At 32.7% G+C, this 144,179-nt stretch overlaps 2 protein-coding genes and 1 long non-coding RNA gene across 3 annotated transcripts; 2 read left to right on the forward strand and 1 right to left on the reverse strand.

The window, feature by feature from the left end:
* Positions 1-11,703: 11,703 nt before the first annotated feature.
* On the forward strand, positions 11,704-81,161 carry LOC128989538 (runt-related transcription factor 3-like). Its single transcript, XM_054411436.1, has 5 exons — positions 11,704-12,326; positions 58,654-58,767; positions 77,722-77,871; positions 79,835-80,056; positions 80,499-81,161. The coding sequence occupies exons 1-5, from the start codon at positions 11,948-11,950 to the stop codon at positions 80,903-80,905; spliced, it is 1,272 nt and encodes a 423-aa protein (XP_054267411.1). The 5' UTR covers positions 11,704-11,947; the 3' UTR covers positions 80,906-81,161.
* LOC128989709 (uncharacterized) lies at positions 65,779-69,065 on the forward strand. Its single transcript, XR_008490466.1, has 3 exons — positions 65,779-65,884; positions 67,269-67,371; positions 67,855-69,065. It is a non-coding gene; the product is annotated as an uncharacterized LOC128989709 (long non-coding RNA).
* Positions 81,162-92,000: 10,839 nt separating the features above from the next.
* On the reverse strand, positions 92,001-97,220 carry LOC128989539 (uncharacterized). The gene is made up of 4 exons (XM_054411437.1): positions 96,834-97,220; positions 96,260-96,374; positions 93,127-95,938; positions 92,001-92,976 (listed from the first exon to the last, which is right to left on the reverse strand). Exons 1-4 carry the CDS (start codon positions 97,218-97,220, stop codon positions 92,001-92,003), a joined length of 4,290 nt encoding a protein of 1,429 aa, XP_054267412.1.
* Positions 97,221-144,179: the final 46,959 nt, after the last annotated feature.

The raw sequence follows: 144,179 nt of genomic DNA on the forward strand, positions 1-144,179 counted from the left end.
CATTCCTACAGCTGTTAGTTGAAGCCATTTAAATGAAGCTACAGACAATTCTTCATGAAACAGTTGCTTCATATTGATCAATAAACTATTTCTTGCCATGGAGCCTAAATGAATTACATTGAGAAAAATGCATTTTGTTTTGGTTACTATAAAAAATGTATTTTACCGTTTGACCTGATTTGTGTATACAGTAATTCTGTTTTTAGTATTGAATATTCTGACTTACAAAAACATATATATTTCAGTGAATAGCTGTATGATATTGACAAATAAAGGTGTATTGTGAAAACCAAAGCATTCGTAAAACAGGTCTAAATATAAATCAAATGCAATTATTCCTTACACGACCTAAGAAGTGTATTTTACATAATCGTCAATTGTCTTAAAAAGTGTTAAATATTTTAATTACTAAACATGCATTTGCAGATGTGGAATGTTTATTGATATTCTCTACCCAGTTACTATATCATATCAATACTATTATGCCTGCTTTGGAAAGTCCTAGAGGAAGATGATTTGCAATTTCGACTAGGCTATACCTTGAGCAAACAAAACCCCCTACATGACTTACACCACTTTTAGCTGAACCAATCTTTCATATAATATTTTCCAAAGGTACTATACAAAAGGTACTATGGTGTTAACGACCAATCTTCCACTTTTGAGAGATTTTTAGTGCTGGTAGCTGAGGAATAACTTTCATATTGTTCCAAAAAACTTGAGACGTTACTGTATTTCTTTTTATAATGTAGAAGTACACCGATTGCAGGAAACGATGATGTCTGACATTTCAATGTATCTAGAAAAGACAATTATTAGTTTTTCATTAGGCCTAATGTAATGGACTGCCCATGCATTCCCGACGACGCGGAACACACTTTTTTCCGCTGTCCACAATGGGATATGCTTCGCCAGGAGGCCATTCAACATCTTGGGGTGCTGTCGATTGAATCGATCTGTGAGACCTTGCTGAAGGGTGAGGACAACTGGGACTGCTGGTCGCACTTTGTCCGGAATGTCCTTCAAGCTAAAAAGAATGATCTAGATCGGAACATAGTCTAGATTTGATAAGAAATAAACGGCTAGACACGGCGTAAGCCCCTCGGGCGTAGGCAAACTCGGCCTAGTTCTGATGAAGTGCGACAAGTGTTCCCAGGCTAGTGTCCGAAGAGTAGAGGAGGTTTTAAGTGGGTAGTCTCTGGGCCTTAAGCCCGTTGGAGTCCCACACTACAGGCTAGCAACCTGTGTGCATAAATGCATTTTCCCACCTCTCCCTAAAAAAAAAAAAAAAAAAAAAAAAAAAAAAATGTAATGGACAACCCTTTCTTTCTTAAGGAATATCTAAAGATGTTTATTTTCATACCCATTGATTATGTAACCTGAACAGGTGACTCAAGCAGTTTTAAAATAATGATTGTTCTGTGGAACTTTTGATTTTTTCAAACAGTTTTGCTTATCTAAAATCCTCAAGTAATTAACATATAAAAAATTTATAAAGTCACTAAAAATCATGAAATAATTTATTTTTGTCAAAAAATACAACCGACTTCAAACGCTCTAAAAAGAATGAAATAATTTCAATAAAGTAAACTTTTGTATAGGCAAGCTCACGTATTTCAAGTCGGCGCGGCTCAAACTGCAAAAATATGATTGAAATTAAATATTGTGTGTGTATTTTGAAAACCAATAAATTGTAGCTGGATAACATAAATATATAAAAAAACATACTGAGCTAATTTGTTTATATATTAAAGGAAATATTTTCTTGTATTTTATGTTTACTTCAGAATAAATGCATTATGAAAATAACACACACAAATGTTCTATATGAATAGGAAAATAATTTAGTTTGATATTATGATAGGGAAAAGAAGCTAGTTTAGTATTAAAACGTTACTTTTCCAAGTTAGAAACATTTAAATGCGTTATAATCTTTTTAAAGATACTCGTTAATACCACTATAATGCCAATCTCTGATTACGGCAATAAAATAACACTTAACGCATAACTATGAAAAAAACATGCAGATTAACACCTTTAGTTATAGATAGTCACCTGCAATATGGACACCCTATTTCAATTTTGTATCAAAAATCATCATAGAGCCGCGCCGACTTAAAATACGTGAGCTTGCCTAATACAAAAGTTTACTTTATTCAAATTATCTCATTCTTTTTAGAGCGTTTGAAGTCGGTTGTATTTTTTTACAAAAGTAAATTATAGTGTTTAATTTTCTTACGTATGAAAAACCCGATACGTACGATTCTGCATATTAAATCTTAGTGCCGTCAAATCTGTTCAGTAAAGTTGTTTTCTCAAGCTTATCTTTCAATTAGGACTCTTTTTATCAGTTATGTACAACAGATTGACGAGTCATGCATTACATAAAGCAACATTTAAATTCTAACAATAAATTGAGACAAAGTGTTTTGTAGCCTCTTGCGTAATTTCTTCCCCTTTTTTTTAAAACTGCGTATAATTTTTATATTTTTATTTTTAATTATTAATAACCATTGATAATAAAGGTGTTGAGCAAGTAACTAGCTGATATTTCATCCCTAGATTATATCTCAATTAATAAGCTACGTAATTGATATAAAACTCCGCAAGCATAAACCACTTAAAATCTACTGTAAAATCTGAAGACAATTTCAATATAAGTTAATGATGGTGATGATTGATTCCACTAATGTTTTTTTTTCCATATGAGACCTGAATTTAGGCACTAGCACTAGTTGACGAATATATTATAAAATTTCGTTAAAATAGTGATTATTATATATCCAGGATTATTAAGGCTTAATATTCTCCCTTATTTTTTAATCGTCCCTATTGAATGGCTAAAGCCAAGTTTAAGGATTTATAGTCTAGTCGGGGTTATGCAGAGAGAAGTTTCTTTTTTAGTATTTTAATTTTTTGTTATTTAAATTATTTTAAACTATTTTAACCAAATAATACGATACAATAATAAACATGGCTGGTTATTAGTCAAACAATAAAGCGCAAATTGTAAAATACAGTATATACGCTAAAATATACCATTTACTTTTAGATGACAAGCTCATTCTAAACTTCATACAAACTAAAGAAACATAAACACATAGTTACAATTACAGGGTGAAATTTCAAAATAGATAGATTTACTGGTACCATTCAACGTCAATTTTTTTTTATTATTTGCTTCGTTTAAAAATCAAAAATAAACACTAGTTCAAGAAACTACCTAAATTTGTGTTAAATCTTTTGCATGTTTAATTAATAACATCCAAGTATATATGAACACAACATTACTCATATACAAGACGGTTTCAAAAAAAAAAATTATAACTATAATTATTTTCAAAATGATAATGAATTTACAACATACATTAATAAAGTTATAGCATACACAGTATTTCTCTTTGTTTTTGACACATTACAAATGTCTTATACATTAAAAGTACTCTGAATATTTTTTACGGCATGTAAAATTTGTTTGATTAAATACATAAAATAATTTAAAACAATTTCCAACCACAAAACATTTACTCTTGATATTGAAATATATTTCATACTCGTAAAACTGCTCGCATGCAATATAAAAGCTGTCCCGTGCACTAATAGCCAAAACGCAAAGCACCACTAAAACAAACAGTTACCACAAACGTTACCGGTCTGTAAATCCATTTTGGTAAAATGCGACCAGAGGTAAAAAGTATTAATTGAAAGTCAACCGAACACTTACTCACTTTGCGGCGTACCCATTAAAATTAGCAAAGTGAAAATCAGCAAACATCTGCGGGGCAACTAAAACCAAAAGGCCATTAGTATTTTTCCACTACTAAATATTAATCATTATTTATTGTTAGGCATATGGCCAGTTTGCCGGCAAAACGCGTCGACCACAAATAATACGGGAAAACGAACGAGGCGAAATCGTTATTCACAAGCATGTAAATGGATATTGCATAAACAATCAATTTGTTAAAATGTTATAACCCATAGTCGCGCTCAGTTTTGGGAGGGCGAAAAACGCTTCGTTCATTAAAATTCTATGCGCGAGTGCATTAAAAGCTGCACTTTTCCAATATAAAATAGTAGTGATATTTGAGCTGCAAAGCAGACCGCCAAATGGAAAATAGGGGCAGTTGAATTGTTTATGCGTAATGTTTGGGATTGTGCTTCGATAAATCGGGTTTAATAATAAGACTGGCTTTTTTCTGAGCAAAAGATTTAAATTTACAAAACAATTATATTAAAAATTGTATAAAAAAAGTTTGAAACACTTGGCAAGTTTCCCCAAGTGAATGGCCCCCGGTTAAGTGAAATATAATTTCATTTATACTTTTGCCACAGTCTAACAACCCATTGTGTTACATGCAGTAGCTGCACCTGTGTCGTATTGTATAAATAATAAATTGCAAAAGAAAAACGTCAACTTTTTTGTCCCTAGAAGTTTAGTTAAGCTTAAAAAGGACAACATCACGCATAATAAATTAGCAAAAAGTAACCACACGGCAAGTATAGGATCTTAATAAGTTAATGCAAGTATATAGTATATACTTGCATTAACTTATTTATTATTTATTTATAATTATTATTTATTATTTATTATTATTATTATTTCGTATTACGTACAATAGACGTACACTTGGCCAAGTTGCTCTAAATAGTACATACACGATGTTGCATGGTATCTCTATAAGTTGTTTTCATTTTTAAATTTTTGATTTTTAATGATGATTTTCCATCAAATAACGAAAAAATCATATTTTAAAAGGATAACTCGAACAATTTCGATTAAGATTTAGTATGCTATGGTCCTATTAACTCTGAACAAAAAGGTACGACCGACAATGCTATAAAGACTAAAAATTTTACCAATAAAATATCATAGTTACTCCAACAAATTATAATGATTGTTGATTAGCTAAAAGGAAAAGAATGTGTCAGTTTGCTGATACCATTTATTTCCTGAGTAAACTTTTTGTACATTCGTACTTTTCTCTTATGATGTGGTATGCTTTTTGTTTTAAGTCTTTAAACTGTTTAATCATTTATATATAAGTTGTCTTTCCTTTACATTCCAGGAAGGCGTTCAAGGGAACCAATTTACAGGGCTTTTATTCTATTTATTTTGGTTTTCTGTGTTCTACCATTAGATCAGCTCTTTCCCCAAAATTAATGTTTATTTAGAAAAGCCTGAAACCTAATTGAAACACAAAAAACAACATCAAACAGCCAGAGAATAGGTTAAGTAAAGAAAAATAGATTTAAAAAACTTAAATTATGGGTCAATATTCATGTATTCAATAATTAGACTATCAATCTTTATCATACTGGTATTATTAATCCTTTTTTTAAAGAAGGAATACTTTATTTTACCTTTTAACTTTTTATGCCATGGGATAGCAGATATCAAGATAAACAAACTGTCCTTGTATGGACGATTTTAAAATCACAATGCAGCCTGGTTAAAGGTTGACATTTCAATAGTTGCTTATTATTTGTTTTGGAAGGAATACTTTATTTTACCTTTTAACTTTTTATGCCATGGCATAGCAGATATCAAGATAAACAAACTGTCCTTGTATGGACGATTTTAAAATCACAATGCAGCCTGGTTAAAGTTTGACACTTCAATAGTTGCAAAAATAAAATTTATAACTAAATCTTGTTTATAACATGATGGGAGATGCTGCGTTTTATAATAAGTTGTGCTTTCATTTGGAATTGCTTGACAAGTTTGTGTATTGACGTAGCTCAATTGAAATAGGTTTATTTTTGTCCTAATATTGCTTAGAACCTTAGCATATGAATGAAAGGTCTCCATCTCAAATAACCAAATGCTATTCCTAAAGCGAACCCTGTTTGTGGTGAACTTGGTATACAAAATATCTGATATTTGTCTGTCACAAGAAGACCTATTAATTATTTTCCACAGAGTTTTTTTTATTAAAATAAAGTTGTATACTGACAAATTAATTTTTTTTCAATCAGATATTCACTAGCCATGTTTACAAATTCCCCAACTGTTACATTATGCATTGCCACCTCATGCCGCACAAACATCAGCTGGTGCCAAATGCTGCGAAAAGTGAGCATCTGATTAACGCTAACTATACTACATTGTTTTCCGTCCTTGTTTTGTTGTTGTTTGAAATATGATGTTCCAATGATAGGCAACACACTGATTTTTTCAACCTGGAACGGTTCTTGTAGTTTTAGAGTTTAAATGAGTTTAAAATTCTAAATTCATAGTTTAGTAGTTACAGAGTATTATTTAATAATGAGTATTGTGATTTCTGTGTGTACCGTATGGCTCAGCGTGCTTTTTCAGGTTTTACCAACTAGGCTGAGGCCTCCTAAATACATTATCGAAATGGAGCTCTTGCTCATTTTGACTTGTTTCATGGCAAAACAAATCCCATTATGTGAGCATTTGCACTAATAATGTATTTTGGGAGATAACATTAAAAACATATTTCTTTTAGTTTTGGTAATCGACAAAGGAGATTGCATTAAACAAATATTTTCATTCTTTCTTATTATCAATATTTTCTTTTTTAATACTTTATAAATTATATGTGTTTTTGATTTTGCTAAACCATCTGATACAGAGTGGTAAACACTTCTATTTATTTTGCCGAAAAAAAATAAAGCGAAATACAAAACACTAGGCATATATTCTATTTCCAGCTATGCAGGCCAATAGTATATGGCTGTGTCATACTTAGGTTGATTTTTGTTTCTCTTCACATCCAAACACGTTATTAAGTTCGGAAAATCGGTCGTCCTTTTGAGAATCTATTGGTAGCATTGAATTAAGAAGTAAACATCCGATCTAGATAGACAATCTGTAGCCAGTTTTAAATATTAAAAAGTAAATTGTTGAATGAACCGTCATTATAGTGCACTACTATTGAAATTCCATTGTTCTTTTAGTTTTTGTTAGTAAAATAATTGGTATTTTATAAAGGGGAACCTGTGTTATTTCGCAGAAAAATAAGATTGCTCATTCTTCTTGTATGAATGAAACCATTAAGCTCGTAAAATAATCAGGTAAGTAAAAGAACACTTGTGTGATTGATTTAAAATTCACAGCACATAAATTATCTTTGAAAACTACATTGGTTGTATGTACATAAACATAAAATCCTATAAACATTTCTTGTGTACAAGTTGTACTTCGGCCTTGTTTTCATATCTTTTTTTAAACACCCTTTATAAAATTACCACTTCTAAAGTACTGTGTATACATAAAAAGTGGTTGGTTGCCCCTATTTTGAAACCCTACAGAAATTTAAAACATTTTTTGGAACATAAACTACGAAACCCAAGTTTACTTGTTGCTCGAAATCGAGCAATTGCGAAGTGTTGCAGGCGTTATTTTAAAAGAGTCAACTAAAAGAGTATAAAAATACTCACGATGTACATAACAGATCGATATAATTAACATTTCTTGTAAATATCTTATAATTTTTCAAAAGCTGATCTTGTTTTAGGGTTTCCTACAAATGTTTCCCACTCATAGCCGCTTTAGGTAATAACGATTATAAATGAAAAAAAAAACATTATTTCTATTTCTTCTACTTGGTGGTGTTCTATGACTTTCCTGTGTTTCTATAGTTTGCAAAGCGGCTCTTTCAATGATTGCTCAAGAAATGCAGCACAGTTTTTATTTAGTTTTATTTTTAGTATATCAAACTTTTCAGACTTACACGATTTTGTCCATTATAATATTTACGCCAACCCAAATTCAAATAGGTAGTAAATATTTGATGTCAACCAAATCAGTAAATGTTTGTAGCACACGTTTCATAAAATTGCTACTAAAATATTGACAGCAATTTAATTATCCAGTTGATCATAATGTAAACAAATATTTATTCTTCATAAGGATAACATGCGAACTTTAAAAGCCACTGGGGCAGAGCCCAAGGGACTTTTCCAAAAATGTAGGGTCATTTTGCAAATCTACACACCTAGAAGAACATTTTGGTATATAATATGTGGGGTTAAATCTTAAAATAAAAAGCCTTATTGTTCACAAAGTTTGATGAAGATATTTAGATAAGGTAGTTAAAACATCTGATACTGTAGAAGATTGCCAGTGTAGGGGTGGTCGGTGGTCCACTGTGGCCCGGGTAGCCCACTTCCGCGCCGCAGCCCCACATTTTGGCGACGCCTGTCCGCATGTTCACGGTTTCGCCCCGACTGAGACAAATTGGGAGCGCACGTGTCCAACATACTTCCGCCCCCCATAAATATACGTGACACCGGCATTGACCCTCATCGTTATTTGTTTTTGGGTCGAAATGCCTCCTTGGATCCTCATTTGTCCCTGACAGCCTTTATCTTTGGCAAATGGCAAATGTTGAATGTTCCTAGATCCCAGGCCTCTTGATGACCTGGTTTTGGAGCTCTTTGTTTCGTCTTTGTTCTGCTTTATACATTTGGTTCTGTTATAACTAAATTTTCAATTTATTATAAGTGAAGTTTGCTTATGATTGGTTGATTCACACTAGCAGTATAGTCGATTTACGGTTAGTTTATTTGGGCGATTATATAATTACTACTCATCCATCAATGATCTTATAAAGAAGTTGTGGTTCTGTATACCCGTGCGCTTGTTTCAGGGTAACGCAAATATTGAACCAACTGGGCTGAACGTTTACTCAAAGGATTTTTTGATCAGTGACGAAGAATAACTGATAACTTTTGAATACCCTCAAAGTAGTACATGCATGTATACTGTACTTTTTCACCACACTATGATGTTTTTGGCTGTATTACATACGTTAATTGGTGGCTGAAAGTTACGTTTTGCTGGCCATGCCAGCTGTCATCGTAATTTGGGGACCGAGCAGGTTTTTACAGGCCGGGGCCGCAAAATCAGCTGTCCGCTTACTTACTTAAAACATGAATGCATTTTAAAAACACAATCAAAGTCCATAGCATTGCAATTAATAGAATTGTGTTATTGTCACCGTTGCCTAGCAATTATTTATTTTTATTTTTGCTGATTCCTCAAACTATTTCTTCACATAACCTTAAAGTTGTAGTTGTGTTGACTGTCAGTGTACATTATTATAGTGGTGAATAGTGGTATTAGGGTATAGTGTGGTGAAAAATTGCGTTCGTACCACGGACCGAAATGGTTTTGCAGCTCTCGATCGATTTAAGTTCTCGACTTCGTCTCGAACTTAAAAACTATCTCGAGCCGGCAAAACCTCATTTTCGGCCCTAGGTACGAAATATACTATTATGTTTTATTGTTATCATCTCTAAGTAGTATAGTAGTGCTAATGAATTTTTGGCTCCACAAAGAAACTTTTTTTATTCAAAGCTATCTTTTACTGTCCATGCAGCATATAGGCCTAGTCGAGGCCTCAATGGTTATCCATAGTAGCATTTAGTCCAGGAACTAAATGCTTCCATGGATAACCACTAAACAAAACTATTCATCGATGATAATTAGGTTAGTATTGGTTGAATTTTTTACTACAGTTAAAGATTCAGTTTCTGGTACAATATAGCTCTATAAATTTATAGAAAACTGTAGGTTATTTTGACATGGGTATACTTAAACAAAAGGTTTATGCAAGTATTTTAAATGCTAGTTGGGATTAAAAATTGAATATTCTAGTTAAATTTAGGCAAAGATAAAACATAAATAATAAGAAAACTGGTTTTTCGATCATAAAGATCTTGACATTCCTTTTGAACCAAACGAAATAATACTGATAAAGTGTGTTCCTTTAAAATTGTCACTGAGATAATGCTCACGAGAGGAAGATTTGGATTTGATATATTTAATTGAACTAAATAAATAAAAACTAGCTAAATAAAAGCTTGTGGACAAAGAAAATGGTTCTGTTTGAAGTTACGCAGGAGTTATAAAGATGAGGACGAGATCGAATAATTGAAACTGCACCAAAAGGAAGTTTTTCACAAATCTTTACGACCATTTTCCTACGACACATCTCTTTAGTTTAAAAAACTTATTCTTAGCCACCCTTTCAGATCTCTACAAAAAAAACCTTTCTCAAGACCATCCATAACTCCATAACTCTTAGTTACTTTGAGAAACATTTATCGATAACAAATCGTTTCTCACGGTCCGTCCATACCACAGAAGGAAAGTTATCCGAGAAGCAATGCGGATTAATAGATTAGTTTAGCGGGAGTGACGACCAAAGTTGGGTGCGGACAAATGATGCGAGCACCCTTGATGAACGCAACCCCTGTCTTGTGTAATTAAACTAGCCCTTTGGAGGGTAGAGCTAAAAATGTCTGTTATATAGAAATGAATTGGATTAGAAGGCTGGGATTTACGGGGGAGTAAAGTCCAGTTTGGACGGCGGACCCCATACGTTACAGGGCTCATTAACTACGCTATTGTTCTACCCCTTTCTTCCGGCAAGACTGCCGCATTCAAGATTAGACAATGGCTTGATAACCACCACTGATACTGGGTTACAGGCTACGGGATAGGATAATGTTATAAATACAGTCTTGAAACTGGAATGTGTGTAAGGTAAAGTACACATAACATACTGCAATTATATTGATTGTTATTTTTATATTGTCTACCCCAGAGGCTTTTTGTAATTAAGATTAACACTTGAAAAACTAGACATGCCATAAATTGATCCTTACGCCCTCAATCCAAAGTCTGAAGTCCGAGACACAATCCTTTATGTCTCGTATATCTACACAACATTACTACAACTGTACTAGGAGCAATACTTACTTTAACTGAATACTACTTTTAGTACTATACATCCCTTTTTAGGGACATACAAAATTATTTTAAGAGAATGTTAAAATTTTTTTAAGCTTACGAGGATTATTGCAGACCTAATTTTGATTATATTCTGTTAGAGGATTTCATAGCGCAACCACTTGCAAATGTGTTAGCATATATTCGTTTCATGTCAAGGAAAAAGAAACTTGATGCGATTTACTATGGCATATTGCTCGTATATTGTTTGCACAATTAAAAACTGTTGCACTAATAATAACGATTTATAATACTGATGAGAAAGTCATCAAATACTTTCAAATGCATCTTAATATTGTTTATCCACTAACATTGTAAAACATTATTCCCGAATAAGTCTTTGTTTTGAACACATACAAGGCATCGCGAACCTTTCTCATAAAGTACTGGTGATGAAACTTAACGGACCTTTAAACATTTACCCTCATAACTTAACTCAAAGCTTTAAAATGTCCGGGTTTCGCAGTTTATAAAATATCACTTTAAACAGATCGTTTCATCTCCAATATAAAAGGATATAATTCAGAAGGAGGAAGCAGAGTCGCTGTCGTCACGTTATTCACCGAGACCGGGAGAAGGTCCAGAAAATATAATAACTTTCTGGAGCCGAGGGAGATTTACGCGGGTAAAAACTCGGTGTCAAAGGACGTTAGGAAGGGTGAAGGGTAGGAAACAAAGGGTTGAAATAAGGGACAATGAGGGGACCGGACAAAGCTCTTGGGGAAGCCAAGGCAGGGTCAGCGTGATAAGGCGCTCGGTATCACTCGGGCGCCCTTCGGTTTAAAAAAGTTGGTGGCGTCGGGGGCGGCGGGGCGGCGGAACATGTGTGTCCACGTTTAGAGTTTGCGTCGTTGATTCCCCGCCCTCCCGCGCCGCCCCTCCCCCCCTCATTCAAAAAGCCCTCATTCGCTCGAAAACTGTAAACTGTAAACGGCCGCGTGTCTAGTGTTTCTGTGCGGACGCGTGGTTCCACAACACGCGCGACCGCGACGGCGACCACACGCGAGGTGAAAAAAACATTCATTGTCAACAATAGACCGCATTGTTGTCCATCATTGTTGACACCCGTCGCTACTCATTGTTGAATAAAATTGTGTGGAGTGAAACCCATTTTCTGCGTTATAACAGTGCGGTGGAGGATGGTTGTATTATGAGGAGTGCGGTTGTGCGATAGTGCGGACAATGCATCTGACGGGAGGCACGGTGTCCCCACAGGATGGCGGGACGGCGATGATCAACGACACCTACACCAAGATGACCACGGACATCCTGACCGAGAGAACCATGGGAGACTTCCTCTCGGAACACCACGGAGGCCTTACGAGGACGGGGAGTCCGCTGTTCGTCTGCACAGAGCTTCCGCCCCACTGGCGGTCCAACAAGACGTTGCCCGTGGCCTTCAAGGTGGTGGCTCTAGGAGACGTGGTGGACGGCACCGTGGTCACCGTTAAGGCGGGCAACGATGAGAACTACTGTGCCGAGCTGAGGAACTGCACCGCCGTCATGAAGAACCAAGTGGCCAAGTTCAACGACCTCAGGTTCGTCGGCAGAAGTGGCAGAGGTAAGGATGTTCCCTGTGACGAGGTTGTGAGGCAAGTTGAGGTGGAAAGTGAGTTGTAATGTAGAGTGGTGTAAACAAGAAAATGTGTCCAAATATTACTTCGACCTGAATTTAATACTTTCACAATTACGCGATAGAATGTCGGTGATTTCTTAGCAAAATGTTATTGTTTATAATAATGGTAAAAAACAAATATTAATAAAAATTCACAGTTAAAATAACACAATAAACAACCAATTTATTCAAAATCAAAATAATGAACCCAGTCAACAGCATTAAAAGCCCAAAAAAAAATTGTCATCACTCACTTACAACCCTAAAATTGCCCCCAGATATTAATTATCATGGTTAAGATAATGTCCAAATAAACTCGTCACAACACATACAAAGAAATGGCAGCCTACTGTGTAAAAGACAGAAATTAATCATTACAAATGTACATTAAAAAAATGTAAAGGAACATATTTGATTCCATGTAACAAAACCAAATACTTACTTTGGTTTTAAATTGTTTAGAGTTCGATTTTTGTACAATATTCTTTCATAAAATTGCAAATGTACGCTTGAATTGCGGATAACTAACAGCACAACTAAAACACAAGGTAAGAACGCATCAGCAACCATACCCTTTTACCAAACAAATGTTTGCGACACCTTGATTCACATACAAACGGAAAGCCAAAACAAAATTTACACTCAGCAAAACTCTAAAAATATCATACATACACCCCAAGATTTTCTCTATTCGATAAACTGCTATTTGACCCCAAAAAGACAAGAAAATAAGTAAAAGAAAGGCGCGCTGATTCCCGCGTAGGCGCGATGGAGACGCGTCGCACGGCCGCCTCGCGACGTTTTAAGACGACAAACTTTTCCTTTCTTGCCCTCCCGCCACCCAAAACTTCGTGCAAAGTTTTTCGCGCATGACACATTTTTAACGCGGTCCAAGACGTTGGGGTAGTCGCTCAAACTTTATGTGACACTAAACTTTTAACAGCCCCTAACAGATGTCTCCAGCCCCCGGTAACTCGCGGCGGCGGCTTCCGCTCGGAGAAATTGTGTTTTGTGGGCGTCAAACGGTTATGACACCTTTAATACACTGTGAGGGGTTAGGGAATACTTACTTAGGGGCAATTTTCTGCTTTATGATTTTGAGTATTTCGATTATACTAATTACTTTATGTGGATAAAAATGTAGTTTAGTTTTATAGAACGATTCCTCTAAGGAAATTAAAAGAAAAAATGCCCTTAAGCACTTTCTCTATAAAAAAATCAACACTTTATAACGAATTCAGCGAACATTAGGGTGTGAATAATATATATATTAGGATTTAAAAACTCCATGGTCTACAATTGTCAATTTATATTTCTTTCAAATAAACCTAAGTATCGTCCTGATTAGCGAAGACGTTTTATATATGTAAAAAAGTCAAGCAGAAATGGTCTTTTCTGTGTTTTCAAATTTGTTGTAGCGTAATCAACCATTTTCTAGTTAAATATTTGTGTAAATATTTTGAGAGCAAACGAAAACTACCATCACATAATAAAACTATTAATTAAAATACATGAATGTGCTTTGATTGTCATTTTCATTGTTTTAAAATAAAATCATAGAACCTTTCTTGATTTGTATTCGGCTGAAGAAATCATGTTAAAATCAGAAAACTAATAGAAAACTAATTCATGAAAAAGGTAGGAAAATGTCCAACATTAATTTTTTGATTTATGCTAGATGTAAACTTTAGGCTTAAAAAATATCAATCGTCCTGAATATCGTAATTTGACGTACATTGTATTGCAATAAAAATATCTTTACAATGAATATTTTTGAATAACAGTAGTTTAATGCAGTAGTAGTACTACTATTTATTTCCGTCAAACAAATATCATTTGAAATATTTAATGTTTATTTTAATGGAATAAAAATATTTGTACATCATAAAACGTTAAGCGTATCATCACTTTTGGGCTGCCTCAGAATTGATAAATATTCATTGAACTGAATTGCCTATTCTTTGGAAATTTTAGGGGTAGCTAGTTTAAAAATTTTCTTTTCTAAACAAATGCCAAAAATTATTATTTTTGAACGAATACGACAATTAAAACTCCAGAAAAGTTCATTAATCCTTTATACGCTTTTTACCATACCATATAGAAAGGGTTCAACATTTTCAAACTCATTAAAATATTAGTTTTTTAGCATTAAAGGTTTTGATTTTAATTTTTTTCTTTTATTTTTTTTATTTAAAGGGGACTGTTACTGTTAATAAGCTTGTATGATTGTACCGATAATTCTTATATGTCTAATTATGTTATTTTGGTAAAACAGGAGCTGGTAATAATAACCCATGAAAACTCAAAACACTTAGTCCATTTTAAACCTGTGTTAAGTAAGAATAGCTAGTAAATCTTCTACACTAGTATTACGGAATATTTGATCTTATATTTTACCCATAACTAAGTAATATTCCCTATATAATGCATTTAACAGATACATACATTTAATATCCAATTCTGTTATTAAAAAAAAATAGTTAGATCTAATTTGGTACAAGAATTAATTAAAAATATTATTAACACTGTACAGTATTACATAATTTAAACACTTTACCCTCCGAGTTGATGGTACCATTTTATCATAGTTTTATTATTGTGAAGACAAATCCATCATCCCCTACATTAAACAATGTTCAAAGTGTGTACTGAATCAATAAGTGAACCCTATAATATTCCAACACCCCCTTATGGCAAGTGCAGATACCCGCAAGACAGGCAGCGTCGGCTGCTACTGTAGTTGCTACGTTGCTTGGAAGGGGTTATTTTAATTATTTGCAACGTAGAAGGGTTGTCACGCACGTAGGGATTCCCCTAGGCTCTATTCATCAGCTGATAACAGGGTATTGATCTATACCCAACTTGGGGATACGCGCTTAGGGATCAAATATAGCCCAAGTTAAACTTGTTAGGTTTTGAGCTAAAATTGTTAAGTGTCAAATTAAGGTCATGAGGTTTCGAAGTATATATGTTTTAATCATCTCTTTGGTTATATCAAATAAGCGTGGATAATCATATCCGCAAAAAGAGTGCACTGATGGCAAATACTGAAAGCTTCGGAAAAATCAACGACCAAACCGAACTTAAATATTAATTGTGAACTATGTTATGTATTTTATGTTACTTTAACTGATATAAGAAAATAGCAAGGGGAGAAATAGAATTCTAGACTGCAAAAACACTGTCAGTGACCTTTTCAACAATGTTAGTTTTGAATTGAAAAAAGCTACATATGGTCTATTCCATATACAGTATAGATATATAGATGATTCCTTTGAAATATACAAAAATCAATAACCTTAAAATCGTGTCAAAGAAACTTTTAATTATCTCTAATATCTATAATTATAAAATATAGAATAAAATAGTCCAGAATAAATCGTATACAAATAAACTTGGGCGTCACTGAGCTAAAGAATGTGTAGAAGTCTAAAAGCGTATATAATTTAAAAAGGGCATACATCCGTAAGATGAAAATGCTAAAACATTTGATTTTAAACCCATTTTTTACATTTTTATAGGTTTAAATGGTATAGGTCGCATATATAAAGAGTTGCTACGGCGAATTAAAAGTATAATAACAATTAGTATAGGATACGGCCGTAATGTAATTGTTGTTTTAATCTGTGTCTTTTTAACGATGGGTTTTTATCCATCGATGCAAGACAACTTTGTTGGAAATCCTAATTTTTTCTTCGTTTGGTTCCTTTCGTACTACATCAGATGTTAAATATAAATGTTCTGTTGATTAGCTATAAGCCACACATTTCAAGATTAAACCGATGATAGTGTATGTTTCAATCGTTAATAATTAAACCATTAACTTGTATAAGTTAATGGCACCTTGAACCTAGTATGTCCGAAAATATAGTATTTATAAATATGATAAGATATAGTTTAGGGCAGCTCCACATAGGGAATTAGGATTATTCGTGAAAAAATTGCCATTGACTTAGAAACCAACTAACACATTTTGAAACAGAGCACGTAAAGTGATATCAAATTTGGATTTCAAATTGCTTGATATTAAGAGACATTTAATTTTTTATATTTGTTGTTAACTGTTTTAAGTGTCTACTTAAAAAAAAACTTTAAACGTCTTTCAAATAAAATAGCTTCTATAAAAAATATTATATTAAAAAATTAGTTTAAAAGCATGATTTTAAAGACTTATAGTTGAAAATCATTTCTTTTCCTAAAGTTTATTACGGATACAGTACTTAGAAACACAATTTTGATTGTTGCTCTTAATTTTTGTACCTTGGACTAATAAGCTGTAGAAACGTTATTTCAATCCTATATCATAGCAATATATCATAAATGCAAACTTAGCCTCCCTTTTACAATATTTTATTGAATAAAATTAGAGGGATTCCGTACTATTGTTAAAAGCTTAAAAATTAGAATATACCATACTATCATTACAAGCATTTACCGAAATGTTTAAGGTCCGCCCGTTGATAGATTGTTAGATTTGAGATCGATCTCATAAACAAACTTCTGTGGAATGACGAAAAATATTAATGTTTGCAGAAACAGTTATATCTATAAATTTATCTTTGATCGTTGAGTTTCGTCGGCCAGTCAGTTTTATTTTTATTTTATTGGTGGATTTGTGTTTTGTTGCCACTACAAATGTTACATGAAACCCTTTGCAAGAATGAATGATACCACCAGTTTAAACGTTTGTGGCGGAATACTAATTGAAACTACAAGATTAAAGTTTGCATGGTTAAATTATTAGCAGCAATTGCTGCGCCAAAACCAATGAACGTTACTATGAACTAATGCTTTTAAAATTCAATTTTTTATTTTTCTTAGTTAACACGGATATGACATAAAACATCTATAATCCATTTCCAAAAGTTATAAAATGGTTAAAAACTATTTCGTTCAATTTTACGCTTTAAGGTTATATACAAAACCAAAAAGAATCATTGTAGGTATAATAATCAAACATTTCATCGAATTTATAACTTATTATTAATTTAAAATTTAAAAGTTAATTTCTACAAATAAGGTTTTAATTTATATTCTTGTAATATAAACGCATGTATGGTAATAATTATTGCAATACAATATTCATCAGTGATTTAAATTTTTAGGTAAATAAAATACTTAAAACAAAAGTATTTGCACGAACATTAGATGCAATAAAGAATTGGTTTGAGTAAATAAAATTTGGGATTTATGAACTTGTATATAAGTGTTTAAGTAAAATTATGCTCAAACTACTATGTATTTTGAATTCATCTTATATTAAGGGCTGCTTAATTATTTTACTTTAATGGGTTTTTTTCTGTGTTGTTTGTCCGAGTTTTCTTAGAGTACCGCATATTATCTATATATTTATTTGCTATGCGAAAAATTCCTTTATCTGAATCCCACATTGTATCATATATACTTCTATTTTTAGTCTTTAATTATTCGTTAAATTATAATTAATAGAACACGATGATAAAACGGAAATATCAGCCATTATCACATTTTAAAACAATGTTATCGTCATCTCTTTTGTCTTTAAGCTCCTTAAGATTCGATGGTCAAAATCTCTAAATATTACACCAGTTGTAATGTTCTCCCTCCAAATTTAAATGAATATACTAAATTTTAAACTTGATTTCTTTAAGCAACTGAACATGCTTTAGCAATCGAAGTATTTATTTTTATTATTTCCCCACAATGCACAACTTAAAACCAGTATAAACAGTTCGGTAAGGTGGTAAAACCATTTGTCTACAAAATGAGCAAAGCTATTTCACTAATTGATGTTTATTTCTTGCGTGGTGTCATTTTAACTAGTTTCTGCAATATATGCTGTAAGAGGTCTTTTAGTTGTAATGGTCAGGAAAAAAGCCAAGCAGTCAGGACTCGACTCATTTTGCACATATGAATATTGTTCTCAGCTATATATCATTCGATTTTTTAAAATTGGTGTCGTTCGATGGAAAACTTCAAATAATAAATAACAGTGTTTGTGGCATTTCTTTTAAAACAATTTTACCATTTTTTAGTAATAATAGTTAGTTATGATAGTTAAAATGACCACCATTTTGAAATCAAAGAATAGTTTTAACTATTATTAAAATATATTGTCTTGATAGAAGTGTATACAGAATTTTGTAAAGGCTGTAAAAGGTTTTGAGATATAAATTTAAAACAAAAATAAACAAAAGTGGATACTTCGCTAACAAGGCAACTAAAAAAAAATTATATTTGGTTATCGTTGTATTTTGACCCAATAAACGTACTGTATTCTTAAATCTTTTTTACTAACTTACGGGACACCTTGTATAATCTTTGCAAGGTAATTCTTTGTATCATTCTATGGTTTCTTAGCAGGCTAGACTAATAGTTACAAGCCACAAAGATCTTATTTGTTTTGTATTATGAGCTTTCAAGACACACTGATTTTTAAGATAGGTATTGTTCATTTTGTTTTTGGTTTTAATTAATTTAAACTGTAATCCAAATACATCAAGCTTGAACCTCTAACAATACATACCAAAGTTTTAATTTAGTTTACCAAACAAATTAAATACTATTTTAGAACTCTTTTGAATAACAATTTATTGTAATGCTAATCTATCATTGAGATGTTAAAGATAATCCAAAAAGATAATACAATACATTCTTGATAAAATGGACAATATTTACATTTATAATTGACCTTTAAGTCATCGCCAACGCGGTAAATTTTTTATTTATGTTAATAAACTGCTGTTTTCTTAAAATATGAATGCGACTTAAAATATAGTGAAATTCTTATGTTACAATGTCCATAGTGACGTTGCCAATGGAAAGAAACGGTTAGCAAGTTATCCATAGTGTGGGTTACATCAAAAGTCCAACGTATATTCCAATCAATATTCCAAGTCGACGAATAAATTGTTTTTTTTTTTTATTTTGTGTGTTGGTCTTTTTAATAAATACATAGCCTTTAGTTAATAAACCTTTTAATTAAATTTAAATTGATTTATCAGTCAGATAAGTGCTATTGTGGCATTTACTACTTTATAATTACCCTAAACTAAAACTTATTTTTGGCAATCAAACAAATTTCTTCCGTAAAAATCAATAAACCATAGAAAAAAACATTAAAATACAGAATGTAAACATTGAAACTCCTTCGAACATTTTTAAAAGTTATAGTAAACATTGCAATGGTGTGATAAATTTCCGAACTGTAAACCATTATGTAATTCTATAAATACTAAAAAAACATACAAAAGAATATGAAGAGCTTACGCTTTGAACACACTAAAAATTACCGACCTGTATTTTAAACATTGTTATATCTGTAATGGGGAATGTATTAAAAAGTACTCAATTAAAGACAAGTATCAAAAAAGGCTAGTCCTTTCCGTTAATTCACTACCACTATTTTGTTATTGCAATTAAGTTTTTTCACTACCAGTATTTGTTTATAATCAGCAACTTTTGTTGGTAAGGCTAGTTTCGAATACAGTAGTTTCATTTTATAATTGATATATTCAAAGAATAGGCTATCTGTTATAAATATGGGAATTACAATAAGAAAGTAGTGGTAGTGGATTAACGGAATAGGACGAAAAGCTCAATGAGAAACACTTAGAGTATACAATTTTATTTTCTATAATAATTTAACCATCATTTCAAAACATTACAATTCCTACAATTATTATAATTATTATAAGTATAAGGCATGTTAAAATTAGGGTTCTAAGACTCCTTTAATATAAAGGTATTCGTGATCATTTTCAACCATGAAATAGAGAAAATTTCGACTAAAACATACTAAAGTTTCCTTCTTCAACATAACACCTTTTATAAATACATTGTACAAACCGGTTATTTTCAATAATCTATTTTTTGATACAGGAATTTAATTAGCGTTGTATTCAAAACCAAAACTGACCCTATGAGTCCTCCAATCCAATGTTACCAACCTTCAAACGTTGTTATTAGTGCGGGAAGGGTGGCGGCAGCGAAGGTACAAAGGTCTGGAATAATGTCGACAATTAGGACTACTGGAGTTATTAATTACCGTCGTTAAACGCAACACTTGATGATCAATAAGGCCGTGAACTCCTGCACTCCAACACGTGGTAAACATCCGAGAAGCAGAACCCTCCTCCCTTAGAATATCTGACTCCTCAGGGTCTGACGGAGAAGAGAGGACAATCTGTATATTACCTCATAGTATAGGAATATTACCTTGACATTAGGAGCAGGACCTTAATCTATCTTCTTCTTTTAGGAAAGAGTCATATTCATGAATCTTAGTTATATTCTCTTGAATGTATAGTCTTCCGTATTTAAAATAAACAATAGATATTTATTTGATTCTCTTAGAATATCAGAACTCTTCAACGACAGAAAAGTAACTTGCCAGATTAGTACCATTTAGGTACTAATCTACACTTGTCCTGATTGGACAAGTTAAATCCTCGTTGTATTCTCTTAGAATAACAGACTTAACAAACTTAACACAAACTAAACAAACTTAACAACTAACTTACGAACTTAACAATATCAGATAGTCTTCAATTGTGTTAGAATAGAAAAGTATTTTTGCTAATATACCAAGTGTACGATGCGATGCGATCTAGTCACTGGTGTGTGTATAACGTAAAAACACACTTTATTTTCTTAGTTGTAGTGCAAATCAAACGCTATAGACTAACACATATACTAAATGAAAATAAGGGGCATCTGAAAATCTCTTTAACCATTAGATTAAATCATACGTGTCCACATCTCATGAATTTTATTTTAATACAAATAATAGAAAAATCTACATCTACACACTCAGACATAACCGAACATGATATAGGCCTACATTTAAAATTATCCAGATTTGTAAATATTATAAATCTCAGTATCCTAAGTTGATGGTGTAACGCAGCGCCGTACAAAGAGAGGGAACAATTAAAATCACGAGGGAAAGAGAGAGTCATCAACTGGTGAATTAGCTGCAAACGATCGGCAAAAAACGCGTCACCTTGACTGATCCCCCCTGTTAGTGATTACCCTAATACTGCGTGCTGTGGCCCGCCACTCTTTATTTACCGAATAGCCACTTTACAAACTGTTTTTTCACGCGTTTTTACGATTTCAATTATGCACTTGACGCTGTAAAATGTTGGAGACTATAGTGTTTGTATGGATAAAGGGAGGGGGTGTGTTTTAGTCGCATGTGTGAATAACTAGGAAAGATTCTCTATTTGTATTCCTCTGGTTTAAAAAATTGTTTTTGATGATGATTTAAGTAGAAGGGGTTTTTTATGAACGATCTAACACGTACTTAGATGAAATATCAATCAAACAGTTCTTCGGAGCCCACCAAAAGTAGGTTTACTATATAATGAGGCTAAGTTTCTATGCACTGGGAAATAGCTTCACTAAAACCTGTGTGGTGATTAACATTAATTTAAAGGTGTGTACTTCAAAAATAAACCTTATTTTTTCAAAACTTAACTCAGCCGTGATTTTATGAAATTGTTTTAAAAAATCAAAAAAGTTTCAACCAACAAACACCAAGTAACCTTTATAGTATTTTAAATCACAAGGAGGAATTGTCATGGATGTGTGAATTAAACATGTTCCTGAATGGGTCCTGTCATATATAAAATATTGTTTTGTAGCTGAGAAGATGTTGAGCTCACCTATAGAATATTTCAACTCTGAGATAAGTTTAAAACTTTAGTGGTACAAATCGGACCCAGCTGTACTTTATCAGCAGATTTTATTTAAGGAAACAGCTGATTTTAGTAACAAATTTGCCATACAATCCATTCAACACTCAACCTTTATTTGCCGTCGCTTTTAAAATACACACTCTGGTCCAGCTTCATAGAAGCATAGACAAAAATAAATAATTATAGACTAGCCGTGCAGTGGTTGCAATGGTTAACGTAGGTTCTGGCGCACACCGCTTGGAGCGCCATGTAGTTACGTAGCGCGTACGCAGTAACTACATGGCGCTCTCAGCAGTGTGCGCCAGAACCTATGGTAACCGCAGCACAGCTGGAGGGCTATATTTAATTTTTTCGTCTATGGTAGAAGTGCAATAAAATCTTATCATACACGAAACACCCAAACTCTAATCTGGTCAAAAAACTAAACTTCGTGGGTCCATTGCCACACTCCCAAGTCCAACGAAAATTTGCAAATATGAGCCATCAATCTCTATTTTGCAGTGTTCGGGTGTTTGTGACAGAATGGAAATTAAATATTAAAAAGCAATCGGGAGCTAGGGGTGCATCGCTGCATGCACCAGGGGCTGCAAAAGTTATGCCTCGACATCCGGCTCGTGATTGGTGACGCTAGTAGTTATTGTGATTGCGATTAGGCTGTGTGCGTGTGCGTGTGTAGGTGTGTGTTTTATTGATTGTGTCACACAAACACCCTATTGTTCACACCGACTAATGCTCAGTTCTCACAACACACAGGCCGTCACGTACACTGGACAAACATCATGATAGTGTCAGTCGCAACTAATAACGGTGTTTCTGTGTAAAACTGAATATATCGAATGTCTGTGTATAAAAACAAAGATTATTTTGGTAGAACGTTAGAAAACAAGTTTTTAACCAATATAACCCGGATAATAGATCGCTGTGGACAAATTAGGTGTTGCTTTTGAAACGAATTTGAGTGATTTTGAATGATTTGTCCTCTCCTAATGATCATTATGTTATAGTACACAGATTGATTGTTTCTTTCATTTAATTTGTGTTGAATGTTTTTACCATTCGAGTGGTATTGTAAGTAGTTAAGTATATTTCATACCTAGGTCCGAAAATGAGGTGTTGTTGGCTCGAGATATTTTTTAAGTTCGAGACGAAGTCAGGAACTTAAAACCATCGAGAGCTGCAAAACCATTTCGGTCCGTGGTACGAACGCTATTTTCCACCACACAATACCCTAATTCCACTATTCACCACAATAATAATGCACACTGACAGTCAATGCAACTACAAATTTAAGGTTATGTGAAGAAAAATTTTGAGGAATCAGCAAAAATAATAATATTTAGTTGCTAGGCAGCGGTTGCAATAACACAATTCTATTGCAATGTTATGGAAACTGATTGTGTATTTAATATTCATTCATGTTTTAAGAAAGTAAACGGGCAGCTGATTTTAAGGCCGTAGGGATGTTAAAACCTGCTTGGTCTCCAAATGACGATGACAGCTGGCATGGCCAGCAAAACGTAACTTTCAGCCACCAATTAAGTCCTTCATTAGGTCACAAGAGTTCCTAATGTTCCTAATTCAACTTAAGTGCAAACATGTTTATTGCCGTTTAAATTAATTTATCCCTCAACAACAGAAAAAATACATACAGGTACCTCATAGTTATCACGAAGCACAGCTAGTACAAATAAATCTATAAGAAAACAACAAAGTCGGTCCCGATGCTTAACGTTGACCATACGGGCAGCTTAGAGGGAAGGTCTGTTTGTTTTTAGATCAAAGAGCCACTAGTAGATCAGGCTCGTTGGGTCTGTATTCAACACCGGGTCTATCGAGCTACTCTCTGTACGCCATTGTAGTTGGGAACAATGTTTACACAATCCAAGAATCAATGGCATTGTTTAAAACTCTCATTGTAGTGATCAATCTACTTTGGGGTTTATGTGGAACAAAATTTTAGTTTGTAAACAATCGTACAACTGTTTTCGAATGTAAAAAAACCTATGTTTACTTTAGTTTATGACATTAGGTTTTTTCGTTGGGTAATGAAAGGTTATTTATTTCTGAGAAATATTGAATGAAGTTTCATAAGAATTAGAATGACTTTTTCGTAAAATACTGTATATTAATTATTGCTAAAATCATTCCTGACACCAAGTATTGACCAAATTGGCGATAAAAATAGTATTTACCGTCTTATTGAGCGGAGCGAGCGAAGCGAGCGAAGCTCTTATACATCGACTCTTATGCATTTCGTAATACGCAAACTCCTCCTAGACGGCTGAATCAATCGTTTTCAAATTTTGTATGGTGATAAAGACCATATCGGTGAGTGCCAACATCTATATGGCGTTAAAAAAGTCTCTCAGGAATCCGCCCCACTGGGTCTCAAAGTTTCAATGTAATCCTTATGGAATCAGTATTTGACACATAAACAAAGACATATGATCAGCTGTTGACTTTTGAATGCAGTAGATAAATAAAATAGCTGATAGCATTATTCCTCAGATATTAGACCCGAAACGGTATGGATCATAAATTATAATCAAATGACGACACTAGCTTGAGGTCCGTGAAGTATGAAGTGGTGAAGGAAGTAGTAAAAGCGAGCAGTCTGGAGTGTGGAAACTGTTTATGACGATTAGATTGAGGTATCTGCATTTCTAAAATTCTATGGGAAGTTAAAACAGGTCCGTGACGTAGGAAGTGGTGAAGGAAGTAGTAAAGTCGAGCAGTCTGGAGTGTTGAAACTGTTTATGACGATAAGATTAAGGTATCTGCATTCCTAAAATTCTATGGGAAGGGAGGAAAACAGGTCCGCGACGTATTAAATTATGAAGGAAGTAGTCAAGGCGAGTTGTCTGGAGTGTGGAAACTGTTTATGACGATTAGATTAGGGTATCTGCATTCCTAAAATTCTATGGGAAGGGAGGAAAACAGGTCCGCGACGTAGGAAGTGATGAAGGAAGTAGTCAAGGCGAGCAGTCTGGAGTGTGGAAACTGTTTATGACGATTAGATTAAGGTATCTGCAATCCTAAAATTCTATGGGAAGGGAGGAAAACAGGTCCGCGACGTAGGATGTGGTGAAGGAAGTAGCAAAGGCAAGCAGTCCGGACTGTGGGAACTGTTTGTGACCATTAGATTAAGGTATCTGCAATCCTAAAATGCTATAGGAAGGGAGGAAAACAGGTCCGTGACGTAGGAAGTGGTAAAAGAAGTAGTAAAGGCGAGCTGTCTGAACTGTGGGAACTGTTTGTGACCATTAGATCAAGGTTTCTGCAATTCTAAAATGCTATGTGAAGGGAGGAAAACAGGTCCGTGACGTAGGAAGTGGTGAAGGAAGTAGTAAAGGCAAGCAGTCTGGAGTGTGGAAACTGTTTATGAATATTAGATTAAGGTATCTGCATTCCTAAAATTCTATGGGAAGGGAGGAAAACAGGTCCGTGACGTAGGATGTGGTGAAGGAAGTAGCAAAGGCAAGCAGTCCGGACTGTGGGAACTGTTTGTGACCATTAGATTAAGGTATCTGCAATCCTAAAATGCTATAGGAAGGAGGAAAACAGGTCCGTGACGTAGGAAGTGGTGAAAGAAGTAGTAAAGGCGAGCTGTCCGAACTGTGGGAACTGTTTGTGACCATTAGATCAAGGTATCTGCAATCCTAAAATGCTATGTGAAGGGAGGAAAACGGGTCCGTGACGTAGGAAGTGGTAAGGAAGTAGTAAAGGCAAGCAGTCCGGACTGTGGGAACTGTTTGTGACGATTAGATTAAGGTATCTGCAATCCTAAAATGCTATGGGAAGGGAGGAAAACAGGTCCCCAACGTAGGAAGTGCTAAAGGAAGTAGTCAAGGCGAGCTGTTTGGAGTGTGGGAACTGTTTATGACGATTAGATTGAGGTATCTGCAGTCCTAAAATGCTATGGAAAGGGAGGGAAAAAGGTCCGCGATTAGGAAGTGGTGAAGGAAGTAGTAAAGGCGAGTTTTTCGGAGTGTGGGATCTGTTTATGACGATTAGATTTAGCTATCTACAATCTTAAAATGCTATGGGAAGAGAGGGAAACAGATCCGCGACGTAGGAAGAGGTGAAAGAAGTAGTAAGGTGAGCAGTAAAGAGTGTGGGAACTGGAAACCGTTTGTAGCAGTTTTAATTTATCTGCAATGCTGAAATGCTATGAGAAGGGATGGAAGCATGCCCACGACATAGGAAATGGTGAAAGAAGTAGTAAAGGCTAGCAAGGTGTGTGGGAATGTTTTTGCCAATTAGATTAACGTATCTAAAATACTAAAATGCTATGGAACTTGGTGAATACAGGTCCACAACGTAGGAAGTAGTAAAGTATGACCATCAACATTGTGTGAGATTCGTCTGTGGCAGTTAGATTAATGTATCTTCAATAATAAAATGCTATGAGAAGGGAAGGAAACAGGTCCCACGACGTAGGAAGTGGTGAAGGAAGTAGTAAAGGCTGGCAGTGCAGAGTGGGGGAACTGTCTTTGGCAATGACATTAATGTATCTGCAATCCTAAAAGGCTATGGGAGAAAGGGAAACAGGTCCACGACGTAGGGTGTGGTGAAGGAAGTATTAAAGGTGAGCAGTGTTGAGTTTGGGAATGGATTAATGTATATGTAATGCTAAAATGCTAGCAAAAGAGACTGTAGACTGTATGTTAAAATGATTACGAAGCACGAATCGATACATATTTTCGATACATGCAATCGTTAACAATCGAAATTTACAACTGAGTTGACAACAGCTGATTTTTACTCCATAGAGGCTACAAACGATTTTTACTCCCTAAAGAGTAAAAATGCTACTTTAGACCCGCAACGCATGCATTAAAAACTAGGCCTACTTTTTTTACCGCAGTATGACAAAAACAATATAACATGAACCCTTGATGACTCCGCTCAATTTTGTGGATGCCTCTGCGAACGCCTCCTAGTAATGTTCTTATAGTGTACAACCTTGGATCAAGATGCATCTACAGTAACAAATCAATTTACTACTACCCGGTATAAGATCCCACTATTAACCAACAGCTTTTAGCATTTTTTTAGCTTAATTTACCCTCTGGAGCTGCAGCCTACGATGAGCCTTGGCCTCCAGCACAATTTCTATCCAATATTCTCTGTTTCCTGCTCCCTGCCTCCAATTCTCAATGCTCAAAATTCTTAAATCTTCAACATCTTGCAACCTTCTTCTCCTTGAACGATCTCTTTCTTGTCCCGTGCATTTGACTATTTGACAGTAGAGACATTCTTTCGTTCCCCATTCTCACTACAGTACCGAGCAATCCTAACCTCATTGAATGATTGGGCTTTTAACTATAAAGTAGTTTTATTGATCGGAAAGTTCTTGATTAAGCTTTATAAGGTACACGTAGTAAATGTAACATAATAGACTACTTCTTTCAGGAGACCCAACCTGCGATGTATTGGAACTCCCTTCACAAAAAGCCAAACGATAGTTCAATTTTGGGATAATAAAACGTCAGAGTTGTTTAAAAAGCTTGCTATCGAGATTATTTTTTGTGTTCATGTCCGCTGAATAATAAGGACGACCTCAAGTAATAAGACTAGTTTAATATTTTGAACTTTCCATTCTTTAATGATCAATCTAAAACCATGCATTCATATTTACGTTGATCAATCTTTTAACCATGCAAAACTGAAATTATAAGAAAAACAATAACCATTCCTTAGTTTAAGGGTAGAAGAAGAATGAAAATTCAACTCTCTATTAATCCCCATAAACCCTGTAGCAGATCAATCAATCGCATCCAAATACACATTTGAAAACAGAAAAGTTAATCACAACTACTAAAAACTAGAATTTGCATCGTTTCCCGGAAACTACCAGTGGAAATGATTGCAAATAGTGTAATGACCGCTTTGAAAGGGTAATGGGTTTTATTGTGAGGGTAGCCTCCCCTATCATATAGGGGATGCAAGTGCAGGGAGCAGGATGCACTCTACATGGTCCAGACAGCATTGTTACAATCAACAACGGGGGAGAGCCCTGCACTGCCATAGTCTACCTTCATACAACGCTGCAACCCCACAACCGGTCATGATTGAAAATCATTAATGAAACTTGGAATTGCCTTATAGCTCTGACTATGACAGGTAGACTTCCCACTCACTAAGACATCGTTGTTTTATTGTGAAATGTGTGATTAGAAATGTTGACAGAAAATGCAGAAATGCCGATTACTGTGGTATACCTTTTGTTAAAGTGGCACTTTACTGCACATGAGAGAAATGTTTACACACGAGCCGCAGGCGAGTGTTGAAAGTTTCTCGAGTGCTGCAAAGGCACTTTGCACTCGCGTTACATTATTTTTTTCCTACTGTTACTATAAAGCTTAAATACAGGTTAGGTTAAATACAAGTGTTGAACGAAATGGGAAATGCTGTAACAGCTGATGGTAATGGCATTACTTAATATCTTTAAGTAATGCCAACTTATTTTACAAAAAGCACGCTGTTTTGTGTTGTTTGGTTGGAATACTGGAGTGCGGCAAAAGTAAGTAAATGCAGCAATTAGCAACTTTCTGTACAATAATTAGTGCAAGGAAACCCACTTCGTCAGGTGACTATAGGAAAATAACATTTGGAAACTAGCACCGTTTATGTCAGATTGACTTTTATAGTAAGAAAACACGACAAAAACGTTTAATTTTAAGTACACAGTTGAGCAGCTTAACGATGATGATATGCAATGCAAAATTTGCTACATCTGACTCATCTGAGTCAAATAGATGAAATGTTTACCGTACAATCTAAAAGTCAATATTATAGTTTTTGGAGCGCAAACAGGTCTGAAATGTTAGATGGAAGGAAATTACTAACTGATTGGGCGAACAAGGTTTGAACTTGAGTTTACTTTCGGGAAACTGTTATATACAAACACAGCAGGGTTGAAATAATATATATAATTTGTATTTTTTGTTCATAAATGTTGAATTGATTTTTGAAATGCCATAAACATGGCTGAGTCTCATACGTAGAACTATACTAAACATAGAAACAGCCGGGTGGTCCAGCCTGCATTGGAGTAATAACTCTAAATGTAAATGGTTGTTGTTGTTAGGCGAAGTTTGACGACGCAGACAGACTCACAAACAGACAGACGCCTCAAACACTTGCAAAACAGACTGTAACTTTGGCTGTGTTGCCGCTTACTCGTTATTACTGACCGTTATGCAAAAATATAAATTAGTAAAAGCAAGATATTTATGTATGATAGGCAATAATGCACGTATTACAAAATAGCCAGGTTCCTAATATATTACCCTTTTCTTGCTGATTTTGTATGTTTATTTTTCTAATATTGTAGAAATTTGAATTTTTAAATCAATTATGCACATACCCATTTTGTTTCAACGTTATTTTCTTTATTTGGTTCAAATATGTTTTTCGTTCGTCCAACAATTAATTACAACTGTATGTTTTAACTGCTTGAGATTTGATCTGATCATTTTTTAATTCTATATTTATTCACTTATTAACTATCACCAAAAAAGAACCCAATAGTCTACAATACAAACCAATATTTATTTAACGATATATCCACAATAATGATTATAGTTTGCCGAACGCTCACAACTGGGAGAGTTGCATCGCGTTATGAATAATAAATGAAACCACATTGTTAACTAAAACTCCACATATTTTCCGCGCGTTTGTTATTTTCATGTATATTTCACTAATTCAATCCTGGTAATTTGTTTGAATATTTTATGATTGCAAATTAGCTCAGCGTATTTACGGATTTGTCTGTGGTAAGGTTATATAGAGTAAGCAATGCATAACAATGTGTTTCATCCGGCATTTACTGACCTATAACTGTAAAAATTCTAAACTTTGTTTTGTTAATATGAGGTCTGTTAGTACGTCTGTTATATTATTTAAATAAATAATTGATTTCTTAAAGTAAGTCAACTTATATTTAATCAATTTATAGTTTACACTAACTCTACTTAATATTGTGTGTGTAATTTTATACCGGGTACCGCCCAAAAACACTGTTTATATTGCATTTTATTTGCCAAATAGCGAGCGGCAGGAGTAACTATGATATTATTTAGTGAAGACCATAAATTGCAATAAACTTTTAACCGTAGTTTTTACAGCAATTGAGGTTGTGTAATTTTGTTGAAAGTTAAGAGTACCATAATATACTAAACTTTAAACCAAACCGTCCTGGCAGTTTTTGCAAAAATACAATTTTTCTGGTATTTCATGGAACAATTCCCTTAAAAATTAAAACTATAAAAAAATCAAAAATCTGTAGTTACTATGAATTAGTACCCATGTACCTAATTCCATTAATATTGGACCACAGGTGTACCATTTTTTGGGTTCAGCCGGCCCAAAACGGATATTACCCCTCAAAACTTAAAATCTAAAATGTTTCTATGAAAACAATTATTTCTCCTTGTACTATAGGATGAAGCAAAATATGCTGGAAATTCTATTCAAAATAGAAAATGCATAAAAACGTAATTTTTTGGAAATTTAAATGAGTCCCCGACAAACGCCTTCTAGGGTTCAAGCATATTCATGAATAAATGTGGGATTATTCAAGAACAAGAGCACCATGCCACCCAAACTAAAACGGTCAGGCTGAAAGATACGTACAGACTGTCAAGAAGGAGTTAAAATCCATAAAGATAGGACAGGGGACTACACTGCAAAATAATAATCCTATTAATATTATATGTGAGAGAGTTTGGATGTATGGATGTTTGTGACAAGTAAACGCGAAAATATTGGTCGGATTGGGCTGAAATTTGGTGTGATGATAGCTCATATTCCTGATTAACATATAGACGCATTCCCATCTCAAATATTCTTTTGGACTCTTCCCAGTGGCTCTAGAGTGACCCATGTTAACCTTATGAGCATTTATATTTAAAAGGAATAAAAGAATTTAGTCAGCTTTTTCAACTTCACAAGTGATGATATGAAATGATATTAAATAGCATTAAAAAGTTATAATGTTTACCAAGAGGGTGCAGCACTATTAATCTTTTTTTGAATTTATGACATCTAATTTAAACCAACTACATTAGCAACCAAAAGCTGTAAAAAATTAGAATTTCACCTTTTTATTGTTTAAGGCAGTGGTACAACATGATGGCCATGGTAGATGTGCTATTCTATAGCATACTGTAAATTAAAAGACCAATCTTCTCAAATCGTGTCCTCTCCCATTGCAAATGCAAAGCACGAGTATAACTTCAATAAGCATTTTATACTTATACTCCAACCCTGTACGAAGTGCTAGTTTGAACAATATGTTAGAAATAAAATGTAAATAAAACACATCTTAAAATTAACAATAAATCGTCAATCGTCAATGTTATAAGTTCAGTTTTATATAATTATCCCTAACGTTCACCAACATAGTTGAATAGTGTTTCAGTGGACGGGTGTTAACAGGGCTGTGAACTGCGGAGTGGAACACAATCAGTGCTGCGTGCCGCGATGACAAGTGGCGCATTAAAATATAGTTAGAGCTGATGTGGACGATAATTTGGAGATTTGCAATGCTTTGTAGCTCTCCGACAAACTATGTGATCAGCTGTGTGTTAAATAGGACATTATCAAATTATTAACATTTTTCAACTTTAGTTTTGTTAACACTGTAAAATTTAGTTATATCTTTATTTTATGCTAATATACGAATCACGTGTAATTACATTAAGTTGAATTTATTTCATGGTAAATTTAAATCTAAATTAATTTTAAATATGCCTACTGATTAATGTGCGAAATGAATTAATTATGAATGTATTCAATGAAATAATTTGATGAGCTTCACTTAACTGGACTTTTATCAAATAACTGGAAATTATATATTTTTTCTTATCCATATCATATATGACTGTCATAACTGATTATTTTATTTCATTTTATATACTGAAAATACCCCCGCCGCAGCAAGACTGCAGACTAAGCGAATTTCCATTTGACTGATTGGATTTACACTGAAATGTCTACTTAAAAATATAACATTTATTCTCTATTTAAATAGAATTAGTTTAACTAGTACTTAGGTTTGCTGCATCAGGGAGGGTAAAACTGTTTTTTTTTTAAACGGTTATAGTTAGTAAGAAATAAAAACATTTTCAAAATTTGATCAAAATATGTTCATAAACAAGCAAACTACAACAATTTACTTATTCTCCATAAGAATAACATGGGAATTTTTAATTTACAATTTTTTGGAATTTTCACCGTAACCATTAGGCGCATAATAACGCTTCAATATACTAAATTATTTGTTTTTTTAAGCTCTACAAAATGGTTTGGAAAGAAATTGCTAAATTTTATGTTTTTAGGGTCAAAAATGGGAAAAACCTATTTTTACCCCATAAAACCCCCCGTAAACCCCCGTTCCCATGGTCCGATCGTGCTGGATCGCGAACTCGTTCGAATAAACGTAGGTTTACACGTTTGTACCAAATTTCATCAAAATCGGATAATTTTTGCTCGAGTTATCGTGCTAACGGACACATATATATATATATAAGTAGATAGTAATGTACCAATCCTAGACCAAAAAAGGAAGACTTTAATAATTTAATGAAATTTGTTGTTTTTCAATACTAATATGTTAAATTTTTGCCTCTTTTAGGCCAATTTCTAACATTTTCATATTTTTCTAGAAAAAGTATATAATTTTGATGAAATTTTCATGAATATGTCTATATTATCCATAAAATTGAGTACAAAACAAAATGTTTTTAAAAACAAGTAAAATTTTAAAATTTAATGAGTAGTTTTTATACAAATTTAACTAAAACAGTTTCTTTATCTTTGAATGTTTTAATTTCAGTAATAATTAAGTTTAAATCTTTTTTATTTAATTCTTTAATTGTTTTTTCAACAAATATATTAATAAATCTATGAGGCAAATGAACTTTACATTTTTCTAATTCAACAATAACTGTTGGTCCATATTTATCTTTAACTTTTTCAAATTTTTCTATTTTATATTTTGTATTCAATTCTAAACTTTTTATTGGTTTATATTCTTTGAATTTACATTCTCCAATATTATTAATCTCTTCTAATAGATCCATTTATTACAAAAAATAATTATAGAAATTTTAAACAGTTAATAATTGAAATATATGAAAAGAATTTTAAATAATAAATTCCATAAATTTAATAATTTATTTGATAAATAAACCTTTACAAACTTGTTTTTTTAATCAATTAATCTACTTCAAGATTTTTATGATATAAAAAACTTTAATAATTTTAATAAATTTCATATTTTTTAATAGTTTATTTAATAATTAAACCTTTATAAACTCATTTTTAATCATTTATTAACGCGTCGCGATTTTTGCGACGCGTCAAATATTTGATAAATTCCATAAAATTTAATAATTTATTTGATAAATAAACCTTAAATAAACCTTTACAAACTTGTTTTTTTAATCAATTAATCTACTTCAAGATTTTTATGATATAAAAAACTTTAATAATTTTAATAAATTTCATATTTTTTAATAGTTTATTTAATAATTAAACCTTTATAAACTCATTTTTAATCATTTATTGACGCGTCGCAAAAATCGCGACGCGTTAATAAATGATTAAAAATGAGTTTATAAAGGTTTAATTATTAAATAAACTATTAAAAAATATGAAATTTATTAAAATTATTAAAGTTTTTTATATCATAAAAATCTTGAAGTAGACTAATTGATTAAAAAAACAAGTTTGTAAAGGTTTATTTAAGGTTTATTTATCAAATAAATTATTAAATTTATGGAATTTATTAAATATTTGACGCGTCGCAAAAATCGCGACGCGTTAATAAATGATTAAAATGAGTTTATAAAGGTTTAATTATTAAATAAACTATTAAAAAATATGAAATTTATTAAAATTATTAAAGTTTTTTATATCATAAAAATCTTGAAGTAGATTAATTGATTAAAAAAACAAGTTTGTAAAGGTTTATTTAAGGTTTATTTATCAAATAAATTATTAAATTTATGGAATTTATTAAATATTTAACGCGTCGCAAAAACCGCGACGCGTTAATAAATGATTAAAAATGAGTTTATAAAGGTTTAATTATTAAATAAACTATTAAAAAACATGAAATTTATTAGAATTATTAAAGTTTTTTATATCATAAAAATCATGGTGTAGTTTAATTGATTAAAAAAACAAGTTTATAAAGGTTTATTTAAGGTTTAATTATCAAAAATATCTTTTTATATATTTCAATTGTGAAATCATAAAAATGTTAACAAAATGATAATCTTAAGATAAAAAGATAAGTATTGATTTAAATTGAAAATAAATATCACCAATGAAAAGCTTGTTAAAAATTAATGCTATTTCATATATTATACATTTCTGTACGATTAAAGATAATGTAAAAATCAACAAAAACAAATTGCGTTGTAAATATAATGTTATTGAAGGAATATTAGTCTATGGCCTAATTTGTTTGGTTGATCTTTTGATGAAAATAAGTGATTGAATAATTAATAATAACTAATAGAATGTTAGTAAAATTCAGTGTGGATTTATATGATTGTTTTGATTTATTTTAACTAATTGAAAAATGTTTTATAATATATGCTTAAAATATATAATCAATGCTAAGTCTAAATAGAAATAGAATGAAACAAACAAATGGATTGAGCTACAAAGTGTCAAGTCTACTAAGTTAGATGGCAATATAAAAGATCAGATAAATGGTACTATGATCGTCGCATTACGCAAGGTTATCCCGCTAGGTTCGCTAGTGTCAAACGCAAGCAAGTTAGCCAACACCATAAAATGAGATTTCTCTATTATTTCTTTGAATTAAAATGTTGCTATGGTAAAAATATGGTATTAAAACTTATAAGTGTTATATTTCATGTGTTTTTCAACCAATTTTGATCAATTTTGGTATACAGATATATTGAATATTAAATAATTTTTTGACTTATGTTAAGGGTAGTTTCATCCCCTATTTTTTATTTTATTTATAAAAATTCTAAAAATGATTGAATAACTCTGAAACTAAAAAATTATGAAAAATTATCAATGTTTTTAGTAAAATTTTAAAATTTAGGGTGAACTACCCTTAAACTAAAAACTTTAATAACTTTTTTGTTTTTTAAGATATTTACATGAAATTTGGTATGGTATATCTATATGATAAGTACAAATTTATTAAATAATGAAACCAAAAATATTCACATCCTGTGACCTTGAAAATCAAAAATTTTTATTTATTAATATTTTTTAATCAAACAAATTTTAAATTAACAATAGTAGTCTCATTATTCATAAAATATAATAATATTTTGAAAAATATGTCAAAAAGTAGTAAATAAATGGTGGTTTTATAATAATTTTATTTGATTTCAGTTATATCATTTTTAATTACATTATACTCTAATAATCTTTCAGACACAACAACTACATAGCAATTAGTTTTACTAGCAACAGTTATATCATAATCAAAATCCATATTTATTATTATATCATTTTTTGATCCTGAAATATTTACAGTAGTTTTTGTAGTATCAATCACATACAATGGACTATTTTCAATGAATTCTGTTGGATCATAATACATTTTACTATTGTTATAATAAACCTTTTTATAATCTTGATACATTTGATATAAAATTCTAAATTTTCCATTATTTATATCTAGATTCATTAATTCATCAGGATAATAGTGACCATTTAATTTTACTCTAATATTTTTAATATACATACTATCAAATTTAGAAGTGTCATATAATTGATCATTAGTTCTACCTTTTTGAAAACCAATTATTATAAATTTTGGATTATAGATGTTTCGATAAATATTTGTTATATCAAAACTAACTGTTTTTCCAGTTATTGTCTTTTGTTCAATACATTGCCAATGATTAAAGTGAAATAGTATTTTTTCTTTTTTAGTTATTTCATTAATATATTGAATTTTACTTGTAGTTTTATACTCAATTATTGGAACTCTAATAAAAAGTCATCAATAATTATTTTTCCAGCACTTGGTAATGTAGTATCATCAAAAGTTCCATCAACTTTTTTAGTTTTCCATTTAAAAATGGCATCATTATCTTCAGATCTAACAAAACATATATTGAATCCTCCTTTGTATATTGGAACATTAACATTTTCAAAGAAACCTAATCCAAAATGTGATAGATTACCCACAGCTTCAAATGTTTTTTTGAAATCTGATTGAAATCCATTACAAATGTTGGATACTGCTTCTGTTTTTGAATAAGTAACAGTACCTTTTATTGTACTTAATTGTCCAGGATATTCAATTTCCTCAATTAATTTATTATGTTTTCTAATTTCAATTTTTGAAAATAAGAATGGTACAAAATTATTAATCAACTTTACATTATCTGTAGCACCATAGTCTCTATCATCAGATTTTTTTAGTGTTCCTGAAATATAAAATTGAAATTTAAATGTACAAAAACCATCTCCAAAATTTTTATATTCAGCTCTTTCAATTTCATAAGTATTAGCCATTTATTAAGGAGAAATTTATGAAAAAAATATGGAAAGAAAAAGGTTTTTTAAAACCAGTAAAATTTTTGTAATAAAGAATAGTTTTATAAATCTTTTTGGAATAATTTAATCAATCTCGTCATAATCCATTTTTTCTTTAAACTGTTCAATATTCAGTGCATGATCTATGATGAATTTTGCTGATATATTTTGATATTGTAACACTATTTCCCAATCCAAATCATTTTTATATTTATCAATAAAATCTTCATCTAAATTTTGATACTTACAAGCCAAATTAATATAAGCATTAAGTTGATAATTAATAAACTCATCAATAAATTGTATACTTAATGTTTGATATTGTGCAATTTTTTCCCAATTTAGTTTATTTTGAAACAATCTGATCATATCTTCATTCAATTCATATTTTTCTGAAATAATATTCCAATCTTCATTGGTCAACATAAATTGGTTTCTGATAATAAAAAGATCAAATGAGTTATAGTTTGCCATTTATTAGGAAGAAATTTTTGCAAAACAACTTTTCTTTGAATTACATATACAACATTTTGCTTTAATCATATTTTTATTTTTTAATTTTATTGCTTGAATGTCTTTAGAATTGGTTTTTTGTTTACATTTAAGACAGTAAATTAACTCCATTTATATAGTAAAAATTATTCATCTTCTTGGTTTTCTGTATTAAGTTTATCTTCTAATGTAAAACTTGCTATTTGTGCTAATCCAGTAGTTACTAATCTTATCACTTCAGCAAGTTTACCTTCAAGTTGTTTTTCTAAATCTTCAACATATGTTTTTAGATTAAATAATGAATTAACCAATTCATTTAAATCCTGTTTAGTTTTTGAATGATCATTACCAATCTTAATAATAGAATTTAAAACTTCATTTAACTCAGATTTTATAACAACATCATAATCATTAATACTTGGTTTTACATTAACAATTCTTCTAGAATTAATACTTAAATAATTTTTAGATAAACTAATAGCATTAACCAAATTATTAGTTTTCTTAATATGGTTTTTTAAATCCTTATTAATATCATTAAAAATGGAATTTAATTTTGAATTAATATAATCATTTTTTACTTCAATTAAATCTTTTTTCTGTCTACCAAATAGATCAAATATATTTAATGAATCCATATTTATTAAGAATTAATTTATTGATTATGTTATCAAATCTTGTATTTTTATTCAACTCATTTAATACAAAAACACACAAATGACCACATATAGGTGGATCATCATAATTTTGAATTTGTGAATCATTAAAAAATATATTGTCTTTTCCTAAATATTTAACAATTTCCTTAAAAGGTTTATTAACAATTTTTCCATAAGAATCAAAGTAATATTTAATTTTATCTTTTTTATAATAACATATCCAATGAGTTCCATTACCAGAAAAAGAATCTAAATTGACTATACCACATTCAAATTTATTAACAGTTTTTGGAAGCATATCTCTCATAAAAACACCTCTAAAATTCTTAATATTTTGACATAATTTTTCTAAATCAGCTAAAGTCAATGGGTTGAAATTTTTTTCTTAACATATTTTAATGTTTTTTCATCTAATCCAGATCCTTTTACATTAGCTAATTCTTGATCTAACCAATTAATAAAGTCTCTAAATTTAGGAATAACATTGTCTTTTACTACTTTAGCTCCTCTTCTAACTTTTGGTGTTAAACTATTTATGCCAGGAATATAATCAGCAACATTTAATATTTCATTTAATAAACCACCATCTTTTATTTGTTTAAGTTGATTGTAAGAAAATTCAAGTCTTAATCCAGTATTTAATTTTTTATGTTTTTCTAATTTATTCAATTGTCTTTTAGTTAATAATAATATATCATTACCATTTTTAAATTGATCTATTTCAAATTGTATAGTCAAATTTTTATTTTTCTTAAAAGCAGATTTAATTTTAGATTTTTGATAATCAGTTAAATTTATCTTAACTTTCTCCATTTATATAGGTTAAAATTTTAATCCTATTTCTAATCCCATTCCAAATTTTCTTTTTAACCACATAGCACCTGATGTTGGTAAAGCAACTAATTAATCTTTCACCTATATCATGATCACTAGATGTTGCTATATCCCATGCTTTATCTTGTAATATTTTATCAGCAATATCATTTCTAGATTCTGTATCTTTATGATCTCTATAAAATATATCATGTTCTTTAGCAGCTTTATCTAAATCATTTATTCCAGGATCACCTCTTTTTAATCTTTTTTGTAGCTTAGTTCCAGGTCCTAGATATTGAAAACCAGGTACATGCAATTCAAATGGTAAATTATTTATAAAATCATTTAATAATCCTGAACCTATAATTGGTGATGTTATAGTTGGTAATATTCTTTTTAAATATTTTATACCATCAGGTTTTTCAATTAATTCATCTAATTTGTTTGAAATAAAATCTTTAATAGCCTTTTTTTCATTGATAAAGTTATTATTTCCAGCTTTTTCTTGAGCATATATATAATTGATTATACTTTCTAATTTGTTTAAATCATCAATATATCTGTATTCAATTTTATTTTCTGAATATTTTCTAATACCAGATCCTTCAATATTTCCTTTAGAATCCCAAATAAATTTAATCAAATTCATATATTTATTACCTTTACTTGATTTTGGTTTTCTAGTACTTGGATCATTATTTTTATAAATTGAATCTGTTTCCCATAAAATTTTTGAGTAATTATTTAAATCATCTTGACTATATAAATTATCATCTGGTTTGTCTTTATATGTCAATAATCTCCATAAACCTTGAGTGCCAGTATATGTTTTACCATTAACAAGTAAATCATCATTATCAATTACTGTTATTTTATCACCAATCATAAATGATTTTTTATGTTTATTCCAATACAAACCAAATTTATCATCTTTTGCTCTAGGTAAATATTTTTGTGCAATTGGACCAATGATTTTATTTAATATTTGAGGTGAAACAATATTTGGATCTATAAATGTTGATTCTTCTTCAATAATTTGTTCTCTTATTGGTCTAAATGGAGTACTTGAAGGTAACATAAATTCTTCTTCAGATTGTGGTATTGATATGTTTGCAAATTGATTAACAATAGGTACTAAATCCATTAAATTTTTATTTTCATTTAAAACTTCACCAATTTTATTTTCTACTTTACCAATTGCAGATGTTATTGGTTCATATGCTTTTTGTTTAATTTGTTCATAATTTTCATCAATTTTAATTTGATTTTTAAATTCTTTTATTAATTTTTTTTCAATTTCATCTAACTTCTTAGCCTTGTCGACAGTTATGATATCCATTTATTAAAAGAAAAAATATGTTAACATAAACATAAATGATGTTAACACAAACATAAACCATGTTAACATAAACATAAACTATGTCGATTAAGCACAATCAACACTACACTAATGATTAATATAAATAAAACAAAAATAATAAGTAAATCTAAAAATAAACACAAACACATCATTTTTTATTTTCTGTAAATTTAATAAAAAAATAAACACTAAAGATAAGGCAAATATTATTATAACAAATATTTTATCAACAATTAAATCAAGCATACACCACATTTATTTAGAAGAAAATTTTATATTAGAAAACTTATTCATATATTTTCCTTCATTTGTTTTTAATATCAAATTCATAGTTAAAAATCCATAATTTTCTTTCCAACAATCATTACAAATATCCTTAAATTCATTAAATGACATATCAGAACCTACAAAATGATCAAAAATTTGTTTTACATAATGATTATTTTGCTTAAAAATACATAACATATTTAAATTATTCCTTATTAATTTAATGTCAACTTTTGAATAACATTGTGAAAGATAAATACATGATATGTTTTTATGTCTACCCATTACAAAATACTCTTTTATTTTATCTTGATTTTCTAAAATACAATCATCAAAAACAATTAATGAATTTGGTTTACAATCATTTAATGAAATTATATCTTCACATGAACCAAAGAAATTTGCAACTTTTTTGTTAATGTTCATTTCAATATTTTTAAATCTATGTTGTAATTTTATATATGCAGGCTGCTCTAGTGATTTACTAAAAACATATAAATTTGTGTATGGTATCAATCTTTTATAGATGAAATTTAATAGTAATGTTGTTTTACCAGAACCACTTGATCCTATTATTAACAATCTAATTGGTTGATTATTCTTGATTTTTTCATCATATGTATCAAATTTTATCTTATTTTTTTCCTTTAAAAAATTTTCCATTTAAATAAGATGAAATTATTTAAAATTACAGGCAATTCTTCAAAGATTGAACTAAGATTAGAACATCCAATTCATTTGGATGGAAATTATAGTATTGGTCTTTGTGGATTTTATTCAGATAATTTTGTATTAAATGTACCAAATGATTATAAAAATGTATATGGTTTTACTATTAAGAATGGTGAAAAAGAAATAAATCAATATTTTAATTTAAACAAAGGATATCACACATTAGAAACTATAAAAGAAAACTTTAAAAATAGCTTAAAAGAATTTAAAAAGAAAGCAGATAATTTTGATGAAAATGAGTTTTTATTAGAAAATGAGGGTTCTCTTATTGTGATAAAATCACCTGTTAAAATTATAGTAACAGCTATTATAACTGATTTATTAGGTTTAAAGGATGAAATGATTGAACCAGACACTTTAATTAAAGGAATTAAGTTACCTAAATTAAGATCTTTTGATGTTTTAGAAATCCATTGTAATTTGGTTGAACCTAGCTTTGAAAATCATAATGATCACTCGCATTTACATAAAGAATCAGAAATTCTATATACTTTTTATCCAAATGTTAAATATGGTTCAAAAATAAGTGAAAAACCAAATCAAATAGACTATGTTCCTTTAAAAAATATTAATAAAATTCAAAATATTGTAATATCTATTCAAGATAATGAAGGAAATTTGATAAATAATAAAAATGTTAAGAATATTGTGTATTTAAGATTAAAACAAAATTTCTAACTTAAATTTTTTTCTATATAAATAATGACAACTATTGATTTATTTAATAATAATTTTATATTTAAAAATAAAAATATATTAATTCATGAATCAGGTTTATATTCACTAATTTTAAAATCTTAAATTAATTACATTTTGATCATTTTCCTTAAAACTTTCTTTAACATATTGTATTACTTTATATAAGAATGGTTTTATATTAAAATTAAAGGCATTGTGATAAACATAATATCCTTTATATTTAAAAAGATAAATTAAATATTTATTTGATAATTTAGTTTTAAACAAAAACAATTTTTGATCATATTCACTGTCTATTAATTCTTTTGGTATGATTATTATTTCCATTTATTTATGTTTAAATTATATTTTTATGTCCCCAAGGTAATGTATCAATTCTATTTTCACATACAAATCTTTTATCATCCTTATTACTCAAAGCTAATTTGTTTATTCTAATAGTATACAATTCATGTTTATAACTTCTAATACATGTCATTGTTCTATATTGTTCTATATCATCAAACAAGCATTTCTTAAAATCACTCATATTAATTGTCTTATTTACAACACTTTTCTTGATACCTTTACATTTTACAGGATTTTTATTGTTAAATTCATAACTATATAATTTTAATCTTAATCCACAATATTCTTCTAGTATTTCACCATTTAGCTCATCTTTAAATTTACCAATTACTTTTTTATTTTTTTCAGTGTAACACTCATGATCTTTTTTATAATCACTTGTATCAAACTCATTTATATTTTCTTTAATAATTTTATAAGGATCTTTCTTTAATTCCACAAAATAACTATCAGTGTCCATATATAATAATTTTGCATTTGGATCATATTTCTTTAGCTTATCATAGTAAAATTCATACATCAATAGCTTTGATAATTCTAAAACTGAAAATCCCACATATATTGGTTTATCAAATTTAACTTTTTCTTTAATCAAATGTGAAGCAATACAATTTTTATCAAATATACTAAACGTTTTAAAGTTTGGTTTTTTAGCTTGTTTTAATGAATATTCTTCATCACCTAATTTTATATTACATCTATTCCTTACATTTTCCATTGTTTTACCAAATACAGAATTATTCATTAACTTAAAAAAGTCTTTTTCAAAGTCTGATTTTGATTGAGCTCTTAATTTTATGTTCAGTTTTATATATTTTTCCATATAGTTATCTTGATCAAATGCTATTACTCGATTTACTCTTTTTAATTCTAGACCTTGTTTTAGGTAATATTTTAAGTTTCTTGAATGAACCACATAGTCTTTTTTATCAAATAATGTAGTACAAAGCTTATTATTATAATGCTCAGGAGCTAATGGTAAATCCTTGTGATTATCATGTAATTCCTTTGGATATTCTAAATCAACATCTAATATACAGCCATAATCAGCATTTTCATCTAATTCTAATATAGTTTCTTTCCATTCATTAGTTGTATATACATTTGGATTCATCCATTTAATATCTTTATATGGTAGTTTTTGACTTAAGGCCCATCCATATAAATTGTTTGCATCTACATATAACATGTAATTTTCAGGTTTATTAGGATCATAATTTTTGGTATATTTGTTATTTGCTTTACAATACGTAACACATTGAGAAATTCCACCTCTTATACCTTTTTCAATCATCAAATACATATCATAATCGCTTATCAATTCTAATTCTATTTTTGTTAATTTTAACATAGAGTCCCATGCTAATGATGGTGATGTTAAATAATGTGCAGGATCTAATTGATAGTTCTTTAAACAAACCGATCTAAAATTTTCAAATATATCAGCTAATAACATCACATCTTGAATATTGTACAAATCAGAATAATTTCCTAATGTTTTAACTTTTAATTTATTCCAAACTTTTAGATAGTATTTATAATCATCATCACTAATATTTTCATCAGTTAAAGAACTATAAAACTGTGCTTTATCTAATATTTTATCATAATTTAATTTTTCAATATCATCTATAAACTCATAAGGAAATATACCTTTAGAAGATAATATTTCAAATGTTTCATCATCTTTTTCAATTATATCAATGTTTTTTATAAATTTAGTCAAGTGTTTAAATTCTTTCAGATTTTTAGCTAACTTATCAATTGATGAGGCCATAAATCTAAACGTATCTACAAATGAGAATTTTACAAATTTTCTAGGTTTATCATCTTCAAATTCATAACCATATCCTGAATTAACTGAATAATTTATATATTTTTCATCAGTATTTGCTATTAAATCAATTTTACCATATTTTTTAGCTAATTCTTTAATAAACAAATGTGTATCATAGTTTGAACTATTATGACAAAACACAGGTATATTTTGTGGAAATTTTAGATTTAAATTACAACTTGAATGTGCTGCACCTCTAAATTTTCCTGTTAAATGACAGTGATCTCTTACCTTTCGTCTTGTGTCATTATCAAAACCAATAGTTTCACAAATATGACAAACACTTGCTTTATGATATTCAATTTCTTCATTTTTAGTTAAACTCATAGGCTTTTTGTTTTTCGAATTATATTTTTTAGCTATATACTTTGAAATCTCATCTAAGTATTCAAATAATTTATTTGGTACATTTTTCAACTCTTCATCTGTTTTTGCTCTATAACAAATTGGTTTATATATTTTATTAGTCACTCTAGAAACTAAATAAATTGTGAATCCATAAGGTATATGTTTCTGAATTTTATTTGTATATGAGTTATTTGGATTATTTTCACAAGTATTAATCTTTTTCAGAATGCTTTCAAAATCCATATAAATTACAAAAGGATGTTCAAGTTTTTTATAATAATTTTCAAATTTAACAGTTTCACCAGAAAATGGCATAATTGGTCGACAAGGTTCAAGAGATTTACAAATTATTAAATGATTATTCAAATCACTATTTTTATAAAAATGTGTCAAACATCGTCTACAAATATATAGTTTATGACCATCTTTTGAAACTTGGTTAGAAACTAATTTACTTAAATCAGTTATTAATATGTAATGTGAGTTGTCACCATCTTTATAATACAACAAATCAATGTCTAATTTTGCATCATAATTTTCAGATATTTGTAATGGAACAATCTTTTCATCTTCATCAATTCTATAAACATTAATTGACATGGATGGATAGTTATATTTAGGATCAAATGATCTTTTTTCAAACAATTTTATGTCTTTTAATGTTATTGGATAATCAAAACCTTTAAAAATTTCATCATTTATATAACTCTGATACTGTTTAACCCTATCTGGATGATCTAATTTTCTATTTTTATATTTATCAATCGCACATCTAATTGCATAAATGAAGCAATATTCATCTTTATTTTTAAAATTTATACAACTCTTCTTGTTTTTGATTTTATTTGGTAGTTCAATATATGAACCAGCATTTAATGAATTAACTTTATACAATTTGAGATTTAATTCTAAACATCTACTTAATGACCAACCACTACCATTTGATGGTTGATTCAAATTTTCTCTTAATATTAATTTTTTAAACTGATCATTTATAAATTCATTAATATTTAAGATATCTGAACTCCTAAGAGCAAAATACATTGTACTGGTTTGATTTTCACCACTAACCAATTTTCTTTGATATTCACATGTTAAAGCTAATTGTCCTTTTATATTTTTAAATTTTTGTTTTTCAATTAATTTTTGAATTTCACTTCTTTGTGATTCTAAATAATCAGATATATCCAAACCATCATTTGAATTTGTTAGAATATATTCTTGAAAATAACCTTTTAATGAAGAAGCTTCTTGAATATTTATTATATTTTCTTTTGGAATCGGTTTATTTTTAAGATGATCAGTCAATAATTCAGTCAATTCCTTTCTAGTTTTATTTAAAATTTTAATATTATTTTTAACAGCTAAATCTTGAATAAATTTCAATGATCTATATTTTAAATTATTAGGATTTTGTTTAATTTTATTTAGTCTTTTAATCAGTTCATTTCTTACTAAATTTGTATAGTTTCTAACAGATAGTTTGTTAGCAATTTCCTTTAATTTTTCTTCTTTAAATAAAGAATAGTTTGTTGGATCATATGACTTTTTTATTTCTTTTAATTTATCTAGATTTTTGTTTTTATAATCATTAATATAATTTTGTTTACACCATATTTTTAAATTATTAGCTTCATTTTCATATTTTATTTTATTTTCTAAATGTTTCTTTGAGTTGTAATGTCTTGCATAGTTTTTAGAATATATATTTTTAATACAATAAGGACATAATATATTTTCATTTCGTCTTTCCATTTAGATGAGAAAAAATTCCTTTATTTAATAAAAATTATTTTTACTTAGAAAATATGTTTTTATAAAATATAAGTAATATACCCAAATTAATGATTAATTTATTTTTTCTAGAGTATTTTTTTTTTATAAAATTAGTAATCAACTAGTCAATTTATATTTTCTAGAGTATTTGTTTTCAATAAAACTTTTATAAACTAGTTTATTAATTCATCTTATTTGTTATATTTTCTTTATGAATTTTAGTTTCTAAATGTTTTGAATAGTTATTGACCCATTTAATACTTCTTCCACATTCACACATTTGTGGTTTTAAAAACATATGTCTAATACATTCAATACAAATTGCCAACTTTTTATCTTTACTATAGTAATTTTTATAAAAATTTGATATGTCTTTAATTTCTTTACAATTCAAACACTCTTTTTGATTTATTTCAATTACTTTAATATTATCAAATAATTCCTTTTTATAACTTGTATAACATTCTTTACAATAATAATATAAACCATCTTTTGCTGATTTCATTTTTGAAAATTCAGATACATCTTTATATAAATTACACCTTATACATTTTTTCTCCATTTATATAGTATAAAATTTTACAAATTAGTTTTCTTCAATTCATAATCATAAAAACTACCAATTATATCTTCATCATTCAAGTCTTTAATACTATATGTAACAGGATTTGTATTATTAATTCTAGAAACAGCAAATATTTCTCTTGACCAATTGTTTTTATATTTATTTGAAAAAGTTGATTTTTTGTTTCCTATTCTAACTCTATCATTTATTTTAAATTTAGATTTTGTAATTATTTTTGGTGGTATATATTTATAAACTGTATCCAATAAATCATTTTCATTTTCTTTATTTACATCAATTGGTTTCATTTTAATTGTTGAATGATATGAATTATTATATTCTTTAACTATTTTTTGAAGAATATCAATCCATCTAAAATTTTTATTAATTTCAAATAGAACTTTCATTTTTTCATTTTGAGTCCTGTTATATCTTTCAATAATACTTGATTTTTCTTCATTTTCTGTATGATACAATTTAATATTATACTTTTTTAAAACTCCATTAAATTCTTTATTTATAAATTCTAGTCCTTTATCTGTATGTAATAAGTTTGGTGATTTATGACCAATTTTTATTGCATCTTTTATAATTTGTTCAAATGCTATAGATACGCATTTTGCATCTTTTTTCTTTAAAGGTTTTGACCAAACATATTTAGAAAATGTATCAATAACATTCAACATATATTTATAACCATCATTTTCTTTTTCATAACTTTTCATAATGATCAAATCAGCTGCCCATAAATCATCAATACCTAATGTAACTATCTTTCTTTTTGGAAATTTTTTTCTTATTGGAGCATGAATTTCTTTAGCTTCAATTATTTGATCTTTTTTATTTAACTCCTTTTTTATTATTGGTTTAATTTCTTTTTTAATTATTTTACTTTTATTTGTTTTACATATTGAACACTTGGTAGCAATTCTAAACAAACCATTCTTCATTTCAACAATTTCTGGATTAATATTTTTAGTTTTCTTCTTACATTTATGACACTGAATAAGTTCTTCCATTTAGATATAAAAATTTTATATATAAATGTATGTATGTTATAGATGTCATAATTTTAATAACTTTACAATTATTGAAAATTGTATAGGATGTAATATATGTAAAAGAATTATTTCTGAAAAAAAGATTAATAGACGAAAGAATAAGAACAAACATCTTATAAATATTTTAAGAGAATTTAATCATTTTCAACCATATCGTACACAACAATTAATCAATGAAATCTATACATTATGTATTTTAGACAATAGTTTTGAAATAACACCTAAAAATATAAAATTATTCTTAAAACAAAGAAATTATACAAACTGGATATTTTACTATCAATTCTTAAACAAAATATTCAATATTGATTTTGAATTAAATTTTGAAGATAAAAGAAATATTACAGTAATTTTTAATGCATATTTCAGTTTTACAAAAAGAAATATATCATTTAAAAAACTATTACCAATGATTTTTAAACTTTTAGAATTGAATTTTTATATAAAACCAGAATTTGATGATATTTTTTTAAAATTCTTAAAACATCTATCAACTTTAAATGATCCATGCATAATAAATTAACATAATGGTTTTTCTGATAACATAAGTGATACATCAGATATTATTTAAAAAAATAGAATTTTAAATATCACACAACAGTTCTAACAAACTGTTGTGTGATATTTAAAATTCTTTTCATATATTTCAATTATTAACTGTTTAAAATTTCTATAATTATTTTTTGTAATAAATGGATCTATTAGAAGAGATTAATAATATTGGAGAATGTAAATTCAAAGAATATAAACCAATAAAAAGTTTAGAATTGAATACAAAATATAAAATAGAAAAATTTGAAAAAGTTAAAGATAAATATGGACCAACAGTTATTGTTGAATTAGAAAAATGTAAAGTTCATTTGCCTCATAGATTTATTAATATATTTGATGAAAAAACAATTAAAGAATTAAATAAAAAAGATTTAAACTTAATTATTACTGAAATTAAAACATTCAAAGATAAAGAAACTGTTTTAGTTAAATTTGTATAAAAACTACTCATTAAATTTTAAAATTTTACTTGTTTTTAAAAACATTTTGTTTTGTACTCAATTTTATGGAAAATATAGACATATTCATGAAAATTTCATCAAAATTATATACTTTTTCTAGAAAAATATGAAAATGTTAGAAATTGGCCTAAAAGAGGCAAAAATTTAACATATTAGTATTGAAAAACAACAAATTTCATTAAATTATTAAAGTCTTCCTTTTTTGGTCTAGGATTGGTACATTACTATCTACTTATATATATATATAAATATATAAATATATAAATATATAAATATATAAATATATAAATATATAAATATATAAATATATAAATATATAAATATATAAATATATAAATATATAAATATATAAATATATAAATATATATATATATGAATTTGAACGGATGGTGTTTTTGGCCTCTAGGGACCTCAAAATGAAAACAAAAATCGGTCCCGCGTCCAGGTCTTACCATGAGTACTACGGTAATAGCTTATTCCCTATATGGGAAATTCGCTAAAACTAGGCAATATAGGTCTACACAGTTCATTCAAACTTTTATGTATTATCCAAAAGTCTACTTTTATGTTTCTATGTTTTTGTCAGCCTTATGTATTAGTTTTCGGGTTTATAAAAAAGAGATTTTCGCGTAAAAACAAGTTCTATAACGCGTTACGCGCAGACTTAAACAAATAGATTTAACTGACAACGGTAGCTAAGTTAAACTTTTTTAATTTAATGAAACAATTCCATAATTTAAGTAGTTGTCTGAGCCATTAACGGGTAAAACGTCATAAAGGTTACTTAAAGTTCGGTCCACGAGAGTCTGCAGTTGAGGGAGGAGCCTATTTACCACGTGACTTCGAAGGAGCCAATGAGGACCGTGCGGTGTTGCCAAAACTTATAATACCAGCTGATTTGAAAATATTTGTTTGAAGTATGGACAAAATTACAAAAAAAAAATATTAGAATATATTTGCAATGTGATAGTCAAAAACATGTTCGTAATTTATTACCATTAGACTAGTTTCGTTTATGTTGTAGGATATAAGAAAGTGGTTGGTTTATACTTCCATATTTTACTTAATCCTGATATTTAGAATTGTAATTTTAAATTTAACTAAGCGGTAATGTACTTTTTGGATACATTACAACAACGTTTAGAATTGTGTCACTGTTTACGAAATTCTGTAGAGTATTTTCATAGTAAGTTTTATTTTATGCTTAAGTCACTTGAAAAATCTCTGATTAAGAAATATAAACCATACCATTAAATCAGAGAATCGTGATAAGAGGGATGTTTGCGTATCACAATTAACCTTGAAATGACAATGAGTCTTCCACATGTGTCCAGACACGGTAAACATCACAACATCATCACCGTGATCATCATCAGGGGATCAACATCAACAATGTATCACAGACACTTCACCCCCTCCCACTCCCCCCTCCACCAACAGCGTCAACAATACTAACGGGGTATATGTCCTCGTTTCATGTTAATCTTTTGCTGTACTCAAATAAATGTAAGTTTTCCACGCCAAGTTTATTTAAATGTGCTTTATTCATTTTTTATTAAACATATGTATACATGATTCCTAACAGGATTAGTGCCTTTTATGTTTTAGTCAAATTAATTAATTATCGCTTGAACTAAACTACCCTAAATAAATATAAATAACCCTAAATAATATTTTGTATTGAGTATTTATTCTGTCGTTTTAATTAGTATGATATGATGTATCTTGCAATGTTAGTCTGTAACTATTATTCTGCTTGTTCATGCATGTATTATTTTGTAATGAGTCGGATCATTCAATGCAATCTGAAATCTTTTCTAGTCTTTTGTATGTATATTGTGCCATGTGTAATTGCAATTCTTGTATTCCCTTTTGTAAACCATCTTGTTTTGATATGTATTGTTTAATGGCATTTGCCGTATGAATAAATAAATAAATACCCTAACCTTTTCGAAATCTTACAATAATATTTTATAAGCAATTGTTCAATTTTATCACACTTATTAATATGGTACTTAAATTCTAGGGATTATGCAGTAGGGTAGTGTTAGTGTTTGGCTTATAAACCATTGGCTTGTCTATGTAACCTATCCTTAAACGGTTTACGATACCTTAATTCCCGAACATACTACTTGGTACAGTAGGTCTATTGCAACTGGCTGCTATTAGAGTAAAAACTAAAAATGCGTTACACAATGGTCACTAGAAGGTCTGCAGTTCGTCCGTAAAACGAAACCGTTTTTTAATTTATGGAAAAATATTGGTAGTACCGGTATTGACACATATTTTAAAGTAAATTTTAACCTTAGAAGTAATTCGGTTTTTTTATTCTAACTTCGTACAGTGCCAATTTTAAATGCATAATTATATATTGGAGGTCGTCCAGTGGTCGAAAACTCTACCAAAACTATGTAATGTACATACTTCTCTATTTTCACCCCACGCTAGGAATAAAACATGTGATTGGAATTTCTTCCATTTGTTTTGATTTTCTGTTTATATTTCGTTGTAATTTCGTTACCCAAAAGGTCCATGTTATATTTTTTTAACTTTAAATTCATTTGTTTTTATTATTTTGAGCATATTTTAATTTATAAAGATTTTCTGCAAATCTACAGGAAAATGTCTTTCTAACATTAGGTATGCGTGGATTTTTCCTGCGATGACACAATCTAAAGGTTTCAAAGAAACATGATTGCCTATTAATATATATATATATATATCTCTTTGTTCAAGGGGTGTGTGATTGTGTATGTAAAAAATCGCTTCAAATCATAACAGTTTACCCGATTCTAAACACTATAAGCGTCGGTTTAACTTGTGGACGCGGTGCAGGAGTCGTTTAACAAAAGTAAAATGTCAGAGCCTCGATTACCTCCCCTCTGTGTACTTAACCTGTTTGCTCGCGTAAAAACCGAGCATTACACTCGCCAGCTTCCGCAGTGTCAGTGTGGGTCATGAGTTACACGCAACGAACAGGGTGAATGGCGATTAACAAATCTGCCACATTAAATAACGGTTAACATTTTTGTAATTGAAATGGATTCGAGGTGTTTAAAGGTAATGATGGAGTGCTCGGTTAACGTAGATGAATAATTTGCAAATGCCAAATACTTTCTTTTATAAAATAATAAAGCAAAAGATGTTGCTAATTTTACCTAGTATCATTTTCAAAGTAGCCGTTTCAGTTCAGTTCTTAGAATGGAAAAGTTTAACATAATAGCATAGTTTTACTCATAGCATCAAGGCGTTGACTATAAAGTCAATGATCATGGGTAAGGGACCAATGAGGTTCAAGGATTTAGAGGGAAGAATTAAAACGGTTATATTCTAACTTAAACTAATGAGCTGTTCAGGCCAATTTAATTGTTGATTGGTGCATGTAGTGTTTGGTAGAATAATTCGTTGCACCTCTGTCAGTGGCAATGAAGAGTTATTAATGTAAAGAAGATATGAGTAGTGATTTAATGATTTTTAGTGGTGAAACCAGCATGGTTTTACTCATAACATCACGGGTAACGGACCAATGAGGTTCAAGGATTAAAATTGTAAATTTCCACCAATCAGCTGTTCAGGCCAATTCAATTGTTGAATGGTGCAATTAGTGTTTGGTTTAATGTTTCGTTGCATCACTGTCAGTGGCAATGAGAGGTTATAAAAGAAAGCATAACCTCTCTTAGAAGTTATGAGTAGTGATTTTTAGTAACTAAAACTGCCGTAGGCAAAGTAGTGTGCGCAACTCGCATAAATAGTGTCAACGACACTCGGAGAAAATTTAAGGTACGATTCTTCGTAGCGTAAACTACTATTACCTACGAGACTTGGAGGACCCCTATTGCGTATGAGCTGTTAAAATAAACACAGCTCATGTATTTGGGGAACTTTAGAAAACAAACATGAAACGAGAAATTGATTAAAGGGATGCCATTTGCTATAATTTTATTGTTCAAAATATGGCGTCATGGTGTTGATTATCATGACCCTATTTTGAGAATTTAGTATATCTTTTTTATTGAATGCATACATAAAGTAATTAAATTCATAAAAGTAGGAAAATGACATGCAGATGTTTAACTCTTTGTTGCTATGGAAACAGGATTAAATTAACATGTAAGTGTACGCATAACACGTGCAGCTCAAATTGAACGACATCGACATTAAGATCAACACAATTTTTGTTTGTGTGTAGAAAGCACTAAGAATAAAACGCAAATTTCAGGTACCAGTATCAAATGCGAAAATGATTTTACAATATATTTGTAGTAAGATTTTGTAAAATTATAGAGGCTCAAGAGATTATATTCGACGAACAATAACAAATGTTTTAAGAAATCGCTCAAATGTCACCCACGAAATTTCATTTGTGGGAATTTGTGGATGTTGCCGGTTAGTAACTGCAGTCTGGGATTGACCGAGCAGGGGGAGGGCTATGGGGGTTTTATGGGGAAGGGGAGAGATAAAATGGTGATAACGAGTGGGCTTGTTCGGCCAGGTGACACAGTGTCAGCCACCTTTGTCCCTGGGCACATATTACACTGAGCTTGTCTAATAACAGCTGATAAGAGCGACAACAGGTGTTCATCGAGGTGAAAACCTTTAATCACATGTCTATCAGGTGTTTGTTTTATTGTGAAAATTGTCTCTCAGAGGGAATTAGTTGTTTCCATGTTTTCTGTCATTTGTTTTTAGAGTGAATGTGTGCTTTAATGTTTTAAATTTTAACCTTAAACATAACGTTTCCAATCTAGACTAAAATTATATCAAAAAGTAACTGTCTTGTAAATATTTTACTTACTTAAATCAATTAAATAATATGAACATTTTACCTTTATAAATAAAATTACCTTTATAAATAAAATTACTTTTATAAATAAAAAAAGTGAGGTGATGACAATACAGAATTTATATACTTGGAAGATTGTTTTGTTTGTTTTGAGTGTTGGGTGGACGGTTCATATTTAAGATGGCAATCTCAGGTAATATGGAAAAGTACAATAATAATGATGATTAAGGAATACGATAAAATGGGAGGAGGGTTAGGACAAAATTTTCTTAGACACGATTGTGATTATTTAATTTAAAACTTCACGAGCTTGGATTTTAGGAAAAGGATCAAACCAAAAACTCATCAAAAACAAAACTAAGACTATGCTTACAAAATTGTGCTCTGACCACTTTTAATTTTTCCATTTCAATTAATATAGGAGTTTACCAACTAGCTAATACAATAATGAGTCTAATACTTTTTAATATTTTTTACTGAAATGGCGACATTAAGAATGTATTTTAAGCCAAGTATGAATGAAGATGAGTGTAGGATGGGAGCGTGATGCGTGATCTTGTAGTCTTGAAGGCCGACATGTTCCTTAGACAGAACTGTTATTTGATAGGCCATACTGCCTATAGCAACCAAGGGACCTACAGTTTAGCCCAGGCGCATATTGAGCTGTGCGGCACGGTCCGGGCAGTGCAGCACAGCACAGGGCAGAATTGGGCAAAAAGTCTGTGTTGCACAGTTGACATCGCATATTGGGAAGCAGTGTCGTACAGTTCTCGTATAGGAGTGACACAGTTCTTGTGTGAACATGTTGTTAAATTTAGCATTTCTGTTCTAAGTCAGATTCAGGTGCTGATCTAGATTTATTGTTACTTCTTCACCAGAGAACAAGAAAGAAAGGGCGAAAAATTTTACAATATTTAGTAATTTTCGTATTTTCTGCCAGATTTCATTCTTGTAATTACTCTTTATATACTTACTATGACTGGTAACGTAAAAACTGGATAAAAACGCACAATTTCTATTAATTATCCTCTAGATCCGTCACAAAACACTAGTCAATCCGGCGCAGGTGAGCAATGCGGCACAGACACTTGTGACTCGACCACAAGTGCGCGCAGTCCACGTGCGGGACTGCACTGCCATGCCACAGACAATAACAATAGCACTTATACTTTGTCTGTGGCCCTGCCCTGCGCTGCTCCATTATATGCGCGTTTCCTAGCAAACATGTGGTTTACAAAACACTGCCCTGCGCTGCACTACGCTGCGCTGCTCCGACTGCGTCTCAATATGCGCCGGGCCATAAGTGCCCGGCGCATATTGGGTTCCACTATAGTGGAACCCGAACCACACTTTTGGCTTGTAATTTACGAATCAGTCTAATTATCAGGATAGTACTGTGGATAGTCGTAGCGCTCTCTAGCGACGTTAATCCACCCCAGGTATCGCATCCACAGTGCATGCCTATAAATATCCACAATTCGTGACCACAGCTGGATAGGACAACGCCACGTCCCAGTATTATTATTTTTCCGTTTGACCAACTGAAAAACAAGGTTGTGTTACCGGTGAAAAATTGGCAAACAAAAATTGATAAACCGTGTCACCAATACACCGACAGTGGGCCGTGTGAAAAGCGGTGTCATTCGTGATGTCCTACTAGTGTGGAGAGGGGGTACAGGGGGTGGTAACCATGGTGACGTGTAGCGTAGCGTCGCCACACTGCACCGACCACACTCTCACACAAAACACTAAACACTTTTATTGAGCCGAATGGCTTTTAATGGAAAAACGTCCATTGATTAACTCTTTTAATAACTCCGACTGCACAGATCAACGCAGCTCGCACTTTATTTGAGGTTTTCGCTGACGTTTTGTACAGTTATTAAATATTTTTAATGTAGTGGTAATGGACATTGTCATGTTTTTTGTGTAGAGGCTAAGTGGAAAAGTTTGTTATACACTTGATGTAAAATAGTGTTTTCTTCTTGTAAATTTAAATGAAAATAAAAATACTAACATTAAAAAGTTATTAAAGATTAAAATATGAATACAGAATTTATAATAATTATAATAACTTTAAAATTGGTTTACTATTAGTTTGCTAAATATATACTACAATCATGATCTAAAATATCTTACCTCATACCTAAAATTGAAACTTTGAATATTTGAATATAATTTAATATTGAAATATTCAGTTAATACTTTGCGCTCAATCTAGTATTAATGTGGCTTTGAATATTATTTATTTGTTCTGTTCGTTGTGGAGGCCGAATATTTACACCGATTTGTTTTAAGAATAGGACGTGTTGAAGATTTTACTTTAGTAAAAATAGCCAGAAATTTATCTTTTGAAAGCAAAACACCATGTAGCCTACACTTGACATAAGAAACTGAATAGCTCCTACTCAAACACTATCTTTTAAAAGTTGGTATTGGATTTTTTAAATATATTTATTAAAATTAAAAAGGCATTCGAAAATAAGTGCAGTTTGTTGGGTGCGGTAAGTTATAAATATCGAGTATTAAAACCAGAACAATCCACCTAGTGTTGAATGAGACAAATAGTTATAGTTAAGAAATGATCATACTCTGTGATAAACATAATCACTAATACTGTACCTGTTACAATTGTTAAGTACCGAGAAGTTATTTTAAAACTACAGTAATAACAGTCATCATTTTCGATAAGTTTAAAAGACCCGACTAAATGCTTATGTAACTAATTGAAATACTCACGCTATTTAATAGCGCTTTGAAATAATAAACGCTTCTTGTAAAAATATTTTAGATTTTTTTGGACCCGGCCTTATTTTTTTAGTGTTTTTTAAGTTTTTTTCACAAATGTTTCCCGACTTAAAGCTGTTACCAGTAAACATTTCTTGCATGTATTTATTTGATCTGAATTTAGATAGGTTTACTTTACCACTGTGACAACATGATGTGTATATTCTTCATGGGTTTTTTTACTTCCAAAATAAGTTGCTTAGCATAACTGGCAAAGATGATTCATCTCCCAAAGTGATTGTGTACCTGGATTCCTTACTGTGAGTCCAGGCCTCTCCTACTCTTCTCATACGTATACGATTTCCTATTAATTGTCTCATCCTCCTGTTTTCAATATTTCTCCTTTAAACTCAAGAAATTGCCTGTTCTTCAGGACAAAACTGGTTGACTGTTTAGATTTGTCTGTAACCTCCTAAATATTACAAACATCAATATTTACTCCCAAAAAGCTGGTGAGTTTCTTTTTATATACAGCTGTTTTTCTTTTTAAATTTATTTTCAATGTAATTCTTATGGGGGAAATGCGACCTTTGAGAGCGTCTCGTGCCCTTTACGATTTTACCCTTGACCGGTAAATGGACGGCCACAAAATGGACACAACCTGCCTTTTAGGGTAAGAGTTTTTAAATTCTAAAACCTTTATGCAAAACTACAAACTGAGACGAATTATTTGACACCTCAAACTTTACAATCGGTCCAGAAATAATGCAGGAGTTTTGTTCACAAAAACAAAGAGATAATTAGACATTATCAGAATGCTTAATATTAAATAATGTTTAAAAGTAGTAAACTCTCAATCAACCTTTGTCGAAACCTCACTATAAATAAATAATGAAAAAATTAACTAGACTTAAAGTTACTTTAGCTATGTTCTCAATGTTTAATTTAAAACCATCTACTGAAATATTTACATCATGTTTACTCCTTATGTAAATCATATAGTAGATATTTAATACGCGGTTCGATTATGATCCGAACGGAACCAACCTCCAAAACATACACAGTAACCAAACAATTCCATTCATATATGTTTACATGTTGATCGGTAAAGATCCCAGAAAATTATATCCTAACCATCATTTCCATATATTTTTAATTAGAGCCAGTCAACAGGTGAACACATGTTTATGGTAGCCTACTAAGTAAAGTAAATTATTATAAGTATAGAGTGAAGTAAGTCCGTTACAAGTATAATTAATTGATAAAGAAGTACTCGGGTATGAAAGAAATTTGAACATCAGAGTCGGAATAAATCAAATTTTCAAAGAGGAAATGATGAAAGAATTCCAACAAGCATTTTTTAAACAAATACATTGCACCCCAATCGTTTATTGTGGCTGCATCGGGGATGAAAATGCGGGCCATTGGTTCGTGTCACCCGCGTTGTTTTTAAAAACAGATAGAAAAATAAAGAGTTCTTTGACACAAAGTAAGAAAAAATGTTTTAACAACCTAATTATAAAAAAAATCTAAAATGAATGCTGCCTGATAATTATATATTTTTTTAGAAATATTTAATTGTGCGTAATAGATTTTTTTGTGATATTTTCTTTGAACAATTGTATTTAAATTTTAATTTTTGTTCGGCCTTAAAAATATATTTTAGATACTAAACCAAAATTAAATTATTCTAAAGGTAGTCAACATTTTCTAACGTAATTTATAAATAATGTAGGAATAATCTCAGTAGTAGTGGTTAAATTGATGTCTAAAGGAATATAATGGAATGTTTAAATGTTGCAGAAAGCGATTTATTGGAACTCTTTAAAACATGTGAAATAAAAGCATTTCATCATACATTTAGGGGTACAATGGTAAATATATATTTTAAATTAAAAACATTCATTTTGATCTTTTCAATTTTTACAACAACAAAATTGTTGTCATAAAAAGACGTCATTACTTATAGTATTTTAGTAGCTTTTCCTGCCACAGATCTAAAATCTTATATTTATACTAGCATTGAAAATAGTCAATGCATTGTAGAATGATGAATTTAACCAAGCATGATAAGATCTACAATAATTAATTACAACATCTGAGAAATTTTGTTAAACTTGCCACTTTTTCGGGTTGCGAGTTTTAAAAAATATAGTAAATATACTTAAGTTTAAGTTTATTTTAAAATAGGTTCTTTGTCGATACTCCGGGTTACCTCAAGTCTAGTAAAAAACACATCACTTTATTTTTATTCGTGGAGTAGGACTATGAGTACATGTTCTTACCGTCAGGGTGAATATTGATATCAGCCCAGCTTTCAATAAGTCATTGCTCAGAAAATAGCAGCATTAAAACAACGGTTTCATAAGTAACATAAGAAACAAGTCAAAATAAGGTAGTATTTCGGCTACTTTTCTAGCGATAGTGACTACATTTTGTTAAATGCTATGATATCAATCTTGTGGGTTTAACAGGGAAGTTTTTGCATAGCGTCTTTGGAAAAGTGAAGATAGTCACTGAATTTTCTAATTTTTTTAACTTTAGTTTTGTGTTACAGGGAAGAGCTTCACGTTGACTATCACGATATCCTGCAACCCTCCTCAAGTGACGACCTACAACAAGGCCATCAAGGTCACCGTGGACGGACCCCGGGAACCTAGGTCCAAGACCAGTGAGTTTACAATAATTATGGAAATAGTCTAGAATATTTAACTGACTTTTGCTTCGTTAGAATTATTCAATACTTATCAGTCCTTTGCCTAAAATCCCCATTGGATGAAAAGTTAAATAATTAATCATTGTTAATGTTCCAAATACTAAGGGGCTAATAGAAATTTAAAAAACACTACAATTTAAGTATTTAGTAGTAAAACTCCACGAATTGTGTTCGTTCCTATTTGTTGTTGCTTAGGCCGATACAAGATTCATAAATTGGTTGAGAAATTGTTTCCTTTGTCTATTGACACAATAGCTATACCTAAATATACAATTTGTTTAAAAAGTTGACGCATCTCTACAAGAAGGACTGACTACTGAATTTTGAGAATCCCTAGTGTAGTAGTTAGAGTGCAAGATTTATGACTTGAAGTCACATGTTCAAATCCCCCTCAATGGCCAATTACTTTCATAAATGTGACGTTTACACGACTTAGTATCCCGGAGCCCATTTCAACAATACGTCCATCTATAAATAACCTAAAAAGCATATACACTACTTCAAAGTGAGGATACAATTCTCTGTATTGGAAAAAGTTCAAACAACGAACCAACGAGAAAAAGGGGAAAAGTATTTAGGAAACCGTGGTTTGTGGATGACGAAAAGCCGCGAATTATCAATATGGCGTCGCGGTCGGTAAATAACCCGGGTTTGCGGGTCCTTCCGGATATTAGAGGTCGGCCAAAGAAGCTGATGATTCCCGCGAAAACCCAATTGCAACACAATCAACACACAAATATTCCGCTTCTGAAATTGCTGTTTGGGGAGTCAGCGTGCAGCGTGTCATTTAAAATAGAATTGCATCGTTGATTCCTCATCGTCCAGCTGTTGTTGCAGTGTAATCTGGCGCCAGATATTGTGCAGAGAGTACACACGGTATGGGTATACTCGTATTATGTTGAATATTTTTGCATAAGTATATTTATGTTAGAAATTAATACTCTTAGAAGAGTGCATAAAAACCTTATTTGCTTACTGTTGTTTGTTGTTGCTTGTTGTTGTAGTTGTTTAATACTATATGTCTTCGCCGTCAAGACTTACAACGTTTGATAGCATTTACTCAACATCCGTTTGTAGTGTATATTTCAATTGTAATTCGGTATCATTATAGCATTTTATAAGCAGATCTTTCATCCAATTGTTAAGTCTGACCCATATTTTATTGGGTGTTTCGTATTAACCTTTAAGTTCGCTGATGTACACTAAATTAATGGTTTCAATATTTGAAGAAAGAGTTTACCTTAGGGATGACAAGTGATTTATGTTTTTGGTTGTAATAGGCCAACCATTGCATAAGCAGTTTTGTTTACATACATTAGAATATGTTATTTCAATTAAATAGTGCCAAAATCTGGTTAAGACAAGAAATAAGTTTATGCAATAGGCATAAGCATACCTTGTAGTTGTCTCCAGTTTATCCATAAGGATGGTACATTTTAAAGGGAATATGCTCAGTCTATGTTATAGTTTTTATATGGCTACTACTTATAAATATTAACATGATCTATTAGCTAAACTAATACTTCTAGCTTTATGAGTTAACACCTCCTTTTGTGGAAGCAAGTGATATTAAAATTCAGTAAATGTAGTCGAACGTATTGCCAGATCAATGAAAATATTATAGTAAAAGGTTAAATAACTTCTTTATCAGCATCGTACATGTTATTAAATTACCTGAAAGGACAAAAATACGTCAAATAGCACTATTAATAATAATATATTTACACTTATACTGTTTACTCACAAGACGGTAAATACATATAAAAGATTGTGAGTGGTGATCGATTTCGATTGGAGTGGTCCAATCAAAGTGTCCAATCGAAATCGATAACCATTAACATCTTTTATATGTATTTACCGTCTTGTGATTAAACAGTATAAGTGTAAATATATTATTACAAGTGTTATTTGACGTATTTATTGTGCTTTAAAGTAAAAAGTTAACAAAACTATAAATTATTTTAATTTGAATCCTTTATTTACCATACAGAATAGCCTAGCTGTTATAATAGCTGGGGATTTATTACAACGCAGGAGGGCGGACAGCGGCACATTCTTGTACAGAAGAATGTTTGTAAATCTTGCAGCTTGTTTCCAAACATGCCCCAAGGGCTACAGCGCCGCGCCGCCACTCACGCACACATACAAACATACAAACACGCTTGCATGCGTATAACGTGTACACACGTACACACACGTACATACACGACACGCAGGGAGACCCTTGTAATTCACAGATTCAAGGGATGCCCGCTATTAAACATTTCAAGATACGCCAATGACAGTAGAAGGGTAGATGCTCCATTCCAGAGAAACTAATTTCCTACAGTATATACGTCTTGGGTGAATTACTCAAATTGCAGTTGGAATGACAATTGTGTACAATAGTGGTTTTGGGATCAATCATGGTACATTTTGACTGAAAATTATCTTTTTGGGTTGCTTATAGATAACAATAGTTGATAAAATATGTCTTCAATGTATATAATGTATATATGTAAATATGTTCTTCATGTACATGAGTGTCACAACGATAAAAATCATACTTTTATTCACTAGAGTTTCTGCAGGTGACATGGTTTTTTTCAATAGTTGGGAAGATGTTATCCACTGAACACTATACCAAACAAATACAGTAAACACACCACCCAGCTTAACAGCTAGGTGGCGGAATATTATTCTGGCGTTTTTAGTTTTTTTTTTAAGCTACTGTTAACAAACTCAAAGTGAATGACGCTCTACACTACAAGTTTGACGTCTGTATACAGCACTTTCTATGTATGAAATACCATAATGTTATGTCTTAAACAATTTTACACTATTTAAACTAACAATATCCGAATGCTCTTCTGCTAAGATGCTGTAATCAGTGTTTTATGCATATCTCTTAGAACAATGGATAGAAGTCGTTCTCAATCAATTTTCCTTGTTTATTTATTCAGCATATTTGAACCTTGCTAATTATATTTCAGGATATATACTCTTTCAGGCTCTAACATAGGAATTACGTTTGTATAAAAAATTTCATATCTGAAATCGAAGATTCAGTCTATGTTTTCATTCCAAGTTAAATTCCATTGAGTTGGTATCGTGGAGGTAGAAGGTATATTAATAGGCAAGCATGTTTCTTTAAAACCTTTTTTCTCAGCTCGTGTGCATCGTCCCAGTCAGCATAAAAATTGTTGAAAAGCCAAAAAAATTGTTGTACAACAATTTTAAAAGAGTTTGCAACAATTTCAAAATAAGTTTGGATATAAAACAATTTTAATATAAGTTTTAAACAATTTCAAAATTGTTTTAATATAGATGGTTAGTAACTATATTAAAATTGTTTTGATATGAGTGTGCAACAATTTTAAAATTGTTTTAAAACAATTTTAATACTATTTCGAAAACACATATCAAAATTGTTTTGATATAAGTTTGCAACAGTTTTAAAATTGTTTAGAAACAATTTTAATACTATTTCGAAAACACATATCAAAATTGTTTTGATATAAGTTTGCAACAGTTTTAAAATTGTTTAGAAACAATTTTAATACTATTTCGAAAACACATATCAAAATTGTTTTGATATAAGTTTGCAACAGTTTTAAAATAGTTTTGAAACAATTTTAATAATGTTTCGAAAACACGTATCACAATTGTATTGATATAAGTTTACAACAGTCTTAAAATAGTTTTAAACCAATTTAAATGCAACTTCTAAAAATCATTAAAATAATAATTAATGTTATAAAACCAAAATGTTCTGGATATTATATTTATGAAAGCGGCTTTCCTTTCAGTAATATAAGTTACAAAAATTACAATGGCCATCCATAATCTTGAAATGGTCTGTTTTGTAAAAAGATTTATAATGATTTTCGTGTTTTTTCGCCCAAATTTTAAATCTTTCGCACATTTTTTCTATTTTTCCTTATGGGACACTTATACTTGTAGGATAATAGTCAGTGTGTTGTGCTGTGTGTATGTGGCAATGAATACACAAACTAGTTTGTGTATTCATTGTATGTGGCCAATGCGTCAGCAACGACAGCTCCCCGCGATTTTGATTAAAATACAGTACGATAGTGGTAAAATCAAGTGAAAGAGTCATGGAGGAGGGGCAGACTGCCAAACTCAAGTTAGACCTAGACCATCAATTGCGCGGCCTGTATAAGTTTAATGCAGGGGTGCCCACAAGGGGGGGCTGTGACGCAGACTGCGTCATTGAAATTCTTGGGGGGGGCTCAAAAAATTCAAATTGGGGGGGGGCTAAAGCTAATTGCAACAGTGTTCAACATGACGACGATCAAAAATATATTACGAAGTCGCCAGATAGAAAGTAGATTAATTAATGACAATAGTTATATTATTGAATTTAATTAGTTAAAATAGGATTTTAGGATGGTTTAGGATTCGTATAGAAAGTTATTATTCAAGATTAGCAAGACGTGAGATCTAAGAGGGAGCGCACGGAATAGCTTAACTGCTGTGATAGATAAAAGATAACGCGTGGTACAGACACGTCCAGCTACACCGGGACTTAGCACAGAACACTTTGTTGACATAAAGCTCGTTAAAATACAATCAAGTAGCATAGGCTACAATACTTTACACTATTGTGTAGATACTCGATTACCTGAGTTAATAGGGAGGGGGAGTAATGGAAAATACGGTTAATCCAATATAGTATAAAAGATGACAAACCCATTAAAATGCTGTAAACAACCATTAACGATACGATTTGCATTCTTATAAACGAAATTCCATATTGCATAATCATTATTATTGTGCAATAACAATTTTATTGTAAATTTCAAATCATTTATCTTGGTTCAGTTGTACAAACGGCAACGTTTAAAAGTATAGCTAACTCAAACTCAACTAATAACTAGCCAAACACTTCATTGCTATAAATAACGTAAATATTAAAGGGACCTGTTATAAGGTACATCTCATGATAGACAGAGTTAGGCTACCGATAGGTGCTGTATCACAGCATAGGAATTTATAGATAAGTAATAAAAAAAGTGTAAAATTATATTTAGAGATAATTTAAACACTCTTAAAAAAAATGTAATGAGAACAATCTTGTTATTCTTTTTCTTTGTTCTTCTGTTCTTTAATACGTTTCTCTTCAATTCATACGCAAATTCAACAAGTCGCCATATTTAGGCCTACTCATTGCCCAATCACAGCCTTACTAAAGTTAACATGGTTACTAATCACTCAATCACAGTTTACTAAGCATTATATCGTCATCATTCCCCAGCTGTTGTATCTGAAATCTGTTGTAACATAGCGCACAGCAGACAGAAGTGTAAAACGGAGCAGACGATTGTTGGCGCAAGCGTTGTTTCCATTTCATTTTCATCAAAGGAGCTGTAATGTTTCTAAAGGGAGGGAGAGGGGATCGTTATAAAGAGAAAGACGCTGACAATTCGTTAAGCAAAGGTTACGAACGCTATATGGATATTCTGCCAATAAAAATTCCTTAAATTGAGGTGACTTATAAAACTGTAATTTTATTTATATAGAAAGATAAGTCTTTTCCCGGTAGGCGGTAGGTAATCAAAATTCAAGTACAACTTGAAACACAGAATCTCCGGTTCCCGACCTGGATGATGGCTAGTTATTTAATTTCATTTACAGTTACATATTATACCCGTGATAAATCAAACCCGTTATGTAAGCCAAAGCCACGCGGTTATTAATCTCACTTGGTTTTGGATTTGCTTACAAACGTGATCGGAAATGGTTAGGGCCTACACAGTGTTCGTAAACAACATTTATGTAAACATATCAATGACATCTAGAAAAAGGAATCTTTATCAAAACAGCTGTTTGTAATTTCATATATGACGTCTTCTCTTAACAGATTATTAGTATTTCATAAATGACGTATGTATGTAGTAAACATGGAGAAAATAAACTAGAAAAATCACACAAAAGTGGGTTTTTGATCGTCCGTTTTTTTATTTCCAAAATAGTGAGGCCATATTTTAATGGCTATAAGGACACTCTCGCCAATCCTGTAAATACAATTAAACCATTAGAATCACACAAAGAGTTTTTTTTTATCGTCAATTTAATGCCAGAACACTAAAAATTCAGTTTCAAGCAAGACAAATATAACAAAATTTAAATTATACGAATTATTTTTGTTTATACATTTTTCACCTCCCATCTAAATTAACCTCTTCGCAACGAGTCCTACGCACAGGCCCTGCCTATGTAGACTTTTTCCTTTGTTATACAGTAGTAGGTATTTGTTTTTTTTACACTTTTGTTCGCTTTATTTCTACAGTATATAATTTTTATTTTGTAATCTAGTTGATAATGTTTGCTGTATAATATTTAAGTAAAGAAAAAACAATGTACTTATATGTATGTAATTAATGGGAAATAAAAAATATTATTTCATTTTCATTCATAATCGGTACTCTAGTTTTCTTTAGAGTAGGCCTAAATGCCTTCTGGGCCATGGCAGACGGACATAAATTGAGATAAGACATGTTTCAACTTCTTCAATGTATAAAACGTAAAAATAACCAAAAATATGTATAATTCTGAGCAACGTACAGATAAAACTATAACTTTATTTATATAGATTAACTGGGTTTAAATTTTAAATATCTAAAAAAAAATTTAAAACTTCTTTTATAGTTTTAGAAATAGTGCTGGGCGGGGGAATAATGTTTCTCATTTTGTTGTGTACATCCTTTATGGTGGGGGGGGGGGTTGTTGCTAAATTGGGGGGGGGGTGCGTCATGAGTCTAGGGGGGGATGGGCACCCCTGTTTAATGGTTAATAACAACAGGTTAACAGTAGTGAAAATAAATTATTTATTATTTGTAATTGTATAAGTATACTGGATGAGTTTTAACATTCTTACAAGTATCATCTACTCTAGACTCTACCAGAGTTTCGCAGTTCACTGACTACAGCAGTCTCCAGTCTGTTGATGTTGATATTTGATCATGATCACGGGCTGATGGGCATCACGGCATTTTGTTTGTTTTAAAAGTTATTAGGTGCATTAAGTTTACTGTTTTTATCCTACATAGCTTCTTAAGCAGCAAACAAGGTGAGTTATAACTTACTTAGGCCTTTTCAGTCAGTGGTGATTCAGTTATTCTAAACTAACATATAGGCCTAACCTAAAATGAAATAGAGGTACTCCAATAGTTCCTGGTCTAAGTTAACCAATAACTTTGATAGGTATTTGGTAGGTAACATGATTATGGCCCATCTCTAGAATTGGCCTAGCCTATGTGAGCAAACTCTTATGAATTTCCTTTTGTTTCTCATAAATATAACAGGCTATGTTACTGAAACTGTAAGTTACCGTTGGGTTTTTAGTAAATGGTCGTTGCTAAATGATACAGTTGGATTTACAGTAACCAAAACTAAAATAACTTAGACCTAACTTACACAAGACATCTAACATTAAGTTTATAAACTCATAATTGAATTGAATTACTCACTTAGGTGGCGTCCCCAACTCAAATAGAAAATGACATTGTAGGGCCTGTCGCCTAATGCGGTAACTGCTTAAAAGTAATATGACTAGGTATTTAGGCTTAGGCCTAGCTAAGTTACATCAGCTAGGGATTGATTTAAGTTAAGTTAGCCTATTTTTAAACTTGTTGTGTTAAGGGCTGCAGGGGTTTTTCAACTATAAGTTAAGTTTATAAATATGTTAACTTACTAGACCTTGAAACTTGGTTAACTCATAATTTAGCCCTCCGAGTGTTAAGCATCGCGTAATCGATGCACAACACATCCGCCGTGGTGTTATGCGTCGCTTTTGCGACACACAAACATCGTTTATGGCGAAGGCTCTGGGACTGACTTAATCAGATTGAACTGGATCAAGATTGGTATCGTTTTCGGCAGATTCTAAGCTTTCTCCTGATGTATGTTTCTAGACGCTTTTCATTTTAGTTCCAAAAATATTTTACCAGGCAGCTGACGTGCGTATTTGTAAACAGCTTGGTTAACCACCGATGACTGATGTGTTTTATTAAACGTTTCCATTGTCTTAGTGTTAAAATTATAAGAATTTAATTATAAGAAGATTAAAGTGATTTTGAAGGGCTGGTTGATGATCCTGAAGAAGTAGGTAGTGATATTGATGTAAATTATCGGCCAGATTCCTAGCTATGATTAGGCTATGCATTCTTAGCTAACGCTTAATGTACGAAATCTGTTTTTCACCCATAACTTATTTATTTTCAATTTTTCTTCCTTATATTATTATATTTTTGTAGGCCTAATCCTTATAAAATTTAGAACAAAGTGGCTATTTTAAAATATGTGTAGACTTATAAATTATAAAAAAATATTGAGCGCAAACATACATGTTAGGCTATTCATTTTTTTATATAATTTTTAATAAATGTTAACTCCACAAAAATTGCAGAAATTTTTTTTGCAATGTTCTATTAAATGCATTTTGTTTTTTGAAGAAATGACGAAAAAGAGATGGGCCAACATTGAACAAAGCAAAATAGAGAAATCAGTTGCTTCATGGCTGCCACAGACACAATTAAAATCAAAGACTTAGAAAGGGTATGTATAGTGTGATAATTTGTATTACAAAATTCACTTAGTGAGGTTAAAAACATAGGCTAACAAAACAATATGCTACTAGCTTTCTCTCTTAATTCCGGATGCTTCAGTTTTGATAGTAGGCTATATTGTTATACTAAAGCTCAGGTGATTTTATTTATCTCAGACAAATACTGCAACAATCATTAATACTTGACAGGGTTTTTTTATTTCACGATTCTGAATCTACCACTTGATAGATTTTCACTATTTTTGTGTCGAAAGAAAGATAATTCTGAGAACTAGGGAATGTGAAAGGCACAATTTCAGTTTAGGGTTTCAGTTTTTTTGAAATTAAGTTTTCATTTTTTTTAAGTCAAGCTGCCGACGTCAACATTCTAGACTAGCTTTTGCTATAATGCCATTTGCTTAACGTAACAGCTGTAAACATTCAGGGGTCCCTAGTAACGAAATATAATATTAATCTGTGTGTTATAATTTTAGGGCAGGGTGTCAAAGAGCACCTGAAGAACAGGAAGATGAGGATCGTGAAGCCGCCGACGCTTGAATGATGTGTAAATAATGTATTGTCAGAGTGTCTACGAACCGGGAAATCTGGGAATGAACTTATTTTTTTACTGAAATGTACTGTTTTTAGTAAATATGGGTAATTTTTAGTGGTAATTGTCCTTAAATAATTGTGTGGGCCATTTTAAGTATGATATAAAAATTTGTTAGAAGAACATAAAAGGTTTTTTATAAAATGTTTGCTTACATTTTCATCATTTTAATAGTAATCTATATAGTCATCATATAGTAATCATAATAGTCATAGTAATCTATGGAGTAATTATGCAATAGAAACCACATTAGCAATCTCAAAGCCATAAATATTTTATCTCGACAATCACATCAAGTCAAGTACTTCAAAAAACTTATGACTCAGTAGCAAAGCTCATAAAAGTTGTATCACTGTCATTCCTTGACAACTTATTTATTTATTACTAGGGTAATTATCATTAGATCCCAAACCTTTTTGATCATGGGAATAATAGTTTTATATTAGCTGTTAAATTTAACTTCTTACTTGTACTTTCATCTTGAAGATTCAATTTGCCGCTGGCCGTTGCCTACTCCCTTCAAAACTGTTTACGGTTTCATATTAAACTTCGAACTAATATACAGTGTTATTTTATAAGTTAAATCCTCTTTTATGGACATTTTATCTTTCAATTGACAAAACCACGAGCATTGTTGTTTGCATTAATTTTTTATCATAACACAGTCCTACTTGGTCTCAAAAAATCATATCCTTGCATTTCATGTATCTTTGTCTTTTATTGTTGGCTGTTTGGGTTTCAATATTTTTTTGTTCCCCATATTTATTTATTGAGTTGTATGCGTTAAGCAATCTAAATCTTATAAACTAGAATGATGATAATTTGCTGCTATTATAACCTCATTGTTTGTTACTTAGTTTATACAAGCCCTCCTAAATAATTAGGTCTAGGCCTAGGCAAACTAATGATTGCTATATATGAATGTTAAATTTGCAATTGAAAAGATAATAATTTATTCTGTGCTGGCTGGTAGAGTACTTAAAGTTTGTCCATGAATATTTTATTTTTATATCCATGCACCCATTTCTATTTTCCAGAATGTAGTAGACTGTGTTTTTATTATTTCTCTACTTTTTTTAATTTGTTTACTTCAAATAGAAGAATTTCAGTATACTTATTTGTTTTTATTTATTCACCATTGTTTTTGATAGTAAACTAATCAATTAATGTTATATTTAATTAGTTGCTTATAAGGCGTACTTATTATCTATGAACTCAAATAGAAATTAACCCTAACAAAGTTCCAAATTTGTCTATTTTAAAACAATTTTCAAACAACTTCAAAATTGTTATACAACAACTTTAAAATTGTTATACAACAATTTTAAAACAATTTCAAAATTGTTTTAAAACAACTTCAAAAATATTTTATAACAATTTCAAAATTGTTGTACAACAATTTTGAAATTGTTGTACAACAATTTTAAACTCATTTTAATATAGACAAAATTCCAAATTTGTCAATTTTAAAACAATTTTAAAACAATTTCGAAACAATTTTGAAACAATTTTGAAACAATTTATTTTCTTTTCCAACAATTTTTATGCTGACTGGGGTGGGGCAAATCTACGCATACCGTTAGAAAGCTATTTTCCTGTAGGTGTGCAGAATCCCTTTATAAATTTAAATAGGCTCAAAGATAAGCACAAAAAATGAGTTTAAAAATTTGAAAAAATTAACATGGATCTTATGCGTTGCCATGCTGGTGACGAAATAACAACGAAATATAAACAGAAAATCAAAACAAATGGAAGAAACTCCAAATCAAAACAAATGGAAGAAACTCCAATCACATGTTTTATTTACAGTGTGGGGTGAAAATAGAGAAGTGAGTAAGTTTATCTATAAGTATAAAAGAGGATGTTTGTATATGTATTTGTTTGGCAGTGATAAACTCAGACACCGCTGAACCGATTGCCACGAAACTTGGTACATACGTGTAGAATGTCATGGAATAGGTTTATACACCATCAATTTCGCGATCCGTCCAATCGGCTCCGCCCCAGTGGCTCTGGAGTTTCCCATGTTAACCTTATGAGAAATGGAAGTAATGAATCTTAACAGCTGTTTCAATTAAACAAGTTGGTTCTGTTCTATGATGTTCAATAGCATTAAAGTTACAAGGATTACCAACAGGGTGCAGCACTATTATTTCTTTTACATTTATGACAACAGCTAATTTGCAACCAAAAGGTGAGTGAGCGTAGCGAACGAACTTCAACCTGGAGGCGAGTTAGCGTAGCGAACGAGCTAACCTGAAGGCAAGTGAGCGTAGCGAACGAGCTAACCTGAAGGCAAGTGAGCGCAGCGAACGAGCTCCAACCTAAAGGTGAGTGAGCGTAGCGAACGAACTTCAACCAGGACGTGATTGAGCCATGCGAACGAGATCATCTTGAAAATTAAGAAGTTAAACGGGGCAAAGCCCGCGGGTTACAGCTAGTATTAAATATTTTTGGTCGAGTTTCGACCACTGGACGACCTCTCGTATAAATTAATTGGTAACCCTTTTCAAAACCTATCTGTGCACCCCTTTACTAAATGTAAAAATATTACAAATTTTACAAAGAAATACACAACTACCACTATTAGTTGGATCGCCACTTCAGTTTTCATACAACCGCTCCATAAGTATTGATAGTATGTTGGTTACTAGGCTATTTACCCTAGTGCAAGTACGTTCATAGAGATGGGCAAGTCTAATGAAACACACTTGTCGGGGGCTACAGGCAATAAAGAGACATTAATAGACCGACAGTAAACATGGTGCTTTGAGAGTTGCCGACACTAACACACACACAATACAACACACGCCCACTAATACACAGACACACACACAATACAGCACACGCTCACTAACACACACACACTAATACACAGCGTGTGTCAACCAATTAGTAAACAACAAGGAAGGTCTTTGAAGATATGTACCACCTTATTGTGATTGACTCCGTGCACATCTCGTGGAACTTGTTGTGATTGTCTGCAAGCTAATTTACCTGTCAAAGATACTGGTACGGTTCTCTAAAGCATCTCTCGTTTAAGCCATTCGTAGATGTTGTTGACTTACCACTATTCTTTTTGGTTGTGAAGTATATATTTAAATTTGGATACTGAAATATTCAATCTAAAACTACATGGATCAGCTAATAGGAGAAAATAGTGAAGTGAAGTGCATTGTATTGAATTCTGCTGTTGAAGTTCTATTTCATCTATAAGTTCTCATACTATGATAATAGTTTATGAGGATATAAAATACGCAGAAGTTTCCGAAAATTTTCCCTTCCAGTTATTAATAGTTTAAAAGTTTAAGTGTGAAAAAAGATAACACTATAACAGCAGCATACTATCGGTGTATGAATTAAACAAGATCGTTTATACCATAATAGGCTTAAAATGTTACGTCAAAATATAATTTCTATATCTATAGTTCTATAGTTCTAGTTCTATAGTTTATAAAAATTTTTATTTGTAGTAGCTCAATGTGCAATCTTTCTTCTTTTTCCAAAAGTACCTATGTAAAATAATAATTTATTTGTTAATGAATTTTTCTATGAAATTAGATATTTGACTACTGCTGAAGTACATTCCCCACACACAGGCTGTGCCTATGTGGGGGATAACCCATCTGTTTGTACAACTCTGTGTAACAAAATTATAGTGCTTTTGATAGAATGAAGTATGTTTCATTTCATTAAGAATTTGTGCGGAGGGTTTTTTTGGCCACTGGGGACCTCTAAACGAAAAAGTAAACCGGTCCCAGGCCTAGGTCTTACCATGAAACCTACATTAATAGCTTACTAGTGGTCGTCCTGTGGTCGAAACTCGACCAAAAATTATTAATGTACAGACTTCTCTATTTTCTCCCCACACTGTAAAAAAAACATGTGATTGGAATTTCTTCCATTTGTTTTGATTTTCTGTTTACATTTTGTTGTTATTTCGTCACCATCATGGCAACCCATATGGTCCATGTTAATTTTTTGAAGTTTTCAAAATCATTTTTTGTTCTTATTTGTTAGCCTATTTTAATTTTTAAAAGCATTCTGCACATCTACAGGAAAATATATTTCCAACAGTATGCGTAGATTTTCCCTGCGATGCACACGAGCTGAGAAAAAAGGTTTTAAAGAAACATGCTTGCCTATTAATATATAGATAGATAGATTCCCTATATGGGAAATTCGCTATCGGCAATAATCTGTGTTAGATTATTTAATGTGCTTGGGTAACATATAACATTGTATACATATGGTCCCTTTCCACCCTTGCACATTTCCTCCCCCAGACAGGTACTCACGGCCAAGACACAAGACCGAGCCAAGTCTCATAACTCACTCTCGCCGCATCATCTCACGTAAGCCGAGCTCATCTTACAAATGAGCCGTCGTGAGTGACGCGGATTACGTAGTCTAAGACTCGACACGCCACCTCCGACACGCGCCCCACCTCCCCCACCACTGCCTCCACCACCTCCACCGCCGGATGTAACCGCTGACTGAAGGGTAACCTCTAACCCACACCGTGAAACCTACAGTAGACCTGCATGACTCTGTAACCGAGCACATTCAATTTAGTGATTAAAACCTCAAACATCCCAATGTGAAAGGATATATTTTGGGAGAAGATCAAATAATTAATTTTTGCAATTCTTTCGTTTGATCAAACTGAGTTAGAAATCAAAACTAATACAGTACACGTAAACGATCATAAAAAAATCCAAATATATATTGACTGGCAATAAATATTATTTAACTTATATTAAAACGATATTGCATGAATATTATAATAAAAAATAATTGAAATATCTCTTTTCTCTTTTTTTGCGATTATTATTAGTGTCACCCCTCGATAAAACATTTGTCTAACCGACCAATGACAAAATAAATTATACATACCAGAAAATCTTTTTTGTTTAACAAATCAACCCTATGTGGTAGCCACCTAATAATAAAATAAGCTTAAACATACTTTGTGTAATAACGGCTCATATTTACGTGTATTTGAAATAGTTTACACAATTTCAATCCTAAAGTGCGATCTGAAGCATTCACTCGCTCTGGATCTTTTTGGTAGAGTTAAAGGCGGATTAATTCCTTATCAAAGCAGTAAGGTGGTTCAAGGCTCTTTGCTCAGGAAATGTAAGCAAATTGAAGGTAGCAGTTGCTAGCAATACTATTAAGGTTTAAGGGCGCGTGAGGGGAGGGAGGAAAGGATTAAGTGAGGTTCTCTGCTGGAGTGAAGGGTGAATCACTAATGAATCGCTTGTTTAATTAATTAGGCCGGACCTTCAGGCTGGAGCGCATGCAAAGCAGCCGTCTTAGTGCGGGACTGATTTACGCTAAATATTAATGGCGGCAGAAAGCACTCGGACTTGACCGGATTTGATCAGCATTAGGCAGGATTAGAGCTACGGCTGTAAAGGAGCTGCGAGGATTGGAGGACCTTTCAACACTCAAGTCGTTTTACGTTCACGTAAATATTCTTTGGGTCTTCAAAAATACATATAGAAGACTGCTGGTTTTTTCCTACGGTGTTTTTTCTTACTCTAAGTATACAATAAGTGATTTTTGTATAGGAAATACTAGAGGTTCGAATCTGGACACCACTGATAATAGAAACAGGGGTTTTGAATACGTTTTCAGGAAAATAATGTTTCTCATAAGGTTTAAAAACTACAAAAATACACCCTAGTGCAGTAAAATATGATTATAATAAGTTTTATCGATTTAACGAAATATTCCTAAGCAATCCGACCCCTAACGTCTCCGTCGAAGCTCCGATTTGTGTAGTGCCTTTTACTCACAATATCTACTCTCAGTGTTTCCAAGTAAGGTGTCCAGTCTCGTATCTATATCGATTATTAACAGCTCGATACTACGGAAGAGACAGAGGGAGAGGAGCGGTGCGAAGTAACAGCTGGTTGCTGTGGTGGCCCGTCACAACTTTCTGAAGCCTACAACTTTCTAATGAAATCGCCTCCCTTCTGTGAGAACCTCCCCAGCTTCGCCATTGCCGATAAATTAACAGCTGTCGCAACGATTACACATAACGGGTGGTGGGTAAAGACAGAGTGCGTTTAACGGGAGGTTTTATGAATTTCAATAGTCTAGATATTATTTATCAAATCGTAATTTTTTAATTAATTGCAATAAGACTATTTTATCGATGCATCGTAAGAGATTGCTACAGAGCTTTGAAGTAAACCAGTGGGTTACCCAAGCCCAGTTTCGGAATAAACGTTTTAAGGGGTGAGCTATCGATGTACCACACCGTTTACGGTACAACGTACGTTTACGTATTAGGTGACGATTCGAACTCACAGCATCGCTAATGTCAAATTTTGCAAGACTATAATTACACCACTTGAGCCTATAGACAACAATACTCTCAACCTTTGAAAGGAATGGCGTGAAATGCAATCTAAGGTAAACAATAACCGCTCTTTATATCGTGTTGAATTTTAAGAAGTTTATCCCACTAACTGTCATGACAGATAATGTTAGGACAAACTGGTGATAAAATTCATCAGTCAGCCATACGTTGAACTGGTATGATTTAAAAGTACTGCATAATATACCTACCTAAAATAATATCTTTTCAAAAAATTTCCCTGTGTAATAGTATGTAATTTTAATTGATCGATTTTTATAAGACTTACCAACATTCCAGATACAGTAACGTCAGAGTGAAACGTCTCACTAATTTTCTATTAGATAATATCCATTATTTTAAGTTTAATAGGAGAGGACCAGTGCACAAATTGCGCAGTTTAATTGGGTCCAAAACTTTCCCAGGCAAAATAAATCCCGTGCAATACCCAATTACGTGAAGGGGGCGAAGCCCTAATGGGGATTCACTTTTTAGATAATTGCCATTTTCAGGTGCGCTATATCATATCATATCATAAGCTGGCAATATTTGAATGGATCTGTAATCATAAAAAATTAGTGGAAAATACTTTTTTGAAAATATCAGTAATTGGTCAGTGCAGAGGTTCCTCCCTCCTCAGATCCCAAACCAGGGGGGACCTCCTACGAGGTGGGGTCCTCTAGTCAGTTGATGATAGTGTTTCATGGTGAACCTCGATGACAAGAGATCGCCAACTCCCCTCGGGTTAGAGGTTACCCTTTAGTCAGCGGTTACATCCCGTGGTGGAGGCGGTGGAGGCAGTGGTGGGGGTGGTGGGGCGCTTGTCGGAGGCGGCGTGTTGAGTCTTAGACTACGTAATCCGCGTCACTCACGACGGCTCAGTTGTAAGATGAGCTCGGCTTACGTGAGATGATGCGGCGAGAGTGAGTTATGAGACTTGGCTCGGTCTTGTGTCTTGGCCGTGAGTACCTGTCTGGGGGAGGAAATCTGTAGCTGCTAAATACACGGGATAGGTTTACCCACGACCCTTGTGTGACGTTTATATTAGGTGATGACAAGTTGACGTTATTGAAGTATTTTTGCGACTTTTGTGATGTTACGGAAGGTAGGTCCACTACCTAGAGAATATGATTTGTACAAGAATGTGAGATGCATACAGTCCTAAAATTTACCATAGACACATTTTCCTATGCATTTACTAAAAAGGCTCTCAAGACCTGACTCACCATATTTTCGTCTCGCTCTTAAGACCCATCTACGATACAATCGTTTCTCCTACAGCCGTATTTATTATATCTACGTACATTATGCCCTACAATCTTTAGGTATTAATACACAACACATGTTTTTTAAAAAAATTTCGGATTATCAATCACAACATTGGATAAAAAAATTTCACTTCTTCCTAGAAAATAAATTAAGTGTGAATTTATTACACGATCATTTCACTGTCTCCAACGGAGATTTGAGTGTGCTACAGTCCAACAGTTGGGTTGGCTAGTTCAAGTGTTTACCGAGATCTGCTACAGATGCTACAAGTAGCCACTCTACCTCTATCCTCTCTCGAGGACCTGCTTCATCACACAGGTTATCAACTAAGTTGATCGTGTTATCGCATTGCTTCTCGTATTTAGATTCATCCAATATTAGACAGTTATCCTCGTTCACAGTACTGATTTTTTCTACATGATAGATATATCTTTCTACAGCTGAGAATGGTCTCCAAACGACTGGGTCTCGGCTTTAATACATCTAATATTGACATTTGTGGGTGATTGGCGTGAATCGTACCCTGGTCTCTAAGGATAGATTCTAGTCCTCTATCCGATTGCTGTGACTAGATCAATATTGTGCTGAATTATGCAGAATTATATCACAAGAAGAAACTTCCTTAATTTATCAAATTATTATTCATATTACTTTCATATTCATTTACCTATGTGCGTATTTTAACCCAAATACGAGTAGAGGCTCGTCCAAACCGAAGCGGGAAAGTGGCGGGAGCGGTGCGGGAGCGGGAAGGGAGTAAATGACCGGCGGGATCCAGCGGCAGCGATACGTGGCGGGAAAGAGGTAGCCCACACCGAAGCTGCAGGCTGCGGGAAGCAGGACGACTTCTCAGTTCATTTTCATCTTAGCTACAGAGTGGTTGTGTTAAGTGAATGTTTGTGTTTTATGCGTTCATGTCATGAATCGTAATAATGTAAAAGAAGAAGCTGTGCTCTTGCTAGCGACAGCGGAAGATGAAGATGAAGCTTCAAGACGGGGATCTGTTTGGGTTCATGAAATCAATCTAAATATACATACATTTGGCGAGTACAACCCTTATGCCGGATCTAAGGAAATACGAAAGGAGGTTTTATATTTATTTGAGGATGACCGTCGCATGTTTTGATGGACTGCTGGATTTCATAAAAGATGAGGAAATTCAAGAACAGCATCTTTTCTAACGTCTCGTCACCAAATGAGCTATGTAACCATGTGTTCCCGCGGCGGTACGAGCGGGGAAATCCAACATGTTTCAAACCAGCGGGACGGTCGAAAAACGCTGCGAGACCGCTCTAGTGTATGTGCTCACATCTAACACCATGTGTTTTAAAATCCCGGGCGGGAATCCGTCCCACCTTCCCGCTCCCGCCGCTTTCCCGCTTCGGTTTGGACGGGCCTTAGAGGAGGGGTGTAGAATGGAGTGAGATACCTTGTGTAGGTTTGCTACTGTCTACCATCTCTTTAATTTGTCATGACCATCTTTTGGAAGCCCAATGATCAACGTCAGCTAGGTTCAGATTCGAAACATAAAAATTCGGGTACACAAACTGTAACAAATTACTGGGCTCTGAATATGGTTTCGTGGTGCATACAGTAAGGTATTGCGTATTTTCATAGATTTCTTCAATTTTTATCACGTTTTGGAGAACTATTATCAGTTTTCAAAATTGACATAGCTTGATAATGTTGAATGGGAAAATCTTACCATCATTATTATAATTAGGCCTACCCTTGAGATGGCAAAGCAATCTTGGTGTGTATTTAAAATTTATATGCACTCGTCTTTCGAACCATTAAGAACTACGTGCGTTCAAACAGCCGTGGCACCTGACGGATTAGGAGACCCCATGGAGACCCTTGGGGTCTCATAATCCCTCAGGTGCCACGGCTGTTTGAACGCACTGTAATGATCAAATTTCGAGGACTACTATTACTAGGATCAAAGTGGTGACCTTTTGAATGTTAAGCAAACACCTTAACCACTCAGTTATCCAGGTATAATTGTTTTTTTTTCATCCTAAGTAGTAAGTTTGTATATCGATGACGTCACTGGACGTATCACTATCCACCCCTAGTGACGTAACCTGGGGACAGTTGGCAAGGCTGATGCAGTGCTTTCTGTTCTAGGACAACAACAACAGTTCCACTTCGCGTTTGGCCAACGTCCGTTCCTCTCCGGACACTTCGGCAGCGCTCTCGACCCTCTGCAGAGGACCACGGACTCCCTGGCGTTCAGGATGCCCACCATGTCTAGTTGTCAGAGTGAGTAGCTGGAAATAGCACTTATATTTGCAACAATAATAAGGTCAATCAATCATTCAATCAACTATCTATGATGGGGACGCCACTATGTGCGTATTTTAACCCAAATATGAGTGAAGGATGAGTGACACGATCTTGAAGATTTGTTAGTGACTAAGGTCATGATCCTTAGACACAGCTTTTAGCCCATACAGCCAATGGCAACTAAAGGAACCTACCGTTTATAGTGGAATCCGAAACACATTTTCCCTTGTAACTAACAAATTGGTCTAACTATCAGGATAGTAGTACGGATAGTCGTAGTACTCACTAGAGTGGACGTTAATCCACACCGAGAAGTATAGCATCCACAGTGCAGGCCTATAAATATCCACAATTCGTGACCTCCTAGTAATAGGATCACAGGACGACGCCACCGTCCCAGTCAATAGCATTAGATTGTGCCGTTCTTAAAAGGGAGAATTGGACTCAGCCTCACTTCATTATGTATAAAGATTTGTGTGCTTGTTTGTCGTGTGTCTTCCTCCATCAGATTACGATGAGCGAACATTTAGCTAAAATGTACTATATACTTATGGATTTTTTCGTTCACTACAATGAGATTATATTATGGCCAATGCTATGATATGATTTAATTAAGTGAAATACTACAGCTCACACAGGGAATCAGTCCTAAAATACAGAATGTAGAAATGATCAGGTTTGCTAAGAAATTAATATCTCACGTTTAAAGTAGCCTACTGTATTTATTTTAACGTTGTGTAGTTTTTTTCTAGTAACAAATATCAATATGCGTGATCCAACCCATAAATATTAGTCATTACGGTGTTTTATACTTTATAAACTCCCAAAATACCAAACCACACAGTATTGCTAACGATTCTCAAAACTGTAAACTGATAGAGATACAAATCGCAACCACGAGAAGGCTTTGATAGGCGCCATTAAAATAAGCCGTTACACCACTCGTGCGATTAATTTTGGAACTAATGGCCGTGGATTTATTCGAAACTGGAACATATACAACAGGATGCAAACAATGGAAACCGCACATAAACAACACAACCCGAGCAGAACGAACGCCTGCGGACAAATCAATGTCAGGAGTTGCAGAAAGACTGCAGCGTCGATAGCGCCGGGGGCGAAAAACAATTAATTACCAAATCCTTTACTGCACTGACGCCGAATATTTTCATTAAAACTGTTACGGAAAAACGCGAAAAATCCGATGTGAACGGATGGACATGTCACCGGCGCTGATTAAAAATTTCACTTATATTTTATCAGCGGAATTCTGATCAACGACAATATGAAAATTCCATTTCTTGCTGATATTAAAAACTACGGTCGGCGCTTTTAACGTGGTAAAAATGCATCGCAGTCGGTCTGGCCTGCAGAGTTGATTAAAATGACATCCTGTGACGTCACGTGGGTGGGCCGACTGACAATCAACGTGCTCTATACTTTGGGAAGGGCTCGTACTAGTTTTAGGAGTACACTCTTTTATATTTACTTAATTACTAAATTTTTCCTTTAAATACTATTAAATCCTACTGTGCGAAAAATACGCAAGAGGTATACAAAGCTTATCTTCTATAAAATACATCAAATCTTAGTTTTGTCAATTATTATAAACTTAAAATTTGCAAAATATTCAAAGAGTATCGTGAAGTGATACTTATTTTCTAAGAGATACTAAATGGTTGGCTCCAGTTGACTACATCAATCCATCGTCTCACACTTGTAAGGCAGTGTCGGTAATGATATACTAGAGCATTGGACTGGATATGCAGAGAGACTTTTGATAGCATTTGTAAATACATTTCACAATTCTGTTCCTGTATTTATTCCCAGTCATTTAAATTTCTTTCACTTGTCGCTGCCTCTGTACCCTTAGTATTTCGATTTTACAGTTTCAAAGCTTACTCATCAATCATTTATGACCTGATCATATTTGTTCCAGACATGAGTCAGTTCGGGCTGAACAACTCGCACCACTACTCCAGTTTCGGCTACGGCGCGACGACGCCCTACTCCTCCTACCTCGGCGCTGGGACGCTCAGCAGCTGTGCCGCCACGGGGGGCTTCAACACGCCGGCTATAGGGTTCTCTACGACGCAACACTCCGAGAATAACAACCACGAGAACAACACCACCTTCCACACCTCCTCCACCACATCGTCCAGTGAGTCTTGCAATGTCTATCGTTAAGTAGCTTACTTAAGAAGTAATTTAAATAAGTCAGAAATATATTTAAGAACTCTACGTATTGCATTGTGTATGGAATTACTACATTTTTAGGGACCGATAGCTGGTTTCATACTTTTTATTGGATTGTAAGTATTTTTTTAGTTTGACAACAAGTAGAGTATTATTCTTTTATAGACGTTGACTAAACCACAGAATCAAACACATTGATGTAAACTGACCTGAATAATGCTAATCAATATCCAAAGCTTCAGTAGTCTCACGGACATGAAAAAAGAGATGGTTGAAAACAAATATTTTTTGGACTTTCAAATACAAGGATAACTATTGTTGTGAAGAGCTGATTGGTCATCGCATTTTATGAAATTGAACTGAAACCAAATGTAGTAGTTTCTGATATTGAGTTGTTCATGTTGTAGTGATGGGAGACGCCGCCCCAGTGGGTGACCTGGACCAGCACCTCCTCGGGCCGCAGCAGCAACTCCACAACAACCTCAACTCCACCACCCTTCCCCGGTACTCTGCCTCAGACTTCCTCAGCGGCCCTCGGTCACTCAGCGACTCCTCTACGGCAGAGTCACCCGTGGGGAACGACGACCTCCAGACCAACGGCCACGGGGCGACCACCTTCCACCACCACCACATCCATCATCACAACCCCGCCACCACCTACCCCTCCCACTATCCTGTGCTTCCCTCCCTCTTCTACTCCCAGCTTCACCACTCCCTGCCTGGCTCAGACCTCCTCACCTCCTCACAACTACCGGCCAGAGTGGACGACCCTCCCTCCTCCGGGCGAGGACAGGACGTCTGGAGACCCTACTGACCCCAGGACACCATGGGTGACCCTCTGGCCATCTAGAGTGTTCAGTGTAGTAAAGTGACAATTGGAACAGTGAAAACTGACCTAGACCTGTCCAAAGACTGTTGAGGGGGTTGTAAATCCTTGCTGTAATATTTACATTTCATCCATCGTGGATTCGACTTTAGTGTCATTCAAAAATTAGAAAGTAAAATACGATCCAATAATTTGTCAAAGTAGCGAATTTATATACCTTTTTCAGCTTCCACACTTTAATTTTACATTATTTTATTTTGTTCACTTTTTCTTTGCACCTGAATGGCACCATAAGGTATTTATGGTAATTTTTAACTACAGAAATATTCAAATACAAATTACAAAAAAATATTTGAAGTCGAAACACGGTTAAATATTAAAGGCATGAAAAAAATTCGTTATACATGTGTAAATATACATAATAAGGATTTAAAACCTTCTTCACAGTCAATTTTATCGTTACCAGAAACAATGGACCCCAGGCACGTAAATGGTCTGGATAATAATTTTGTAAAGTGTTTTAAGTTATTAAAATATGTTGTTTCCGCTTGTACAAAGTTACAACCATAGACAATTTGGAAATTATGAGTGTTATAGACCCGTCTTCTAAACCAAATCCAATCCGATTGTGAACCGTAATTGTTTATTGTAATTTTTCAGAGGCGTGTAGAGTTTTATCTAATACTTGCGATATTCTTTTAAGACAGGGTGGGCAAAACGGACTAAGCAGTTTTATTTTTTGTGGTACTCTGGTTGTGTGGGTGATAGGCGGGCGCTTTTGGGCTTGATGTCATCAGTCACTCTTCCCATTTCAGTAGACATTATAATTTAGGTCAGGCTATATTCAGGCTATGTAGTGGTTAAATATTTCCAAATCAACAAGTGTTCAGTGAATTAAAAATGTTAGCGGGTTTTTATTCTATTTTACTCAACGACTTTGTTCCGAACTACTATATACTTTTCCGTATTCACTACCACTAGTGGAATGTGGTTAGGTTAGGTTAGGTTAGGTTTTTCTGACTCTGTGCCAAACTCTATACTAACCTTACCTAACCAACGTTTAATTACTACTACTTTTATTGCTAATAATCTATTACTCTAAAGACTAGTGGCAGTGAGTTAACGGAAAAGGTCCACACGGACAAACGAAGATCAGCAAGAATACCAGAAAATATTGAGTTCGTTAGATTAGCAGAGTTGGTTGAGTGGCAAGATCACTGAATGCTTGCGCAAATCAATCCCGAAAAAGTTTCTGTGTTAATCTAATCACAATAAGGTTCTCTAAATTCTTAGGGAAAAATTATTTTGTATCGATTGCATTTACAGTTTGAGAATTATTCTCAAACTTCGATCCAACATTCCTAATGCAATAACCATACCTCTTCTTAAAGCTTCTTGGCTACAGCTTAACTACCCCAACCAATACTAACATTTTCAGTGTTCTCAAAAATCTTAGCCGTCTGTGATTCTCAGTTTTAAGAGTGGTACTCTCTTCCAGCTTTTTGACCAACAACTGCATTGTGTCCACACTAGGGACAGAGTCGTTAAGAGAAAAAAAAAACAAACAATCGGCGGATGGCTCATTGCGTCACATTCACTGAATTGTTTAAACATTTTGTTTACCCTGCAAATCCTCAATGTTAGGCACATTGGTCTAGACCAGAAATGTTATGAGTAACCGATGACAACAGGACCACAGGTTGGTCACCCTATCAGCTACACAGCCGGACTTCTACACGAGATAACTGCTTTCTGTTATGCCTGACTCTGTACATTGTTTATTTGAACCATAGACAAAAAGAATGAAATATAGACCACCCGCCCTGCTGCGATTAACATAGGTTCTGGCGTCCACCACTGGGAGCACCGTGTAGTTACATAGCGCGTACGCTGTAACATCACGGCGCTCCCAGTGGTGTGCGCCAGAACCTATGATAACCATGGTAACCGCAGCACGGCTGACAGTATATGTATATTAAATTCGTTTTGTCTATGCTTAAACTCTGGCCTAATAACGGAGATTTGTTCGAAATGTATAGCAACACTACATAATACTGCCAAATTTAGTTTTTATTCTAATTTATAACAATATTTTTATTTGGTTAAAGTTCAATCTATAATTTTATGTTGCTTTAAACTAATATGGGCCTGGTGTATACGTATTCCAAAGTATTTGTTTTGCTACAAGTTTTCATATAAACATGTCTAGGCTCATTTTGCGTGTTAAAAATCATACCACAACATTCTTACTTCGAAATTAAACAAATGTATACGAAGCCAAGATGTCTGCAGATCGTTTTAGAACAGCTTTCGTTAAAACACAAAGGTATGTTTATTTAAACTCGAAGAAAATATTAAAATTTCTATTGAAAATTTAAATTTCCATATTCTTAGTTCATTGATGTAGAGTAAAAAACACACTTTCGTGAAAAATAAAATAATTAAAAATGCATTTACTTAAGTTACCAGAATTCCACAGTTTGTTTAACATCCATGGCGAATATTTATAATGCATCCTAAAAGTAAGCTGCAAGTTTAAGTTTATATTTTGTTATATATAAAAAAAACTAGATTTATTGTAATATTTAAGTTGTGCTTTAACATGATATATCTTTATTTTCGCATTCTCCGAAACGATAATTTGTTTAACTTGTTATTAATTAATTTATACGCCTGTAATTGTTTTAATTAATTGTTAAGTTTGTTTTGTTATGTTTATTCGTTGTATATAAGTTGCTTCTGATGATAAACCCTATGTGCAATACGCGATGTGTAATATTGTATAAAAGTGAGAATAAATTATGTTTACAATTTTTCGTAGTTGGTATTCATTCAAACCCTGTTTGTGTATAGCTTTAACCTTTTTGATGACGTAGATAGACTGAAATATACAGAGGATAATATTACTGTAGCTGTTGTTAAAATTTAAACAAATCTGACAAATTGGTCTATTTATAACCGTAATTGTACCAAAATTTATATTTTTCTAAAATTTAACTAATATAAGAGAGACACTGAATTTTGTCTAGTGAACTATGTTTTAACGTTGTATTTATATATTCAATATAGATTACTAATAACAATACATTTGAATACCAAACAGAACTTTGCCAACATGTAACTAGTAATTAAATGCTATTATACTGCATTATACTTATATTAATATAAGTAAAAATCAGAACTGTTGTGTATTATATTTTGTTGATTTATAATTACATTAATGAAATTTGTGCTCTGATTAACAATAATAGGGGTTGGCTTTCCAACAAAAAGTTATAACAGTTTTCCATAATTTTAGTTTTGCTTATAGTGATATTTACATGATGAGCTGCGGGTAAAGATTCATGAGAAAAGTTCAGTAGTCAGGGTAAAACATGTCAATCAATATAAACTGTTTTTTAAAACATTTAAGTAAGCGTATCGTTTAAAAAATAAATTGTATGAGTACAGTATTTTTATACATGCATCAGCACCATAATAATTCGTACTAGGTAGCCTTATAAGTTAGCCTAGATTTCAAGAAGGATATATTTTTTTACTAAGAGGTCCAATATAAATTTGTTTTTGAAACCATAGACGGATGTGTAACTATTTCATATAACAACTTTAAACATCAAATCTTTTCTCTTCGGAGTCCTCTCCGTTGCGAAGCACGGGTACATCAGCTAGTGTTGAATAAATCAAATGAAAGAAGCGATATAACTAAACCCCACTAAGGACTGTTTAATTATAGACCCATGATCACAGGCATTAGGCTTAATTAAGTTGTAGCTTTGACTATTAATACAACAACTAGACATTCCATCCCCATGTTAAAGTTGTAGCCAGGTTTTTAATCAAATTTGTCTTAGTTGATGTGAGCCATCTACAGATTGCTCTGATCTAAATTACTAATTTCTGCCGACTACACGATGTTTTTTACCAAGTCAAACTAATTGATTGACTTATTATGAGCTATAGCAACTGTTGTGACCCAGCAACTATGTCAGTAACAAAACAATAAGGTACAAAACAGAGTTTTAGACACTAGTGCAATCTGTGACTGGCTCACACAACTACATTCTTTTTTTTGTAAAAAAATTGGTGACAGCTGATCCATATAGATGGGATGTCTTCTTCTGTAGCCAATAGTCAATGGTTGTAGGCAGCTGTATTAGTTCTGCACCATCAACACATTACAGAGTTTTCTTAGGACTGAATTGGCAACCAAATAAGCTGTATTCTACAATCCAGCAACTATCCAGCTGTTTTGTATGAGTAGGTCTAGAGACGAAACATAGATTGAAAATGTAGGTATATCACTCTAAACGTTTACCCAGCAGTTATGGTAAATACATCACGTACAAATCATTTACAACGTTACTAGTAGGTTTTTACCTAGTCGTAGTTGGGATATTAGTAACAAAATGGAAACAAAATGAAGGATATAATTTAAAATCATTTTAGGTGTTCTAAACAAACAATGGATACACTGGGGAGCATTTAAGCAAAAACACGTCACTCCTGTCTTGTAGCTGTAGTAACATTTCGCCAAGTGTTCATGTGTTGAGGGGGGGGGGAGTCGTAAGTGAGGGGGGGGTGAAGCCTCAGTGTAGGTTTACAAAGAGAGGTTCTTCTGTCATTGAACACATTCTACAGCGTCGGTTTATCAAAAGTTAACTTATCGGGGAATTTAGGGACCGCGTGGTCAGACGCCCCAATCAAAGACGGACTCTGTTTGTATATCAGATTCCTGCCTTTTAATTCGCAAAGCAAATATGTTCGCCTTCAAAGCTACAAGTATGCAGAGATGCCTCGCTGACCGCCTCGCTCCCTTCACGTCGTCTTTGCATCTACCAAGTATTCCAGTTAATAAACGCGATAAAGATTGAGAAACTTCCTCAGCTGTTAACAAAATGCGGTTTCATCGAGTTATTCCTCTTAGGAAAATATTACGTTTTGAAATTAATCTTTCAGAAATGCTGGTAAACTATGTTTTTCAACATGATTAAACATGCTATTCGGATATACTTTAAAATTTAAAACTGTAAATCTTTTTTAAGTTTTTACTATATTAAAACAGAATAAATTGTAATTTTTTTAACTTTGCTTGGTAAATTTCTATTGGTTAGAAATACATGTTTCTTTCGAACTCTACGTAATATCTTCTATAGTATAATCCTTTATTTGATTGGCAAATAGTTATATTTTTCCTGATGAATCCAATTAAAATTGTATTCATAAGGTCGAAGTAATATTTAATATTATGTTTTTACAATCAATTTAAGGAAAATATTTGTACTATGGATACAGACCATCCACATAATTGAAGAGAAAAACGTTTATAAACATTAAATTTGTATCAAATCATTTTAAATCTACAGTAAGTTTTTTTTTAAATTAATATAATAGAATTTTAGTTACCTACTAGGGTTAAAATCTCTTAATATTGACCAGCTACGCCAATTTTATTTTCTAATACATAGTTTACGCTCATTCTACGTCATTTACGTCATTCTATTATGGTAGAATGAGCCATCAATAGAGCAAGCGATTGTTATATTCATAGTTTTATCTCCTAATTTTTCATAGTAATGTTGTTCTTATAGTACGAAAGAAAGGCGAATTGAACTTTAAAATAAAAACGTTTTGTGGTTAGTATACAATACTGTGTCTACAATTATTGACACATCCTTTTGTCAAAGTCCAAATTCGACTACCGGTACGTTAGGTTTTTAAATCTGGCTACAACTTTAAAATGCAAATGTAATGTCATAGTTGTATCCTTAATTATAGATATGTCTTTAGTGTAAAACTGCTTGACGCGTGTCTACCTCATTGAAAAATAATAAAAGTGCGCATAAACAAAATAATATTTTAGGATATTAGTAGTTCAAAACGATATCTAGAATCAGCTAATAATATATTTAAAAAACAGAAATACTCTACATTGACCTAACACTCTATTGACCTACACCTCATAAACAATTTTGTTAAAAGTTGTGCATGGTTTTGCATAGCTAAACCCGAGTTAAACTTAGTATTTAAAATAACGACAATAACAAAAACACATAATGAAAATGATCACATAATTTCTTTTACCTATGGGATATGCAATAGTAATAATTGCTGGAATTTTATTTTGTTGAAATTGCGATATAAATATCTATATTTAGTCTACTTTTCAAGGATTAAATCATTGAAATCATTGTAATAGTTTTTATGAAGGAAAGTACCTATATAAATTACGTTATCTTCAACTATAGACATAGACAGTGTTATAAAATAAATCGTACTTTAACATGACCATAATCTCGCTAGCTTAAAATCTGCCGTGCCCATTGAACTGAAAAAGAAACATTTTTTAATATCGGTTGATTTTTCTATCTGGTGATTTTTCATCGTACATAACAATTAGTCTTACGTTAAAAAACGTTATTAATGCGTTTATGGTATTCCAAACTTCTTTGATTCTCCAAAATATTACAGGATTACAAAATACAACACATAAATAAAATTTAAATTTCCTCCGACAAATAAAAATTACAAAAACAGCAACAGAATATAAACACTATGTAAAGCTATCAACAGTATTTACATGGAGAGAATCCCGGCAGGGTGTAACAGGCGCTTTTAATTATACAAACTAAGGCAGATGAACTTTGTAAGCAGCTCCGGAATTCTGAAAAGATTCAATTAAAGGCATCGAACATGGAAGGGACGGGGGGAGCGGCGCAAACCGCCCTCGTGGGACCAGTTTTGAGGTTACCATCGCAAACTTTGCTTCATCCTATATTCCGTCTCAAGACAATGTTCTTAATTATAATTCATCTTCAGCGCCTCATAACGGCCGCTGTATTATTCACGACTGTTAGTATTACTCCGGTATTTCCTTTAATAATTAATCCATATAAGAATGCATGTGAGTCTACGAAAGGTAAGTAACTTGCCAGTGTTTACGTTGGGGTATTACCAGTTTATCGCTTTCAAAATAACTTTTAAGCTAAGTTAGTTAAGTAAACACGATAAACTCTAATTATTTTTTGTTAAATATTTGTTGGAATACAATTTTTTTTACGAACTATGGATTTTAGACAGAATATACTTTTTTTAGATATTTTCGCGTGTCGCTTTTATTCCGCGGTTGAAGGCTGATTACTTTACATCACTTTTGTTCCGGGGGTCAGTAGGTAGATTTCGGGGCCGGCCGAAACATTGATATTGTTCCGCGGACATCTCTCTTGTTCCGCGAGAGATGGGGCTGTACTCTCTCTCCCCTAACTCCTCTCTATCGCTCTGCTCCAAGTTCTTTCTCTCATAGGTTAGGTAAGGTTAGGCTACGTAAGGCTAGGTTAAAGTATTTAAAATAATGATTTTTTTACTAAGGAGAAAATTACAATTTAACAAGTTTTAAAGCCAGCATGAAATAAAGAAATAGGAGGAGGGCGAAAGAGAGGATTTGGGGGTAGGAGAGTGCAGCCCCCTCTCACGCGGAACAAGAGAGATGTCCGTGGAACAAAAGCGATGTTTCGGCCGGTCCCAAAATCTACCTACTGACCCCCGGAACAAAAGTAATGTATAGAAATTAGTCTTCAACAGCTGAACAAAATTTTACAGCCGATTTTCCCCGCTGGGACCGTTCAGTAAGATCTATAATTTCTTGTTAATTAAATAGGTTAACACAATTATTATTAAAAGCAATTTGTTTTCAAAGTGTTTTTTCTTTATTCTCTGTTGGTTCAATGTTTACGCCTGTGGCATTTTTCAAGGAGGTATAGAGTAGATAAGCATACCTTTTTCGGTAAAGCGGTCCCAACTCACCATAATTTTTGGGTTTGTTGGGGAAGCAAACCCGACCTTCCCTTACCAAAGTCTGAGTCGCTAACCACTAAGATGTTTTGGTGTGTGGAAAATGTTTGGACAATACTGCACTTACAGCAAAACCAATCAGCAATATTAGTTTTAAAATTTAGACTTCAGACGGAAGTAAGGGAGTGTATTTAGTATTGCTCTTACACCTCTTTCGGTCTATAGATTTAGAGATAAATGCTTGACTAAATTTGCAAATTAAAACTCAAACAATAATAACCTTTCATGTAAAAAATATGTAAGGTGTTAAAAACTTTGACTCTTAAATTTCGCTTCCCAGCCCTTAAGCACCAGAAATTGCTAAATTAGATGCATTTTCACAAACCTGTCTCCAAAACGATTAGATTCTTGTATACCCGTTTTAAACATAAATCTTGCACCAACTACTAATTTTAAAGTATTTTTTTTTTTTACTTATAACCATTTTTGAATTTGTTACACATACTCGCCTATGTAGTTGTTTTTTAAAATAATTTATAGTGTTAGTATTTTTACACTTAAATCTCAACCTTGGTTAAATTTCTCTTTGTGTGGTATTTTAATTGTATGGCACCATTGCGTATAGTTCTGATAAAGTGGTATTTAGTGAGGGGATTGCTTAATGTACAGAGTAAGGTTCTCTTGCTCGTTGTCAATCATTTTTTTATTTTCAATATAGTTTTTTTTCTGATAGCTGTTCCCCAATAGAGCTTTTAGTGGTTTTGAACCTCGCTGTTTTCTTAAATAGCTCATTGGTTTTAATGATTTATAAGATTTTATCCCACGTCTTCGAGGACTATAACCACTGCCCAGTCCTTCTATTGATACTACACATCCTCATTAGAACAATAAACTATAGATACTGTATCAGCAAATTTCAAAATAAACTTGGATTTAAATATCACTTGTCCTGATATCATTTATTATACATTTTTAAAAATATTGTTATTCTATTGTCATGCCACTCCTTTAACAATTATGCTCTTACAAATTGTGTTTGCCATTGTTAGTGAAATATTTAACACAGGAGTTTTGTGTTCGCTGGTTATGACGTCATTGGTGCGTCATTGGTATATTTATGTAATTTGATAATGATGCAAATATGTTTCCTTAACTATTTTTTATGATATAAATAACACAAATTAAGGTTTTAGTTATAAGTAAACAAAAATAAATATATCGTACAATATATTGGATATAAAAATAAATTATCACAGCTCATACAGCCACATATACTGTAGTATAATATAATTAGCAGTGAATGTTTTTTTATGTACTTTAACACTTACTTCCTCCCGTCTATAAAAAAGAAGCTGTTTCCCTCCCTGCCTATTTATAGTCCAATAGATTAACATTGTCCGTCCTACCAATCAACAAGTATTAAAAGACTTGCGTGGTTAACTAATCAAAAACTATAAAGAGCGAGCAAAAAGTCCCGGGTTGATTAAATATTTTTTTAAATATTTCAAAAAGAGCTACAAAACTTTGCACAAAGTTACTGGACATTTTATGCCATATTCAGTGATTCGCTAATGCCTCAGGGGGGAATCCGCTAGGAGTCAGAAGAAAATCTTAAACGTAAGCATAGGTTGATATGCATATCAAATCAAAGATCTTTTACTTTCTCCCCCTATACCATAGTATATGGAGAAAGTATTGTTTTCGTCAACATTTTCGAGTTTGAGTTTTGAGTGGATATATTCGTTTTGGGTCCCCCTGGACCCAAAAAAGTGGTTTTCGAAGTGATGTCTGTGTGTGTGTGTGTGTGTGTGTGTGTGTGTGTGTGTGTCTGTGTGTCTGGATGTGTACAGAGCTAGAGACCACACCTGTAGTCCGATTTCGATGAAATTTGGTATGTAGGTTCTAATCCATGGTATCTCAAGGCGTTTTTTTCATTTTTTTGAAATTTTTATTTTTAATGGGAATTTTCCCATAAAAACCCATAAAAAACCGGAAAAATCGGATTTTCTCGAAAATGGCCCGAACGATTTTGATAAAAATTTTGTATGTTGTAGCCCTTTAAATTCTGAATAAAATAGTACAAATCCCATATCTGTAAAAATTACGGTTCAAAAGTTATAGTCAAATATGTTATTTTCCCATAAAAACCCCATAAATTAACGAAAAATAGGATTTTAGAAAAAAATCCGGTTTTGATTTAACATAGTATGTTATAGTCCTTACAGTTTTATAGTTTTTTTTTATTTTTTAGAAATTTTTTTTTTAATGGGGATTTTCCCATAAAACCCCATAAAATATCGGAAAAATATGATTTTCCCAAAAATGGCCCGAACGATTTTGATAAACATTTAGTATGTTATAGTCCTTTATATTCTGAACAAAATGGTACAAATCCCATTTCTGTAAAAATTACGGTTATTGTAAATTATGTCATTTTCCCATAAAACCCTCATAAAATAACAGAAAAATCGGATTTTCCCAAAAATGGCCCGAACGATTTTGATAAAAATTTAGCATTGTTAAATATGGTATTAAGAGGTAAAATTGTGAGAAATACCTTTAGATCCTAAAACTGAAGATCCATTAGGGTTTTGGTAGAACAGGAACAAGATGAGCAGAGAAGCGATGGCTCTGGCCAGAGTGACGAGAATCGAAGGACCACAGATGAAAGATGATGTTGAGAAATGACTATTGTTGTGTAGTATGTAATTCTTCACTGATTTAAATTAAAACTCTTCTTCATTAATAAAAAGAAAGCAATTCACTACTCATGAATATTCTGGACTGTACACGAAAATTTACAACACATCTACTTTAAATAAAAATATCTTCTTGGATCCTAGCTTGACACTTGGTACTATAAATTTGGAATCCATATTTAAATGAGAAATGATGAAATAATGCACTTGGAGCGGTAAGAGAGAAAGAGAGATTAAAATATTTAATATGAACTAAACCAAAAGGTAAGCACTGTGTACTGTGAGAGAGGTGAGTCTAAACTGAACTGACTAGTACGAAGTGCTGTAGTGAACTTTGGACAGTGATGTCATCATATCAGCTGTTGTATCCTTTCAATAACTGAACTAAAAACTTGACTTGAATGTTAATACTACTTGATTAATTGTTTATATTTGACTGTATATAGTTCATATGTTATTAAATATATATTTTATTAAATGTCCTTAGTTGAATTACTAAATATTTAACATACCGGCCCCCCCTGAACCCCTGGGTTCTGAAAACAACACAAAAAATGAGAAAATCAATAAAAAAGGGGGGTGGTAACTCCTCTTCACTATTCCATAGGAAGGACAGACACCTTTGTCACAGGACGAGAGAGGTGTCCACTTGCGGTCTTCAGGTGCACGACCCGTACTACTCCATCAGTACCAGGTGAAACGGAGAGAACTCGTCCAAGCTTCCAGGAGAGTGGAGGCAAGTTGTCTTCATGAATGACAACCAAGTCATTGACTTCAATATTCTTCTTGGGGTTGACCCATTTATTTCTCTCTTGAAGAGTGTACAGATACTCTTTCTGCCAGCGAGCCCAGATATGTTGACTGAACTGTTGGACTACCTGCCAGCGTTTTAATCGGTTGATAGGAATGCTACGCAAGTCAGGTTCAAGAGGTGTCATAAGAGGACCACCTACTAAAAAATGACCTGGCGTCAAAGCTTCTAGGTCCGAGGGATCAGAAGAAAGAGGAGTTATAGGCCTAGAGTTCATCATTCCTTCAATACGGGTGATTAAAGTCGAAAACTCTTCCAGGGACAGGGTCTGTTGTCCAATGACTCTTATTAGGTGAAATTTCACACTTTTGACGGCCCTCTCCCAAAGGCCTCCCTGATGAGGTGCATGTGGAGGTAAGAAGTGAAATTTAATATTGAAATTCTCAGCGTAGCATTGTACTGTGGAATCCTTGATTAAATTTTCAAAGTTGCGTCTGAGTTTTTCGGATGCACCTGTGAAATTTGTAGCATTGTCACAGTGAATATCTGAAACGATTCCTCGTCTGGAGACAAATCTGGTAAGAGCGGCTAAATAGGCATCCGCTGTTAGGTCGGTTACTACTTCTATGTGTACCGCCTTAGTAGAGAAGCAAATAAATATACAAATATAAACCTTGATAGGTTGAACTCGTCTTAGTAGATGTTGCTTCACAAAGAAGTGTCCTGCATAATCTACACCAGATATGGAAAATGGCCTTGAAGGTGTAACTCGATTCATAGGTAATTCCCCCATGAGTGGAGAAGAATGAGGAGGTTTACATCTGAAACATTTTATGCATTTAAAGATCCTAGATCTTATTAAGCTTCTAGCACTGAGAATCCAGTACTTGTTTGCCAGCATAGCCTGAGTTAGAGTTGGACCAGAGTGCAAATATAAGACATGATGGTGGTCAATCAAAATATCAACTAACCTATGACCTTTAGGTAGCAAGACGGGGTGTTTGTGATCTTCAGAGATATCAGCCTTGTTTATTCTTCCCCCTACTCGAATGAGGCCATCTTTATCCAGATAAGGAGCTAGGCGTCTAATGCGTACAGAGCAAGGTTTATTGGATTTCAAACATGAGATTTCTTCAGAAAAATATTCTCGTTGAACCAATTTACAAATCAGGTTATGAGCCTCTTTTATCTCCTGAGAAGTTAAATTCCCAATTTGTTTAACTTTATTTCTGGTGTTATGAATGAAGCGCAGCAGGTATGCGGAAACATGAAGTAGTGTTGTCCAAGATGAGAAGCGAGTGAGGAGAGAAAATGGTTCATCCGGAACAGCAGAGAGAGTGTTAACTGTGAGAATCTTAGTTTCAGGGATAGACTCTTCAGGTAAAGATTTACAGACAGACTTTGGCCAATTTTCTTCAGAGTTACACAACCAGACAGGTCCATTCCACCAAAGTGTGTGGTTAATCAAATCTTGTGGGGCGGTACCCCTTGACCCAACATCCGCTGGATTTTCTAGTGATGAAATATGTTGCCAAAATGAAGGTGGGATGTTTTCCTGTATTTCTGCAACTCGATTTGACACATAAACCTTGAGTCGATAAGAGGGCATGCCAATCCATGAAAGCACGATTGTGGAATCGCACCAAGCTGTGTATGAACTAATCTTGCAGTGAGGTGAGAGAAGTTGTATACAGTAATTTAGGAGCTTAGACATCAGGTGTGCTCCGCAGAGCTCCAAGCGAGGTATGGAAATACGCTTCAGAGGTGCGACTCTTGACTTCGCTATCAGAAGATAAGTCGATATAATTCCTTGTGAATTTACAACTCTCAGGTAAACACAACTACAATATCCTGCTTCACTTGCATCAGAAAAGGCATGTAGCTGAATATCTTTAGCAGAAGAAAGTCCCACGTAGCGAGGTATCTTGAGCATTTCAATATATGGAAGTTCATTGGCGAACTTGTTCCAAACTGATATAACGCTGTCGTCTAGGGGTTCATCCCAATCGAGACCAAGTGTCCATAAGTATTGCATGAAGGATTTGGACCAGAAGGTTACAGGAGTTAACCATCCTGACGGGTCATAGATCTGTGATATCACACTTAAAACAATTCTTTTTGTAGGAGTTTCCTTAATATTTTGAGTTCCTACAGAATAAGAAAAAACATCTTCATTAGGAATCCATTTAAGTCCTAAAACACTATGAACTGGTTGTTCGGGAGCTCGAAAACCAATAGGTTTTTCTTTGTGATCTTCAGGGATTGACTGTAAGAGTAATGGATTATTCGAAGACCATTTTCTTAACTCGAAACCTCCTCTTTTGAGTAACTGAACCACATCATTTTTCAACAAAAGAGCGTTTTCTACGCAATTACTACCCAATAGGGCGTCATCGACATAAATCTGATCCTTTAGAGCAGTTGCGGCTAGAGGATGATTTTTTCCTTCATCAATAATGAGTTGTTGAATGACACGATTTGCCAAGTAGGGCGATGATGTGAGCCCATAAGTGACAGTCGCTAGTTGATAGATTTGAAGAGGCATTTTATCATTCTCTCTCCAGAAAATAAGTTGAAATATCTGATCAGATTCCTTTACAAGGACTTGTCGAAACATCTGCTTGATGTCGCATGAAAAAACAACCGCATGTCGGCGAAAGTTGAGAATGATGTCACATATGTTGTTGTGGAGTTTTGGTCCTTGATGAAGAATACTGTTGAGAGACAGAGATGTTGATGTAGGTGCTGATGCGTTGAATACTACCCTTAATTTTCCATCTTTAAAAATTCCATGATGTGGAAGGTAGTAATGAGGATTATTTTTAAGACGTGGTGACTGACAGAGTGTCATATGTCCCGAAGACAAGTAATCTCTCATAAAATCAACATAAGTTTCCTTGAAATCAGGATTAGAACGAAATTTATTCTCCAGAGACCAGAATAGGGATTTTGCCATTTTGCTCGAGTTGCCTAATGTTGACGGATCGTCTGAGAAAGGCAAAGAGACAATATATCTTCCTTCAGGAGTGCGAGAGTGCGTAGATACAAAATGTTTTTCACATTTTTCTTCGGCTAAGGATTGCTTGCTTGTAAGAGGGGGTTCCTCTACAGCCCAAAACTGTTGGATAGAGGTGTGAAGATCCAAACTATTGGTGGTTAAGAGTGTGACTAATCCATGAAATGAATTTTTGCAAGTTGAGGCGACAGGGGTCGATCCTAAGAGCGCATATCCAAAAATGGTGTCAATTGCTACAGGCATATTCTCACCAAGTGACAAAAACTGGCCTTTCACAGAGGAGGCAAAAAGGTCAGCTCCAATTAGAACATCAATAGGAGCGGGTTTATCAAAAGTAGGATCGGCTAACATTAAATGTTGCATCTGTGAGCGAACTTCAGGAGTGATCTTAGCTCGAGGTAAATCTGGAGTGATATTATCCAAAATGAAGACAGGGTGAGAGCTTGCCAATACATATCCACTAAGGGACTGGAGAGTGACATGAGTTAACCCTTTTGTTTTCACCTGAGCAGACGAGATGCCATTAATAAGCGTTTTATTAGCATGAGAGCGCTTAATCCCTAAAGACTGAGCACATCTTTGAGTAATGAAGGTAGACTGAGCAGCAGAATCTAAAACTCCCCTACAAACTAGGGTCTTACCTTCGCTTGATTTTACCACAATTAAAGCAGTGGCAAGAAGAACTGTGTTCTCTGTATTTGTCAAACCAACAAAACCAGATTCATTTTTATTTGAGTCAGAACTTGGAGCTCGTTTGTCTGTGTTACCTTTAGACACATTAGGAGAGGGATTATTTTCAGAATCCATAAAATGCAAAAGAGAGTGATGTTTTCTTTTACACGTAGAACATGTACGCCATGAATTGCATTCCTTTACCTTATGCTTATCGCCAAGACAGTTGGTGCACAAATTTTTGCCTTTAACAAAATTATACATTTCTTGTGAAGTCAATTTAAGAAAACCTTTGCATTGATAGATTTTGTGATCTGCACCTGCGCAAAATGTACAAACAGTGCGAGGAGTTGCAATAAGCGCCGATTTATTTGAGCGCTGAGGGGGTTTTACTTGAGTGTGGTGGCCTAAGGTACCCTTAAGAGATGATCCCACATTAGTAAGATTAGCTGCTTCAAGATTTACACAGTGAGACTCAATGTACTTGGTTAACTCATCTAACTTAGGAGTTACAGAGTTATCACTTCGACTCTGTTCAAAATGATGGCGAAAATCAGAATCAAATTTTCTTAACAAGTGAGAGGTCAAAATTAAATTTTCCTGAGAAATTTCTTCATCTAGAGCTTTAAGTGCTTCAATGTTTTCATTTAAAACAGACAAAAACCTTCTAAGTTGCTTCACTGAGGGATTGTGAAGAACTGGTAAGTCTAACACATTGTTGACATGAAGAGAGATTAGTAATCTTGTATTCTGATACCTTTTAAGTAGAGATTCCCATGCAATAAAATAATTAGCATTAGTCATAGGGATGTTTTTAACAACTGAAAGTGCCTCTCCCTCAAGACAGCTTAACAAATAACTCATTTTTTCAACACCAGAAATACTATCATTTTTATGAATAGTATTTTCAAACAAATTTTTGAACGCCATCCACTTTTCATGTTGACCTGAGAAGGTACCAAGTTGAAGTTTAGGAAGCTGTACACTAACCTTAGTTGTAGCTACTTGGCTGATAGCTGCATTGGAATCATCCAGGTTTGGCTGGCTCGACTGGTTAGAGCTTGGGGAAGGTATCAAGTTCACACACAAAGAGTGAATAGACACATAGAGATCACTTATTTCATCTTGTAATGTTGAAATTGTAGTGATATTTTCACTTTCATCTAATTCCTCAGGTAAAGGCACAGTGCCGAACAACTTATTCACTAATTTGTCAAAATCATTATTTTTGGCTGTAGCGGTGGAATCCAAAAGAGTGAGCTTTGTTATAAGTTGAGGAGTGATAGGTTCCTTTTCGATAGCAAGCACTTTTGCTTCAATTGACTTAAGCCTGGCTAGCACAAGCTCAGATTGCTTCACAAAAGTTGAGAACCTCATTTTGAATAAGTCTTAAATTCAATAAAATTCCAAAATAAAAATAAATGCAGATTAAAATAAGTTTATAATGAGCAAAACTTATTTAAAGACAGCCAGGATTCATTGTATTAAATATTAATATTAGTCAACTTGAAATCAGAGAGAAATATTCAGCCATAGTATAGGCCTATAAAAAGTTTAAGTCCCAGAAAATATCTACCTTCAATTATTTCCAGATAATAAATTTGAAATTCAATAAAACATGTTATTTCAAACACAAACTGTAATTAAATGTTCAATCCGTATTAATAAACATTCTTCTGTCACTTTAATTTAAAAGTGTAAGCAAACAATTGAGGTTATGAAAACATAAACAAAGTCTTGCATAATGACATTTAAGTTTTCATTTCTATCCATCAGCAGCGCTAGTGTTGATCAGCTGTGAAGTTGGTATGACTTCCATGATTTTCTGAATATTCAGCAACAAGAGAGAAACTTGTTTCACATTACAGGGGGGAGAGAGGGGGGCAGACAGGATGCAGCCCGATAATGCACAATAGAGAATAGACAAACTATGCATGAAAATACAGGAGTTGTAGACAGTACAGTCTGAGAACAAAATTTTCTGTCTGGGACAACAAAACTTTATGTGTTATTTCACAAATTACTGCAACAATTTAATAAATTGATAATAATGTGATCAAAAATATTTAATCCTCTTGTTAATGATACTTAATGTTGATGACAGATTTATTCAATTAATTTATTCAGTTCAAATAAATACAAAACTTAATAGTCACAGTAGATTATTTTCCATAGGCTGGGAAACTTCCGGCTCGAAGGACCATGTTAAATATGGTATTAAGAGGTAAAATTGTGAGAAATACCTTTAGATCCTAAAACTGAAGATCCATTAGGGTTTTGGTAGAACAGGAACAAGATGAGCAGAGAAGCGATGGCTCTGGCCAGAGTGACGAGAATCGAAGGACCACAGATGAAAGATGATGTTGAGAAATGACTATTGTTGTGTAGTATGTAATTCTTCACTGATTTAAATTAAAACTCTTCTTCATTAATAAAAAGAAAGCAATTCACTACTCATGAATATTCTGGACTGTACACGAAAATTTACAACACATCTACTTTAAATAAAAATATCTTCTTGGATCCTAGCTTGACACTTGGTACTATAAATTTGGAATCCATATTTAAATGAGAAATGATGAAATAATGCACTTGGAGCGGTAAGAGAGAAAGAGAGATTAAAATATTTAATATGAACTAAACCAAAAGGTAAGCACTGTGTACTGTGAGAGAGGTGAGTCTAAACTGAACTGACTAGTACGAAGTGCTGTAGTGAACTTTGGACAGTGATGTCATCATATCAGCTGTTGTATCCTTTCAATAACTGAACTAAAAACTTGACTTGAATGTTAATACTACTTGATTAATTGTTTATATTTGACTGTATATAGTTCATATGTTATTAAATATATATTTTATTAAATGTCCTTAGTTGAATTACTAAATATTTAACAAGCATGTTATAGTCCTTTAAATTCTTAACAAAATTGTACAAATCCCATTTGCGTATATTTACTCTCACCACTTACATATGATAAAGGTTTTTGACAAACTTATGGGAGAAAGTATGTGTCAGAATGCTGATACCGTTTATTTTGTAGAATACAATGCCACAAACTTGAATACAAATGGACTACCGAGTCAAAAATTACATATATTTAAACATTTCTTGAATCCGCCATTTTTAATCATTGGACGACTGCCATTTTTTACTATGTTGTTATTTTGAGTCAGAATTTGCGGCATTTTATTCTACTAATAAAGCCCTTTAACTTAATGGGCATATGGACCAACGAGCACATAATAATGGACATACGGCTTTGATTTGCTTCCGACTAGCGGCACCCATCGATGTATAATAACTCCCTAACAACTGTATAATGTAGAGTTATTATACATCGATGGCGGCACCTAGCGGGCGCTCCCCGGAGGAGGTAGCGTATAAATTTACAGCATCTTTGAATAGCTATCATTTTGGACTCGGTCGTCCGTTTGAGTTCGGGTTTGTGGCATTGTATTCTACTAATGAAGACCTTTTATTTGATACGCATATCAACCTAGGCCTACGTTTAAAATTTCTTCTTACTCCTAGCGGCGTCGCCCTGAGGAAGTAGTGGATCACTAAATATCTGATAAAATTGATTTTTAATTCCAGTAACATTGAGCAAGATTTTGAAGGTCCATTTGAGATATTTAAAAAAATTTTAACCAACCCAGGACTTTTTGTACACTTTGTAAAAATTTTAATAAAAGATAGATTGCTCAATTTTGGGAAAATCAAAGCAAAAAACAATTACTTATATGCCGTAAAAGAAAACGTTTCAAAGCAGAGTAAAAGAAAGTAGTTAGGCGTTACTTGACATAAATATACTTTTAATTTGTCACTTCCTGATATCATCGTTAAAATATCTGTGAGGGAGTACTTTAAATCAATTATATAGAATATGGGTTAAAAATAGGATAACAGTTGTTCATGAGGGTTAAGTTATAAATCCAAAAACATATAATATGGTGTTTACCTATTTTTAATAGAATAAATAAGAAATAATCCGATTTTTTAACATTTCTTTAGATTCTTTCACAGAATATTTTAATTTCCCACTTTTATACTTTTAGACATTGAAAATATCGGATTTATTTGATAAGAATGAGGGTTTGGGAGTATTCCTGTACCGAACTAATTTATAATTACTGTTCTTTACAATTAAAATTAAATATTATCCCTATACCTAGTCCGTACTCTATAGTGTTTTACAAACCAATATGTTTTTAAAATTGTATCCATTAATCTCAAAAATCAACATATTCATCAATCTGAAACTAGTGGGAAAAGTTTTAAATGAATTTGTGTGGTATGTTTAAATTACAGACTTAATGATTTCTCATAGAAGTTTTTTTTTTATCAAACGAAATAAATTAAATGACAATGCTATATTGAAACAGGCAAAGTTAGGCCAGACACCAGATAACAAATAATTTCTTAAACAATAATCTTTCAAATAAATCTTTTAACAATCTTAAACAAATCATTAATTTATGTTGAACGCACATACTAGGTTTTTTAAAGATTGGTTGTAACAATCTAAAGATATGTTGATGTAACACATATATTATGGCGGATATCTGATTAACGAAGCGATTTATCTCAATACTTTGTGCAAATTTTCAATTACAAATTATTAATTATGACATTATATATATGGAGTGGTAAATTTATCTCTTTACTTGTACTTTACAGAATGATGCCAAAAGTAAACATCACGGAAACCAGATTCCAGATAACGTAAAATTAAAATATTTTTTCGGTTGCTTTACCACTTGTCTCTGATTGTCTGTCTGATCTGATGTAGAAGCCTCTAAAATATTATCATTGATATAAACCCCGATAGATATTAATATTATACAAAGTTAACTAGCCCTACTACTGTAATCCAAACATAAACTTAAAAATGTATAATAATCAGAGAGTAGAATCTGCAATTCCATAAAAAATCATATCACTGATACATCACATTGAAAACCAGCTGAAGGGATATACAGTATTTTCAAAAATAATTGATTTGCCAGTGCAGAAATTCGTAACATATCTAAGAGTAGTGCCATTAAACACAATGAAATACCTATTCAAGTGTTTAATAACCACAAATATATTATTTTTGAACTTCGTTTACGTTTTTGGAAGTTTCAAACTTGATGACTTCCCGCGCTCAGCTGTCTTTTCAAACTCTTCATCTTCTTTCCCCATCTTAGAAAGAGGCCGCCAACGCCATCTCTTAGAAGTAGAGTGAAAGAAAATCGACGACGTCGTCGCCCCCCCCTTTACCCTCCCACGCGACACGACGCCTTCTTAGCGCTTTCTCAAGACGCCACTTTTCTTCTTATATTTCCTTACTGAAAGTTCCAAGAAAACACGACGGAGTGCGCTGAGATCGACTTTTTGATGTAATAGAAAGTTCCTAATCCGCTGTGAAATTTACGTTAATTTTTTAAATTGTAAGGTACAGTATTACCTTAAGTACTTTAGTCCACCTCTATGATTATTCGCCTCAATGCTATGATTGAAAACCTTTGCGATTCACCTCTCTGTAACCGAAAAAAATTGAATGCCAAATTTGAATATACAAAGTATACATTCTACAACATAAGAGAATCTTTATGATCATACTAATAATTAGACCGCATTTATATGATTTTTAACTGTTTTATGAACACATAAGTAACCTATACTAAAATTATATTCAATTACTTATGCTTGAAAGATATTTGTTCAAACATTTCAAGTTTATGAACTGGTGGTACCTAAACATAAATGCACATGAAATACGAGTGAACGAAGTAAGCGGTTGGCAATTGAAAGTTTTTAATGTAGAAGTTTAGTTTATTTACATGGTTTAATTTGGTGATTCTTGTTATATTGTTCGAAAATAAGTTAAATAAGTACGAAACACGTTTTACTTAGAACAATACAAACCAATCAATATTACACCTCCTAATTTGGATTTAAAACTGTCAAAAAGAGCCGGATCAACTTTTAAACATGCATTTGAAACATTCACTTATACACCGCACCACGTCTTTTCATAATGGTATGGTCAGAAACATTTGGTAAAGGTAATCAATCACAAATATTACGCTTAACACCTTCACATTTAAATAACTTATTAATCAGCATATTACGTGTTATAATTTTACTTAAAGTAAGTAAAAATAGGTCGATTACCATTTGATTTATGTATAAGTGAATTGGTACGCCTATTGGGTTGCATAATCATTGGAGCCAAATGTCCAATCGAAGTCGATCATAAGTACCATATATTTTGTCATATTGCTAAAACCGTAAAATTGTTGACATTGTTTTCAACTGTTATCGGACATATTTTTGTTTACCTTCCACCTTCAAATTTGTATAAGAAAAATATCGTAGGGTAAATTTAAAAATTAAAAAAAATACCAAAAAATATCTTGGAATCACCTTGTTTGTCTTTTCTGAAACTAGAATTAGACCCTAAGAGGTTTATACTACATCCTCTTCCCGCCTTCTCTTTTTAGATTTCTTACCACCCTTTTTTGGCGCCCCAACGCCATCTCTTGGGTACTCAGAAGACGATGACGTCACGGTCGCGACGCAGAGGGGCGGGGAGGGGGAGAAGCTGCGCCACAGCAAGTTTCTTAAGACGCCGCTTTTTCTTGTTTATTTTTGTCAACAAGTTCAAAGAAAGTCAGAGGGAGTGCGCTGGCATCAGCATCTTGACTTGTGTCAATATCTTGTAGGAAAATGTCTCACCTGGTTCTTGAGAGAAGATGTAGCCTACCTCCCGAAACGTTGTGATCTGAAAACAGTTTCGCACTTAATTTTTGGGTTCAAATCCCGCCAATTACAAATTAGTTTAGCTATAGCTTGAAGAAAACCTTAGGTTGTAAGTTCACCTAACCATTAAACAAAAGAGTATGTCGAAAATGACTAAAATGTCTCTGTATTAGAAAACTCGCTTTACGGAATCTAATTCCATAATTATTATTTCAATGACTCATGCTGATCTAAATTCATTGTAAGCTATATGCCATAAAAATTAATATTGTCTTGATATACGTGGATATGTATACTTGGAGGGTCTGTGCGATACAGAAGCAACAAAGAAAACCCTTTCCACTAACAGAACAAATATAACTTATTGGGATGTCAATATCCTCACATTAACAGTGTTCGTGTCTTTGTTTGGTTGAAATATTGTTCCTCGATAAAATGGTACATGTAGGCGTAGGTCTATAGGGAGTGAAAATTTGTATATGAAGTTGTGGTCGCATTGGAATATTTACGTATAAATATTGAAATTTATAGCAGTAGAACTATTTTTGATATTCACAAAAGACCCGTAGTAAGAATTAAACAATCGAAAGTATTGATGTATTACAAAAAATCTAATTAGTTTTATACATAATGTTAAAGAAAGAAAAAGGTTATTTTGTTTTGTCGCTATTTTTTGTCCCCGCCAATTTCAAATTAGAAAGAAAAATTTGCGAATTTTGTTTTGTCGCTATTTTTTGTTTCCTAATACCATCCGCTACGTTTTTAAAAACAGGCTGGGTGTTTATAATATCTTAAGGTATCAAAATTGATCTAAGGTTACTGCAATTTATTTGTACGAGTATTTCGTTTGCCATGGAATAGGTTTGATATACGTTTATCTGACAAAAATTCATTGTTTTTTAAACATAAAGAAGAAAACACCTATTTTAATGTTATCCGAGTTCCTTATGACTCCTCATATTTTAGAAAATGATTACAATTGGTGCAATCATAATGTATTATAAAATCATAGTTTACAAAGTGCTTAGTTTCCATCTGCGTGTCTGTTTTTGTTTTTTACATAATTTATCATATCTTATGAACCTCCTGAGGTATTGAATTCAAACTTGGTATGTGTATGTGGAATAACAAGATGTTTTTTAGTATTGAGTATCAAGTTTCTACTTTGTACCATTTCAAAATGGTGACCGTTTTTATTTTGTTTTAAGGCTAAATATATTAAAGACCATAAATAAAAAATAATATTGCAAGAGAGAAACAAGTTGTAAACTTTAATCCCATTAACTCAATAAAAATTATGACGATCGGACAACTTAATAGTGGGGGAATTGGAGCTTTTAGAAATAAAACATGCGTTTTTAACAAGATGTCCGAGCAGGCAATAATTTCCGGACACACTGTATGTATATTCAATGTTAACATGGAGAACTCGAGTTAAGTTACGTTAAAAGAAAAATAATATTCATACTTGAGTGTTGCCTAGTCTAGCTTTGTGTTTGAACTAGGTTAGCTTACGAACCTTTTACTCAAACGCTATCCACTATTTAATTATTGGATAAAATTGACGGACAATGACTACTACATAACCTAGAAACAAGCAACCCTATAGTAGTATTTAGATGATCCAAGGTCATCTATAAGAGAGTACCTTTAATATAATTATTTATACGAAACCAACAACGAAACAATGGTAGTAGTGTAACACCTACGTATTGAAATGATTCCTTATCACATACAGGCAGACTATTTATTTCCTAGAACTATTTTAAATTTTTATTTCCATCTAAACAATCAGGCAAATACTTCTTCTTGTCATGCCGAGTTCCAGCTGTAATATTATCCACACTGTAACGTCCAATCCTCGTAGACGGTGATGAAAATGAAACGGTAAGAGTAATTAGCTCTTTTACAGTCTCAGTGAGACTTTTTGTCTCCTTTAGTATCGGTTAGTACAGTAGATACTTTCCTATAACCATACTGTTACTCATTGTTCTAAGCTGAACAATCTTACTATTTCTTTAAAGTGTATTTTCAGCCATGTATTTTTATCATTCTAGCTACGGAAATTATAGGATGGCCTCTAGTGTCATACAAATGAGACATAGGACTCAGTGAGAGATGCATTCAACTATATTCTATTTGGATGAAAATTGACTAAAGCTGGTCTATATAGAAGGAATGTCTATTTTTCGAGTGTAGAGGTCCCGGCCACCGGTCGTCAATTCAGGGACCGTATTTATATAATCTAACCTAACCTAACCAAACTTCTAAGCGGATTAGGGCCAGAGGTGGCCGGTTCTCCGTTTCCCCTATATTTTTCCGTTGCTATCAGCTCAACATTCAGTCGAATCTTTCTTTCTCCGTCCGTTTTGAGCGACTACAGTATTTATATCGCGATACATCCTGGCCCGGTGGAGGGGAGACGCTTGTGGTTGGTCGATCATGAGCCAAGGAGACTTTGCGGTTTAGCGCACGATCTTGTGGTCGCGTTGCGGTCGGATTGTGGGCGGAAAGAATCAACGCCGCTGATTGGCGGACGAGGCGCAAGGCCAGGTGACGGTCGATAGACCGCGAGATACACGAAAACGCGGGGAAGAATCTACAAAACCGCGGGAACTTGAGATTTAGTATATCGGTCATACTAAGGGGTGTAAGGAACATCGGGAACTGCAAGAGGTGAATAGTAGTGAAGGGTTTCGTCAGGGGCAGTACGCTTTTGTGAATCTAATACAGTAGAACCTCGTTAATTCGAACCTCGATAATTCGAAAACCTCTATACAGTACTAAGGAACTCAGATGGTAGTTTTCAATCGTCGGGTATGACATTGAGGGATGTTGTGAGTTTTAGTAATATAGAACTGGGAAATTACAATCATATCCGACTTAGACTATATTTTTTTGTCTGTACTCTTGAAATACTCCACACGGACATGCTTAAATTGAACAATTTTTTCATAATGAGAATGAATACGAATTTAATTATCACTTACCAACCATGATGACTTCTTTCAAACGAAACGGCAAGGCTTACAATAACATTATTCCTGAAAATGACTATACTTGGTGAGGTCGAAAATAGTCTTAAATCAACATTGTGGATTGCATACACGCAGGTATTTACACACATCTTTTAGTACAATGCAATCTGAAAGCTAAAAACTCAGGAAAAGTCATAAAATGTCTGAAACAAGATTCAACTCTTGAATCTTTGGTATTTGATATCTGACTATTATAAACCTGTCTAAATATTTTATCAGTTTATGTACAGTATTAACTATTAGTTATTGTGCTCTTTGTTAACGAGAATTGACTGTTAGTTAAGCAATTCTGAAGAATGTTTTATTAATGTTTGTAAACGTGATGGTAACTGGTTGTTTTTGTCTCATTGGTTGATTTAACATCGTGAGCGAGTTTGCTATTGGCAATAAAAATTGCAAAACTTTACGGACATGTAGTTTTATTTGATCATTTTCTATGGTTGTAAAGTAAAGAGAAATATATAGAGAAAATAAAGTTCGTTCTGAATATACTAAACAGAAACATTGCGTAAAAGTTCTATCACTTATCCACAAGGATTAAAACGTTAGTTTGTATGCTTCTAGTTCTACTGCATCCACTTTTTCACCTTCAGAATTTAGCATTGATATGGTAGTTTTTCAAAGTATTTTGTGAAAACACAAGATAAAACAAAAAATTGGCTTAAATAGTTGCTGCATTGTGGTAAACAACGATTTTATCTTAAAATTGTACAAAAAAGAACAAAGACCTATAAAAAAAACTATAAAAAAAACAAGAGATTGAAAATATTTTAATGTAAAAAAACTACTCACAAATGAATTATTTAAAGTCGGATCAGTCGTCTTCCGGATAATGAAGGGGTCTAAAGCATTAATTTAAATAATTTTTGTTATAATTAGTCTTATTACACAACTATTGGACCTTTTACTAATGGTATAGAACCCATAAATATTGTAACTATGCTATCTGTCTATTATATATTGGACTAAACAGGGTTTTTAAATAGCCTACTATTAATTATTTTTTTAAAGTCTAACCCTAAGAGCAACCTATCCCATATCCCAGTTTGACGTTATGTAGAGACTTCAGCAAAACAAGAATAACGGCCCATGTCAAGAAAAGAGTTTGTAAAAGTTAAATAAACAAGAACTATCATAATCAGAGCAAAAGCATTCTATAATACTGACGATGAAAAAATTGTCTAAATTACTAAATCAAATAAACTTGATTAAATCATCTAGAATCTACGTTTAACACAAATGCCCAAGAAACTGTTTAGTAGTAACATACATAGATGTGTTACTGGTATAGAAACATTATTTCGACTGAGTGGTCTTACATGTCTATAAATAAATTACTTACAACTCAGTATATTACTATTAAGTTATTTTTATCTTTGTTGTTGAAAATGCAGTCTCACATTCATTAGGGTTCTTCATTTTCTACAATATCAATTACACTTAGAGCGAGATGGTCTAGTGGTAGAGCGTGGGGCTTCGGTCTCTGAGGTCCTGGGCTCAAATCCCGCCAATCACCAATGGATTCTATTTATGTGATACTGCCGCAACCCCCTAGGATTAACTTGAAGTAATGAGTAAAACAGTTCCGGGCTAGATATAGCATCCTAGGATGTGAAGGGACATAAAAAACCATAACAATTACAGTATTAATATTATAAATATTTTCCCATGCTTACTTCCCGAAGCCCAAGATCAATTTGGTTAACTACCCCCGGATGTTAAATAAATAAACAGCGTTGAAGCGAAAGAAAACAAAATCTCCCGGGTTCTTTTCTTCTGTTTATTATAAATGTTGAGAAAAATTAGCCAGAGCGGAGTGCGTGCAATATTAAAGCTTGCTAAAAGCATTGGGGCGGTTAAACTGGGGCATTATATAAGAGCCCAGTTGGGATGAGGGGGATGAGGGGGGGATGAGGATGGAGCCCTAGAGATAAGTAGCTCTGCCGGATGCTTCTTTAATCCGGACTGCTTTAAGTAATAACAAGTCTTTGCTAACGATAGAGATGTGGAAACTGCAACTTACAGTACAGGGCTGGGTTATCATTGGCCCAGCATTCAATATGGAGTGGTTTGTATGTGTAACAAAACTTTCTAGAATACACAGTACTTATGATTACAGAAAATGTATTTTCTTGGACATATATTTCGTCAGCAGCGAAAACAACTGAAGGGGCTTAAATTGTTCCCTTTTTAATTCCTAGGGTAAAATCATTGTCCTTTTTTATACTAAAAGATGTAATTGATTTAGACCAGGGGTACTCTTTTTTTTATAAAAAAAAATTATGTAGATCAATGTGCTACTCATAGAGTGTGCTACAGTCGACAATTATATTTTCTAAGTTTTTGTTATTGATTTTTGTTTTAGTTATAGTTATGTGACTTAGATAGTATAGGTTACCAGAAGCTATACTATCAGCTTGACTTAGTTTAACAGTTTAGCTTATTCAACAAAAACCAGTTTATCAGTTCATTCTGCTGGCAACTCATGTCAACCACGTCTACTTTGGTTCAAAAACTGGTGTCAGCTTGAACATGGAATGTTTAGTTCTATGCAAAATATAAATGATTAGAGGTGAGGACCACTTATTTATTTTCCTCTGTTGTAAACTTTGATTATGAATTATTGAATGAATAATATAGTCACTTGTGTTTTAGTGTTTGGTAATTTATAGGTAATAATCTGATTATTCTGCATTTTCCTTATGGAGGTTGGTGTACTTGATGGTAAATATTAAAAAAAACGTTAGGGTAAATTTTGTTGTATTATTAAAATGTGTTGTAAATTTATGAATAACCACAATTGCGTTTGAGTTGCTTAAAAATTAATTTTAGTACTACTAGTTCATCAGTTAGAGTTTGGACGTCTGTCTAGAATGTCCAGGTTTCATTCCCGCCAATTAATTGGAAAATCCCCATGAGAAAATTTAATAATTATCCAGTGAGTCAGTGAGTAAAAGTACACACCTAATTCAACGCCATTGGGAAGAGGTATCTTTTTATTGGCTATTTATAAGTAAAGGCCCGAAAATGTTATTTTATTTAAACTGAACTTCTTGGTTATCCCTTATCAGTTTAATTAAACAACGCGAACACGAATTGACGAATTGTACCGAGAACATGTATTCTACAACAACTGTTTCATCGAACTTTTTTACTCTTAAAGATCACCTCTGGTACTAAAGTTCTCCTCCCCACTGGTTGAGAACTTCCCTTGTGCTTCTTGATTTTTCCCGCACTCTGAGCCGCTAATTAAATTAATCACCATTTCTAATACTCCGTTACCTTAGTGATCGTATTAATTAACACAATTGGCCCCCAGGGAACCCCAATTATACCAAGGGCGCTCCCTTAAGATCGCAAACTACTTAGACAGGGAGGGTCCGGGCACCTGGCTCTTTGAGTTTTTCTTGAACTTTGTCCCTCTTCTCAATTAAATTCTAAAGTTATTGCTAACAAAGTTTTTTTGAAGATATTGATTGTGATATGTGCTCATTTTCGTGCTTAAGAGAAGTTTACTCAGAAAAGAAAACTGTTTCCTACTTCTATGTGTTTTATAATGCTAATTATTTAATTTTACGAGTGATTAGGTTACTAGTTGTATTAAATGTGAAATAAAAAAATAGGCTTAACCAAACTGACGTTTTCTTGGTAATAGAGATGAAGACCTCACTTAAATATGAGAATGAAAATACATAACTGAATTATACTAAAGTAGTTAGTATGAAATACATAGAGATTGTTCAATTGTACAAACTAGTTTTTTGTATTAGCTTTAATTGCCCGTGTGAATGCGAGGTTAAAGAGTTCATGTTCATACCTTCAATCTTTAATTGCCAATGTAATGAATAGTACCGTAAATTATGCTTTCTATTAATGGGTTGACCTGAAACATAATCACAGGATGTGTACTATTATTTCTAAATATGTTAAAAACTATATTGTCGTTTAAGTATACGTGTGTATAAATACACGAAATAACATTCATCTGGTTTTATATAAAAACAAGTCATCATAATGTTTATATGTCTCAGCTATGATTTAAAATACTTCTTTTAGAGTTATACAGGCCTTGTCAATGACAAAATGCCCTTTTAAAAGCCAAGCAGAAGCCAGTGAAAATAAAGTTTGCATACATATTTTAATATTTAATTTTCAGTGTTTAGAACCATCAGCAAAGTAATTGTGTTACATTTTCATATTTTTTGTGACGCATACACTCTTTGGCTCTGAGGTCACAGTATCTAATATGCCTTATGTATATTTAAGATGATTACAAGAAAGTTCTTTGTTTCTCTTAGAAGTAAGATAAGACTGAGAGCTTTTCTGTGATCAGCTGTTTCCATTAGATGGATTACTCGTCTGTCACTTGTTGGAAGAATTACATCCAACGGATTACTTTTAAGTCTGGGTTAGAGGCTAGAGGAAGAACGTACATTTCTAATATGTAACTCTTTTTTGTAGAGTAATGTATACATGTACAGATGGAGTGCAGTTTAAGCTGTGGAATATTAAAAGGTAAAATGCAATATCTAAATAATAAGGAAAGAAAACATCAAGATTTTCTTGCTTGTTTATTACTGCACCATTTCAATCACCAACATGGGATATAAAACAAATACAAACGTAAAAAATCAAACAGAAAAAGTAAATAAAAATTAAATTACAAAATTGTTATGTTATAGATTGAGTTTAGCGTTGTTTGATATAAATAGCATTGAACGTAGAGCTCTGTGGTCGTTAGCAAAACCATGAATCTTTAAATAATCATACAAAAAAATATTTGGGTATTTTTCTGACCTGGTGTAAACGTCTTGGGCTTCGGTGCTAGAGGGATGGGTTTTATTCCACAACATTTTAAGGTTTGGACGGGTATCCTATAAAACTTTTAGTTATCTCAATCACAAAAAGTCTCTGGTCTTAAGCAAACAAACAGACACAAACAGACTTGTGTGTCTGCAGACTTCGATTTCTATAAAATAATGTATTCCTCAGACTAATTGATCTGAATTTTATTCATGTTGTATTTTAATACATGAGTAGTTTTCCTACGCCAGTGGTATTTTACAAGAGGCCATCGTGAGAATAAAGTTTTGTGGATGTGTCGAGAATTGAACCCGTCCTTCCCGCACCGAAATCCTAGTCGCTAGCAACACGTCCAACGTGCAACGTGCTGATTATATTCTCCTTATGTCAAACCTATTAAGTAGACCTTATTTCCGTCAGCAATGCCATATATCGCAATCTCAAGTTAAGCCATTAGAATTTGAAAAAAATCAATCGAAATCCCTACCCCGACCAAAGCACATATAAAAGTGAATGAAATGAATTTTTAAACCTAAGACTCCCCTCTATGTCGGCATGTAAACATGTCATTTAATTGTAGATGCAGAAGGGCAGGCTTACCTCCGTATCTGTCTGGGACTGCATAATTGATGCAGCATGCATTCGTCATACCCGGGTAGATATGGACCTTTGGGGAGACATTTCCACTTCAAAACACCTTCTGAGAGACTTTAGCTCTGTGATTGAAGCATAAGTAAACTCCTGCTGTATGGGGAGCTGTTGGTTTCAACAAGATTTGACGAGGGCGTGTTATAAGTGTGGATTGTGTCGATGTGAGATGTAGATGTGTACAAAAATGTGTTAAGTGTAAATATATTCGTAGTGGTTCTAGTTTGAAAGTGATATCATCAGTAAGATATTATTTTTGTGAAAATATTTTTTGATATATATATTGCTAAAGTTTAGATTTGAATGATAAGCAGTGTATTATGTTTATCTGCTGTTTTAATTAGGGCGGTTTTGTTTGGGAAAAAACCAATTGCTATTTCGTGTTGTTATACCAAATAAGTTGTTACCTTTACCAAACCCTCAAAGAGTCCCAGAAAATGTTCCTTAGTTGCGCCAAGCCCGATCAGGTAGGGGTGGGTTTCTAGCAGAAGGAATATCCTCGTTTACATGTTATCCTAACATATCCTAACCTAACCTAATCCAACCTAACCTAACCTAACCTAATTTGACCTAACCTAATCTAGGCCTAACCTAACCTACTCAGTTATACAGTCTAAGAAGGCCACCACTTGGTGCAGTTAATTATCGTATCGGGTGGCTCCTTGGAGTAGTTGGCACAATTCAGGAGTACCCAACTACCTAACCCAGGTCAGTTGGCGCAATTAATACCCGCCCGTTATACCAAATCATTTTATTTCATCAGCTGCAGGCCCGAGCAGACACTAAATCATACCAATGATTACTCTACATTTGTTTTGTTGACCCTTCACAAGTTCTGTAGACTTATAAATCATCAGACCCCAGATTGGATGGAGTGTGTTGCCTTCTCAAGTAGAAAATGTGAGATCCAGAAAGCTGTTAATTTTCTTTGGTCTCTCGTCCCCCACATTCGTTGATTTATATACTTTCAACTCAGCTGGTATGATGAGGTGATGTAGTATCCTTGCTTTATGGTTTATGAGTACTATTTTTCCTAGATCATGCCAATGGTCAGTTTTGAAAACCATTGATTAGATCTAATTGAATAGTACAATAGGGTAATTTCCTGTTAGGAAAGATATCTTCTTTCAAAGTATAATTAATTTCGTCAAGTAAGCCTAGGTCCAATATTTAAATGTACGGGTCTTTTTGCTTTTTTCACTTGATAAGTTTATAAAAACAGATGTGGTCTCTGTCTGATAAACTTGTGAAGTGATTTTTACGTGTAAAAACTAAAATTACTTAACCAACTGCGGTGAAACTTAACGAAGTAAATATGTATTGGTACCTATGGTAAGATAACCCACTTTATTTATATTTTCTCTATTTATATTAATACGTTTACATAACTTAAACAGTTTATTCATTTAATTGTGCTCTTCTGCTGATTTAAAACTCATAACTGGAAATTAAACTAAAATATTTCCTGCCAAACATTTTCTAAAATAATACGAATTAATAATGGGACGAACTACCAGGATAAGTTCCTATTTCTGTTTTAAAATATAGATACAATCGAGGAAATGCCGTTATTGATGTAGGAGCCAGATCGGCGAAGTACAGCCAACAGAGGGCTATGATTGGATTGCCTTTTGGCGGGAAATGCCCGGAAATGAGTCTGACTGAGACCCATTCTTTTCGCGCCAAAACCGACCCCTGTAAATCGTCTTGATGACACTTTTTAAATACGCCATTCATCTTCGAGAAAACAACTGCTGATATCTTGCTTATTTTTTGTTCCTTCGTTTTCCCATTCTCTGCGCATTTCATTTGACGATTGTTCACATTGCATATTGTCAGCTACGATATATATATATATCGTAGCTACTTATACTCTGGGTTTGAATTATTGTAAACCTTAATTGAACGGTTGTATCTTGCGTTTTATTTATTGTATTGAATTTTAGGTGCAAAACATTTGCTTTGAGCCACAAGTAAATATTAGCACATACTTTTTTTCCTTAATGAAGAAATCGTGCAATCTTTGATTAATGAGTGTAATCTTAAACGTAATTCATACACTTGGGTTACAGCTTGTCTTAATACTTAAAAACTAAACTCAATTTCATCAAACTTGCTATTCATTTTCATGAAGATAAAGGGGGTTTCTTCTTCCGTTTTGTTAATTGTAGGTCCAATCTGCAGAAGACATGACAATATCGATATTTGTGTGCATTGAGTTCTGAAAAGTAATGGTTTACATAACGTTTGGTTACGTTCGGTAATTTATATTCAATAACTTTTGATTATTGTGTTTATTACTTTCTGTTTCAGTATACAAATCGTCTTTTCAGTAACAATCAAAATTTTAATTTTAGGAAAAAAACTAAATAAAACTTCTGTCATGAAGATTGCAGCGTTCAACTTAATTTGTGTTCAATTTTCTTAAATATTTGTTTACGCCAGACATTTTTAGCTACATTCTGTTGTGACATTATAAAAATATTCGATAAAAATTATGTATTTGAACTGTTATTAATTGCTTAAAATTTAACCTCGTTTTTCATGTACTTTAAAATCTACTTTCAACAAAAACGCCTTTTCAAACTGATGTCCACTCATATATTCACCCCAACGCTCTTGTCCAGTTTGGAATCTTTTCTTCCACACAACCCTTTAGCAGCGTCTGCTCCCCCGAATTCCTCTGTTTTTAATTACGGCCGCAAGGAGCGCTGATGTATGACTCTCGAACTCAAGTATTTTTAATAATGTTACTACAACGTTTAAACACTGCGGTCTACGCCTTGTGCCGCGTTGCTTCTTTGCTGGATTAATAACATGGGTCGCCTTTAAAGGAAAATTAATTATTAAATTTAATTGTAATTAGTTTTTGACATCAGTTAATGTGCGAGGAACAGTAGTTTTGAAATATATTCTATGTATAATAGTAACCAGAATGCAGCCTAGTTAGAGCGTGGGCCTTCCACTCTGGAGAATTTTGGTTCAAATCCCGCAGATCCCAAATGGTTTTTTAGTTGATTGGCTTTTTGTTTTTATCATTAGATTCTTAGCCTTCCTTAAGTCGTAAGACCACCTACCTAGAAAAAAATTTAAAAACACATGAAGTCGAATGGCAAGGAGACATTTTTCTCTGTATGACATATTTATATTTTATTCCTCTTTTATAGATATAGATTTCACTGTATTAATTGTAAAAAATGGTGTATGGTAACCATGATGATAAACAAATTACGTCCTCCACTATGAGCCGTACTATCATTATGAACAGTATAAATCTTCGATTACGGTTTGGGTATTTCTTTGGGTTTTCTTCAGCCGTTTGGTGTTTTAAAATACTATCACAAGTGTTACTAGACGTGTATCTTTTTTTCAGGTAGTTTAATAACACGAACGATGCTGATCAAGAAGTTATTCACAAATAAACACTAACAAACAATGTCAAAAGCTAATTATTTATATACCAACGATTAAAACTATTTGCTTAAGACTTGAAAATACCATTAAATTATTGTAGGAAGATGAATAAATACATATCTACATCTGTAACAAGAGGCTAACAACAACCAATTCTAAAATAATACGAGCTAATAAAACATCTCACAACAAGACCACACAATCCGAATCGTCGAAATGAATGCTGAAAGGAATGCTTTATTTTTCAACCCTTTTGTAAGAAAATGAACGGAAATGAATTCATCTTAAGACAGGGTTTCTAAATGACCATCATGATAGTAGCTGGGCTTTTCATCAATCACTGGTTGTATTGGATCTCATTACATTATTTCAGGGCTTCTTTAGAGTTTGAAAACATTAAGCATTTATTTGAAACGGTTAGTAAGGTTAGCAGAGATTTAATATTGTGCAATAGAGAATTTAGTGAAGAAGGCCTGTGAAAAAACCGGTGTAATTAATGACTTTAATTGAGTAAATAAAACATACGACTGGAAAAATCACAAATATACTGAAGTTTTTTGGACTTATAGGAAAAACAGTAAACAAATTATCTACGCTGATACAGTCCCCCGCTGCAAAGTCTTGTAGACACTTTTTACACACAGAAAGGGTAAGGGGTGTTATTGGGGGGGGGGGGTGGCAGAAGGGAAGTGCTCTATATTTCACTTGAACGTGTGTGGGTGTATTTAATTAAAGCTGCAAAGTTGATAGATTGAGCTGCACAGAAGCCGGCCCTTCCATAGCACCGGCTGAGAATAAGCGGGTGTGATTTTTTAGTCGTGTAAGATATAAAAAAATGTATTGTTATGTTTTACGATATATTTTTATGAAAATGTATTTTTTTATGTCTAAAAATATTACAGTTCATTAGTTTGAAGTACTTTTGAATGTAAGAAGTTAAGTACTACATTTACAGGTGTAGCTATGGAAAACCATTTATAAAATGTGATAGAGACAAAATACGCTTAGTTATCCTTTCTCTTTGTCTGAATATTTGATTACATTTTAGGAGGTTGAGCTAAAAATATTTGTCTGTGTAATATTAAAGTGATTAAATTACCTAGAAATTACAAAAAAATACCAAGCAAACCCAACTGGAACAAAAGTTTGTATGTTTTTTTTTATATTTCACCAAATTATGAACTATTTTAATTAAATACAAAAATTCATTAGTAAAACAAATAACTAATTAGGAATCTAAGTCATTATAAATTAATTTAACTAAAAAAACTTACTACTGTAGTATGAAAAATGCAGTGGTATGCCAGAACCACATAAAATCCCCTAACATTTATTTTAACACCTGAATCAGAAAAAAAACTCAAACAATGTAGCTCAATAAAAATTGTGTAAAATAGCTTGAAATTATTTCAAATGGTTGTCCGGATGACCCAGGAAAGTATTAACAGGGTCCACTGTATCCTACGATATCTCAGTTGTACATTATGTTAAACCCGAACGCTCAATTAGTTCTGTAGACATAATTTGATCCAAGTTCGTAACAAGGCGTAACAGCCGGGGGCTGTGACATGGGGAGTCAACTGACTCTGTTTACGTTACACCGGGGGTAAAAAGTAATTTAACACCGGAGGATAAAAACAATAGCAGCAAAGAAAATGCAAAATAAAGTGGCGATGGGGCGACCGGAGGGCTTGATGCAAGAATGCGCGCCTTCCTTGTAATTTCCTCCCTTTTATTAGCGGCAGATTTTCCATCGAACCCATCCGCCTTCGTTCTCATTAAGCCGGATTTTTATTAAAGTCTTAAGCGTAATTAAATATACAGAAATAAAACGATGAAATATTCAGAGGTTGTTACGAGTTTTGTCCGGTGACGATTTAGTTTTACAACTTTTACTCGTCATCCGCCTTGACGACTGGAAAAAATAGTTCTTGTTAAGTAACTGGTAATCATTTTGCATTTATACAGTTTTTTTGGTAATATAAAAACTGTGAAATAATCAACTGCCAAATATAATACTCTCAAAAAAATCCACTAACATCATTTTTAAATGTACTCATACATAAATCTTTAACATATCTAATGTTTATTTTTAATTTAAATTGTGGCTTAGAATTTGTTTATATATTATGTCAACCTCCACCGAAATTCTCAATAAAGAATCTCTTGTTAATTTTTATTTTAAAATTAAATCTTTACTTATAAATATACCAAACCGGGTTCAACAACTTTTGTGTCATTTGAAGTAATTTGTTCAGGCCCATAGTAATGAAAAGAAAGTAAAATCACTTAAATGATACTTAACATAAATAATGACTTTTAACTTTTCAGATTTTTTAAAGTTATTAAAGCACTAATCATGTAACTGTAATGATTATAATTTTCATCTATTTGTTGGTAATGATTAAACACTTGTCACCAAAAAGTATTATATGGGAGAAGACATCCAACGAAAACCACAATTTACTAATATCTATCCCACGAATATTGTTATTAAAGAAAAATATTTCATACCTTAAGTACGATACTTTTTCAACTTGAGGTCCATACACAATATTACATTGGTAATAAAAAACTAAAACCTCGCTTAATACTTTTAATATTTCATAACTTTGCCAAACGCACTTATATTTAAACAATTTCAATTAATAAAAACGAAAAAAACATTTAATCTAAAAAATCCCAGTAATACTAATCTGTAAAACCACGGGCTAATTAAACCCTATTATTCGAGTGGTAAAAATCATCAACGGTTGATTACAGGATTAAGCTAAGCCAATTGAATCGGGTTTTTTAATTGAGCGTATTTTTCTATCAGGCGCATGTTTGCGGGACGGCTAGTAGGTGTATTAATGGCCATGTTGGCGGCTCGGCCATCAGTCCGGCATTTTTCAGGACCGATGTTATAGCGGCATTAATCCCTGGACCAATCACATGCATCACCAGTTTTTAAGTTGTTCGTGGTTCGATGCTTAACTCAACCACTGAGGGATGGTTTCGATCTCGGGGGTGTTGTGGTTACAATACAACACAATACATTGCGTTAAGATTTTGCATTGCGTATAAACTTTGGGTTAGACAAAGTGCAACATGAATTCCGACAACATTAACATTAAATTTATTTTTTTGCTAAATGGCAAAGCATTTTGTTTATAAATGGGATGGATCTTTTAGCTAAGATGGTTGAGCTAAAAACACTATTATTCTGCATCCAAGCCACTATTTGGAGTTTTTTAATGTCTTCGATGTGTTCATGTTATTTGATTTGTTCATAAGACATGCTAAATCAATCGTAAATATTTTCACACTGACACTATATTTATACTTATACGAGCTTCGCAACGGGAAGAGAACACGAAAGAGAAAAATGTTGTTCTTTAGATTTGTTTTATAAAACAGTAATACATATATTAATAATTTGAGAATCAAAATTTGAAATCGGCCTGTGGGGCAGAGCCCTTAGGAAATTCCTTTAAACAGATATTCTTCTGCACATCTACACACTCTGAGCTTCATTTTGATGTACTATATATATACCTATGTTTTTATTTGTTAAAGTGCCTAAATCGATTACACAGATCTTACTTTATAACTTTAATAATACAATAACACAACAACACAACAACACACACAACACAATACAATAGATACAATTGATACAACAACAATTAATAATAACAACAATGCAATTAATTATTGTTAATTTATACAATTTTAATAGATTTTATTTAAAAATCTTTAACAATTTAAATAATTATAGGGAGGCTATGAATATTTTGAGTTTAGGTAAATACCTTAATAGAATTAACTATAAATGTTCAAATATCCTTTTATTTGCACCAAAAAGTTGACATAGTATAGACATGTGTTCAAACTTTTACTTTCAAGTGATTTAAAAGCAAATTTTAATTTACTCTGTACTTCTTATTGGATTGAACAACAGGGTGTGTAATTTTATTTATAATTTGTAGAATTTTTATCGAACTATATAAATAAAATTCGAGCAGTTCAGTTGGTGAGTTTTACCTAGGTAACTTATATTTAATTCATAATTTAGGTTTATTTCGATATATAATTAGTTAAAACGGCAACACAATATAGAAATCTGTTACATTTTCACATAGAGGGGGCGATACTAGAAAAATGTATTGAATACTATTAGAGTTTCCATTTTAAACTCAACTTCCCTAGAATTCTCACCTTCATTCCTTTCTCAATTTACTGAAAATTGGATTTTCAGCCCAACTCTTTCCAACTGGAAGTGACTCCAGTAATCGAACAGCTGATACGATATGCGAGCGAAAACAAATTTTATTTGCATTCTATTCCTGATATTGGCATTTCTGAGTCTTAACTAACCCATGTAGCATTCTCCCTAAAGGTAAAGCTATAACTGAATTTTCCAAATACTTCAAAAGACTGTTAGTAAGAGCGATTTATAATAATTGTAATATTGTGAGTTATTCTCGCAATCGGAATAGTTGATGAGTGGGATTTTAATCAATAATGCTAAATCTTTAGATCTTTAAAAATATTTTACATACGTGAAGAACCATCACTTTGAAATAACTCTCATACTAAAATCCATAGCATAGGTTAATTTTAAAATTGTATAAGACAATTGTACAACTAAAAGTGTAAAAATAATGCCATACATAATGCCATGATGCAGTAATGCTCAATTGCTAACGATTGTCACTTTTACTAAGTCTGTGGTAAATCATCATATAATTTATTTATACGATATGCAAGCATACAATTAAATATACATTTATTAGTGTTTGTCACCGGTATGAATCATGTTATGATAATTATTTGTTACTCGTCCGTCCGATTTGTGTAGTATCAATAATTTGTCTTTTAAGAATATTTATTTGGGTTTTATATAAATAAAATATTGTAACAAAATAAAACCTTTTTGTAAGCTGGTGCTTGCTCTCTGGTTCACCAAAGAGTAAAACACACTAAAATTTACTTTAAAACAATATAGAATTTTCAGTAGCCATAAATGTATAATGCAATACTGGACAACACGGAAAACTTTCCTTGCACTATCCAATAACAATGGTGTAGGTAACAAATATGAAGGGTACACAAGTGATACTACTAAATAAATTAATAATATAGTAATAGTAAATCAATTAATTGTAACTCAAATACCTTCGATGGCATTCACAACGATAGACAACAAATCAACTACGGTACTTGTTCCACTACTTTGGTCCACAACTGTGTATCTAAACTATATTATTGAAAGATTCAACTCCTAGTGGTGTGTAAATGAACTAACAGTTGGGACTCAGTCTAAGACCTTCCCCATGTCCATAGCGGCTCAGAACGTATAATCCTTTAAGCCTCAGTCCATGGTTAGCCCCGTGAGCCGGCCAATATCAACCCTCTCATTATACCAGTCAATGAGGTTGACTTGACAACACAGTAAATACCAAGTACAACTTGTACTTTTAAAGTGAAATAAAATTAAAATCGTACTTTTATTTGGTTGGTAGTAAGATGGGTATAGTTGACTTCTACCTCTAGCTATAGACTACTGTGAATCAGATATTAAATTTTTAAGTTAAACGGTAATGTCAAACTTTTTAACTAGGCTTATGCCAAACGAAATCTTCAGGTGGTCCATATAGATGTAATGTCTACTTAAGTGCCCGAATTTAATGGTCCAACTTGAACTACAAGAAATTAAAAAGGAAACTGTATTACACAACGCGACAATACTCTTCATATCATAGACATAAAACTAACACAATATCTCTAAATACTATAGAAAATGTATTTTTTCTCGTAACAGTATATGACGTTACTTACTTAGTCCTGAAAATAAGTGTTTACCGGACAAGTGTGGTCGTTCTGCGAGACGAAGTCGAGTACGGGATTACCATACGAGTCCGGTTAACACATTTTGGACGAGTTACGTACGATAGTTTACGCCATACTACTAAATCTGTACAAATCCTTATACATTACCACCAACTAAAGGACTAAACATTACTAGTCATAACCTGTAAGAGAGGTTATGTTTTTGTCTATAACCACTCATTGCCACCCAAATACAGTATAATCAGCTGATTGGTGTCCGGTAAAACTCATTACAGTACAGTAGAACGTAAAAAACCCCTTTTGATTAAGCTGGCGGTAAACATCTGTTTTCTAGACTAAATCCTTGTGTGGGAAGTTCGTCAAAATAGTTATACATATATATAACTCGATAACTCGAGTCAAAATGATCCGATTTGGATGAAATTTGGTATAAACGTGTAAACCTACATTTACTCGAACGAGTTCACGAATCAGCATGATCGGACTATGGGAACGGGTGTTTACGGAGGGTTTTATGGGGTAAAAATAGGTTTTTCCCATTTTTGACCTAAAAACATAAAATTTAGCAATTTCTTTCCAAACCATTTTGTAGAGCTTAAAAAAATAATTTAGTTTATTGAAGCGTTATTATGCGCCTAGTGGTTACGGAGAAAATAAAAAAAAGTTAAAAATTCCCATGTTATTCTTATAGAGAATAAGTAAACTGTTGTAGTTTGCTTGTTTATGAACATATTTTGATTAAATTTGGAAAATGTTTTTATTTCTTACTAACTATTACCATTTTACAAAAAAAAGCAGTTTTACCCTCCCCGATGCAGCAAACCTAAGTACTTGTTAAACTAATTCTATTTAAATAGGGAATACATGTTATATTTTTCAGTAGACATTTTAGTGTAGGCCTAAATCCAATCAGGCAAATGGAAATTCGCTTAGTCTGCAGGTTTGCTGCGGCGGGGGTATTAGATAATCAGACGTTTTAAAACTTTCTTATTAAACATTACTCTATCTCCTAAATGCATCCATACAAAACCTAATGTGTGAACTCAAAAGCTTAGTATTCAATCTGACCGTCTGACATTTAGAGATCATCTGTCAACTGTCCCCGGACCCGAAACGAGGAAGTCCGACCATAAAGTTCGTTAATTTAGTAAGCAGCTGTTTAATTTGCAAGGCACTCCGCACTAGATGCATAATTGAGGAGCTACTTGGGCCCTCCTTTTCATTACCAGGCTCTCCATTGATTACAGCGAAATCCAAGGGCGTCATATTTCACCTGATTATAAGCGGAAATTCCATTATCACTTCGAGTAGAGGTTAAATCACCGGCTTCATTTGTGTTATTGCTGGGGTGGTTTTAAAGGTGGTGTTAAGGGTTGGTGTTTTGTCTATGGAAATGTGAATTGCTGGGTTTAGTTAGGGGTTTTGTTGGATTTCAAAACATTATGCAGTTATCTTAACTGTGATTTGGTTTTTAATTCTTTCTTTGAAAATTAATTTTAAAAAGTGGAGGAAAATGGAAAAGTGTTTTGCACTCATAAAGTAGTAACCTGTATTCATGCCATATATTGGAGTCTAACACATTGCAAAATTTAGTAAAACATAGGAGGAAATACTTCAAGTTCCAAGTATGAAATAGTTGTATCCTCAGTAAAATAGTCTTCAAAAATCTTTACACATTCAAGTAAATTTTAAAGTTGTGATATAATTCCCTTCAAAAGGAATCTTGCTGACTGCATCTTTCCACCAATAAGTTTATTTTTATTATTTTTTATACGTATAAAAAACTCTAACACTCATAACATAAAAAAACTCTCAACATGACAAGTTTCTATTGTGATTTTGACAGTAGTTTAAAGAATCTTTTGACCTACCACATTGTAAAACATTGATGAAGTGGTTGCATACAATGACCTGACGACGTTCTAAAGAACGAAACTAGTTGTCATACCAGCTACTGTTGTTGGATAAGGTAATCCTTTTTTATCAATCATATATTCCAACCAAGGGTCACAATGAACAACAATGTATAAAACACATTGCATTCTAAAATATAACGCTGTAGGCTATAGGTATTAGGGTAAGTATACACTCTCCTTGTGTCTAAAAACATTTGTTTAAGTTCCAAACAATAAACACTCAATGTTAACAACCTATGTGTAGTTGTATCGTTTTAAGCTAAACCTTAACTCAAACGACAACTACACCATCCCGTCCACGAGGCAGTCTAGACTATTATATCACGCACCACCTTAATACGCTTATTTCCGTTGTATTCTTGGTCCATAAATTGCTGCTAGTTGGAGTGCTGGACATATGTTTATGTTGGGATTTATATGTTTAATATTCAACGCAAGGGTTGCGTTTCAAAGGGGAAGCTGTGCAATTAGAGAGCCTTTGCCCTCCCCCCCCCCCCCCCCCCCCTCTAGACTTGACCGGGGGACAACTACTTTGGATAAACAGTGTGTGGAAATGTTAGGGGAAGAGTAGCGTAATGTGCTGAGAATGGATGTAACTCACAGAAAACTGTGTCGGCTCCTTTGTACGTTCCTTAATTTAAAATACAGTAAAAGGACAAGTTAAAACACATTCAATTGTTGCACGTCCTATTAAAAAAAAAAAATAGAGTTTTTTAGTGTTAAAATAATTATTTATGAAGTATACATTTCATAAGGAAATATTTCCTAAGCATTTCCAACATTTCTTTGTTATTTAGCACAATGGAAATAGCGTATAAACCTTTTAAATCTAGTTTAAAATGAATATAGTATTTTATTCGTTTTTTTTACTGTTGTGCATCTTCAATCCTAGCATCTCAGCACTAAGAGCTGTTTTCAGGCCAAGGTTTCATTGTTATGACTGTATTTATTCGTGTCAAAACGTTAAATTAAAAATCGTTTTGACAAGGAAACGAGAGAAGAAGTCTGTTGCATTGATCTTCCAGAGGGTTGTGGTACTGTTAAAGGAAGGGATTATTATACAAATTTTATATCCTATCTTGTTCTTATTCAAATGCTCAACTTTATTTAAGGTATAATAATGATAAAGTTCCGATGAAATCTCTTTCATAACGCTTAAAAATGATTTGCATCAAGGTTTGATTCTCACTCTCCTGAAATAACATACTTAAACAATTGATTTGACTCATACTTGGTTCAGGAAGTTGATTTAGGTAGACGATATAGCGTTGGTGACTAAAAATAAAAATATTTTGCATAGAAGCAGCACCAACTCTAGAAAAACCATGTCGTACGTAATGGAATCATACCTTTTCATAAATTCTTTACAATTGAAGTGGGATAGAGTTCCGCCTACAAAGACTAGCATTGTAAACTGATAGTTGATTTATGGAGGTTTTAACTAAATTCACATATTCCATGTTTGGAGGGGGTGGAGGCACAACGTGTACTCATAGGTCTCTTAAAAAAAATAATAGAGAAAATTGTCAAGAATATAGATACAGTATTATGTGGTTAACATTTCAAGGGAATCTAATATAGACTTTAGATGGAAATGTTCATATTGTTTCAATGATTGCCTTATGGTGACTTTTCGTGGTGTATCATCAGACGTTCTTCGAATCTGGACTTCAGCGGATCGGTGTCTCGATATACCTCTGTAATATTTCGTTACTGAATTTTAAACCAAATTTTCATTTAAAAATACATCACAAAATAAGTCATCTTTGTGAATCATAACAAGTGGTGGGCCAAAAAAAGCCCACTTTCATCATCACAACATAAAACTCATTAATTTTCCAACTTATCACATTAAACTCACAGAACTCACTTCAAAGAGGATTTGTTTCGTGTGATGCACAAAGTAATATACGTCGAAACTAAGATGCCGTCATTGACACGGTAACACACTGGGGCAAAGATGGCGAGGATGAAAGTAATGAGCAAAGAGAGATGAGGAGAGAGAGAGAGAGTGGGAGAGAGTGAGAGGGTTTCAAGTCTGCCGTAGAAGGCACAGTTCTAATCCATCATCTGCCGAGGTGAAGGGGTGAAATTATTAATTAACGTTCAGACTCCAGCGAGAGCAGCTATAAGCCTCCTTATAAACAAGCAATATGTGCTTTCCCGGCTGCGTTGCGTTGCTGCTTTCTCAAAATCAATAGCGTGTGAGACCCGCCGCGCCACACTCCTTAATTTGACTACAGCTTAAATGTCTTGGGTGTGTGCTGTATCAGAATGTTTTGGAATGTAGTGTGGGAATGAATATTTTTGCGACTTAATGATTTCATCGTATATACTTGTTTTGGAAATAGTTTTCCGATTCGTATGAATGCGTATAAGAAAATTGTATAAAGGCTGTAATAAAAATTTGATTGAATGAATGAGATAATAAACCTTATACGCAATGTAAAATACGCTTTTGATATGCAATTTAATGTCTTAGATTCAAGTGAATAAGTACGAAACATTTTATAATGTGCGAAGGATATTTAGGGTTTCATTGGATGAGATTTCTTATTCCAAAATACGTTAATAACACCAATTTGTATTATAGTCATATTTTTGAATAATTTGTTTTTCATTTTGTATAGTTATCATCTTGGTCTTTTCATTTAAAGTCTTCAATAATAATATGATACTATTAATACATGAATATTGCGATTAAGTAGTTTTTTTGATGAGAGTTATTCCTGATTGAGCGTAATGGATAAGCAGAACCCTCTATGTATAGATATCATCTTCATGTTTAAGATGAGTCACGTTTTCTATAGTTTCATGTAACTTTTCATCATTAAAAGTGTAGCATCAACACACAACACAAGTTATCCAGTAGTGTAATAAGCTACAGTCGACATAAAAGTCTAAATCAATAAAATATCAACATAAGCTTAATTGTTAAGTTTAGTTTTTTATAATACATCCTAAATGCAATCGACCCCTAACTATTATTGTATTATTATATTGTAATTATTTTATATAGGGGGAGCAAGCTGGTCTAGTGGTTAGATCGTGGGACTTCGGTTCCAGAGGTCCCGGGTTCAAATCCCGCCAAATCACCAATGGATCCATGTGATAACACCGCAACCCCTTTGTCTAGCCTGAAGTAATGTGAAAAGCTATTCCTGGGTCGTGCTTAGCGTCTTAGGACAAAAAAATCTACCCCATTCAATTATCTCAAAAGACACACACAGGAAGCATAAACACAGGACAACATAAAAATCACTCTAAAACAAGATAGGAGTCCAAGGTATTTGTTTGGGGCAGTAAGACCGTATTAGGGGAGGTGATCAGAGATGGGCAGAAGTGACCGCTGGGGCCGTATAAAAGTGGGGCTCTGGTCCCCGGGGGCTCGTACAGCTAACTGGGCTGTCACTCCAAGATGTGTCCTTCGTCCTGGAGCCAGGACACGGCCCAGGACACGGTCGTATATATCACTTACACACACATGCACACACTCACACTAGTACCTGTACCTTACCTGACTCTCTTTGATTTCCACCATTACATTTTTATGTTTTCTTAAGTAATTGTTAAAATAAATGTTTACAAAAGTAAATATAAAAGTAAGGGGTTGTGTCTGACAAAAAAAACAAGCTAGTATTTTCGTACTGGTTAGTCACATTCTATTTAGAACAATTTATTTTTCTAAATCAAATCTTAATGCAGAAATATTTATAAATAAAAAAAAACATTACATTTGTACGTGAAAAAGCTATTTCTCAATGGACAATAAACCATTTTTGTTGATGAATTAATTTCATTGGTATATTATAGTTCCAATATATTTTGTTTGATAATATTTTATTTTTTTATAATTTTTTATATTGATATACTTTTTTATAATTGCCTCTTTAAATTTTTTAAATTCCATTACTTTCCGACTTTTATATTGAATTAGACTTTTTTAAAGATAGTCTACCGCCCACCCAAGGCCTTTAAGTTTCTGATCCAGGAATAGGGTTCAGTTCTCACAAGGCAACAAAACATATTGCTTTACATGCCGTATTTATGACAAGTTAAGCTATATTTGTAGTAACTATATAGCCTAAATGTTATTTAAGAGTTGTTAATTGATCTTTTTCAAAGAAATCAAATGTCACACTTTGAAACACACCTTCAGCTCACATTGGTGCCAGACTTATACAAATTTACATTGCCAACATGTTTTTGTACGATAGTACTAATAACTAACTGCAGCTTTGCTGATGTCGGGTTTTTATCTGTGTCATAAAATATAGTTTTCCTGCAAACAAATTGAAATAAAATAAATCCTCTCACAATTTAGATGGTTTCAAAACACAATCTCCTAGTCACTTATTGCGTCATGTCCAATAAAAATCTATGAAAATAAACAAAACGGTCAGGTTTCAAACCTAGTGACGCTTGTCGGTTTGTCCCATAACTGTAACACTCGTATAACTTTGCCTCTTTCGAATGTTGAATGCGTGCGGAGAGAATGCAATAATTACCGAGGTATTCGCGCCAGTTTTTGCCGGTATGTCAATATTATGACCGGCTTGTTCGGTATTTGACACCGCTGGTGTAGAATGTTGAGTGACAACACATTGTTGGCGTACCAACTGACAGATAGCGCCTACTTCAGGTCCAACTATGTTGTAATTAGGCTAGTTATTAGTTGGACGTCATATTTGGGGTGGACGGTCCGGCCTGGTGGAATCGGAGGTCGGATTTAATTAGGAGTTAGTTGGTGATAAAGATGTACGGTATTTTGATTCTACCTACTGTATTCGGGTTTGTCTTGAGATGAATATGGACCAAATAATCGAGGAAAAATTGTAAAAATATTGAGACGGATTGTATTTAGTTGTTTATTATTTTTGAATATTTCAACAGAAGACAAAATCACCACCCTGCAACATCCCAACGGAATAGGCAAATTTCCAATCGTCCAATTTGATTTTCAATCAAATATTTCCTTAAAGAAGGCAGATGGATTTAATTTGTAAATAAAACTAATTTAACGAGTACTTAGGAATGTCAATAGCTTATAAATTTTACATTTATGTACTGTAACCTTTAGATGAATCGAGATAAATTAACTCAAACAATGGAAAATTGCTCAATATCTTTTGGAAATAAAATATAAGCTTCACCCTTTTCATTTCGCGCAAGAGAGAAAATGTGTTTACAATTTGTTTGTGCAGCTAAAAATGTATATATTTTTTTGCTTACACATACGTTATTTTCCGCCCATCTAAAGTACAAATCTCTCGATACTACACACTCACACTAGTACCTACCTGTACCTTACCTGACTCTCTTTGATTTCCACCATTACATTTTTATGTTTTCTTAAGTAATTGTTAAAATAAATGTTTACAAAAGTAAATGTAAACGTAAGGGGTTGTGTCTGACAAAACAAGCTAGTATTTTGGTATTGGTTAGTCACATTCTATTTAGAAAAATATATTTTTCTAAATCAAATCTTAATGCAGAAATATTTATAAATAAACAAAACATTACATTTATACGTGAAAAAACTATTTTTCAATGGACAATAAACCATTTTTGTTGATGAATTAATTTCATTGGTATATTATAGTTTCAATATATTTTGTTTGATCATATTTTATTTTTTAATAATGTTTTATATTGATATACTTTTTTATAATTGCCTCTTTAAATTTTTTTTAAGTCCATTATTTTCCGACTTTTATATTGAATTAGACTTTTTAAAGATAGTCTACCACCCACCCAAATTTTATATGAGTCTGGATTTTCCCGATGGAGTGATATTTGGAAGATCTTTGATACAATTGAATTTCTCACTACAATGATGAATGGTTGTATAATTAAGTATTATAGAATTATGAATTTGTATTCGTTATTTACGGTAGTTTTCAAATACATACAAACAAATTTTACTTGAATCAAGTCAACAAAAATATTTTTTTTATTTTTTTTCCATATAGATTTCACGTTGATGGCTGTACCAGTTCTCACTAGGCAACAAACATTGCTTTACATACCGTAGTTATGATAAGTTTAGCATTTGAAGTGACTATTTAACTCGATTTTAATTTAAAAGTTGTATATTGTTCAATGAAATAAAATTTCACATTTTGAAACACACCTTCAGCTCACATTGATGCCAGACTTATACAAATTTACTTTGTCAATATGCTTTATGTACGATAGTGCTAATAACCAACTGTAGCTTTGCTGATGTCGGGTTTTTATCTGTGCCATAAAATATAATTTTCTTGCAAACAAATTGAAATAAAATAAATCCTCTCACAGTTTAGATGGTTTCAAAACACAATCTCCTAGTCACTTATCGCGTCATGTCCAATAAAAATCTATGAAAATAAACAAAACGGTCGGGTTTCAAACCTAGTGACGCTTGTCGGTTTGTCCCATAACTGGAACACTCGTATAACTTTGACTCTTTCGAATGCTGAATGTTGGATGTTGAATGCGTGCGGAGAGAATGCAATAATTACCGAGGTATTCGCGCCAGTTTTTGCCGGTATGTCAATATTATGACCGGCTTGTTCGGTATTTGACACCGCTGGTGTAGAATGTTGAGTGACAACACATTGTTGGCGTACCAACTGACAGATAGCGCCTACTTCAGGTCCAACTATGTTGTAATTAGGCTAGTTATTAGTTGGACGTCATATTTGGGGTGGACGGTCCGACCTGGTGAAATCGTATCTCGGGTTTAATTAGGAGTTAGTTGGTGGTAAAGATGTATGGTATTTTGATTCTACCTATTCGGGTTTGTCTTGAGATGAATAGGGAACAAATAATCGAGGAAAAATCGTAAACATATTGAGACGGATTATATTTAGTTGTTTATTATTTTGGAATAGTTCAACAGAAGACAAAAAACACCACCCTGCAACATCCAAACAGAATAGACAAATTTCCAATCGTCCAATTTGATTTTCAATCAAATATTTCCTTAAAAATGGCAGATGGATTAAATTTGTAAATAAAACTAATATGACGAGTACTTAGGAATGTCAGTAGCTTATACATTTTACATTTATATACTGTAACCTTTAGATGAATCGAAATAAACTAACTGAAACAAAGGAAAATTTTTCAATGTTTATTTGGAAATAAATCATGTTTATCCTTTAATCCTTTTCATTTTGCGCAAGAGATAAAATGTGTTCACAATGTGTTCGTGCAGCTTGAAATGTATATCTTATATTTCTTATACATACTTTATTTACCGCACATATAAAGTACAAATTCCTTCATATTTTAAGCTTAAAAGATAAAGCTGTTGTATATAATTAAGACTACAAAAGCTAATCCATACATTATATCTCACTACCCACATTTCACCAAGTTCTATACAGCAAAGCCAGTGACAGTTGAATTCGTCAGTCTTTTGGCGAAGTTAGTTCTCAAAACAATGATAAGTAGAGTTTAAACTAGTTCGGAACAAGTGACGCTGTTTGGTTAAAGTTAAGATTGGATCAATCTGGATCCAAGTTATATTGAAGTAAGCCAAGTTTGCCCGCATGTGACATGCAGAGGAGCTGTCGCACGCAGCGCAGTAGTTTATAGTTTCTCTCTTATAAACGATAAAACTATAAACTTTGTGCTCTGACACAGGTTGCGGCGCGACTGGGAAACTTTACTGCTTTGAAATTCGTTCTTGATATAGGTACGTCTTAGTTAAATGGAGCATTAAATTGGTGTATAGCCTGTTTTTCAAATAATGTCTAACGTGTGTTTTGTTTTATTTGTGGATTATTAATGAGGGTGTTAAAAGTTGAAATAACTATTCTGTAACTAGTGTGCAAAGTGAAACGTTGCTGCACATGAGAGAAATGTTTACGCACGAGCCGCGAGCGAATGTGGAAAGTTTCTCGAGCGCAGTAAAGCCACTTTGCACTTAGCGCTACTCATTATATTTTTCCTTAAGGTACTATAAAACATAAGTATTTCAAACACTATGGGCCTACAGCATGTTTTTAGGTAAGGTTAAATCCAAGCGTTGGACGGAATAAGACACGCTGCTTAAGTTGATCGTAGTCGTATTATCTTTAAGAGCAATGTGAGTTTATAAACTAAAACATAACCTCTCTTAAAAATGTTGAGTAGTGAATATTAGAAAGTATAAACCGGTCGTAGGTAAAGTAGTGTACGCAACTCGAGTAGTGTTAACGACGCGAGTAGAAAATTTATGACCCTTGGCGAGTGCCTAAAAACTTCTACGAGATCGTTCAATCTTTACGTGATCGTTGAGTAAACTACGAGTATATAACAGTATTGACCAAAAAATTTGCTATATAATAAACATTTCACTTGTTAATTTTGTTAACTTAACTAAACCTGTAGTTTCTACAAACACGTGGAAATGCAGCCTGGTAGCAAGTTGCCGAGTCAGCACCGGGGTCGATGAGTTTAAAATTCTCAGCGACGCCGAGCGCCGGCGAGGTGATGATATTCTGGGGACACTCGTCTCTGCTCGTTACAGCCTGGACGTGGGGTCTCTTGTATTGGGCCAATCACACGACCTATCTCGCTATCTTGTGTCCAGTCCCTCCAAGATATACCGATCATTACTTCTATCCACCTTCACATTCTGCTTTGCTTTTTTCATTTACATTTTTTTCAATCGGGTTTCCCCCTCGTTAATCATTTTTGTATCCCATACCATAAAATAGTATATTTAGACTGTACGATAATTCATTAGACGGAATTGAGCACTACTACAATCCACATTATATTTTACTTAAGCTTTACATTTATATTTAACTATTATTTCCCCCTAGGTTGTCGTTCTTTTTGAGTAGCTGAAATTGGGGTTTTAAATCAATAATAAAACTTAACACAAAATATTTATAAATAATGACGCACAAGCCATGGCTATAGGTAAAAAGATTAAACTTATCGAATTATTCATACTCTTTTTTGAAACACTTAATGGATAGTGTTTTTTATAGTAGTATGTTAGAATTAGATTGTCATACTCTACCTAAATAAAGGTCGATTTAGAACAGCCCTTAAACAATTAGTACTACAGCATTATATGAGATTCAACTAAATATTACCCAAATGCAAGAGGACTGAAATGGTACTGGTTTTTTATTATTTTGGAAACAGAAGCTTACATTAGTTCATTATTGAAATGCATGGTTAATAATTCATGTGGCTTTAAAATAAAACCAATATTTAATGCATATTTGCTAAAAACACGCTAAACTTGTATTAAATATGACACAGTGGCTATGCTGAACATTTTATTTCAGTATTTTAAACGAATTATTATTCAATGTTATTATCGATAAAGCTTTTCAATCTATGACTTTAAATCGTGTTTTCAACGCTGGTACTTAAACTTTTATGCATGTAGTGGTAGTGTGCTTTATGTTTCTTTTGTTTACAGTGGAATCTTTTAAATTTGAAGGTATAATAAATAAAGAAACTGTATAAATATTAAAATTGTATGTTGACATATTCTATGTCAAGTGCTATCTTAACTCTTGAAGTAGTTATGAATAGTTCAGTCAGCCTTTACAAAATTACATAGCGAAAATAGTTTGGAAAAGTAGTAAATAAATTACAGTATGTAAATAATTCAAAGTAATATTTTATGTATCAAATTGCCTATTATATGTGTAAAACCACGTGACGTCATGTAAAATGATTAATTAGACGTCCTCTCTATATTTTCTAGTTTCAGCCAAATTTTACTTCAATGAAACATGGTTGAATAAGTCACTTATAGAGGGATTTGTTATGCCAAAATTCTACAAACTCTACGAAATTCTGTCAAACTCTACAAAATGTTTTCCTCCAGTTTGGTTTGGTTAAAGGTTTGATGGATTCAGAATTATCGTCGATTAAAAGCAGAGAACTCTATTAGTGGCTAAATTTAACTACATAAAATGTTAAAAAAAAGGGCTATGGCTTTAACTTTAGAATCTCTTATACAATCAATGGTCAAAGATACAACCTAACTTTCAAGTACCTCTTAATAATATTATCCTATATATTAATAGGCAGGCATACAACTTGGGGTGAAAATAGAAAATCCTGTACATTACATATTTTGGTCGAGTTTTCGACCACTGGACGACCTCTAGTCTAAATATAACTATAACAGATAGTTTTAAGAAGTAAGTACCTTTTAGAAACAACAGATGGCGAATTAAAAAAAGTAACAATCAAACAGCTGTATGCCTAAAACTAACAAGCTTAACAATCGACAATCATGAATCAACACAGAAAAGATTGCAGATTAAACGTGGGTTTACGTAAACAAAAAGAGTGAACGTTTGATGTAGATTAGGACGGTTGAATGGGGTAGTGGTAATGTGGGGGGGGGGGGTGAAATGATTTACAAAGAGAAGCAGGAGAAGCAGGTGTTAACCGATGTAACTATAATGCCTGTACAGTGTTACCCCCTCCCAGAGGGCACCTGCTACAACCCCCTCCCAGTCAGCAGACCACCGCTTTTTGTGATACCCGATGAATAAAAAATAAAACACTCCACCACTCGGGGTCGGTTTTACACAGACAAATTGTGTAAATTAATCGCAGCCAAGTAAATAATCAATGGGTGATGCGATTCTTTCACTGACCAGCCGTTTGTACTTCGTTAGCCGTTTTACATTTGCTCGTCAACCACCGTGTTTACAGTTGTTTAATTTTTCTCTCCGACTCAATTAAACAGTGAATTTGGCCTTTAGGGTTTTTATCCAGTGGTAACTTTGGGTTGGGCTTGTATAGCTGTTTTTTACTGTTTTAAGAATAGTGAATATTATTTACTGAGGAATAATAGTACAAGTATATTTAAAACTTAAGAATATATTAAAATTATGTTTTATCAATAACATTTTAATGCATTATTTGTGAATTTTTAAATAATCAATTCTATTTCAGTTTACTACGCTTGTGTTAATGTGCTGGTTTTGTAAAGGTTTTGTTTACCACAAACAATTCAAATTGCAACTCAATTAATAAAATTTACAATGGATCTATTTTCTGATATAATTATTAATATCTATTTGGTGCTACGAAATCTTATAAGAGAAATCTTGGCCAGAGTATTGACCATAAAAGGGATATAGCTTCTTTCTTTTTTTTCCCCTAAGCATCTCATCATATTATAACTACATTGAGCACACCATTGTTTACTATTTATTTGTTTGGATTTCCATTTCTCATCTAGAATTCAAATTGTAATTTTTGGTCTTTACATTTATTTTCACTTTTCTTTGACTTTGATTTTAATGTTGGTTTTATTAGGCTTTACTTATTTTGTCTGTATTGAGATGACTTGGACAATTAGTAACAAGATTTTCATATTTAGTTGAGAGTTTCCTTGTGTAAAACCAAACTCAACTAGAATTCATTTTCAATTCCAGAGTATTTATTGAAACTAAATGAAAAAGTTTTATACCCTTGCGATTTCTTTTGTTGCGTTTTCCTGACTATATTATGAATTGAGGGTGATATACTAATCCCAACCCTCTTAACACACACATCAAAATATGTAGTACATCACGTGATCCAAGGTTTAAAATCTGTCTTGGTGTACAGTATTTTACAGCACCCTAGACAGCAGTTCCAGTCCCGGAATTAAGCCGTTTCCTCAGGGATTTAACGCCTGTCTCCCTAGGGAAACTCAACTTTTTCTGATAAAGGAGACAACTGTGTAATTACCAAAGCACCCTTTCGCTGCCGAGAAAAACCTAATGATTACTAGGATCACTCAAGGCTGATTAATTATACATCCCCTTTCACTTTAATCTTACTCTTACGCTCTTCTGTTTGAAAAATCTTGGGAAATTCCCAATTAGCTAATTAATACAAGTGCTGGAACATTAGTGCTAAAATCCTTAATCATATTTTTATAAATTTGTAGCCAAACTTAACTTTTAGCTGAAAATTTGTGCTAATAAAATTACCTGATTAGGTTACGTTAAATTGATGTAAAACCCAATTAACGTACCAATTTTATCAATAGAAGTTCCCTTATAAAGCGAAAATCTATTCACACAAGACACCTTGCTATGTCATTTGAAGGTTTAACCAACAATTTAATTGAATTCGTAACATAAATGCCTATTCATACCAATAATGCATTAGTTTTGGAAATAGTCGAAATGGTGTGTTGGTAGCTGTAACTATCTACTAAGCATGTTTAACTCTCAGTAACACCAGTCAACATAGCCTAATAAAGACGCTTAGGTTGGTATACCTTTCCTTCCTGAAAAATATTCATACTCGTTGTTTAACCCGAAACATCTAAAACATATTGTAATGGCTCAAAAGATTTTAATAACCGCATCTAGTTAATTAACAGCTGATCTAAATACAGAATCAAGGTGAGTGTTGAATTATTGAGTGAAAAGATCACAGCTTTGAATGACTAAAATTTCACCTGTTCCTTTATCCAAAACCATTTTATTAGACCAATAATTAAATCTGGAACCTGGGATAGCTCTCTAACCATCAAAATTGTTATGACTTTTCTCAGCATCGAACCGGTGACCTTTTGACTCGCATGCGAGTGCTAGCCGCCATAGTTGTTTACCCGAGTCAGGTGTACCACGGTCCCGCGTGGTCAGCCCGGCCCGCTATTGATTTTGGGCGAGGGCGTCTCGCAAGGATGTGGGGTGAAGACGCCCTCTTCTCGGCCGACTCTCCACACCACTCTCCCATCACTGACCGATTACTACAGTGGTCGACCCTTTTGCATCCGGCTACTGTCAGTGCAAACAAATTGCTCCAGGTGTATTAGTGGTGATTAGATTGTAAAGTTTTGTAATGAAAACGCCGTTGACAATTAATTTGAATGAATGGATTTTCAAATTCTGTTGGGACTTAATTATGTGTTTGTTTGTGAGAACGTTGACTTCAGTTGTTCGAGGTCGTGACTCAGTACCCACTTTAAGCTTTTGATTGACCAATAAATAACAAAATATGATGAGTTTATCCCATGAGAAGAACTCTATGGAGGACAGTCATCAAATCCATGGAACCTTACGAAATTAACATTAAAATGAAAATAAACATAAAAATGATTTCCTAGGAGTGTACTTGTTTTACCACTTTATATGAATCTTTGCTAACCACAAAACATGCAATACATACTAAATTGACGTGTTTGTCTGGAAATTAGTTGTCTACATGTCTACTTCCTCTTTCTATTTCTCACATCAATTCTTTGATAAAGCATTCATTCAGTGTTACCACCCCTTCTGTGATGAACCTCTCCTTCCCTAAATTACATTGAAATAATATAATCATAGATAAGGGATACTTAGTTGTATATTTGTTATTGTTAAGGATCAGCTGAAAACGAGACAAGGTGTGTTACTATCCAGTATAATGTAACATGAGTGTTCACGTTGACAACTCAGTTATTATTATTTTGCTGATTTCAAAACAATTTCGATTTGAGACAACAATCTATTAGTATTGGTGTTTGCTAATGTTGAGATAAATATCAATCCAGCAGGTCACGGTTTTATCACAAAGATGAATACATTGGTAAGTTGGAAGTACACATATTTAGAGAAGGACTGGGCTATCAGGCAAACTCTCTCGGTATATGAAAACCATTTACACAAAAAATATATCTTGTTTTAAAGTTAATATTTTTGTCACAATTTGAAAAATTTAAGAATAAATTACTATTTACAATACACTATCTTTTTTATGTTTCAATTTCACCACTAACCATTTTATTAATCACATCAAGCAACCTAAAATGTATCCATTGATTTTAAAAATCAAAACCCGTAAAACCCGTAATTGTTGGTAAACCTTTTCTCAGAACAAAAAGAAGAGTGTGACGGGAAACCATGATAAACAGTGGCTGAAGCCAACAATGGATCAGCTGGTGAGACCCAGCCCGCGTCAAGTACCGCTTCACTTCTTAATTTGAATTCTTGTCTTGTGTTGTTTCTTTAGCAACGGGGTTGGCGGGTATTAGCTTACACAGCTTGGCAAACAAAGGGTTGCTCCTTTCCCTTATTAAACCTCCCCCCAAATTAGAGCGCAAACGAGCCAAATGATACGCGCTCTGTTAACTATGGGAATCTATCAGCCACGTTAAGTTGGCAATTTATAACGACGGTATTAGAGGTAGTGAAATTCAAAATATATAGAGTTTTATTACGTTTTAAAGGTAAGTATTATGATAAATGTAATGTTAATTTATGTAATATTGGTATATGAGTACTCCAATGACTTAATCGACCAGTACCTAAAATAGATAATATATGTTATGCGAACACCTTCAGTTATTAGTTTTTATTAAGTCAGAGTTTACATATTTGTATATCATCAATCAACCATAAGTCTATTTACAATCAGATCAAAGTAGATCAAAGTTAAGATGAGTTAGATCAAAGTTAAGTCTATTTACATCTATTAGATCAGAGCGCTAAACTTAAGATTTGGCTCGGTCATACTACGATTTCTTACCAGAAAGAGTACAAAAAGGACAGTCATTTATCATGTTTCATAAGCAGAAACTCCTTACTGATAGGCATAATCTGTTATTTTCAATTTGAACCTTCTCCCGATATGTGGTCAAATGGCAGGAAGCTGAATTTTTGCCATGGAAAAAAGGAAGACATACAATGAAAACCAAACTGTATATAAACATTATTCAGTTCTCTTAAAATTCCGTTTGAAATGTAGCTTTATAAACTCCCTGAAGATTGTTGGGGTATAATTTACAGTTAATTATTGAGTAGTTAGAGAGGGGACAGAGGTTTTGCCAAGCTCTACGGAACAAAACATGCTTAATCCATCCTGAAATAAGGGAGAAAAATCAACACAGGCTTTACAGAAAACATCCATATAAACTATTGTAAAATATGACGTGTCTAGTCAATCGTACTGAGTAGTTCTCCTGCAAGGGAGGGTAGAGTTACTGCTGCTAGTATAGAGCAGAGGACCTACAACACTTGACCCAATCTTTACCCTGATTTGCCGCCCTACACAGACGGTGTCCAGAATTGATGTCCAACCCCAACAGTCTGACAGCGAATATTTCATCTGAACCCGACTCATACATAACTTCTCAACTCGTTCAGACTTGCATGAACTACCGGTAGATTCTGGATCGAAATATTTTATTTATTTTAAAGTGAAGTAATGCCTTAGGCTGAATGGAAATTGTCTTTGTATTTTTATACAGGTGAGGCCGGTTTTCGAATGCAATTTAACTAGGTTTGACTCCTTTCAATTACTTATTTCTGCCGATGGCACCCACTGGTTAACCAATTCTAACTGGAATTTAATATAGATTGTTTAGCTCACATAAACTATCATAGTATAAACAAATGAAAGAGAAAAAATTAATTACCTCATTCTAAGCTCATATTCGACTATGTTTTCTTTGAGTCCAAAACTTACAACTATTCCAAAGAGATGCGATATCTATATCCAATAACGACCATTTTAAACTCATTCTCGTCCAACCAAAAAGAAAAGTGTGAGGTTGAAATTAAAATAATCTTAAAACCGAATATGTTAATAGAGGAACAATTAATTTATTTATCAATATACAAAACACAGTGTGCATTCGCAATTGTCAGAGAAATTTAAACCAGTCACTTTTTCAAAAGATGTGACCAGTTACAGAGTAATTCTTATAAATAAATAAGTTATATTCTTTTGTCTAGCATCAAATGATCATTGAATATTCCCTTGTACTCAAACGAACACACCCTTTCACTCAAAATAAATGCAATTATTAGCCAAAGGAATGACAAAATATCAGGGACAGACATATTTTAGCTACAATTCCGTGATATATTTTCTAACATTTTAGTTTTGAGTACATTATAAGATAATGTTGTTGGCAACGTTATGACCACTTCAACCTTTGAACAAACGTGCGTTATTATTAAAATAAAAATACACTAAAAAGATTAAGTCTGTAAATATAACGGACAGCAAATATGCCGCTTTAGAATTATTCACCCAAACCGATTATTTTCAATAGCATGGTTAAAATTACATTTCTATTCTATAGGTTAGTAAAGTAAGACCAATAAGATTGTCGGAACCGGTCGCCATTCAGACTACCAAGAATTACATTGGCAACATGGTTATTTAACCATGTTGGTAACTCCTTAAATGTTCATTTTTCATTGAGGAACACCGTTTATACAGGCTAACCACAATAGTTTTAAATCAGCCAGGCAAGCTCATAATTCGATAAAATTGACAACTAATTACTTGATGGAATAATAAACTTTGATTTCATATCTCGGTTGACAATAGCATAACATCATATTCTATATGACGGGGTGCCTTTGAGAGAGCTACCGTTGTAAGGGTTGCTGTATCTACCACCGTGCCACCCTACACCGCAGGCGGAGGAATATTATGTTTACACTCTACTGTTTGCTGTAATGTAATGTCGTCTTGCCTTTGGAAGGTAACTCATGAGTGCGTTCCAACTGTGTTAGAATATGGTAGTATGCATGATGAAAATAGTTATACAGTAATTAAAAATATACGTCAGTAATATTGGGATAACTAATACAAGAATGATTTTATTCGTCTACATTCAAATTCATCTTTACAACAATATATACAACAAACATCAACAAACATTCGTTATACTGATTTTTGATGCGGTTCATCAAGTGTTTGTCTGTCACTTATTACATAGGAATTTGTTTAGTACACTAATGTAAATTAAAGCTGTCATTGTTTTAAAATCGTCTCTAATTTAAACATTTAGATTAGCAATAAGTAATATCTATACATTTTATTGATTGTAAACTTATTAGGTATATTTGTATGGATATTGATAACACAATATTTCTTAATCTATTGTTTTTTAGGAAATAAATACAAGAAATTCTATAGAAATGGTTGTGACTAACGCTAGTTTAATATTTAAACACTTCATTTATATTTCAGTCCGTCTTTGGAGGTACAATAGCGATACTAATTCATTATTAATGCGTTCAAATATTTTAGATATTGTACAATATTATTTATACTTTTGTAAGTATATTATCGATATTTTTGTCTAGAGGCTTAAAAGGTTATAGCTTAAATAAATGTGATTTCCACATTGGTTGCAGTTTTTTTAGATATCTAGCTTGGTAAGATAAAAGGATTATGTAAAACTGCCTCAATATTTTTTTACGTCGAATTTTTGCTGCAGCTGTAATGTCTAGGATTTTGAACTAGTTCATATGAATACAAATAGATTTTATTCGCACAAAGACTAGTCTTATGTTACCTATGTAAATGTATTCCCTTTGACTATTAATACAACTTCTGTATCCAATAGTCAATGGTATTACTCAGGTTCCGCACTTGATATACTTGTCAACTAAGTCATTAGAAGTACATGTATTTTTAGGAAATTCTAAACTTATTAAATTCCCAACATAATTAGCCCATTGTGTGTGTGTGTTATTTTTTATGTAATACTTCTATGTGACACTATTTCAATCATAATACACTCTATACATCCTAAAATATATGTTTTTGTATAACCTAAACGTTTTTTAAAGTTTCTTAAACAGTCTGAATAATCTTTCTGTGTCGTTTTATTAAAGTGGTCTACTAATCTGTGATATTAGTATCACCTGTTTTTTTATATTTATTTTTTAATGTGTACTCTACAACAACTATATTACAAGTTAGATTAAATTGCCTGTGTCTGTTTAATAACAGATCAACTAAAATGAAATCTATTGCTTCTAGTTTCTTCTTTACTCTTGGTAAATAGAATTTTCTGAAACATTCTTTGCACTTTGTATAATTTTATCTAAATTCCTAAACTGTACACTAACCCATGATGCTTCCCATTACCAACCACCAAGTCCCACGACAGATAGTATTACAGTACAGTACAGTGAACCCCCGGAGTGTAGATATAAACAGCTGTGGGGCCTCGCGTCGACAGCTGATTCCAGTAATACAATATATTGCTTGGAGCCATCAATATCAGCCACCTATGGGATTGGCCATGCATATGTAAATACGTAATTAGCTCAATACAATATTGGTATTGAATCCCTCGTAATATTGTATATTAATTAAATTTGACACTGCAAAAAGTATACATTGGTTTATGGAATAATTCTTAACTGAATTAACAGAAGTGATTTACTGTATATCTAAACGATCGTCATAAATAAAATCATTTACTAATAGCTAATAGTCAAAGATAAAATTCTAGTTTGAAAATTAAATTGAACAGTGCGAAATTACACAAGTGTTTCTGTATATCGTAACTTATATAGCGTTATGATCAATTCACGCAATAACAATTACACAAAATCCTAGAAATTATGCATGAATTGTTAATCTTTGTTTGTAATTCAAATAGTTCAAAGAATGCAATAGATGGTCCATCAGTCACATCTTATCAATGAATATACCGGAATGATGTGTGAATTCTAATTCAAATTCACTATATAGTGTGTAGGTATCTAAAATAAAATTATATGCACATTGGGTACCTTGCAAAAATACTACATTTTTAATGTCTGATTCTCACTCAATACATATTTTGATATAACCTAGTGGGTCCTCTTGTTTTTTATAAATCTAAATGTTAATCTTTTCTGAAATATCTTGTCGTGAGAGATTATTTCATTGGGTGTAGGCACATGCACCAGGCTTAATCCTCTTAATCACGGTCGGTTGACCTGTCGGTTCTAGGTTGGTGTCGAACGCTTCCGCATCATACCGTGCGTAGCCGAACTGTTCGCTTCAAATTGTTAGCTCTATTACTGTCGCTGTCAAAACGTATCGTTTGTCGGTTGAATTTAAATTTAATTTATCTGTCATAACCTAACCAAACTAACCAAACTTGCTGATAATTAAAAATCGAATGAAGGTTTAATAAAAAAATAGTTCTGTTCATAAAATAAAACTACAAATGCCTAAAATTCATTTTGATAATTTTTATATTATTGTAAAATTAAACTGTCATAACCTAACCAAACCAACCAAACTTGCTGATAATAAAAAAAATCGTACAAAGGTTTACTAATCAAAAAATATTTCTGATCATAAAATTATAAACACCTTAAATTCTAGCAAAAGATGCACAGTTAAGAAGTAATCGCATTCTAAGCGAAATCTTTGACAAAAAGTTAACGCCTCCGGTGGGATTCAGAATTCTCGATTCCCCATCCCTCCACTGGTGACCACTACCCTCAGGCCATAAATCAGGGGATTAACCCAAACAAAGATCTGGGACGCTGTCCGTCTCCCTATTTCATTTCCTTCATTTCCCCCTTTCTAAATTCCCAATCTTAATATTCTATAATTATTTATTGATCGTTAGAATGAAGCATAGAAAAGTTAGTTACCATATAATAATTAATTTTACAACTTTGCCAGTAAACATAATTTGTAGTGTACATGCTGTAATGTAAAATGTGTAATGTGTACATGCTACATTGAAACAATGAAATAATTTCCGCAACAAATCATCTTTGACGTGACACAGTAGGGTAAGAAGTGTCAAAGTAGGGACGGACAAGTTTCGACAGGACATTACCATATCGGGGAGTGCGGTGCAACTTTGAGCCCTTGAGAGGCGAGAGGAGCCCTTTCAAGAAAGTTATCTGCTGAATATGTAAGGGCCAGCCTAGCCCTCGGCCATCAGTTGGTCGTACCCACGGTCTATTGCGCTGCTGAGCTCCCCTTGCTGCTGTATAAGCTTGGATACCTACATAGTATACGGCATACGCAGCCCAAGTGTGTGGCTTGTACAATGTGTGCGACCACAATTTTTTTTATTGATTACCTTCTACAAAAAATTTTCACATTTTTTGAGTATCTGAAAATTCTCACTGTCACCCCTAGGTTACCTTACAATAACGGAGCAAAATAGTATCGGGTTTGGAAATTTAATAAGTAATTTATGTCAATATTTAGGTTATTGCTGATAATATTATTAGGTGTGGTTAAGAGCAAAATTACCTACAGAAACTAATTATTATTATTATTATTATTATGATGATTTTAAGTATAGTACCGTAATGGAAAATGTCTTTAAGAACACTCCCTTACCTTCAGTTAAACTTCCAGGCCAAATTAAGATAATTTCCTTTTCCTGAAATGTCAGTTAGGCCTAGTGATAAATTTTGCATTTACGTCATACAATGTAAATGCAAAATTATGTTTTAAGTAGTCCTAAACTCAGCCTAAGGGAAATTGAGCAGCAAATTTTCAATAAAAATATATAATTTGGTAAATGACCATAGAAATTGCAATCGTAATATGTTCTATAGTAAAACAAATATTTTATAAGAAAATCAACTAAGGACCAGTATTTTTTTTTCCAGAAATTTGGACAGCTAGGATTAAATGATTGATCGTAGAAAATTACTTCCTCCTGTCCAGGGCAGGCAGCTACTTTATCAACCAACATATCAGCTTATGAAAGTGTTGTTTCTTAGGCCTTAATAGATCTGTTGGTCTTAGACACTTTTTGTAAGTTATCTCTGACATTGAAGCGTGTTTTAAATCGTTTACCTTTGTTTTTTTAATGGTTGTGTACTGAATTATAGCTCTCGGTGACTTCAATGATTTGTTTAGTTAATATTTTTTACACTTATTAAGTTTTGAATAAACTTTTCAAAAACTTGTAATATTTACCAATAGTAAATTTCATCACTAAAAATTATTTTTGTACGCTCTAGTACGAAAGTAGGACCTCAACCCTCCAAGAAGCCGGCACCAGCAACTTATACAATGCATAATGTATGCCGGAAGGTTTTGAGTGCCTGACCTTCCCTTCTTTTAGATTCCTATGAAAAATGTATCGTTTTACATACAGGAATCTTTGTTTACAACTGAAGGGAGAATCACCCAAAAAAAATGGTTTCTCGGGAAATGATCTTTTGAGATTTGTAGACTTCGTTGTGTTGGCCCAAGACACAACTCTGGACTGTAATATCCACACGGGTACGAAATTAATTATTTTGCCTAATGTTGTATTAATAGTCAAAACTAATACCTAATTTTAAAAAAATACCACAAATGCTTTATTATGACCTAAATAATAGCCTATACAAACATGTAAGAATGAAACACGTTCCAAACCTCAAACAACCACCTTAAAGTATTTTTATGATATTAAAAGCGCAAGGGATTTGTGAATTAGTTTTAAATTTTTGTCATTATTATTTTACAATGTCAATTACAATTATTATTTCAAAATTGAATGTTGTATAATATGCAATAGAATACATGCGCATATTATCTATAAATTCTAATGAATCTATAGATTCAGTGAAAACAGGTTAGTAAATAATTTATTTTTTAACTTTTTTAGTTTTGGACAACTGCCTTAGTGATTTCTTTCTACTTCTTGGTCCCACTAAAATCACTTAATTTATCGTTTTTGGTTTATAGGCATTATAATCGTTAAATGTTGTTTCTTGTTGTTATAATAACAATAAGTAAGAAATCATCAATTAATTCCGACCTTATTAAACTATATGTATTCATATAAGTGACTAACAGTTCGAGTTAACGTTTTGATAAATCTAATATTGAAGTGGAAGTGCATATCGTCTTCTACATGCATTAGTTTATATTGCACATAAATGATTTGGTTTAGTATGTAGCTTACTAGTGGACTGTTGGTATTAAAGAAAGGCAAAAAATGCTAAGAGAAAACCAAAACGGATTTAAAGTTTTTTTTGGGTTTGAGTTGAGTTATGGATTACATTAAAACAAGTCTGATCAATATTCTACATGAGTCTTGGGAGAATATTCCCGTCAGGCAAGTAGTATAGGAGTTGACAGAGCGCCGACGTCATGAAATAGCAAACAGCTGTTTGTAAACTCCCACCACCTTGGGTAGTGTTAGATGCCGCTTAGGTGCATATTGGGGAAAAAGTGTTCCTTAGAACGTAAGAGAATTAACATGTCAATAAAATAACGAAAT

Source organism: Macrosteles quadrilineatus, unplaced genomic scaffold (assembly GCF_028750875.1).
Source record: "Macrosteles quadrilineatus isolate MER2022 unplaced genomic scaffold, UCM_ALF_1.0 Scaffold_3__2_contigs__length_128488019, whole genome shotgun sequence".
NCBI lineage: Eukaryota > Metazoa > Arthropoda > Insecta > Hemiptera > Cicadellidae > Macrosteles > Macrosteles quadrilineatus.

What these genes read in the sequence shown, in the direction of transcription:
- LOC128989539 (XM_054411437.1), bottom strand. Translation starts at nt 97,220, where the DNA reads ATGAGGTTCTCAACTTTTGTGAAGCAATCTGAGCTTGTGCTAGCCAGG. An exon ending in TGTGGGATCATCTCTTAAGG is followed by an intron (nt 95,939 to 96,259) that starts GTACCTTAGGCC and finishes ATGTGTCTAAAG; the next exon opens with GTAACACAGACAAACGAGCT. An exon ending in TTGCTACCTAAAGGTCATAG is followed by an intron (nt 92,977 to 93,126) that starts GTTAGTTGATAT and finishes AAAATGTTTCAG; the next exon opens with ATGTAAACCTCCTCATTCTT.
- LOC128989538 (XM_054411436.1), top strand. Translation starts at nt 11,948, where the DNA reads ATGCATCTGACGGGAGGCACGGTGTCCCCACAGGATGGCGGGACGGCG. An exon ending in CGTCGGCAGAAGTGGCAGAG is followed by an intron (nt 12,327 to 58,653) that starts GTAAGGATGTTC and finishes TTTGTGTTACAG; the next exon opens with GGAAGAGCTTCACGTTGACT. An exon ending in CTCCTCCACCACATCGTCCA is followed by an intron (nt 80,057 to 80,498) that starts GTGAGTCTTGCA and finishes TTCATGTTGTAG; the next exon opens with TGATGGGAGACGCCGCCCCA.